Source organism: Triticum urartu, chromosome 5A, assembly GCF_056163025.1.
Source record: "Triticum urartu cultivar PI428250 chromosome 5A, HENAU_Tu73, whole genome shotgun sequence".
In the NCBI taxonomy this organism is placed as follows: Eukaryota; Viridiplantae; Streptophyta; class Magnoliopsida; order Poales; family Poaceae; genus Triticum; species Triticum urartu.
This window is the reverse complement of record NC_141877.1, coordinates 17880605-18024783: the sequence shown is the minus strand read 5'-3', so window position 1 is coordinate 18024783 and position 144179 is coordinate 17880605. Positions and strand designations below refer to the sequence as shown.

The window sequence follows — 144179 nt, the reverse complement described above, 5'->3', positions numbered from 1 at the left end:
CTACGAACCACTCGGATCTCATGGTTCTCGTGCATCCAAAATGTGTTGATGCCAAATATTGATAGCAGCAGCACCGGTACAGACGTACAGTACTGCACCCGAATTTTTTTTGGCCGAAATTTCTTATATATGGTACTTGATCGGCATGAAACTGTCCTTGCACAGCCATTTATGTGGGCCCCGGTAGCTGCTCGGGCTCCTCAGACGGAGCAGGTGTCTCCTCTGCCGCGGGTGACGCCTCTGGTGCCCGAGCCTATGGTCGCTGGCGACGTCAACAAATACGACGTTAGTCATCTATCTCCTTTAGTTTTTTGTAAAATCCTATGTGTGCTCTGGTCAGTCCTTTTCTCTATTTTTGGGGAAGGCCAGGGTTTCTTTTTATCTTTGATCGATGGACTCCATATCAATATTCTGTAGATTTGTTAGGTAACTAGCTAGGTTACATGTGTTGAGCCCTGTATAGGCAATATTTTGATGTAGATAAATTATTTTGCTAATAAAGCCACCTAGGTTTGGTGACTGTGCTAATACTAATACGTAGCTTGACCTTGGAATTGAATTGCCTACGTAGGTGATTGTGAAAATATTTTCTGCAACTTAAGGATAAGAACACCATGCCTTGTTTATGAAAATGTCATATTGTATGGTCATGAAGTAAATAATCTTAATTTTCTGTCATTCATGTCAGTACTGTCATTACGATGGACTAAGAATCTTTTCACATGAAAATTTTAGATATTACTCCCTCCATTTGAAAAATATTGTTGTGGTTTTAGTTTGCAATATAAATTTTTGAACACCCAAGTATGAAATCCTGGATCCGCAGCTGTGTAGCTAGATTACATTTATTGAGGCATGTATATGTCAGTTTCTGACCTATATAAATTATTCTGCTAATAATCCAGAATAGGTAGCTCCTCTGGCTCCTCCGCCGGAGCAGGTGGTGGCTCCTTAGCCTCAGCCGGGTGTTCGTCTGCCGCGGATGTTGCCTCCCCTGCCCCCACCTGTGGTCGTCGCCGACGAGAACAAAGAAGAGGTTAGTCATCTATCCCCTTTATTTATTTATTTATTTTGTAATATCCTAGGTTTTCTCTGGTCAGTACAAGGCAAATAAGGTATTAAAATGTTGAGTACATGTTTGGTTTTACTTGATCGATCTTTTGGTTTAAATGTTCCATAAGTGGCTGTGGCAATGATTTTAAACATTGATTATCTCTAAGCAATGGCTATTTTAGAAAGAAATTGGATATCATCAATGTTTTACTTGAGTTGTTTTAATTAGTTCTTTTGTAGGGTTTTTATCATTTATGCCACCAGTTGTATCCCACTACTCAGTTTTTCCCTTAGAAGTTACAGCCACTCAAAAATGCCATCGATTCGTGACATGCTTACTCAGAAATGCCATTAGATGTATAAAAAATGCCATCATTTCGTTAGATGTTTGCTCAATAATGCCATTAGACATTGTTATTTTCATTTAAAACTTGTTGACCATCCAATATGACAAAAAAAGCCCAGGCCCACATTTCAGTTCTCTCTATCTCACAATGATAAGTATGGCCCCACTTGTGAGGAGTAAGTAAGCGAATAATTTTACAGGAAAATAAGAGCGATGTTGGGATCAAGTGGGCCCACACTTTATTGTAGTGAGATAGAGGGAGAGCTGGCATGTTGGTCCATAGCTATTGATGCCATTATAGCATGTCAAGATAGATTTGATATCACAATAATGATGTGCAGTGGCATTTTTGAGCATGTGTCTAAAGAAGTGATGGCTTTTTTAGCAGTAGAAATTCCTAGTGGTGATACTTAATTGTGGGACACAACTGGTGGCATAAATGATAAAAACCCTTTTTTGTAAGTACAACATTTGGGATCACTTATTGTCAGAATTCATAATAATTAACTACTTTACCTAGAACATTGAATGGTTCAGGAACATTGATGGGTGGGGTATCGATCAACAGGGGAAACTTCCACGACGATAACATGTGGACTTTCAATATCCATCATCATAAACACACAAAATTCTAACCCTAAATAGATACAGCTCACGAGCTATTTTATCTAGTCATGCATGTAGGTTATAAGTCTTTTTTGCATTAGTACATCTGTATGCTGCTCTGCCATGTTACATCATCAGTTCATGCATTTTTACGTAACAAGTGAATTTTGTTGCACTAAAGGCTGTTTGGTTAGTGACTTTGCCAAAGATTGCCATACCTAAGGTTAGGCAATTTTGACCAACTTAAGTGAGTGTTTGGTTCCAGCCACACCTTAGGCAAGCCACACTTGGGTCCCACATGGCATACACACAAAAAGTGTGGCAAGGTTCCCTTAGGCTTGCCAGCTTGTGGCTCTCATTTTGATGAACTAACCTTAGGCAAGCTTGGGAAAAATGTGTGGCAAAATGTGGCAATGCTAGTGCTCTCTTCGACATGTATGATTGATCCTTCATTTTTTAATATATGGTACTATCCCATTTAGTTGCTTATGTACCAACTAATAAGTTATGCATTTATTTTTTTCAACATCATTTGAATATATTTTACGCTGTCATCAATTACATTATGTTTCATAGACTCTGTGCCTGCTGAATTCTCATATTAGATATACTTACGCAACATTTGGTACTACATGTAGGTCCTAAGTGACGACGTCGATAGTGACCAAGAAACCCAGAGGATCTACAGGAGGCAGAAGGCGAGGGAGCTGAACAGTGGTGTGCTCGAGAAACGTATCAGGCCAAGAATCGGAAGGGGGGCTACGGATGCCCTTACTGCAACAAGCTGATGAAAGGCGACCTGAGAAGTACCATCAACCATGCAGTCGGAACATCCCAAGGCAGCATCAAGAATGGCTATGCTTTCAGGGTGAAGCACGCCGCGTATGCCGAGTACTTGATGAGGCTTCTTTGAGGCTTTAGGGAAGTGCGCACCCTCGCAGCTAGAACTGATGCTCTTTTGGTTGTAACTATGCTAAGTACTACCCTATGCTATACTTTGTTGGTGAACGTTTATGGTCGAACTATGTGCACCAGTACTACTAAGTGGTGCTTGCTTTTGTATATATGGAAGTGTTGAACTAAGGTAGAACTATGTTAATTGGTGTGTGGTTTGGCATATCTGCTTGTTAAACTCGTGCTCATTAATCATCGGCTCATTTAGATTAAGTAGCATAAAACCCTAATTGGCTAGGTTCGTTTGAAGCTAGTTAAGCTTGTGAGCGCTCGTTAACAGATTCTGATGTGTTATGGTATACATCATGAGTGTGTACATGTGCTTTTCAAGAAGGAAGATGGTGACTCAAAAAGGAAATGCACTAGTTTGCTGCCTAAGGTGTTGATCCAAGTAATACTAGAACCATCGTGTTTGTGGCGTGGCTACATGATGATCACAAAGTCTTGATCCAAGTAATACTAGATCACTTGATGACAATTTGATCTGATGTTTTCACAAGTCTTGAGCATTAGGGTTTATGTACACAATTTTCAATCCCCAACCCATCCACCCCAGACATGAACTTTGGATTGCATCACGTAGATGTACAAAATCCAGTTCCTAGCGCCTGCCCCAAGCGCCTACGATTGTGATTTTTTTTCCAGGATCCTAATTAAGCGCCTAAATAAGCCGGCTGCATTGTAGGTGCCCAACGCCGAAGTATTTCCGCTATAGTAGGTAACTACCAATTACTCCCCGCATCTCTCCCCCTAGGGCACGCCCTAAAACTATCGCCGCCGCTCACACGCCCGCCTCGCTGCCGCCGGATATGAAATCCACTCGTGGAGGTCGATTGGCCGTCGTGACAGAGCGGGGCCATGGACGTGGGGGGGGGGCTGTCATGGATGCCGTCGTGACAGATCGTGGACTTGAGGAGCTAACCACCAACGTCGTTGTCCATCGCATGGATGAGGATCCCCACGAGAAAGCTTTGGACTACTCGGTGTCCGACCCAGAGAAGCATCGTGTCAACCAGGTGCAGTACTCCGTCGTCGATCACAAGCAGCAGCACATGCACGGCATGGACTGGAATTCCGTTACGGTAATTTTAATTTTTTAACCCTAGATCTGTCTTCAAGTTTAAGGTTAGAGGTTAATCATTAAACCATCAATACATTGTTGAATTGGCATAATGGAATCTAGCTCTAAATATAATGTTGATCATCAGTACGTAATGATCATTATTTATTCAATCAATCTTTGAGAAATTAATGGTTCATCCACTCCACAATTTAGTGCGTTTTGGTTTTATGCTAAAAGTCAGACATCATAAATGTTGTGCATGTTTATTGACAATTTTTTTTAAAGTACATCATATGATTTATGCTTTCATATGGATTTGATATTTCTTTTTTCTCCTTAAATTTTCAAAGTTAATAAATATTTACTTTAAAAATAATTTATAGGCACTACAGTATGAAACTTAGGGAATATTAGGTACTGTAAACAATGGTGCAGCTTATATCATACATAATTTAAACTTGCAGCCTTATTCTCATGATTATGCGGACATTTCCGAAGGAGAGATGGATGCACACACTCAGAAAACCCTTGAAGAATTGCAGAATGGACAGTGAAACGTGCTTAAGCGTATGGCATATCGTTGCGCGTTCTGTGGCAAATATCTGGACCCGGCTTTCGTTAGTATTCTTGAGCACGCCGAAGGAGTTGCCAAAGGATACCAAATGAAGCATGGTGTGAGGGAGAAACACAAGGCGCTATCCCAATATCTCAGGAATTTGTCGGACAAAGAGAAGGTCCGAAGAAGGCGTTATGACAACCAGCATGCCAAAGAATAGATGAATAAACGAAACCATGAAGAAGTTCTGGTTGGCATAAGTAGTCATTCGTGTTTTTTTTAAAATACCAATGAATATTTTAATTTATCATAGTTTTTGCAAAAATGTTACATTTATTAAATTTAATCATAAAAATGCATACAATTCAATTATTCATTTTTTCAAATATTTGCAACCTTGCATCTAATAGTTTACCATTTTATGTGCTTAAAATTATTCAAGATCAATTGGTATTGAAAGACTCATCCACATGCAATATGAACAGCAGTGTATTTTTAGGGTTTGTTTAAAAGAACACCTGTGGTCATGCTGATCTTTTGTGTTTGGCCAGAATTGGTATAGCTGCCAAATCTGCATCTGATCCGGCCCAACACTTTGTTCCTTTTATGGGCCTGCAGAAGTGGGAGGCAGAGAGAAAAGCGAGTGATGGCCCCAACCCCAACCCCACCCCCATTCCCAATCCCACCACACTTCATTCTTTGCAGAGACAGAGAGGCGACGCGGAGGGCGACGGCTAGGGTTTGCCAAGACGTCACCTTGGCCGCCCCCGTCGTCGTCAAATCGACCGGATCCGCGAGGCCACCCACTCCCCCTGCTCCGGCCACGATTCTCCACCGCTTCGTCGACAGCAAGGTCCGACAACGGCACCTCTTCTCCTCAATCCTTGTCGCGCCGCCCGAAGCTCCGGTGGTGCCAGCTTCGAACAAGTCTACTCCAGCCCCATCTGGTACCACTTCGCAGGTAAGATTGATCTTCCCTGCCCTTCTAATGTCGATCTGACCTTAATTTTGCGATCTAGCAGCATCGCCCAAGTTAAAATCTGACACTTGCTTGTGTGCATGTTTCGGGTATTCGCAGATTTACTGTCAACTAGTAGGTCATATTGCAACAAGTAATTTTACAGCAAGATAATCTGAAAATGTACTGCGTAATCATGGTTTTACTTGTTTGTATGGGTAGTAATGGGTAAACACTTTCATGCAAGTAAGAGAAAAAGGTGGGTGTTGGCCAGCATACCTTGCTCGTCAACATAGCCTTCACTATGCTATCATCTTGCTTGACAGATGCTATCAAGTACTTTTTCCCCTGGAAAATGGCCCCCCACTGCTAGATATAGAAAAAGTATATTCACAGGAGCATACACATGTTTTGGTTTGTTGGGATAGTTTGAAGACTGTGTATATGTATTTGCTGATGCTTAGTTATTAAAAACTAAAAAGGCGAGCACAGAAGTAGTCCATGAGGAAATTTGTAATGATGGAATGAGGATCAGTTATAGTTTCATGTATTACTCGATGGTAGTATGATGATTAGTGCATATTTTGAAGGATTTGTCAAGTATAGACTGCTCTTGATTGGTGCATGTTTTTGATGATATGTGCACACATGTAATATTTTTGGTTGGTGCATATTTTTGCTGATTGTTGTTACTGCTTACTTGAATTATGTCAGCCTATCTCCAAGATATGGTATGGGCTTGTTGGGGTCAATGAAAATTTCCTGTGAGCTAGTAGTACACATTGCAACAAATTCCTCACTGTTAGATTTTCTGACATTATACTTCATAATCATGATTTTACTTGTTGGTATGGGTAGTAATGAGTAAATAAATAGCAAGTATACAAAAGGGTGACAATTGGTCAGCATACCTTGCTCGTTCTCATAGCCTTCACTATGATGTCATCTTGCTTGAGAGATTCTATCATGTCCTTATTCTCACTGGAAATTGTAAAATTAACCTCCACAGCTACCTCTAAAAATGTTATGTACAGCAGCAAATGCATTATTTGTTTTGTTTGGATAATTTAAAGACTTTATATTTATTACCTGATGGTACCACACAACAGCCCATCAGGAAATTTGCAGTGATCAAAGGCAGATCAGTTATAGTTTCACGTATTGCTTGCTGAGAGCAGTCAATCATGGTTCATTTTTACATGGCTACTAATTGGTTGGTTACCAAGTTTTCTTGTCCAGCTCACAAAATTGTAACCTTGAAATATCCTAATTGGTTATGTCTACCCAATGATTATGAGTCTAACCACTAGTCGTGCGAATAGTTGTCGACTAGCTTTTTCGTGTAGATGTTTATACATGAACTACGTACTTAGCAAGAAGTATGCGAAAAGATTATTCACATTGTATATGGTGTTAACAAGTCATAATGGAAGGCTGATTTCATATATCAATAACTAACATTTGTTCATTGCAATGCATGCAACAGGTTTGAATGGCAAGGGAAACCATCCTCATCAGCAGTGAAGAGAGTGATCACCGAACCACCTCAGATGATGCTTCAGATGGCACTTCACGTGGGAGTGACGGCTATAGCGGTTATGACGACACCTCTAGCTGTTGGAAATATGCCCTAGAGGCAATAATAAATTAGTTATTATTATATTTCCTTGTTCATGATAATCGTTTATTATCCATGCTATAATTGTATTGATAGGAAACTCAGATACATGTGTGGATACATAGACAACACCATGTCCCTAGTAAGCCTCTAGTTGACTAGCTTGTTGATCAATAGATGGTTACGGTTTCCTAACCATGGACATTAGATGTCGTTGATAACGGGATCACATCATTAGGAGAATGATGTGATGGACAAGACCCAATCCTAAGCTTAGCTCAAAGATCGTGTAGTTCGTATGCTAAAGCATTTCTAATGTCAAGTATCATTTCCTTAGACCATGAGATTGTGCAACTCCCGGATACCGTAGGAGTGCTTTGGGTGTGCCAAACGTCACAACGTAACTGGGTGGCTATAAAGGTACACTACAGGTATCTCCGAAAGTGTCTGTTGGGTTGGCACGAATCGAGACTGGGATTTGTCACTCCGTGTGACGGAGAGGTATCTCTGGGCCCACTCGGTAGGACATCATCATAATGTGCACAATGTGATCAAGGAGTTGATCATGGGATGATGTGTTACGGAACGAGTAAAGAGACTTGCCGGTAACGAGATTGAACAAGGTATCGGGATACCGACGATCGAATCTCGGGCAAGTATCGTGCCGCTAGACAAAGGGAATTGTATACGGGATTGATTAAGTCCTTGACATCGTGGTTCATCCGATGAGATCATCGTGGAACATGTGGGAGCCAACATGGGTATCCAGATCCCGCTGTTGGTTATTGACCGGAGAGTCATCTCGGTCATGTCTGCATGTCTCCCGAACCCGTAGGGTCTACACACTTAAGGTTCGGTGACGCTAGGGTTATAGAGATATTAGTATGCCGTAACCCGAAAGTTGTTCGGAGTCCCGGATGAGATCCCGGACGTCACGAGGAGTTCCGGAATGGTCCGGAGGTAAAGAATTATATATAGGAAGTGCTATTTCGGCCATCGGGACAAGTTTCGGGGTCACCGGTATTGTACCGGGACCACCGGAAGGGTCCCGGGGGTCCACCGGGTGGGGCCACCTGCCCCGGGGGGCCACATGGGCTGTAGGGGGTGCGCCTTGGCCTATATGGGCCAAGGGCACCAGCCCCAAGAGGCCCATGCGCCAAGAGTAGAGGAAAAGGGAGAGTCCTAAAAGGGGAAGGCACCTCCGAGGTGCCTTGGGGAGGATGGACTCCTCCCCCCCCTTGGCCGCACCCTTCCTTGGAGGAAGGGGCAAGGTTGTTCCCTCCCCCTCTCCCTTGGCCCTATATATAGTGGGGGGAAGGGAGGGTAACCATATCTAAGGCCTGGCGCCTCCCTCTCCCTCCCATGACACATCTCCCTCCTCTCGCAGCGCTTGGCGAGGCCCTGTTGGAATCCCGCTACTTCCACCACCACGCCGTCGTGCTGTTGGATCTCCATCAACCTCTCCTCCCCCCTTGCTGGATCAAGAAGGAGGAGACGTCGCTGCTCCATACGTGTGTTGAACGCGGAGGTGCCGTCCGTTCGGCGCTAGGATCATCGGTGATTTGGATCACGACGAGTACGACTCCATCAACCCCGTTCTCTTGAACGCTTCCGCGCGCGATCTACAAGGGTATGTAGATCCACTCCTCCCTCGTTGCTAGATGACTCCATAGATAGATCTTGGTGACACATAGGAAAATTTTGAATTTATGCTACGTTCCCCAACACTAGCGACTATGACACTGATGATAGTTCTGATGGAGATGGAGATGTGGGCCACGATCCTATCCTGGCACTACGGAGTAAAGTTCTATTTGGTTGGTCAGATATTAAATGAACCATGAAATATCGAAAGTTGATGTTTGAGTGACACTTGATTACCACAAATTACTCTGTTTGGGTTCTAAATGACCTTCCAAATCAACATTGACTGAACTAGAGCTTACATAGAGCAGTGTTTAGTTGTTATTTTAAATAAATCAAATATTCAATTTGCCCATGTTTCTACGAGATATTGCTGGGTGGATGTGATTGGGTTATCTATGTCCTTCATTTCTTGATCATTGGAGTAGGCATTGATCATTAACCCAATGCTGATGTTCTAGATCTTACATATGAAATTATTTACTACTCTGTCATCTTAATTTTTTTATACAGGTCCGGGATACCATGTGAGAAAAGGAACTATCAAGGATCGCATCTTCTACGGCAACCATGTATTGCTAAACGAGGATCGGTGGGACTATCTTAAATCCATAGTAAAGCAGTGCCAACCTCCCATACTATACTATGTCAGCACCGTCACTCGCTCGGCAGTCATCAGAGGGAAGAGCAAGATGGTAAACACTTGGACTTTTCTTTTTGCAAATCATACTTCACTAGTGAAAATGCCATCATGTAGAGACAGAGAGGAGGACGGGCGTGGTTGTGCAAATCATTCTTATTTTTTTGTGCAAATTATACTTCATTTTTTATGTAACATTATTTATTTCCCTGTGCAATCAGTGCTTCTCAAAGGAGTACAGTCAGGCCTACCTCAAAGATTATCTGCGAAAGCCCATGCTTGTGCGTGTCACTAGCGAACATTTTGAAGGTAATAAAAAGGTCTTGTTCAAGATGGGAAAGAAGGACGGGCGAGCGATCATGACGAAGAACTGGAGAGAAGTCATTGAGGGCGCCAGAATGAAAGAAGATCAAATGGCTATCTTCAGGTTCATGGAAAGGAGTGGAGGTGGGCTTAGGGTGAACATGGTTAGTGGCATGAGGATTCGTTGACCCGCCGCAGTAGTTTGATGCTAGTTTTATAATTTGTATGTACTAGCCAGTAACTGTAAGTTGGTAGTATCAGCTTTAGGGTCCAGTAAGTGCAACTTAGTACTAATTGGTACTTGGTAGTAACTAGTACTTTGGTGGTATAACTTTTGGGTCTGACTGGATATGAAGATCGTCCAGTAAGTGGAACTTGGTAGTAACTTGGTGGTAGTATGAACCCTATGTGGCGTAATGTACTTGCTATGCAAGTCTATATATATAACGCACCCTGGTACCCTCCTTGATATAATTATCTTTATGGACTGCAATTATATTACCTTTTTTGCCACAGTGATGCTAGTATTTTTAGAATCAAATCTAACCGGGTTTCAAATGGATTAGACACTACTTTCATTTTTGAACGAGGTTTTTGTGTTGGCTAGTACGAGTTATTTTGAAAATGCGGTTTGTATGTGTGTCGCACAAAAAAATGAAATGCAAAACAAAGAGCGAGACCTGTTTCTGTTACTTTCGAGATGGCATGCTATTTTCAAAATGATGTTTTTTTTATTTGAAAAACAGTATATACTAAAAAAACATGCTATCTATTGAAAAGCGTAATTAAAAATATGTTGTTTTCAAAATCAGCACGCTGCTTTCAAAACAGCATATTTTAAAAAGCATGTATTTTATGAAATAAGTTTAAAAACAGCGTTATATTTTTAAAAAAAACGTTATATTTTTAAAAACGGTGTTGTATTTTTAGAATGAGGCTGTTATTTTGAAATCAGCATGCTATTTTTAAAAACAACATATTCGAAAGAACATGATTTTTTTTGAAATCAGCAAGCTATTTTTGAAATGAGCATGCTATTTTTGAAATTAGCATGCTATTTTTTTTAAATCAGCATGATATTTTTGAAATCAACATGCTATTTTTGAAATCAGCATGCTATTTTCGAAATCAGCATGCTATTTTTGAAATCAGCATGCTATTTTAAAAGTAGCATATTGAAAGCATTATATTTTTAAAATAAGCATGCTATTTTTTAAAAATATCATGCTGATTTCAAAAACAGCATGCTATTTTAAAAGTAGCATATTGAAAAGAGCATTATATTTTTAAAAGTACCATACCGTTTTTAAAATTAGCATGCTTTTTGAAATTAGCATGTTATTTTAAAAGTAGCATAATTTTAAAATCAGCATGCTATTTTTAAAATCAGCATGATATTTTTAAATCAGCATATTCATTATATTTTATTTTCAATTGAACATGTTTTTTTTCAAATGAGCATGCTATTTTTAAAATATCAGTATGCTTATTTTCTATTTGAAAATAAACGATTTTCAATGTTATTTGAAAACGAGGTTTCTATTAACGTTCTATTTTCTTATATATATAAATTTTCGGTTTCTATTTTATATTTCAAGTATGAAATTTGACTACACTTTGAATAAATTTCAGCAATATATTATGTAAGAAATGAAAAAAATACAGAAAACCAACTGCACTAAAAATGCATTGTTTCATCGATGTTGATAAATCATAACTAGCCTACCATGTCGACCCGTCCATAATAAAATGAGGGTGTACCAATCAAAAGAGGAATTCAGAAAAATAGTGGCAGTCCATCAAATAGGTCTAATACATGAGAAACAAGGTGGATCACTGCATGGAAAACTGTCTACTTTAGTTTGTTCTCAATTTTTCGACCCCTGAAATCCTTTTGTTTTCTCTGCTTGACCATGTGCATCTAAACATCATGTCTCGACTTCACTTTAGCTTTTCTGCATGAAACAACGTTTGTTAATAGGATAGCAAAAGATTTGAGCATGTACAGTACACTATAAAAGAAAAAACACTAACTTCACTGATTTTCTCTTCATAGCTACAGAAGCTAACTTGACAGCTCTTATTCGCTCAGCCTGTGGTACATTCCTATCAGGCCTTTTTGTCTTCATCACCCCTTTGGCCTGTTCTTTACCGCCCTTACTAGAGTCTTTCCTGGAAAAGTTAAGAAACGTCAACACAGTACTAGAAAATACCCGACTTCTAGAGCGGACATGTAAGTACAAACACTAACTTCACTGGTTTTCCTCGCGCACCCTTGTCATCGTTCTTTTTCGTCCTCCCAGCATTGACATTTGGTGCGCCCTTGCGTTTCCTGCAAAAAATGAAATAGATGAATCTGCAGCCAGCATTCGAAAACATGTTTAAGTACGCATAATTATGCTAATGCCCACTTGTTTGGTTTTGCGTAATCCTCTTCTGGAACCTCCAATGGTCTCTTTCTAGCCCTCCTCAGCCCACCATCTTCTACATCTGAATCTTCCTCTTCTTCCTCATCTGAATCTCCCTCTTCTTCTGCATCTGAATCTTCCTCTTCTTCTGTACCTGAATCTTCCTCTTCTTCTGTACCTGAATCTTCCTCTTCTTTTGTATCTGCCTCTGTCTCTTCTTCTGTATCTGCCTCTGTCTCTTCTTCTGTATCTGACGCTGTCTCTTCTTTTTGCTTCTTCCTCCTTGTGCTATTTGATTTCCCTGATTTTTTCCTGCGTAAATTGAAGAAAAACATGTGAACACTCTCTGGGAGAACATATTAACACGGTAAGCATGTATGGAAATGAACAATGAGATTAACATGTGCACTAACTTTGTTGCTTTTTTTGAATCTTCCTCTTCTTCTATATCTGAATCTGTGTCTTCTTCTGTCTCTGAGTCTTTGTCTTTTCGCTTCTTCCTCCTTGTGACCTTTGATTTCCTCGATTTGTTCCTGAGTAAATTGAAGAAAAAGAGAGAAGATATTAACATTGTAAGCATGTATGGAAATGAACAATGAGATAAACATGTGCACTAACTTCGTTGCTTTTTTCCCTCTCATCCGCTCGCGCCTGGATTTAATCCTCTTGTTCGATTCTTCGGTAGTTGGTCTCCCTTTTGGAACTATTTTGATTGGATTTTCCACGTCATCAGTGTAGCATTCGCGAGCAGCAGAGAAGTATGCCGGCAAAGGAACAAACAATTTATGGCCTTCATCCAAATCAGTCTTTTCTCCATCAACCAATATACTCCGGAGGAACTCCATCACCTGTTCTGACTATGAATCGCTAGTTGTGGCTGTGAATAAAGCGTCACTAGCCATGTTGCGTAGTTGATGATACTTATTCATGTGATCAGACCATACATGAGTATTCGCAGTCCTCGAAGAAGGGAACGCTGGCTTGGCCTGCATTGTCCATCTTTTCTTGACAAAATTTTTTGGAAATGTGCGTACACCAAGATGATCCAGAACGCAGAATATATGTGCGCATGGGTAATCATGACTTTCCAACTTTTTACATTTACAAGCTGCATCATCCAGTCTTGCTCCTGTAAACAGACAAGTCACGTGATATATAAAATCCACAGGCTTAGCATCCACGCCTTGTGCATCCAACTTTTTTGCCTCCAACTCCTCACTGTCCTTACCTTCCAAGTGATTAGGATCCTTAGCATCCAGGTTTTTGGCATGCAAGTCCACACCATCCTTGCCTTCCAAGTCATTGGGATCCTCAGCATCCAAGTTTTTTGCATGCAAGTCCTCAGCATCCTTACCTTCCAAGTCATTGGGATCCTCAGCATCCAGTTTTTTTGCATGCAAGTCCTCAGCATACTTACCTTCCTTACCTTGCAATTCTCTAGCATCCCTGCCATATGGGGCTTTATCATATGGGGCTTTGCGCAAAACTCCAAACACGACCAAACCATCACATGCTACCCGGTCCGTGACCTGCCAATTTATCCCTTCGACAATCTGACGCTTTACCTTTGGAAACATCATAGTTGTATAAATATAAGAGGCAGCAATCTCCAGAGGGTGTGCATTCAGCTTAGTGAAGCGTATCGTATGTGTTGCTACTGCGTCTAATGCTGCTTCAGTCTTACGCATTATGGATACACAGTGCTCAACATGCTGCAACAAATCAACAAGCTGCATCTTCTTGTTCAGGTGCACATGAAGCCTTGAGTTGAGAGACTCACTCCTCTGATTAATCATCATGCCTAGGAAATATCTACCCTTTGTGTACGCAACAGCCCATTTGTGTCGCAGCTCGTACATCCTGTTAACCCATGACGACCTCTTACCCGTTGGTTTTATTTTGAACCGAACCTTATAAGCATCCCATCTTTTCTCAAACTCATCAACATCCCAACGACGGTAAATGAATTCCCTAAATTGCTCCAGCTTTTCCTCGCGGAGGTGCATCACCATATTCTCCTCGATATGCCATGTGCACAAACGATGATTTGTTCCGGTCCAGACAGTAGCTATTGCTTTAGCCATTGCACCGTCCCCATCGGTGATTGCTGAAATTGGTGCCGTCTGGGACATTGCCTCCAAAAATACATGAAGAAGCCACTGGTATGATGCAACTGTCTCGTCTGACACTAGACCGACCCCAAACAAAACTGTGCTGCGGTGATGGTTCAGACCAACAAATGGAACAAACGGAAGCATGTACTTGTTAGACCGATATGTACTGTCGAACACCACGACACCACCAAAGGCAACATAGTCAATGCGGGATTGTGAGTCAGCACAGAATATGTTCCTCAAATGGCCCTCGTTGTCTTTTGTGTATTTGAAAAAGACTTCCGGGTCTGCTTTTTTCCGTGCAATCATATAGGTGAGCAAATATCTAGCGTCACTGCCTTCTATCTTGCGCTTCTTCTGGACTGAAACATAGTTGTATAGATCTCGATCTATAAATCCAAGCTTGTCGGGACCTCCGGCATTCTTCTCCATTACATTCATAATCTGATGTGTTCGAAGTCCACCGACAGCATACTCGATGACATCGGCCTTTTGTGTGTCAGTCATTCTACGATGAGCCGACAAGTACGGAGCCAGGTCAGCAGGGACAAACAGATGGTTATGCTTGTCCACAAAATTCTTGATGAACCAGAGGCCACTGCTATCTTGTAGCTCAACCTGAAAAAGAGCAGGACACCCACACCGAGAAAGACCCCTCGGTGTTCTTTTTCTTTCAGTTCTGTTAAAGTGCTTAAGGGCCCGCCATCCTTGTTTGCAACACTTATATGTCCTTCTGTATGCATTTTGTTTCGGACCCGGACCTCTGTACTTCAGATCATCCTTTCTAACATCAAATCCTTTTTTTCTCGCATAGCCTACGTAGAACATGTAGGCTTCTTCCTCAGTTCTGAACATCTTCTTCACAATCTCTAAGTATTCCATACACTAATTCAGGTCTGAACCAGCCATGCCTTTATTATCAATTCCTTTACCTTGTATGTGTACATCATCCATGTCTATGACATCCTTGCCTGCATCCTCATTATCCTTATCATCCATGCACATACCATCCATTTCTTTGGGGTCCATGCCTTTGCCTTTGTTGCCTCTATGACCCATGTCCTTGTCGTCCTTGCCTGTATCACCCAAGTTTTTGCCATCGTTGACTTTATCATCCATGTCGTTATGCTGCCAGCAAAAACAGATAGTCAATGTTACGGATGGATAGCATACGTTACCGAAATTATGCACTATTCTGCTTAAATAATTGATTTAATTTTTCATATCGGATTCATGTACCTAACTCAGTCCTTCAAAAGCTGTAAGTAAATATGCCCTGACTAAATCCAGAAATTTGTAATTGATTGTACTAGCTCTAACTGATGATCTCCTAACTAAATCCAAAGTCCACGAGTCCTTCAAATGCCTTGATAGATCCACCCTGATAGATCAATTATCTCCAAACTCCATTCAAAATTATCTCCTAACTAAATCCAAATTATCTCGTAACAAAATCCAAAAGTATGTCCTAACTAAATCCAAATTATCTCCTAACTAAATCCAAAATAAGTCCAAACTCCATACAAAATAATTATCTCCTAACTAAATCCAAAATATCTCAAAACTCAATTCAAAAGTATCTCCTAACTAAATCCAAAATAACTTCCTTTGAATCCAAATCTGCTGACAACTTTCTCATGCCACATAATCCTAACTAAGTCCTTCAATATGTCGTAGCTACATCCGACTTACACTTCCTTTCAATCGTAATCTCATCACAACTTTCTGAAAACATAAACCCTAATCCTCAGATGACGTATCCTAAACCCTAACCAAATCCGACCGAAATCTCCTCACAACTTTCTGAAACGATAAACCCTAAACCTCACATGACATATCCTAAACCCGAATCAAATCCGACCCCTATTGGTTCTATATGCAGAAGGGGCCAGAAAATATTTGAGATGGCTAGGCACTTACAGCGAAGATCCGGCGTGAAAAAGTTGATGCACGTCGATGAGGATGATCTGGCCTCTCGGGTCGGGGAAGGTGGCGTCCGCTCGGGGAAGGAGTGGATTAGCGGCTTGTCGGAAGATCTGGCGCCGCGACCCGACTGGGGTGACTTGCGATGGAGGGAGTGAGGGGGAGTAGGAGCAGGAGGGGTAGACACGGCGAGTGCGATCGGCGGCGATCGAGGGCACCGGGGGCGATCGAGGGCGCCGGAGGCGATCGGCGGCGATCGAGGGCGCCCGAGGTTAGGGCTCGAGAGGAGGAGAGAGGACGAACCGCTCGAACCGAAATTCAAAAGAGTACGCACGATGATGGGACCTCTATAATGAAGTGCTTTATTGATGCAATCAATTTAATCGAAAAATTTAGGACGATAATACCCCTGAACCAAATTGGGCCGATTAAAGGTAAAAAAAATTAGGTCGGAAATACCCTTGGGCTTAAAAAGGCCCAATTATTCTCATTCGTTAGATCGGCCATATAATACATGTGCTCTGGTGTATTATAATGCACCGTAAAATCTCCCATCATTATACCTCATGCTCATGACTTCTTTGTACGCGGATCTTATTGAGAATACACAATTCTTCTCCCATGTCCATACTCAGATGTCATCACACTCTACTCGGCCATGGCATGTTTAGGATTGCCTCGGCATCTGGCGTCCTGAACCAATTGCACATCCCACCTGACCCATGACAGGATCAAATAAATCAGCAACCAACTGTACCTTACGAAACCAGGCAAAATTTATCCCTTCTCTCGGCGGACCCAGTCTAGGTGCTGACTAGGCACGATTTTGACCAGTCGCCAACATGGTAAGACGACCCCACAAAACAGGCAGCCCGCTCCTTCATACTGTTTCTCTCTCGCGTTCTCCCCACACTCTCTCAAGCGGCGACGACGAGCGCACCGGGGGCTCGCCGGCGGTAGCTTGGTATTGGTGCGTGGTATTGATGGCTCGACATAACCGCACAATTATGTTCACTTCCTTTCAACAGCTGCCCTGCAATGGCTATTGGCACGATACTCCATTGCACGAGTGAACACAATCGTGCGATCATGGTCATATGTCGAGCCATCAGTACCCAAGAACACTCTGTTGCAGTTCTCTATTTCTTACCTTTCTGAATCCTGTTTTTGATGACTTCTCATTCCTGTTCAAACAAGTGATGTTCTGCATGTGGCCATCAGCGGCAACAACACATCCGTAAGCGCCAGGGATGGCCTAATCTGTATTGCTAATGTGATGAGAGAGATATGTAATCGAGCAAGACAATCGAACAAAATGATTTTAGTCTATCCTTTATTCATGATGAAGTACATATCTCTATTATTAAAGAAGAATCGAACGTCGTGATGGTTCAACCTCCTTCCCACGCTATTGATACCTCATCCCATCCATGCAGGAACCCACGTCCGCTCTGTCCTTCCCTTCCTCCGTGTGATTAAATGAACACCGGAAAAAAAATCAGGAAACAACCGCGACCCATGCACCTCTATTATTAAAGGTGAATCGAACGTCGTGATGGTTCGACCTCCTTCTCACGCTATCGATACCTCATCCCACTCACGCAGGCACCCACGTCCGCTCGTGCCCTTCCCTTCCTCCGCGCGATTAAATGAACACCGTAAAATAAATCGGGAAACAACCGCGACCCAGGCACGCAACCTTCCACATCCACGCCCTCTCTCAGTGCCCCTCCCGCTCCTGATCCCCTCTCTCTATTTGCATCTCACATAAAAATCGCTGCCGCTGCCGGCCCGCGTCCCCCGCCAACACACGCATCTGCCACGATGGCCTACCCTTCTCCATCGCCGTTTGACGCTCATCTCGGTCGCCGTCGTGCAGCTCCTGTACGCCGCACTTGTACAACCTGCTCGCCGCCTAGATCGTGCAGCCGATGGCCGGGTGGTATACGAGTGCAACCTTGTGGGGCAGGTGTAGCCGTGGAGGAGGGCAGACGAATGAGGAGGAGGCTGCTCGCTGAGAGTGTGTCAGCCAGGGAAGAAGCCGGCCAGCTCGCCACCAAGGTATGTACGTCGTCTCCGCCATACCGCCATGCCACTGCATCCTGGGTTGACACCATCCACCGAGACGATGCGAGGCGGTTCTCCATCTACGGGTTGCTCCGAGCGGTGAGGTAATGTCGCCTCCTGTCCATGACGACAGTGGCAGAGGAGGAGGAAGAAAGCAGCATGGGAAAGGCCATCTAGGAAATGTTAGTGTCGCCGTCATCTCTTGCAGGACCTCGCTGCTTCCTCAATCTTCACCAGTCACCTTGCAAGACAGGGACGTGGCTCTCGTTGTGGGGGAAACAGAGAGGCGGCGGGCCGAGCAGGCAGAGGGTGGTGCCCACAGGAGAAGCATCGGGATTTTTCACAACCACACTAGCAGCGGCGCCAGCTCCTTGGGGGTGAATGCAGCGGCGTCGGATGTTACCAAGCTCCAGGACATGTGCCAAGGAGAAGATCTTCTTCGTAAGCATTCTTCCTCTCATGATCTCTCAAATTTTGGTTATGTTCCCTTATATGCTTTGGATTGGAGGTCGGCAGGTCATTCCTCCTGTCATTTCTTTTTGTCTTGTGAAGATTCCGTTCATAACCGCTACTATGCTCTGTTAGTCTGTTGGTCTGTGTGTTAGTCTCGTGGAGTAGCGGTGGAGACTCAATGACTGTAGTGCACCTATTTTGTGTTGCATAGACAGCTTCGCATTTTCTGCTCACATCAAGCGTTGCTTTCAGTTGTTGCAACATCAAATGCTCATACATGCTTATGATCCTTTGTATCTCATTGTCGATACATGATGCAGTCTTAGTGCATCAATTTCCCACGACGTAATATTAGCTGATCTGTGCTTTTGTTATCACAAGAAGTCTTAGATTCGGGTGTACACTGACAACAAGATAGCTACTCATGTTTTAATCAGAGATTCTTCTTGCGTAGCCGGTTCAGCCAAAAAAATTGTCCAAAGTTACTTTCATGTTCTTTGCACCCAGTTCATTTTAATATAAAAGCTTTCTTTTGGAGAACCTCTTATAAATGCCTCTCCTGATATATAATCAGTGGGTTTGATGACAGTAGGTTGATTTAAATCATGGTACTATACACTGAGAATTATTGCATCTATAAATTTTCCCAATGAATTGAGAAAGAAATCCGTATATAGTTATAAACAGTTAAAAGGCCTGATAGACAACTGCTCCTCTTTTTATTTAATTTTGGGACTGTCTAATTGACATCCGGCTGAAAACCAATTGGGTTTCAGTCAGATTTTTCAGCCAACTAGAATGTGACAACTGTCACCTGTCCCTGTCCCTATCCCCTGTATGACCCTTTTCATGTCCCACTTTTAAACGGAATGTGTAGTTCAAACAGAAATTTAACAGGTTCATCCCCTTGTTTTCCAACCCAGGCAGAAAAACCAGCAAAAGGGGGGAGAAAGGTAGACACACCAAAACAGCATAAAAAGAAGAGCGCGCGGGGGGGGGGGGGAGCATTCCTCCATGATCTGGGACACCAGCTTGAAGGAGATCATGGATTCATGTCTGAAGAAGCAAAGGATTCACAGCTAAACACCCCCTTCTATTGCATTCACCACACATCTAGCAGAGTAAAACAGATCTCTCTCATGCATGTGTACATCTCAAAGAAACAACCGTGTATCGATCATTACATAGCTGAAAATACACATCAGATTCACAAACCAAATCTAAGATCATAGCCATGATAATCATGAAAAAACCTTATTAAAATTGTTAGGAAATATAACACAGTTCAAATCCTCACTTACTTGCTGCAGGGACCAAAAAATTGAACTCTGGAACTGTACTTATGGGTCACAAAAAGAACACTAGAACTAGGAAGAATACTAGGACCAAAGTAGTCTAGGGAGACATAAACAGAGAAACTACTCGAGAGTTTCTGAAAACATAACTACAGTTACAGCACATGGACAAAATAAAAAAATATTTGGGGGAGCATGTTCAGAAAGATATGAAATCATTTAGGAAAAAATGCTTGAACAAAAAAAATCTAGGAATGTTGTATTATCAGTAAGCTATGACTGTATTTTTAGACACTTTGGCACTGACAAAGATTGTACACTAATCAGAAACTATGATGAAGTTTACAAACTTACTCCTGTTAGAAAAGCAATGAAGCTTGGAAAGAATCGCCCTCAGAAAAATCATTGGGAACAAATTTATCGCCATCAGACTCTTCGGGACAAGCAGCAAGAATGCCCTTACCAATACCCTTCCTCAGTCTAACCATAGTTTAAACTATTTCCTAAATATATATAAATACATGGAAGAAAAAATGCCGAGAACTAGGGCATAATGGATAAAACATTACAAGGTATGTTTGTTGCTTAAACAGCCAGGCCTAACAACCCCATAACAGGTTGCTACCAAAGAGAAAGACATATCACAATCCACAGAGCACTCTAGTTATAAACTTAAAATCCAGAGATCAAGATCAAATAAGAACTAGCATTCATTACTTCATTGAATGTTACTCCAGCTACAAATAACACGGTACAGAGGGAGTAGAACATATACAGATGAGGGGATCCTACACAAAGTAACAAGTGTTTTTACGGAGGGGAACTTTTGGTCTATGGGGACATATGCACCCTATATGGAAAAAAAATTAGTAATTCAACAAAAAGTCAAAAATTCTTGAAAATACTTTTGAAATAAACTTGACCTTCTAGTGTACTCGTGAGAAATAAAATCCACAAAAAAATATTCTTTTGACTTCTTTTCAAAAAAGACAAATTTTTGGCTAAAATAGTGTGAATAGTGACCTATAATAGCAAATAAATTTTGTCTTTTTTGCTGTGAGGTCAACTTTTGTTTTTTTTTCGTTGACATTTATATATCAGTGCAAAAGTAAGTCAAGTGTTTTGTCAAAATAGTTGTTACCTATTTTGACTTTTTATTAAAATATTAAAAAAATCCCCATATAGGGTGCATATACAACCAGGAACCAAAGTGTATTTCCCGTGTTTTTACACTGTAGTTACAGAGGAACAGAAAAGGAACCTGTCAAATTAAATTACATTGGCAGTGGCAGACAAGGAATTTACAGTGGCAGGCAAACTGTAATTACAGTGCCAGACCACTAAAATTTCAGTGGTAAGCAATAGAAATTATAGTAGTCGACCAGGGTGAAAAATCCTTTGTAATGACAGTTCGAATTACATCGCTAGACCATTGGAATTACAGTGTAAGCAAACTGTAATTACAGTGCTAGACCACTAAAATTTCAGTGGTAAGCAATATAAATTACAGTAGTGGACCAGAGTGAAAAATCCTTTGTAATTACAGTTTGAATTGCATCGCTAGACCATTGAAAATACAATGTAAGCAAACTGTAATTACAGTGATAGACCACTAGAACTACTGTGTAAATACATTGTATTTTGTAGTAGAACTACAGTGTAAAATACAGTAGTATTAAATAGCAAATGGCAGTGAGTTTCACAGTAATTGCAGTAGATTTGCAGTTTAATTTACACTAGAATTACACTTTAAATTCAATATAATTACAGCTGAATCCTGGTGACATTTTACAGTAGATTGAGAGTGTAAATACAGTAGTATTGCAGTTGAATTAGAATGTAATTTATAATAGATTTACACTGTAATTTACAAGTAATTCTACCGTATGAATTTCCCTAAGAATTTCACTGCCACGCAACTCCCTCTTCCTAACAACATAAATACCCAAAACTAAAGGACATATCACTGTAAAACATCCACACACAAACCAGAAAAATATAGAATGTGAAGGGATAGTTTGTTCCCCAACATAGACAACATGGAGCCTATCAAAAGAAATTACACATAAACTGGAAAAATAGAACTAACAAAAAATATTAGGAAACTTTCCACACACTCTACAAAATACCAAAAACTCATATTAGCAAATAAAAAAGCATGACAACAACAGAATACCGATAAGCAAAACAACAATGAACTAAAATGACTAGCAGTTCCAACTAAGCATAGCTCTAGCATAACAGCAAAAGACCAAAAGCATACTATAACTACAGTGAACATCACACTAAATTTCCACTATGATTTACAGTGTAAATTTACTGCTAAAATAGGTAATTACAGTATAAGTCCACTAAGATTTACAGTGTACAAACACTGATGAGATAGAGTAAAATGCACTAAAAATCCCCTATGAATTACAGTATAAATTCAGGGACATGATAAAGTAATTACACTAAAAACAATTACAGTGATACCACACTAAAATTCCATGAGAATTTACAATGTAAATCAAAATCACAGAGATAGAGTAAAAATACACTAGTATAATTACACTAATAAGATATCTTAATTACACTAAGAAATCCTATACAAAATACACAATAAATTCAATGATAAGATGAAGTAATTACACTAAAAGAACCCACTATGAATTATAGTGTCAAATTCACAAGGGGCTGTCTATTGGACAGTCAGCTGAAAACCAATTCGGATTCATTCAAATTTTTGAGCCAATCAAATAGTTGCGGTTGTATGTTCAGAACAATGAATGTCCGCTGCTCGCTGATGGGTATCTCATTCAACTGCCCCCCTCGCCCGACACCCAAACAGACATAAAAAACACCTGACAGCCACTCCTCGTGTTTCCCCTTTGTCCTCTTCTTCTCCTTTCCCTATGAACGCAAAAACCTCGGACGTACTCCTTTTTAGTCCATTCTGTAGACAAAAGGAGGAAATAAGTACATATATTACATGGTGAAAAGACTAGATCTGCTATGTGTACAGTTACATTGTGGCAGAGGAGAATTAACAATTAATTTACAATAGACTTGCGGTGGAGTTACAGTGAAAAACAGTAGAAGCTATGGTTTACAATGTAGTTTAGAGAAGATTTACAGTGTAATTGGTAGATTTCTTTACAGTGACTTACACCAAAATTACAGTGTAATTACAATGCAAATATAGTATTTACTGTGAAGACTTACAGTGTAATTAAGAGTAGAGTTACATAGTAATTATGTTCAATTTCTTTACAGTGTAGTTTACAGTAGACTTACACTAAAATTACAGTGTAAATACATGTTCACCGTGAAAGATATACAGTGTAAATTACAGTAGAAACATATGCAAATCAGTTACACTAGTATATTTATATTTTTACAGTGGAGTTTATAGTGTAAATTTGCAATAGAATTATAGTAGTAAGATATACAGTTTTTACGGACGAAACACTCTTACCATCAATTGCTCTCACAGTAAGAGAGTGCTACATGGACAAACCACCAAAACTATCGAGAAAAATCATGTTACCTGACATAGACAAACCACCCAACATACATAGACAGTACTACATTGCAAATGGTGGTTGGAAATGTAGTGAGTTTTAAAGTACAATTAGATCGAATTACAATTGTAATTTACAGTACATTTGTAGTGCAATTAAGAGAAGAATTGAGCATGTAACTGCAGTAGAATTGCAAGTAATTTGCATACAGTGGTACAACTACCAAAAACTTACAGTGAACCACTAACTGAAGGAACATAACTTAAACACTAAACATTGACAAAGCCAAAAAAACATATAGAATATGGATGGATGTTACAGTACATAGAAAAAACCCAAAAAATAAAGAATAAATAAGGTAAAAGCCGCTATTACCAAACATAGACAAACCGGAAAAAAAATCTTTAAGTGAGATACTCTATGAAATCACTGAAATTACAGTATACATACAATGAAATGCCCAGTATAGTTAAACTGAAATTACAGCATAGTAACATCGTAATTACACTGTAATCATAAATTAATTTTACTATAATTACACTGTAATACCAGAGCAAAATTCATTGGAACTACACTAAATCTGCTGTAAATATGAATTGTGACGACAGTATAAATGCACTGAAATTTACACCGAAACAACACCTAAACTCCAGCATGTTTAATGTGTGACCAAGAGACTCAGCATGTGCATCCAAACAACAAGGGGCTGTACATCTACAAAAGCTAGCAGAGGACAAAAGGGGACATACAAACTTACAGTCCACACAAACCACAAACTACATTCAGCATCTATAACCAGGGGCAAAATCAGTTATATTTGTCAAGGGGGTCATCTTCATATAGTGCATGTATTCAGCCCTGAATACACTTTGATTACCATGAATTTAGTACTAGTTTGACATAAATCCATTGGGGTCATTTGACCCCATTGCCAAAGTGTAGCTCCGCCCATGTATACAACCGAACAGGAGGGATCCACAGCAAAAACTACAGGAGGGATCCACAGGGAGGATTGAACACATTTAGGAATTCAACAACTACTTCCAAAATAGGAGGGTTCCACAACGACACCTACAAGAGGGATCCACATGAGGGAACGGACACATCTAGGACTAGGAGCTACTCGTCACAGTGACAACTAAAGCGCGCCCAGAAGCACAAAATCAACAAAAAACAGGAGGGATCCACCACTACAAATACATCCAACCATACACCTGAGACACCTGCAGCATCCAAAAACATCTAGGATCCACCGCTGCACAGGGGAATCATCTAGGATTCGCCGCATCTACCAAAACTCGAACAGAAAAAACATGGGGGTGAACACAGGGGGGAGGATACTTACAAAATCAACCACAAGATGGATGGTGGATGAGGAGGGGGACACAGGGCTCGCAGACTAACACATGGGAATGGGGAGGAGCGCCGCGAAATCAAGCGAAGCAGAGACGACAGCGCAGCCGGATCACCACAGGGATCGCCTCTTCCTCTGCGAGCGCTTGAGGACAAGCAAGCCGGGCGGGGCCAGGAGGGACACCAGACACCCAAGCACCGGCTCGACCTCGAGAGATCAGTGAGTGAGATCTCCAGCCGCCATGGCTCTCTGCCTTCAACCACTCGCCGCTCGAAATGGGAACGAAGACAAATGAGCTAGAGGAGAAAAGGAAAATTAAAAAACGGTTAACGGGCCTCCAGGGGAAGGTTGCGGGCCCGATAAAAGAACAATCCACCTCAGAGTTGCAAAAAAAGAAGAGGAAAGCATGAATCTTGACAGATGGATCGGACGGACTAAAAAATGAATGAAAACGAATTAATTTCATCCGACTGAAAATTAGCAAATCTGTTAATTTTTCAAGTTTCTGGACAGAATATTCTGAAACATGTTCGTGTTACCTGACATGTCTATGAATTTATGAAGAGATACGTACATGTATGAAGAGATTCATTGTACTAACTGAAGAAGTTCTGAGCTATCATCTAACTTAACTATTGCAGATTTATTTATATAGTCCATGTTTTATTTCTTCCTTATTAACGAATGGAGTGGATTATGAGATCTCCTATTTCAATTAGTTTCTTGGTTGGTCAGCTTAAAGTAATTCGTTTTATTGTTCCAGCACACTCAGTTTCTAGCATCAGCGGCCCTGTAGAGATCACCCAGGACTTTTGAACCCGCAAGCATTGCACTTGCCTCAGCCTCCATAGCGTCACAGAAACTTGGGATCCTCTGGCTGGTGGACAAAATGACCGTTCCTTCACCGTCCCATATGACCATACCATGGCCCCAACATTATCCTGCACGAAGCCTCCATCCAGATTGAGTTTTTTTAGCAAGCCCCTTTGCGGTTTCTCCCATGAGCACTTCTGTCTTGCTGGTGGTGTTGGGTGCCGGCTTGGCTCCTGGAACAAGGCTTGTTTGCCTTTGTCACAAGAATCCGAGATCACAAGCTGCTCTTGGTGACAGCCCAGTAGCGCAGAAGAAAGGCTACTAGAGCCAAAATTGGCGATGTACAAATTATATTTTGTATGGTTTTCAATGTCCTTTGGAGTGAAAGGCAGTAACTGCAGAATGATGTTCAAATCATATATCATTTGTTTGTTTATTTAATCAGTTTCGCTTTCATTTGATTCTAGGTTCAGTTTCGAGTCAGCCTTCTAGATCAGAGTAACTGAAATTGAGGTATCATATTTGGTCAATGATTGTAGTGTCAAGAAAGGTGGGCTTATGCTATTTCAATCTTCAGCTGCGTGTATGAATCAGGAACAAATATGGTTCAAGTATTCTGAAGTGAGATGCGTTATTGTTGTTTCGTTCCTTTTTCAATTGTCTGTCACATAATTTTGTTTCAGGATCGTATGGTGAAATTGTAAGAGTCAGTTTCATTTGTAGGTATCAATACCAATAGTGCCAACTGCAGACATATGGATGATTTTGTCTCTATAATAGCCTTGCAGAAGGGACTGCAATAAAAGATACTATGGCAAACATTACGTCGTGTGTAGATATGGAGTCAGCTATGCATTGCTACTGCACTACTATGACTGCACCAACCGAAATACCAAGGTACGGTTTCTCCAGAATTCTACTGACAACAGGAGACTCAGCTTTTGCAATTAACTCTGCTCATCCAAGAGGCGGGCAACGAGATCAGATATTCGATAGCCAGAGGAGAGAACCATCACTCAACTGCCAAGCAAATATGAGCATGCGCATCACAAGTTTACGAGTTCTACATTTTACTTTTTAGCTAGCTGCCTACCTTTATAACATGTACTATAGCTACAACATACAACGAAAATGACTTCCTGAAGAACATGGAAAGGAAATATACCCCGCAAAAAAACATGGAAAGGAAATATACTGTATTTGATATCTTTTGAACTATATGCAAGATTCACAGGTTACAGTATAACGCCTACATCTCTTTAGTCAAAACATATATGTGTGATGCGTAAGCAATTGTTGTTCCTACAATATTTGTCAATTTTACATTACCCTGAACATGTCCCAAATAATTTGATTAGCCAATAGTGGTGTAAGACAAATAATTTTAGTATTACTAAATGAAGTACCATCCCTACATCAAGACTGGATACAATTCCCACATGAGGAACCTTCAACGAATGCAGCCCAGTTTAAGTCTTTTGCACTCTTTTTTGGATGTGCTATTCTGTCCAACAAGGAAAACAAAATGCTAGAGCGAAAGTAAATTTTCAGAATTCAAATCACATATTGTCATGCCCAATGCATATTTCTAAAGTAGAATAATTGTTTTGTGTTCATATTTTTTTTATTCCGTGGCAACACACGGGCATTCGGCTAGTTTATACAATGGGAAAAGACATGATCTCTGGGAGGCGTCTGTTCACGATGAAGTAATTCATTAAATACTAACAATGTTGCTGATAACTTGATGAGAGAGATGCAAGGAACCACCGTGCCGGTTGCCAAGCATATGCTCCTGGTTTTAAAATGTGTTTTAAACATATTTTGAAATATCACAAAATTCTGAAAAAAAAAAGATTCCCGCGTACATCTTGACATTCTACGTGCACACAAACTCGTTTCACGGAAAACCAACAACTTTTGTATCACATGTAAAAAAGACAAAATTTAGTGTTAAAATAGGCTTTTCATGAGACTTTTCTTGTCTTTTTTACACAAGCGTATAAAATGTCGGATTTTCATGAAACTTGACGAGCGCACATACAATGATGAGATCTACACATCAAATAGCGTTTGTGTCAAAGTGAATTTCTCTTATTAAATCGCCTTACCGATCCATTCTGGTGAAATTTTTTTATGTGGTGTATAATTTTTTGCCTGTTAACATTTCTGTTGCTTAATTAATAATTGCTTGGGTGTGAATCGAATAACACACTGAGAGACAATGCTGGAAATCAAAGCAATCAATCCAATGAATTGTGACTTCATCTCTATGATATACGTAATGATTTGGTTGGCAGTAATCAAAGCAATCAATAGTGCATCTCACAGCCTTAATGAATTTTCAACTTTTTATCTGAAATGAGGTGTTGTTTTATTTTGATCATGAATGCATGATCCAACCAAGAAGATCACAAAAACTTCCAACAAATAATTTCTGAAGCAAATAACTTTTCTTATAGAAATTAAAACAGTTGTGAATTTACTCCTTCAACCTGAAAACCCACCAGATGTTAGATGCTTTGTGACAAATCAATCAAGCTCTTATATATCTATGTAAAGGAAGGTATAAATTTTCCCTCTATGATAGAGGTTCCCATTGTGCTTTGCTTGCACATACAAAACAAACATCCAATCAACTCAAAACAATGAACACGTCTTGTCTGCATACCAGAATTGATAGAAAAGAGATATAATTCATCAATTAGGCAATGATAAGCACACCTCTTTGTTATTAAACCACCATGAATCATATGGTGAGGGAGATTGTGCTGAGTATGGCTAACATCTCCGGTACTTAGCACTGGGTCAGTCCGCGAGCATAGCTTGATGCCGATGCGAAGTAAACGCTAAACCTAGTGCAAATATAGACTAAAGAGATGCATAGATCATGTAAAAGATTATATAATAAATAATGAGCACATTAAAGGAATGGTGGCGCGGGATAACAACCCAATGATGCAAAGTATTTTAAAAGGTCTTTTTCTTTTCATGCCCCATATATACAACTTGTCCCTCTGATAGTAGTAGAATGTCATCAAATTTGAACCTCTCGGCTGGTGTATTGAGCACATCATAGTGTGCCCATCTTTTGCAAGCTCCATCACTTTCTCTACATGGAATGCATCAAAGCCCATGAGGAAGCCATAAACACGCACAAAGTTCATGGGGTTATCAGTCCATGTTTTATGGTAAAGTTCCTCTGTAGGTCGAGCTACATGAAACCTCTTATCTTTAGTCCTTCAACAATGCTTTGAGATCCGTACTCTCCAACTAACTTGCAACAAAAAGATTTTTCTTTTTTGTTTCTCTCAAATGAAAGAACATATGGACTTCAAAATTTGCAGATCAAACAAACTTTACAACTTCAATGTGTGAAAAAACTTTCAGATTTTTTGGACCAACATAAATATACAAAATGAGGATTTTTTGATCAAAAAATTAATTTTTAGCATTTTAATGCATGAAAAAATCTGAAAGTTTTTTTCCCACGTAGTAATTAGAATGTTTTGTTGTCCTACAAAGTTTGAAGTTTATACGTTGTTTCGTTTGAGAGAAACAAAAATAAAAAATGTGCCTGCATGGATCTCGATGCAAAAATGGATGGCTAAGATAAGGAGTACCATGTAGCTCAAGCTACACAAAACCACACTCTTTATGGTCGTCATACAAACTGACAAACTGATTAAAAATATCATTGCACCTAATACAATATATTACGAACTCAGAAAAATGCTAATGATCATGAAATTCAATATTTCAATGGGAAATTTTTCAATTAGCCCACTTAAAATGAAATGATGCAACAACAGTCTATCTCATTGCCTTCATGGGATTATAGCTTATTTACAGTCTATCCCATTTGTTCTTATAAGCTCAAGGAGATGGGAATACATGCTCACATGGTATATTTCGCCAAAGAGTTCAATTCTCGCCCCTCAATGCCAATTAACAAGTTAAATTATGGTGTTGTTAACGATAACAGAAACTACTTTAAACTGTTATTCAAATAAAGTACATGTAAATCTCTCGGTGTTATCTTCACCCGTGCCTAATTAACTTTGTATGTTAACACAAAAATATCTGTATGTGGCATCATATATGCGGCGACACGCCATGCGGTTGAAGAAACGATAGTGCATATTTTGTAGTCCGTTGACTGATTAGTTGTAGTTAAATGTGTGTCTAATGCTGGGACCTAATAACAAAGAAACTATACTCACTTGCATTATTTTAGGTACATTTAGTTGTGATAGTGAGTGGTAGTATAGGAAAGTAGAAACCATATATTCACGTTAATCCCAAAGAGACGTTTCAATTAGTTTCCCATAAGAAAAAGAAGTGAGTATGTCTCTAGCTCCTTAACTGAACACCAAGAAATCAAAAGCAACAACCTTCTTGGCATCGTCAACAGATATCTCACAAGTGCTGACAGGAAGAGCGACACAGTTAGTCATGATCCAACAGCTATCAAAACTGCAGTTCCAATATAGCTTCAAATAAATTTCAACATTTGAGCAACGTGACTCACATTCTGCATCTAGCCATTGAACAAAGAAGCATGCATCACAGTCCTCACCCTGTATTCCTGTAATAATTGCTTGACTTTTATCTCATAGGGTTGGCTAATATATTCCTACCAATAATTGCACGATAATCCATCACCAATTAGTGCTTGAAACATAAGAACTTGTTTGCCTTTACAGTAGCAGGGCTACGGCTCTAAATGCTCCGAGTAGCTAAGCATTCTCATGTACAAAGCAACTATGTGCCAGGTTATAGTCACATACATGGTTCAGATATACCTGAAAATGTGCAATCACCTGTATACTGAACAAACTACTCAACTGTATACTGAACAAACTACTAGCACATTCATGCATCTAGACTCGAGTTTTCTGTGGCAGTACCCATCCATGAGCTCGGAAGACCCTGTTGAGCGATGGATACGAATGATGAAATCTGATTCTACACGTGCCATGGTGTGCATCTAGTCTTTTTTCTGCTATCAAAAATGTTCATTGACACCTGCCAAGTGTAGCATTGAACTATCACTACTCAAGATAAAGAAAGGGCAAACATTGAAGCTACATTAAACATGTACATTTGATAGAACTGAAGCTACTATATGAGCTCGCCACTGCATCTAAATGACTATGAACACTTCATTGTCGACGATAAAAAATAAGCGTTTAGACCAACAGAGAGGGGCAGCCGGGTTCAAATCGGCCTCGCCATTCTGCCACCGCCGCTACCGGTAAAGAACTACCAACCTTGCCTGGCGCATAATCAAAGCCTGGAAACCCATTCACCAAATTCGCAAGGTCGCTACTCATGCTCTGGCTCCCCTGCTTATTCTCCTTCCTCGCAACCTTCTCTTCCATGCCATCCACTCCCCATCCGCGCTCACCAAGCTCAACTATCCATCATACAAAAATGGTCACCCCTAGTTAGGATGGCACTACATAGATACTCTATGTATAAATAGAATGATTTATATATTTGGCAGGTACAGGATTAGAGGATCCACCACAAGTGTATTGAGATTCTGCCACATTATACTAAGGAGATATTTTAATTAACAATAGCACTTGCAGCAAAAGAACAGGGTGTACTTTGGTTGAATACGGAAGTGTGGAATTAAATTTATTTACTATTTACTATTTTAACCGTTTTGGTTTCAAGGTTGTTGATCAGAAATGCATTATACCCAGCTAATCGAATCTTTACTTGACACTAAGAAAACTGGAAAGCATCCGGTAAAGAGAATTCATTTGATGGTTTTTGTATGATGATAAATGAATGACTCTGAAGATATGTCACTGATCTGAAACTGACAAACTCTCTTGTATGACTGATCTTTCTAGGGCATTCTCTTTTTAAACATACCCAGTCACCAATCTGAAACAGAAGACAATAGCCTGGGCTGATTTTGATTTGCCTGGAAGTCATCGATATTAATTCGCCTGGGCTGATTTTGATTTGCAAATAAGAAAAAGATCATCCAGTTACATAAATACATAAATAGCATCATAAAATATATGGTACACATCATGTTGGCATCATGATTGTTAATACCACGAAAACAGTGGGCATAAAATGGTATCCATCCACTGAACTGCTTGCTCCAACTGCAAACAGAAACCAAAAAATACTTTTAGCCCAACTATTGAACAAAGCACACGTCTGCAAAATAGTGCACCCGTGGAACAGAAAGCATGTAAATACAGCATCCCTTATGTTGGTTGCGTACCGAAGAAAGCAGGCGTCTTTATCCACATTAGTTGTACCTGGGCTCGGTCCGGTCAATTGACCGAACACCTTGCAGGCGACCTGGACACTGCTGTCGGAACATGAGAACCGGGTCAGTGAGCTCGCTGGATGAGGTGCAACCTGAACACTGGTGCTGTAACAGGCAGACGATGTCAGACCAGGGCGGTGAGCTCGCTGGATGAGGCCGCACCGGGCGGAGAGGCTGTTGGGAGTTACTCCTTCTGATTTACTCGTCATGGTTAGTTCAAATTTGAACTAAAACCACAACGAGTAAATCAAAACAGAGAGAGTAGGACACAGACGAACCCAGCAGCTAGCACACACACGCGATGAAGCTACGGCGCAAGCTTGAGGAGCCCGTGGCGCAGCACATGCGTCGTGCATGAACTCAGAATCGAGGTTAAGAGCACAAGCGTCGTGCATGAACTCGAAACGCGGGCGCGTTGGACAGAATCGAGGTTAAGAGCACAGGCGTCGTGCATGAATTCAAAACGCGGGCGCGTTGGACAGAATCGAGGTTAAGAGCACAGGCGTCGTGCATGAACTCAAAACATGGGCGCGTTGGACAGAATCGAGGTTAAGAGCACAGGCGTCGTGCATGAACTCAAAACGCGGGCGCGTTGGACAGAATCGAGGTTAAGAGCACAGGCGTCGTGCATGAACTCAAAACATGGGCGTGTTGGACAGAATCGAGGTTAAGAGCACAGGCGTCGTGCATGAACTCAAAACATGGGCGCGTTGGACAGAATCGAGGTTAAGAGCACAGGCGTCGTGCATGAACTCAAAACGCGGGCGCGTTGGACAGAATCGAGGTTAAGAGCACAGGCGTCGTGCATGAACTCAAAACATGGGCGCGTTGGACAGAATCGAGGTTAAGAGCACAGGCGTCGTGCATGAACTCAAAACATGGGCGCGTTGGACAGAATCGAGGTTAAGAGCACAGGCGTCGTGCATGAACTCAAAACGCGGGCGCGTTGGACAGAATCGAGGTTAAGAGCACAGGCGTCGTGCATGAACTCAAAACATGGGCGCGTTGGACAGAATCGAGGTTAAGAGCACAGGCGTCGTGCATGAACTCAAAACATGGGCGCGTTGGACAGAATCGAGGTTAAGAGCACAGGCGTCGTGCATGAACTCAAAACGCGGGCGCGTTGGACAGAATCGAGGTTAAGAACACCCGGCGACAGAGGGGAGACACGGCAAAGCGGTGGCACGGGATATGACCAGATCCTTCGAGGTGAGAGGCCGAAGGATAGCCACCGTTCAAGTGAACAGACCTGAATAAATGCAAATCGCCAATGCGTACACGCTCAGGGCGTGTCAGCACCTCATTGGCCAGGTTTGTACTGTGAAAAGTCAAAAAACTAGGTAAATCAAACCTAGCTAGGTTTAGTATATTAATAACTGGCGCAGGGTATTGATGGCTCTTGCGTTAAGTCCAGTCATCAATGCCCAGCAGGGTCTATTTTCCTGAAGCGCTGGAAAAACATTTTTATGCGGGAGGTGCACAATGAACATCTATCGATTTCACTTTCTATTGACAAGTTAACAGGAAGCCAAGGGAATCTACACTTCATGGAAACACATCACCAGGGATCAGTTGGCATTTGCTTCCAAAAATACTACGTTGACAGATAAAATTCAGGCTTCAGAAAAATAGTGCTCCAGGAGCAATATGCTGAGCCAAAGCAAACTTTATTAGAAAGGACTCAAATACATTAGAAATGTTAACCAAAAATAAAAAGAGCATCCTCGACCAAACAAGGATTCTGGTAGTCTTCATGCACACACCAATGTCTACAGAAAACGTAAACAAACAGCAGGATATCTGATCGATGGTCTTCTAACAAGAAGCATATTCCCCCTTCTTTCGTTGTCATTCATTCAGGTGGCAACGGATGCTTTTTCAACATTGCTGATAGGCACTCTCACGCTGCGCCATTGCTTCTCAATAATTGATCACTAAGTTTCGACAAAAAAAATCAATCACTAAACAAAATTATGGTTTCAGCCATTCAAAGGAACGATGTAGCAGCACTAGCAAAAACACTTTGGCAGCAACTCAAAATGTAAACATGCCTTCAACTGATCTTCATTTGCTATGCAAAGAACCAAGCAGTGAAGACAACAGACTAATAAAGCTGAAACAAAGACAAAATGGGGATGTTAACAAGGCTCAGACATCCAAGGAAGGAATTAGCAGCATTAGCTCTCAAGCCTGGCTGGGCGAAAGCTCTTAGGCGGCGACTGCGAATGTTTTGAGAAACAAGCCTTAAATTCATCATCACTGCCATACAGTTTCCCCAGTTTATCAGACCATATGGCATAATAAATATATAGATCTATAAATCAATAAACACGGTCTCAGGTACATATATATCAACATGTGAAAGCATCTTCGGTCAGTATTCAACTATTCATAGCAACAGGCAAATTTATACACAAGAGAATTAGACATTGCAAAAAAAGGCAGAGCAAAGGACACAGCTGAATCAAATCAGGTGTACACAGAGATTGCAGCCAAAGGACCATCCCCACTTCAGTGGTTATTAGTGGCTGTTGTATCAACATAAAAAGCAAAAGACGATACGTAGAAAACAGAGCAAAGCACACAGCCAGAAAATAAAACAGAGCCAAATTTAACCTCAGAAAGCCGCAAAAATATCATCATTCTGTATCTGACGGTAATTCCAACATAAAGCTAATCATCATAGGCATCAACTGCATTCTAGCCGCATAAAAAAGGCAAGGTGCAAGTGTTGGATAACAGTGAAAAACAAACAGAAGACCATTGGGCCGGGGAAAGCTAATCATCATAGGCATCAATTGCATTCTAGCTGCATAAAAAAGGCAGGGTGCACAAAAACATCATTCAGTACCTTTCAATTCCTTTGCGTTTCTTCTTCTGATCGATCCAATGGTTCAGACTAGGACGCGTAAACCCCTAAGGGAGATTGACCCTACCTAAGTATTTTCTTAGAAGTGGTTGGTCAAGTGTGAGTCACGCCGGATAGACCCACTTTTTTTTAATAGCAACGCCCAGAGAGTTTCCACGGGTGTCGGATATCATTTCTTCAAATAAGGAAGAGGTGTTATCTAAGGATTTCCTTCCATTCTTCCTAGTATGGAAGAAGTAAAGAAAAAGTACTGTGTCTCTATCTATACAAAAGGGCACTAGTTTTTTCTTTCGGTTTCATTGATAGCAGAAGAGTACGCTAGCTAGTGGAGCCTGAAAACGCTTGCTTGCGCCCCACCCCTACGGAAACTATTGCCTGTGCTTGCTGCTCGCTCAGTGTCAGTAGAAGGGAAGGATAGATGGTCACTCTTTTTAGGAACATGGCGAGCCTTACTTATGACTGTTGCAATTCACTCGCTGCTCGTTCATTCACTTGCGCATGAACTCGCTGCTTCGCCAGAAGCGAAATCCCTAATCACAATCCAAACAAATCTAGTAAACTGGAAGTTAAAAGAAGCAAACGATCAATAAAAGCAAAGAAATATTGTTCAAGACACATAGTTGCTCAGTGGTGGCAATATTTAATTGGTTCGATTCTGCCAGCAATGTCGTCAATTCTTTCAGAAGAGGGAGCTTGTTATCCTCATCGCAACTATGTGCACCAAAACAAACAAAAAAACTAAACAAAACTATAGATAAAGAAATGAGCATGATCCTTCCAACAAAAAGAAGCAGAAAAGAGGGAACACGAGAAAAGAACAATGAACTGATTATAAAATCAGGTATCGGATGGCTCAGTTCAGCGGGATATTCGGCATACAAATTAACTCCCAAGAGAAAACCTGTGATTTGGTCTGTTGAGCTTGAATATTTGCAAATCATCACTGCCATCACAGAAGGAATAAAACAAGTATGAAAGAAAACAGAACTAACTGGAAGAAATAACTAGAGTCAGATTCATAAGTATGTCAATCAGCATAGATCCACCGATGGCGACCCTAAGCGTAGAGCGACAAATATGTAGTCATCATCCTCAAAAAGGTTTAAAAATTTACTGCTAACATCAAATATATGTTGTACAATAGCAATCAAAGTCAAACAATTAGAAGAACTGATACACTTTTGCAATCAAACTGCCAAAAGTAAAAAGATAAGAGCTCAGTAAGAACGTAGCGATTGATAATCACACCTAGATGATCATATTTATTCAATTGTCTCATCACTGCTCAAATCCAAGCAAATAAAAAATTCACTATTTATTATTCAAATGGAAATTGCTTCTCAAGTAGTTTAGTTTAATCATAGGACAAACACCATAAAAAGATTGGCATGTCAAACACCGATAGTAAATGTTATAAGGACTCAGAATATGGGTGGTGATATAGCAGGATGGTCGGCAAGGCAATAAATGCCAGTTACGACGAACGAGACCACCTGCCCCGGCATGGGTGTGGGGGTCGGCTCCTCATTGTATAGGTTATCTTTGTTTAAGATCTACGAACCACTCGGATCTCATGGTTCTCGTGCATCCAAAATGTGTTGATGCCAAATATTGATAGCAGCAGCACCGGTACAGACGTACAGTACTGCACCCGAATTTTTTTTGGCCGAAATTTCTTATATATGGTACTTGATCGGCATGAAACTGTCCTTGCACAGCCATTTATGTGGGCCCCGGTAGCTGCTCGGGCTCCTCAGACGGAGCAGGTGTCTCCTCTGCCGCGGGTGACGCCTCTGGTGCCCGAGCCTATGGTCGCTGGCGACGTCAACAAAGACGACGTTAGTCATCTATCTCCTTTAGTTTTTTGTAAAATCCTATGTGTGCTCTGGTCAGTCCTTTTCTCTATTTTTGGGGAAGGCCAGGGTTTCTTTTTATCTTTGATCGATGGACTCCATATCAATATTCTGTAGATTTGTTAGGTAACTAGCTAGGTTACATGTGTTGAGCCCTGTATAGGCAATATTTTGATGTAGATAAATTATTTTGCTAATAAAGCCACCTAGGTTTGGTGACTGTGCTAATACTAATACGTAGCTTGACCTTGGAATTGAATTGCCTACGTAGGTGATTGTGAAAATATTTTCTGCAACTTAAGGATAAGAACACCATGCCTTGTTTATGAAAATGTCATATTGTATGGTCATGAAGTAAATAATCTTAATTTTCTGTCATTCATGTCAGTACTGTCATTACGATGGACTAAGAATCTTTTCACATGAAAATTTTAGATATTACTCCCTCCATTTAAAAAATATTGTTGTGGTTTTAGTTTGCAATATAAATTTTTGAACACCCAAGTATGAAATCCTGGATCCGCAGTTGTGTAGCTAGATTACATTTATTGAGGCATGTATATGTCAGTTTCTGACCTATATAAATTATTCTGCTAATAATCCAGAATAGGTAGCTCCTCTGGCTCCTCCGCCGGAGCAGGTGGTGGCTCCTTAGCCTCAGCCGGGTGTTCGTCTGCCGCGGATGTTGCCTCCCCTGCCCCCACCTGTGGTCGTCGCCGACGAGAACAAAGAAGAGGTTAGTCATCTATCCCCTTTATTTATTTATTTATTTTGTAATATCCTAGGTTTTCTCTGGTCAGTACAAGGCAAATAAGGTATTAAAATGTTGAGTACATGTTTGGTTTTACTTGATCGATCTTTTGGTTTAAATGTTCCATAAGTGGCTGTGGCAATGATTTTAAACATTGATTATCTCTAAGCAATGGCTATTTTAGAAAGAAATTGGATATCATCAATGTTTTACTTGAGTTGTTTTAATTAGTTCTTTTGTAGGGTTTTTATCATTTATGCCACCAGTTGTATCCCACTACTCAGTTTTTCCCTTAGAAGTTACAGCCACTCAAAAATGCCATCGATTCGTGACATGCTTACTCAGAAATGCCATTAGATGTATAAAAAATGCCATCATTTCGTTAGATGTTTGCTCAATAATGCCATTAGACATTGTTATTTTCATTTAAAACTTGTTGACCATCCAATATGACAAAAAAAGCCCAGGCCCACATTTCAGTTCTCTCTATCTCACAATGATAAGTATGGCCCCACTTGTGAGGAGTAAGTAAGCGAATAATTTTACAGGAAAATAAGAGCGATGTTGGGATCAAGTGGGCCCACACTTTATTGTAGTGAGATAGAGGGAGAGCTGGCATGTTGGTCCATAGCTATTGATGCCATTATAGCATGTCAAGATAGATTTGATATCACAATAATGATGTGCAGTGGCATTTTTGAGCATGTGTCTAAAGAAGTGATGGCTTTTTTAGCAGTAGAAATTCCTAGTGGTGATACTTAATTGTGGGACACAACTGGTGGCATAAATGATAAAAACCCTTTTTTGTAAGTACAACATTTGGGATCACTTATTGTCAGAATTCATAATAATTAACTACTTTACCTAGAACATTGAATGGTTCAGGAACATTGATGGGTGGGGTATCGATCAACAGGGGAAACTTCCACGACGATAACATGTGGACTTTCAATATCCATCATCATAAACACACAAAATTCTAACCCTAAATAGATACAGCTCACGAGCTATTTTATCTAGTCATGCATGTAGGTTATAAGTCTTTTTTGCATTAGTACATCTGTATGCTGCTCTGCCATGTTACATCATCAGTTCATGCATTTTTACGTAACAAGTGAATTTTGTTGCACTAAAGGCTGTTTGGTTAGTGACTTTGCCAAAGATTGCCATACCTAAGGTTAGGCAATTTTGACCAACTTAAGTGAGTGTTTGGTTCCAGCCACACCTTAGGCAAGCCACACTTGGGTCCCACATGGCATACACACAAAAAGTGTGGCAAGGTTCCCTTAGGCTTGCCAGCTTGTGGCTCTCATTTTGATGAACTAACCTTAGGCAAGCTTGGGAAAAATGTGTGGCAAAATGTGGCAATGCTAGTGCTCTCTTCGACATGTATGATTGATCCTTCATTTTTTACTATATGGTACTATCCCATTTAGTTGCTTATGTACCAACTAATAAGTTATGCATTTATTTTTTTCAACATCATTTGAATATATTTTACGCTGTCATCAATACATTATGTTTCATAGACTCTGTGCCTGCTGAATTCTCATATTAGATATACTTACGCAACATTTGGTACTACATGTAGGTCCTAAGTGACGACGTCGATAGTGACCAAGAAACCCAGAGGATCTACAGGAGGCAGAAGGCGAGGGAGCTGAACAGTGGTGTGCTCGAGAAACGTATCAGGCCAAGAATCAGAAGGGGGGGCTACGGATGCCCTTACTGCAACAAGCTGATGAAAGGCGACCTGAGAAGTACCATCAACCATGCAGTCGGAACATCCCAAGGCAGCATCAAGAATGGCTATGCTTTCAGGGTGAAGCACGCCGCGTATGCCGAGTACTTGATGAGGCTTCTTTGAGGCTTTAGGGAAGTGCGCACCCTCGCAGCTAGAACTGATGCTCTTTTGGTTGTAACTATGCTAAGTACTACCCTATGCTATACTTTGTTGGTGAACGTTTATGGTCGAACTATGTGCACCAGTACTACTAAGTGGTGCTTGCTTTTGTATATATGGAAGTGTTGAACTAAGGTAGAACTATGTTAATTGGTGTGTGGTTTGGCATATCTGCTTGTTAAACTCGTGCTCATTAATCATCGGCTCATTTAGATTAAGTAGCATAAAACCCTAATTGGCTAGGTTCGTTTGAAGCTAGTTAAGCTTGTGAGCGCTCGTTAACAGATTCTGATGTGTTATGGTATACATCATGAGTGTGTACATGTGCTTTTCAAGAAGGAAGATGGTGACTCAAAAAGGAAATGCACTAGTTTGCTGCCTAAGGTGTTAATCCAAGTAATACTAGAACCATCGTGTTTGTGGCGTGGCTACATGATGATCACAAAGTCTTGATCCAAGTAATACTAGATCACTTGATGACAATTTGATCTGATGTTTTCACAAGTCTTGAGCATTAGGGTTTATGTACACAATTTTCAATCCCCAACCCATCCACCCCAGACATGAACTTTGGATTGCATCACGTAGATGTACAAAATCCAGTTCCTAGCGCCTGCCCCAAGCGCCTACGATTGTGATTTTTTTCCAGGATCCTAATTAAGCGCCTAAATAAGCCGGCTGCATTGTAGGTGCCCAACGCCGAAGTATTTCCGCTATAGTAGGTAACTACCAATTACTCCCCGCATCTCTCCCCCTAGGGCACGCCCTAAAACTATCGCCGCCGCTCACACGCCCGCCTCGCTGCCGCCGGATATGAAATCCACTCGTGGAGGTCGATTGGCCGTCGTGACAGAGCGGGGCCATGGACGTGGGGGGGCTGTCATGGATGCCGTCGTGACAGATCGTGGACTTGAGGAGCTAACCACCAACGTCGTTGTCCATCGCATGGATGAGGATCCCCACGAGAAAGCTTTGGACTACTCGGTGTCCGACCCAGAGAAGCATCGTGTCAACGAGGTGCAGTACTCCGTCGTCGATCACAAGCAGCAGCACATGCACGGCATGGACTGGAATTCCGTTACGGTAATTTTAATTTTTTAACCCTAGATCTGTCTTCAAGTTTAAGGTTAGAGGTTAATCATTAAACCATCAATACATTGTTGAATTGGCATAATGGAATCTAGCTCTAAATATAATGTTGATCATCAGTACGTAATGATCATTATTTATTCAATCAATCTTTGAGAAATTAATGGTTCATCCACTCCACAATTTAGTGCGTTTTGGTTTTATGCTAAAAGTCAGACATCATAAATGTTGTGCATGTTTATTGACAATTTTTTTTAAAGTACATCATATGATTTATGCTTTCATATGGATTTGATATTTCTTTTTTCTCCTTAAATTTTCAAAGTTAATAAATATTTACTTTAAAAATAATTTATAGGCACTACAGTATGAAACTTAGGGAATATTAGGTACTGTAAACAATGGTGCAGCTTATATCATACATAATTTAAACTTGCAGCCTTATTCTCATGATTATGCGGACATTTCCGAAGGAGAGATGGATGCACACACTCAGAAAACCCTTGAAGAATTGCAGAATGGACAGTGCAACGTGCTTAAGCGTATGGCATATCGTTGCGCGTTCTGTGGCAAATATCTGGACTCGGCTTTCGTTAGTATTCTTGAGCACGCCGAAGGAGTTGCCAAAGGATACCAAATGAAGCATGGTGTGAGGGCGAAACACAAGGCGCTATCCCAATATCTCAGGAATTTGTCGGACAAAGAGAAGGTCCGAAGAAGGCGTTATGACAACCAGCATGCCAAAGAATAGATGAATAAACGAAACCATGAAGAAGTTCTGGTTGGCATAAGTAGTCATTCGTGTTTTTTTTAAAATACCAATGAATATTTTAATTTATCATAGTTTTTGCAAAAATGTTACATTTATTAAATTTAATCATAAAAATGCATACAATTCAATTATTCATTTTTTCAAATATTTGCAACCTTGCATCTAATAGTTTACCATTTTATGTGCTTAAAATTATTCAAGATCAATTGGTATTGAAAGACTCATCCACATGCAATATGAACAGCAGTGTATTTTTAGGGTTTGTTTAAAAGAACACCTGTGGTCATGCTGATCTTTTGTGTTTGGCCAGAATTGGTATAGCTGCCAAATCTGCATCTGATCCGGCCCAACACTTTGTTCCTTTTATGGGCCTGCAGAAGTGGGAGGCAGAGAGAAAAGCGAGTGATGGCCCCAACCCCAACCCCACCCCCATTCCCAATCCCACCACACTTCATTCTTTGCAGAGACAGAGAGGCGACGCGGAGGGCGACGGCTAGGGTTTGCCAAGACGTCACCTTGGCCGCCCCCGTCGTCGTCAAATCGACCGGATCCGCGAGGCCACCCACTCCCCCTGCTCCGGCCACGATTCTCCACCGCTTCGTCAACAGCAAGGTCCGACAACGGCACCTCTTCTCCTCAATCCTTGTCGCGCCGCCCGAAGCTCCGGTGGTGCCAGCTTCGAACAAGTCTACTCCAGCCCCATCTGGTACCACTTCGCAGGTAAGATTGATCTTCCCTGCCCTTCTAATGTCGATCTGACCTTAATTTTGCGATCTAGCAGCATCGCCCAAGTTAAAATCTGACACTTGCTTGTGTGCATGTTTCGGGTATTCGCAGATTTACTGTCAACTAGTAGGTCATATTGCAACAAGTAATTTTACAGCAAGATAATCTGAAAATGTACTGCGTAATCATGGTTTTACTTGTTTGTATGGGTAGTAATGGGTAAACACTTTCATGCAAGTAAGAGAAAAAGGTGGGTGTTGGCCAGCATACCTTGCTCGTCAACATAGCCTTCACTATGCTATCATCTTGCTTGACAGATGCTATCAAGTACTTTTTCCCCTGGAAAATGGCCCCCCACTGCTAGATATAGAAAAAGTATATTCACAGGAGCATACACATGTTTTGGTTTGTTGGGATAGTTTGAAGACTGTGTATATGTATTTGCTGATGCTTAGTTATTAAAAACTAAAAAGGCGAGCACAGAAGTAGTCCATGAGGAAATTTGTAATGATGGAATGAGGATCAGTTATAGTTTCATGTATTACTCGATGGTAGTATGATGATTAGTGCATATTTTGAAGGATTTGTCAAGTATAGACTGCTCTTGATTGGTGCATGTTTTTGATGATATGTGCACACATGTAATATTTTTGGTTGGTGCATATTTTTGCTGATTGTTGTTACTGCTTACTTGAATTATGTCAGCCTATCTCCAAGATATGGTATGGGCTTGTTGGGGTCAATGAAAATTTCCTGTGAGCTAGTAGTACACATTGCAACAAATTCCTCACTGTTAGATTTTCTGACATTATACTTCATAATCATGATTTTACTTGTTGGTATGGGTAGTAATGAGTAAATAAATAGCAAGTATACAAAAGGGTGACAATTGGTCAGCATACCTTGCTCGTTCTCATAGCCTTCACTATGATGTCATCTTGCTTGAGAGATTCTATCATGTCCTTATTCTCACTGGAAATTGTAAAATTAACCTCCACAGCTACCTCTAAAAATGTTATGTACAGCAGCAAATGCATTATTTGTTTTGTTTGGATAATTTAAAGACTTTATATTTATTACCTGATGGTACCACACAACAGCCCATCAGGAAATTTGCAGTGATCAAAGGCAGATCAGTTATAGTTTCACGTATTGCTCGCTGAGAGCAGTCAATCATGGTTCATTTTTACATGGCTACTAATTGGTTGGTTACCAAGTTTTCTTGTCCAGCTCACAAAATTGTAACCTTGAAATATCCTAATTGGTTATGTCTACCCAATGATTATGAGTCTAACCACTAGTCGTGCGAATAGTTGTCGACTAGCTTTTTCGTGTAGATGTTTATACATGAACTACGTACTTAGCAAGAAGTATGCGAAAAGATTATTCACATTGTATATGGTGTTAACAAGTCATAATGGAAGGCTGATTTCATATATCAATAACTAACATTTGTTCATTGCAATGCATGCAACAGGTTTGAATGGCAAGGGAAACCATCCTCATCAGCAGTGAAGAGAGTGATCACCGAACCACCTCAGATGATGCTTCAGATGGCACTTCACGTGGGAGTGACGGCTATAGCGGTTATGACGACACCTCTAGCTGTTGGAAATATGCCCTAGAGGCAATAATAAATTAGTTATTATTATATTTCCTTGTTCATGATAATCGTTTATTATCCATGCTATAATTGTATTGATAGGAAACTCAGATACATGTGTGGATACATAGACAACACCATGTCCCTAGTAAGCCTCTAGTTGACTAGCTTGTTGATCAATAGATGGTTACGGTTTCCTAACCATGGACATTAGATGTTGTTGATAACGGGATCACATCATTAGGAGAATGATGTGATGGACAAGACCCAATCCTAAGCTTAGCTCAAAGATCGTGTAGTTCGTATGCTAAAGCATTTCTAATGTCAAGTATCATTTCCTTAGACCATGAGATTGTGCAACTCCCGGATACCGTAGGAGTGCTTTGGGTGTGCCAAACGTCACAACGTAACTGGGTGGCTATAAAGGTACACTACAGGTATCTCCGAAAGTGTCTGTTGGGTTGGCACGAATCGAGACTGGGATTTGTCACTCCGTGTGACGGAGAGGTATCTCTGGGCCCACTCGGTAGGACATCATCATAATGTGCACAATGTGATCAAGGAGTTGATCATGGGATGATGTGTTACGGAACGAGTAAAGAGACTTGCCGGTAACGAGATTGAACAAGGTATCGGGATACCGACGATCGAATCTCGGGCAAGTATCGTGCCGCTAGACAAAGGGAATTGTATACGGGATTGATTAAGTCCTTGACATCGTGGTTCATCCGATGAGATCATCGTGGAACATGTGGGAGCCAACATGGGTATCCAGATCCCGCTGTTGGTTATTGACCGGAGAGTCATCTCGGTCATGTCTGCATGTCTCCCGAACCCGTAGGGTCTACACACTTAAGGTTCGGTGACGCTAGGGTTATAGAGATATTAGTATGCGGTAACCCGAAAGTTGTTCGGAGTCCCGGATGAGATCCCGGACGTCACGAGGAGTTCCGGAATGGTCCGGAGGTAAAGAATTATATATAGGAAGTGCTATTTCGGCCATCGGGACAAGTTTCGGGGTCACCGGTATTGTACCGGGACCACCGGAAGGGTCCCGGGGGTCCACCGGGTGGGGCCACCTGCCCCGGGGGGCCACATGGGCTGTAGGGGGTGCGCCTTGGCCTATATGGGCCAAGGGCACCAGCCCCAAGAGGCCCATGCGCCAAGAGTAGAGGAAAAGGGAGAGTCCTAAAAGGGGAAGGCACCTCCGAGGTGCCTTGGGGAGGATGGACTCCTCCCCCCCCTTGGCCGCACCCTTCCTTGGAGGAAGGGGCAAGGTTGTGCCCTCCCCCTCTCCCTTGGCCCTATATATAGTGGGGGGAAGGGAGGGTAACCATATCTAAGGCCTGGCGCCTCCCTCTCCCTCCCATGACACATCTCCCTCCTCCCGCAGCGCTTGGCGAGGCCCTGTTGGAATCCCGCTACTTCCACCACCACGCCGTCGTGCTGTTGGATCTCCATCAACCTCTCCTCCCCCCTTGCTGGATCAAGAAGGAGGAGACGTCGCTGCTCCATACGTGTGTTGAACGCGGAGGTGCCGTCCGTTCGGCGCTAGGATCATCGGTGATTTGGATCACGACGAGTACGACTCCATCAACCCCGTTCTCTTGAACGCTTCCGCGCGCGATCTACAAGGGTATGTAGATCCACTCCTCCCTCGTTGCTAGATGACTCCATAGATAGATCTTGGTGACACATAGGAAAATTTTGAATTTATGCTACGTTCCCCAACACTAGCGACTATGACACTGATGATAGTTCTGATGGAGATGGAGATGTGGGCCACGATCCTATCCTGGCACTACGGAGTAAAGTTCTATTTGGTTGGTCAGATATTAAATGAACCATGAAATATCGAAAGTTGATGTTTGAGTGACACTTGATTACCACAAATTACTCTGTTTGGGTTCTAAATGACCTTCCAAATCAACATTGACTGAACTAGAGCTTACATAGAGCAGTGTTTAGTTGTTATTTTAAATAAATCAAATATTCAATTTGCCCATGTTTCTACGAGATATTGCTGGGTGGATGTGATTGGGTTATCTATGTCCTTCATTTCTTGATCATTGGAGTAGGCATTGATCATTAACCCAATGCTGATGTTCTAGATCTTACATATGAAATTATTTACTACTCTGTCATCTTAATTTTTTTATACAGGTCCGGGATACCATGTGAGAAAAGGAACTATCAAGGATCGCATCTTCTACGGCAACCATGTATTGCTAAACGAGGATCGGTGGGACTATCTTAAATCCATAGTAAAGCAGTGCCAACCTCCCATACTATACTATGTCAGCACCGTCACTCGCTCGGCAGTCATCAGAGGGAAGAGCAAGATGGTAAACACTTGGACTTTTCTTTTTGCAAATCATACTTCACTAGTGAAAATGCCATCATGTAGAGACAGAGAGGAGGACGGGCGTGGTTGTGCAAATCATTCTTATTTTTTTGTGCAAATTATACTTCATTTTTTATGTAACATTATTTATTTCCCTGTGCAATCAGTGCTTCTCAAAGGAGTACAGTCAGGCCTACCTCAAAGATTATCTGCGAAAGCCCATGCTTGTGCGTGTCACCAGCGAACATTTTGAAGGTAATAAAAAGGTCTTGTTCAAGATGGGAAAGAAGGACGGGCGAGCGATCATGACGAAGAACTGGAGAGAAGTCATTGAGGGCGCCAGAATGAAAGAAGATCAAATGGCTATCTTCAGGTTCATGGAAAGGAGTGGAGGTGGGCTTAGGGTGAACATGGTTAGTGGCATGAGGATTCGTTGACCCGCCGCAGTAGTTTGATGCTAGTTTTATAATCTGTATGTACTAGCCAGTAACTGTAAGTTGGTAGTATCAGCTTTAGGGTCCAGTAAGTGCAACTTAGTAGTAATTGGTACTTGGTAGTAACTAGTACTTTGGTGGTATAACTTTTGGGTCCGACTGGATATGAAGATCGTCCAGTAAGTGGAACTTGGTAGTAACTTGGTGGTAGTATGAACCCTATGTGGCGTAATGTACTTGCTATGCAAGTCTATATATATAACGCACCCTGGTACCCTCCTTGATATAATTATCTTTATGGACTGCAATTATATTACCTTTTTTGCCACAGTGATGCTAGTATTTTTAGAATCAAATCTAACCGGGTTTCAAATGGATTAGACACTACTTTCATTTTTGAACGAGGTTTTTGTGTTGGCTAGTACGAGTTATTTTGAAAATGCGGTTTGTATGTGTGTCGCACAAAAAAATGAAATGCAAAACAAAGAGCGAGACCTGTTTCTGTTACTTTCGAGATGGCATGCTATTTTCAAAATGATGTTTTTTTTATTTGAAAAACAGTATATACTAAAAAACATGCTATCTATTGAAAAGCGTAATTAAAAATATGTTGTTTTCAAAATCAGCACGCTGCTTTCAAAACAGCATATTTTAAAAAGCATGTATTTTATGAAATAAGTTTAAAAACAGCGTTATATTTTAAAAAAAAACGTTATATTTTTAAAAACGGTGTTGTATTTTTAGAATGAGGCTGTTATTTTGAAATCAGCATGCTATTTTTAAAAACAACATATTCGAAAGAACATGATTTTTTTTGAAATCAGCAAGCTATTTTTGAAATGAGCATGCTATTTTTGAAATTAGCATGCTATTTTTTTTTAAATCAGCATGATATTTTTGAAATCAACATGCTATTTTTGAAATCAGCATGCTATTTTCGAAATCAGCATGCTATTTTTGAAATCAGCATGCTATTTTAAAAGTAGCATATTGAAAGCATTATATTTTTAAAATAAGCATGCTATTTTTTAAAAATATCATGCTGATTTCAAAAACAGCATGCTATTTTAAAAGTAGCATATTGAAAAGAGCATTATATTTTTAAAAGTACCATACCGTTTTTAAAATTAGCATGCTTTTTGAAATTAGCATGTTATTTTAAAAGTAGCATAATTTTAAAATCAGCATGCTATTTTTAAAATCAGCATGATATTTTTAAATCAGCATATTCATTATATTTTATTTTCAATTGAACATGTTTTTTTTCAAATGAGCATGCTATTTTTAAAATATCAGTATGCTTATTTTCTATTTGAAAATAAACGATTTTCAATGTTATTTGAAAACGAGGTTTCTATTAACGTTCTATTTTCTTATATATATAAATTTTCGGTTTCTATTTTATATTTCAAGTATGAAATTTGACTACACTTTGAATAAATTTCAGCAATATATTATGTAAGAAATGAAAAAAATACAGAAAACCAACTGCACTAAAAATGCATTGTTTCATCGATGTTGATAAATCATAACTAGCCTACCATGTCGACCCGTCCATAATAAAATGAGGGTGTACCAATCAAAAGAGGAATTCAGAAAAATAGTGGCAGTCCATCAAATAGGTCTAATACATGAGAAACAAGGTGGATCACTGCATGGAAAACTGTCTACTTTAGTTTGTTCTCAATTTTTCGACCCCTGAAATCCTTTTGTTTTCTCTGCTTGACCATGTGCATCTAAACATCATGTCTCGACTTCACTTTAGCTTTTCTGCATGAAACAACGTTTGTTAATAGGATAGCAAAAGATTTGAGCATGTACAGTACACTATAAAAGAAAAAACACTAACTTCACTGATTTTCTCTTCATAGCTACAGAAGCTAACTTGACAGCTCTTATTCGCTCAGCCTGTGGTACATTCCTATCAGGCCTTTTTGTCTTCATCACCCCTTTGGCCTGTTCTTTACCGCCCTTACTAGAGTCTTTCCTGGAAAAGTTAAGAAACGTCAACACAGTACTAGAAAATACCCGACTTCTAGAGCGGACATGTAAGTACAAACACTAACTTCACTGGTTTTCCTCGCGCACCCTTGTCATCGTTCTTTTTCGTCCTCCCAGCATTGACATTTGGTGCGCCCTTGCGTTTCCTGCAAAAAATGAAATAGATGAATCTGCAGCCAGCATTCGAAAACATGTTTAAGTACGCATAATTATGCTAATGCCCACTTGTTTGGTTTTGCGTAATCCTCTTCTGGAACCTCCAATGGTCTCTTTCTAGCCCTCCTCAGCCCACCATCTTCTACATCTGAATCTTCCTCTTCTTCCTCATCTGAATCTCCCTCTTCTTCTGCATCTGAATCTTCCTCTTCTTCTGTACCTGAATCTTCCTCTTCTTCTGTACCTGAATCTTCCTCTTCTTTTGTATATGCCTCTGTCTCTTCTTCTGTATCTGCCTCTGTCTCTTCTTCTGTATCTGACGCTGTCTCTTCTTTTTGCTTCTTCCTCCTTGTGCTATTTGATTTCCCTGATTTTTTCCTGCGTAAATTGAAGAAAAACATGTGAACACTCTCTGGGAGAACATATTAACACGGTAAGCATGTATGGAAATGAACAATGAGATTAACATGTGCACTAACTTTGTTGCTTTTTTTGAATCTTCCTCTTCTTCTATATCTGAATCTGTGTCTTCTTCTGTCTCTGAGTCTTTGTCTTTTCGCTTCTTCCTCCTTGTGACCTTTGATTTCCTCGATTTGTTCCTGAGTAAATTGAAGAAAAAGAGAGAAGATATTAACATTGTAAGCATGTATGGAAATGAACAATGAGATAAACATGTGCACTAACTTCGTTGCTTTTTTCCCTCTCATCCGCTCGCGCCTGGATTTAATCCTCTTGTTCGATTCTTCGGTAGTTGGTCTCCCTTTTGGAACTATTTTGATTGGATTTTCCACGTCATCAGTGTAGCATTCGCGAGCAGCAGAGAAGTATGCCGGCAAAGGAACAAACAATTTATGGCCTTCATCCAAATCAGTCTTTTCTCCATCAACCAATATACTCCGGAGGAACTCCATCACCTGTTCTGACTATGAATCGCTAGTTGTGGCTGTGAATAAAGCATCACTAGCCATGTTGCGTAGTTGATGATACTTATTCATGTGATCAGACCATACATGAGTATTCGCAGTCCTCGAAGAAGGGAACGCTGGCTTGGCCTGCATTGTCCATCTTTTCTTGACAAAATTTTTTGGAAATGTGCGTACACCAAGATGATCCAGAACGCAGAATATATGTGCGCATGGGTAATCATGACTTTCCAACTTTTTACATTTACAAGCTGCATCATCCAGTCTTGCTCCTGTAAACAGACAAGTCACGTGATATATAAAATCCACAGGCTTAGCATCCACGCCTTGTGCATCCAACTTTTTTGCCTCCAACTCCTCACTGTCCTTACCTTCCAAGTGATTAGGATCCTTAGCATCCAGGTTTTTGGCATGCAAGTCCACACCATCCTTGCCTTCCAAGTCATTGGGATCCTCAGCATCCAAGTTTTTTGCATGCAAGTCCTCAGCATCCTTACCTTCCAAGTCATTGGGATCCTCAGCATCCAGTTTTTTTGCATGCAAGTCCTCAGCATACTTACCTTCCTTACCTTGCAATTCTCTAGCATCCCTGCCATATGGGGCTTTATCATATGGGGCTTTGCGCAAAACTCCAAACACGACCAAACCATCACATGCTACCCGGTCCGTGACCTGCCAATTTATCCCTTCGACAATCTGACGCTTTACCTTTGGAAACATCATAGTTGTATAAATATAAGAGGCAGCAATCTCCAGAGGGTGTGCATTCAGCTTAGTGAAGCGTATCGTATGTGTTGCTACTGCGTCTAATGCTGCTTCAGTCTTACGCATTATGGATACACAGTGCTCAACATGCTGCAACAAATCAACAAGTTGCATCTTCTTGTTCAGGTGCACATGAAGCCTTGAGTTGAGAGACTCACTCCTCTGATTAATCATCATGCCTAGGAAATATCTACCCTTTGTGTACGCAACAGCCCATTTGTGTCGCAGCTCGTACATCCTGTTAACCCATGACGACCTCTTACCCGTTGGTTTTATTTTGAACCGAACCTTATAAGCATCCCATCTTTTCTCAAACTCATCAACATCCCAACGACGGTAAATGAATTCCCTAAATTGCTCCAGCTTTTCCTCGCGGAGGTGCATCACCATATTCTCCTCGATATGCCATGTGCACAAACGATGATTTGTTCCGGTCCAGACAGTAGCTATTGCTTTAGCCATTGCACCGTCCCCATCGGTGATTGCTGAAATTGGTGCCGTCTGGGACATTGCCTCCAAAAATACATGAAGAAGCCACTGGTATGATGCAACTGTCTCGTCTGACACTAGACCGACCCCAAACAAAACTGTGCTGCGGTGATGGTTCAGACCAACAAATGGAACAAACGGAAGCATGTACTTGTTAGACCGATATGTACTGTCGAACACCACGACACCACCAAAGGCAACATAGTCAATGCGGGATTGTGAGTCAGCACAGAATATGTTCCTCAAATGGCCCTCGTTGTCTTTTGTGTATTTGAAAAAGAATTCCGGGTCTGCTTTTTTCCGTGCAATCATATAGGTGAGCAAATATCTAGCGTCACTGCCTTCTATCTTGCGCTTCTTCTGGACTGAAACATAGTTGTATAGATCTCGATCTATAAATCCAAGCTTGTCGGGACCTCCGGCATTCTTCTCCATTACATTCATAATCTGATGTGTTCGAAGTCCACCGACAGCATACTCGATGACATCGGCCTTTTGTGTGTCAGTCATTCTACGATGAGCCGACAAGTACGGAGCCAGGTCAGCAGGGACAAACAGATGGTTATGCTTGTCCACAAAATTCTTGATGAACCAGAGGCCACTGCTATCTTGTAGCTCAACCTGAAAAAGAGCAGGACACCCACACCGAGAAAGACCCATCGGTGTTCTTTTTCTTTCAGTTCTGTTAAAGTGCTTAAGGGCCCGCCATCCTTGTTTGCAACACTTATATGTCCTTCTGTATGCATTTTGTTTCGGACCCGGACCTCTGTACTTCAGATCATCCTTTCTAACATCAAATCCTTTTTTTCTCGCATAGCCTACGTAGAACATGTAGGCTTCTTCCTCAGTTCTGAACATCTTCTTCACAATCTCTAAGTATTCCATACACTAATTCAGGTCTGAACCAGCCATGCCTTTATTATCAATTCCTTTACCTTGTATGTGTACATCATCCATGTCTATGACATCCTTGCCTGCATCCTCATTATCCTTATCATCCATGCACATACCATCCATTTCTTTGGGGTCCATGCCTTTGCCTTTGTTGCCTCTATGACCCATGTCCTTGTCGTCCTTGCCTGTATCACCCAAGTTTTTGCCATCGTTGACTTTATCATCCATGTCGTTATGCTGCCAGCAAAAACAGATAGTCAATGTTACGGATGGATAGCATACGTTACCGAAATTATGCACTATTCTGCTTAAATAATTGATTTAATTTTTCATATCGGATTCATGTACCTAACTCAGTCCTTCAAAAGCTGTAAGTAAATATGCCCTGACTAAATCCAGAAATTTGTAATTGATTGTACTAGCTCTAACTGATGATCTCCTAACTAAATCCAAAGTCCACGAGTCCTTCAAATGCCTTGATAGATCCACCCTGATAGATCAATTATCTCCAAACTCCATTCAAAATTATCTCCTAACTAAATCCAAATTATCTCGTAACAAAATCCAAAAGTATGTCCTAACTAAATCCAAATTATCTCCTAACTAAATCCAAAATAAGTCCAAAATCCATACAAAATAATTATCTCCTAACTAAATCCAAAATATCTCAAAACTCAATTCAAAAGTATCTCCTAACTAAATCCAAAATAACTTCCTTTGAATCCAAATCTGCTGACAACTTTCTCATGCCACATAATCCTAACTAAGTCCTTCAATATGTCGTAGCTACATCCGACTTACACTTCCTTTCAATCGTAATCTCATCACAACTTTCTGAAAACATAAACCCTAATCCTCAGATGACGTATCCTAAACCCTAACCAAATCCGACCGAAATCTCCTCACAACTTTCTGAAACGATAAACCCTAAACCTCACATGACATATCCTAAACCCGAATCAAATCCGACCCCTATTGGTTCTATATGCAGAAGGGGCCAGAAAATATTTGAGATGGCTAGGCACTTACAGCGAAGATCCGGCGTGAAAAAGTTGATGCACGTCGATGAGGATGATCTGGCCTCTCGGGTCGGGGAAGGTGGCGTCCGCTCGGGGAAGGAGTGGATTAGCGGCTTGTCGGAAGATCTGGCGCCGCGACCCGACTGGGGTGACTTGCGATGGAGGGAGTGAGGGGGAGTAGGAGCAGGAGGGGTAGACACGGCGAGTGCGATCGGCGGCGATCGAGGGCACCGGGGGCGATCGAGGGCGCCGGAGGCGATCGGCGGCGATCGAGGGCGCCCGAGGTTAGGGCTCGAGAGGAGGAGAGAGGACGAACCGCTCGAACCGAAATTCAAAAGAGTACGCACGATGATGGGACCTCTATAATGAAGTGCTTTATTGATGCAATCAATTTAATCGAAAAATTTAGGACGATAATACCCCTGAACCAAATTGGGCCGATTAAAGGTAAAAAAAATTAGGTCGGAAATACCCTTGGGCTTAAAAAGGCCCAATTATTCTCATTCGTTAGATCGGCCATATAATACATGTGCTCTGGTGTATTATAATGCACCGTAAAATCTCCCATCATTATACCTCATGCTCATGACTTCTTTGTACGCGGATCTTATTGAGAATACACAATTCTTCTCCCATGTCCATACTCAGATGTCATCACACTCTACTCGGCCATGGCATGTTTAGGATTGCCTCGGCATCTGGCGTCCTGAACCAATTGCACATCCCACCTGACCCATGACAGGATCAAATAAATCAGCAACCAACTGTACCTTACGAAACCAGGCAAAATTTATCCCTTCTCTCGGCGGACCCAGTCTAGGTGCTGACTAGGCACGATTTTGACCAGTCGCCAACATGGTAAGACGACCCCACAAAACAGGCAGCCCGCTCCTTCATACTGTTTCTCTCTCGCGTTCTCCCCACACTCTCTCAAGCGGCGACGACGAGCGCACCGGGGGCTCGCCGGCGGTAGCTTGGTATTGGTGCGTGGTATTGATGGCTCGACATAACCGCACAATTATGTTCACTTCCTTTCAACAGCTGCCCTGCAATGGCTATTGGCACGATACTCCATTGCACGAGTGAACACAATCGTGCGATCATGGTCATATGTCGAGCCATCAGTACCCAAGAACACTCTGTTGCAGTTCTCTATTTCTTACCTTTCTGAATCCTGTTTTTGATGACTTCTCATTCCTGTTCAAACAAGTGATGTTCTGCATGTGGCCATCAGCGGCAACAACACATCCGTAAGCGCCAGGGATGGCCTAATCTGTATTGCTAATGTGATGAGAGAGATATGTAATCGAGCAAGACAATCGAACAAAATGATTTTAGTCTATCCTTTATTATTGATGAAGTACATATCTCTATTATTAAAGAAGAATCGAACGTCGTGATGGTTCAACCTCCTTCCCACGCTATTGATACCTCATCCCATCCATGCAGGAACCCACGTCCGCTCTGTCCTTCCCTTCCTCCGTGTGATTAAATGAACACCGGAAAAAAAATCAGGAAACAACCGCGACCCACGCACCTCTATTATTAAAGGTGAATCGAACGTCGTGATGGTTCGACCTCCTTCTCACGCTATCGATACCTCATCCCACTCACGCAGGCACCCACGTCCGCTCGTGCCCTTCCCTTCCTCCGCGCGATTAAATGAACACCGTAAAATAAATCGGGAAACAACCGCGACCCAGGCACGCAACCTTCCACATCCACGCCCTCTCTCAGTGCCCCTCCCGCTCCTGATCCCCTCTCTCTATTTGCATCTCACATAAAAATCGCTGCCGCTGCCGGCCCGCGTCCCCCGCCAACACACGCATCTGCCACGATGGCCTACCCTTCTCCATCGCCGTTTGACGCTCATCTCGGTCGCCGTCGTGCAGCTCCTGTACGCCGCACTTGTACAACCTGCTCGCCGCCTAGATCGTGCAGCCGATGGCCGGGTGGTATACGAGTGCAACCTTGTGGGGCAGGTGTAGCCGTGGAGGAGGGCAGACGAATGAGGAGGAGGCTGCTCGCTGAGAGTGTGTCAGCCAGGGAAGAAGCCGGCCAGCTCGCCACCAAGGTATGTACGTCGTCTCCGCCATACCGCCATGCCACTGCATCCTGGGTTGACACCATCCACCGAGACGATGCGAGGCGGTTCTCCATCTACGGGTTGCTCCGAGCGGTGAGGTAATGTCGCCTCCTGTCCATGACGACAGTGGCAGAGGAGGAGGAAGAAAGCAGCATGGGAAAGGCCATCTAGGAAATGTTAGTGTCGCCGTCATCTCTTGCAGGACCTCGCTGCTTCCTCAATCTTCACCAGTCACCTTGCAAGACAGGGACGTGGCTCTCGTTGTGGGGGAAACAGAGAGGCGGCGGGCCGAGCAGGCAGAGGGTGGTGCCCACAGGAGAAGCATCGGGATTTTTCACAACCACACTAGCAGCGGCGCCAGCTCCTTGGGGGTGAATGCAGCGGCGTCGGATGTTACCAAGCTCCAGGACATGTGCCAAGGAGAAGATCTTCTTCGTAAGCATTCTTCCTCTCATGATCTCTCAAATTTTGGTTATGTTCCCTTATATGCTTTGGATTGGAGGTCGGCAGGTCATTCCTCCTGTCATTTCTTTTTGTCTTGTGAAGATTCCGTTCATAACCGCTACTATGCTCTGTTAGTCTGTTGGTCTGTGTGTTAGTCTCGTGGAGTAGCGGTGGAGACTCAATGACTGTAGTGCACCTATTTTGTGTTGCATAGACAGCTTCGCATTTTCTGCTCACATCAAGCGTTGCTTTCAGTTGTTGCAACATCAAATGCTCATACATGCTTATGATCCTTTGTATCTCATTGTCGATACATGATGCAGTCTTAGTGCATCAATTTCCCACGACGTAATATTAGCTGATCTGTGCTTTTGTTATCACAAGAAGTCTTAGATTCGGGTGTACACTGACAACAAGATAGCTACTCATGTTTTAATCAGAGATTCTTCTTGCGTAGCCGGTTCAGCCAAAAAAATTGTCCAAAGTTACTTTCATGTTCTTTGCACCCAGTTCATTTTAATATAAAAGCTTTCTTTTGGAGAACCTCTTATAAATGCCTCTCCTGATATATAATCAGTGGGTTTGATGACAGTAGGTTGATTTAAATCATGGTACTATACACTGAGAATTATTGCATCTATAAATTTTCCCAATGAATTGAGAAAGAAATCCGTATATAGTTATAAACAGTTAAAAGGCCTGATAGACAACTGCTCCTCTTTTTATTTAATTTTGGGACTGTCTAATTGACATCCGGCTGAAAACCAATTGGGTTTCAGTCGGATTTTTCAGCCAACTAGAATGTGACAACTGTCACCTGTCCCTGTCCCTATCCCCTGTATGACCCTTTTCATGTCCCACTTTTAAACGGAATGTGTAGTTCAAACAGAAATTTAACAGGTTCATCCCCTTGTTTTCCAACCCAGGCAGAAAAACCAGCAAAAGGGGGGAGAAAGGTAGACACACCAAAACAGCATAAAAAGAAGAGCGCGCGGGGGGGGAGCATTCCTCCATGATCTGGGACACCAGCTTGAAGGAGATCATGGATTCATGTCTGAAGAAGCAAAGGATTCACAGCTAAACACCCCCTTCTATTGCATTCACCACACATCTAGCAGAGTAAAACAGATCTCTCTCATGCATGTGTACATCTCAAAGAAACAACCGTGTATCGATCATTACATAGCTGAAAATACACATCAGATTCACAAACCAAATCTAAGATCATAGCCATGATAATCATGAAAAAACCTTATTAAAATTGTTAGGAAATATAACACAGTTCAAATCCTCACTTACTTGCTGCAGGGACCAAAAAATTGAACTCTGGAACTGTACTTATGGGTCACAAAAAGAACACTAGAACTAGGAAGAATACTAGGACCAAAGTAGTCTAGGGAGACATAAACAGAGAAACTACTCGAGAGTTTCTGAAAACATAACTACAGTTACAGCACATGGACAAAATAAAAAAATATTTGGGGGAGCATGTTCAGAAAGATATGAAATCATTTAGGAAAAAATGCTTGAACAAAAAAAATCTAGGAATGTTGTATTATCAGTAAGCTATGACTGTATTTTTAGACACTTTGGCACTGACAAAGATTGTACACTAATCAGAAACTATGATGAAGTTTACAAACTTAGTCCTGTTAGAAAAGCAATGAAGCTTGGAAAGAATCGCCCTCAGAAAAATCATTGGGAACAAATTTATCGCCATCAGACTCTTCGGGACAAGCAGCAAGAATGCCCTTACCAATACCCTTCCTCAGTCTAACCATAGTTTAAACTATTTCCTAAATATATATAAATACATGGAAGAAAAAATGCCGAGAACTAGGGCATAATGGATAAAACATTACAAGGTATGTTTGTTGCTTAAACAGCCAGGCCTAACAACCCCATAACAGGTTGCTACCAAAGAGAAAGACATATCACAATCCACAGAGCACTCTAGTTATAAACTTAAAATCCAGAGATCAAGATCAAATAAGAACTAGCATTCATTACTTCATTGAATGTTACTCCAGCTACAAATAACACGGTACAGAGGGAGTAGAACATATACAGATGAGGGGATCCTACACAAAGTAACAAGTGTTTTTACGGAGGGGAACTTTTGGTCTATGGGGACATATGCACCCTATATGGAAAAAAATTAGTAATTCAACAAAAAGTCAAAAATTCTTGAAAATACTTTTGAAATAAACTTGACCTTCTAGTGTACTCGTGAGAAATAAAATCCACAAAAAAATATTCTTTTGACTTCTTTTCAAAAAAGACAAATTTTTGGCTAAAATAGTGTGAATAGTGACCTATAATAGCAAATAAATTTTGTCTTTTTTGCTGTGAGGTCAACTTTTGTTTTTTTTTCGTTGACATTTATATATCAGTGCAAAAGTAAGTCAAGTGTTTTGTCAAAATAGTTGTTACCTATTTTGACTTTTTATTAAAATATTAAAAAAATCCCCATATAGGGTGCATATACAACCAGGAACCAAAGTGTATTTCCCGTGTTTTTACACTGTAGTTACAGAGGAACAGAAAAGGAACCTGTCAAATTAAATTACATTGGCAGTGGCAGACAAGGAATTTACAGTGGCAGGCAAACTATAATTACAGTGCCAGACCACTAAAATTTCAGTGGTAAGCAATAGAAATTATAGTAGTCGACCAGGGTGAAAAATCCTTTGTAATGACAGTTCGAATTACATCGCTAGACCATTGGAATTACAGTGTAAGCAAACTGTAATTACAGTGCTAGACCACTAAAATTTCAGTGGTAAGCAATATAAATTACAGTAGTGGACCAGAGTGAAAAATCCTTTGTAATTACAGTTTGAATTGCATCGCTAGACCATTGAAAATAAAATGTAAGCAAACTGTAATTACAGTGATAGACCACTAGAACTACTGTGTAAATACAGTGTATTTTGTAGTAGAACTACAGTGTAAAATACAGTAGTATTAAATAGCAAATGGCAGTGAGTTTCACAGTAATTGCAGTAGATTTGCAGTTTAATTTACACTAGAATTACACTTTAAATTCAATATAATTACAGCTGAATCCTGGTGACATTTTACAGTAGATTGAGAGTGTAAATACAGTAGTATTGCAGTTGAATTAGAATGTAATTTATAATAGATTTACACTGTAATTTACAAGTAATTCTACCGTATGAATTTCCCTAAGAATTTCACTGCCACGCAACTCCCTCTTCCTAACAACATAAATACCCAAAACTAAAGGACATATCACTGTAAAACATCCACACACAAACCAGAAAAATATAGAATGTGAAGGGATAGTTTGTTCCCCAACATAGACAACATGGAGCCTATCAAAAGAAATTACACATAAACTGGAAAAATAGAACTAACAAAAAATATTAGGAAACTTTCCACACACTCTACAAAATACCAAAAACTCATATTAGCAAATAAAAAAGCATGACAACAACAGAATACCGATAAGCAAAACAACAATGAACTAAAATGACTAGCAGTTCCAACTAAGCATAGCTCTAGCATAACAGCAAAAGACCAAAAGCATACTATAACTACAGTGAACATCACACTAAATTTCCACTATGATTTACAGTGTAAATTTACTGCTAAAATAGGTAATTACAGTATAAGTCCACTAAGATTTACAGTGTACAAACACTGATGAGATAGAGTAAAATGCACTAAAAATCCCCTATGAATTACAGTATAAATTCAGGGACATGATAAAGTAATTACACTAAAAACAATTACAGTGATACCACACTAAAATTCCATGAGAATTTACAATGTAAATCAAAATCACAGAGATAGAGTAAAAATACACTAGTATAATTACACTAATAAGATATCTTAATTACACTAAGAAATCCTATACAAAATACACAATAAATTCAATGATAAGATGAAGTAATTACACTAAAAGAACCCACTATGAATTATAGTGTCAAATTCACAAGGGGCTGTCTATTGGACAGTCAGCTGAAAACCAATTCGGATTCATTCAAATTTTTGAGCCAATCAAATAGTTGCGGTTGTATGTTCAGAACAATGAATGTCCGCTGCTCGCTGATGGGTATCTCATTCAACTGCCCCCCTCGCCCGACACCCAAACAGACATAAAAAACACCTGACAGCCACTCCTCGTGTTTCCCCTTTGTCCTCTTCTTCTCCTTTCCCTATGAACGCAAAAACCTCGGACGTACTCCTTTTTAGTCCATTCTGTAGACAAAAGGAGGAAATAAGTACATATATTACATGGTGAAAAGACTAGATCTGCTATGTGTACAGTTACATTGTGGCAGAGGAGAATTAACAATTAATTTACAATAGACTTGCGGTGGAGTTACAGTGAAAAACAGTAGAAGCTATGGTTTACAATGTAGTTTAGAGAAGATTTACAGTGTAATTGGTAGATTTCTTTACAGTGACTTACACCAAAATTACAGTGTAATTACAATGCAAATATAGTATTTACTGTGAAGACTTACAGTGTAATTAAGAGTAGAGTTACATAGTAATTATGTTCAATTTCTTTACAGTGTAGTTTACAGTAGACTTACACTAAAATTACAGTGTAAATACATGTTCACCGTGAAAGATATACAGTGTAAATTACAGTAGAAACATATGCAAATCAGTTACACTAGTATATTTATATTTTTACAGTGGAGTTTATAGTGTAAATTTGCAATAGAATTATAGTAGTAAGATATACAGTTTTTACGGACGAAACACTCTTACCATCAATTGCTCTCACAGTAAGAGAGTGCTACATGGACAAACCACCAAAACTATCGAGAAAAATCATGTTACCTGACATAGACAAACCACCCAACATACATAGACAGTACTACATTGCAAATGGTGGTTGGAAATGTAGTGAGTTTTAAAGTACAATTAGATCGAATTACAATTGTAATTTACAGTACATTTGTAGTGCAATTAAGAGAAGAATTGAGCATGTAACTGCAGTAGAATTGCAAGTAATTTGCATACAGTGGTACAACTACCAAAAACTTACAGTGAACCACTAACTGAAGGAACATAACTTAAACACTAAACATTGACAAAGCCAAAAAAACATATAGAATATGGATGGATGTTACAGTACATAGAAAAAACCCAAAAAATAAAGAATAAATAAGGTAAAAGCCGCTATTACCAAACATAGACAAACCGGAAAAAAAATCTTTAAGTGAGATACTCTATGAAATCACTGAAATTACAGTATACATACAATGAAATGCCCAGTATAGTTAAACTGAAATTACAGCATAGTAACATCGTAATTACACTGTAATCATAAATTAATTTTACTATAATTACACTGTAATACCAGAGCAAAATTCATTGGAACTACACTAAATCTGCTGTAAATATGAATTGTGACGACAGTATAAATGCACTGAAATTTACACCGAAACAACACCTAAACTCCAGCATGTTTAATGTGTGACCAAGAGACTCAGCATGTGCATCCAAACAACAAGGGGCTGTACATCTACAAAAGCTAGCAGAGGACAAAAGGGGACATACAAACTTACAGTCCACACAAACCACAAACTACATTCAGCATCTATAACCAGGGGCAAAATCAGTTATATTTGTCAAGGGGGTCATCTTCATATAGTGCATGTATTCAGCCCTGAATACACTTTGATTACCATGAATTTAGTACTAGTTTGACATAAATCCATTGGGGTCATTTGACCCCATTGCCAAAGTGTAGCTCCGCCCATGTATACAACCGAACAGGAGGGATCCACAGCAAAAACTACAGGAGGGATCCACAGGGAGGATTGAACACATTTAGGAATTCAACAACTACTTCCAAAATAGGAGGGTTCCACAACGACACCTACAAGAGGGATCCACATGAGGGAACGGACACATCTAGGACTAGGAGCTACTCGTCACAGTGACAACTAAAGCGCGCCCAGAAGCACAAAATCAACAAAAAACAGGAGGGATCCACCACTACAAATACATCCAACCATACACCTGAGACACCTGCAGCATCCAAAAACATCTAGGATCCACCGCTGCACAGGGGAATCATCTAGGATTCGCCGCATCTACCAAAACTCGAACAGAAAAAATATGGGGGTGAACACAGGGGGGAGGATACTTACAAAATCAACCACAGGATGGATGGTGGATGAGGAGGGGGACACAGGGCTCGCAGACTAACACATGGGAATGGGGAGGAGCGCCGCGAAATCAAGCGAAGCAGAGACGGCAGCGCAGCCGGATCACCACAGGGATCGCCTCTTCCTCTGCGAGCGCTTGAGGACAAGCAAGCCGGGCGGGGCCAGGGGGGACACCAGACACCCAAGCACCGGCTCGACCTCGAGAGATCAGTGAGTGAGATCTCCAGCCGCCATGGCTCTCTGCCTTCAACCACTCGCCGCTCGAAATGGGAACGAAGACAAATGAGCTAGAGGAGAAAAGGAAAATTAAAAAACGGTTAACGGGCCTCCAGGGGAAGGTTGCGGGCCCGATAAAAGAACAATCCACCTCAGAGTTGCAAAAAAAGAAGAGGAAAGCATGAATCTTGACAGATGGATCGGACGGACTAAAAAATGAATGAAAACGAATTAATTTCATCCGACTGAAAATTAGCAAATCTGTTAATTTTTCAAGTTTCTGGACAGAATATTCTGAAACATGTTCGTGTTACCTGACATGTCTATGAATTTATGAAGAGATACGTACATGTATGAAGAGATTCATTGTACTAACTGAAGAAGTTCTGAGCTATCATCTAACTTAACTATTGCAGATTTATTTATATAGTCCATGTTTTATTTCTTCCTTATTAACGAATGGAGTGGATTATGAGATCTCCTATTTCAATTAGTTTCTTGGTTGGTCAGCTTAAAGTAATTCGTTTTATTGTTCCAGCACACTCAGTTTCTAGCATCAGCGGCCCTGTAGAGATCACCCAGGACTTTTGAACCCGCAAGCATTGCACTTGCCTCAGCCTCCATAGCGTCACAGAAACTTGGGATCCTCTGGCTGGTGGACAAAATGACCGTTCCTTCACCGTCCCATATGACCATACCATGGCCCCAACATTATCCTGCACGAAGCCTCCATCCAGATTGAGTTTTTTTAGCAAGCCCCTTTGCGGTTTCTCCCATGAGCACTTCTGTCTTGCTGGTGGTGTTGGGTGCCGGCTTGGCTCCTGGAACAAGGCTTGTTTGCCTTTGTCACAAGAATCCGAGATCACAAGCTGCTCTTGGTGACAGCCCAGTAGCGCAGAAGAAAGGCTACTAGAGCCAAAATTGGCGATGTACAAATTATATTTTGTATGGTTTTCAATGTCCTTTGGAGTGAAAGGCAGTAACTGCAGAATGATGTTCAAATCATATATCATTTGTTTGTTTATTTAATCAGTTTCGCTTTCATTTGATTCTAGGTTCAGTTTCGAGTCAGCCTTCTAGATCAGAGTAACTGAAATTGAGGTATCATATTTGGTCAATGATTGTAGTGTCAAGAAAGGTGGGCTTATGCTATTTCAATCTTCAGCTGCGTGTATGAATCAGGAACAAATATGGTTCAAGTATTCTGAAGTGAGATGCGTTATTGTTGTTTCGTTCCTTTTTCAATTGTCTGTCACATAATTTTGTTTCAGGATCGTATGGTGAAATTGTAAGAGTCAGTTTCATTTGTAGGTATCAATACCAATAGTGCCAACTGCAGACATATGGATGATTTTGTCTCTATAATAGCCTTGCAGAAGGGACTGCAATAAAAGATACTATGGCAAACATTACGTCGTGTGTAGATATGGAGTCAGCTATGCATTGCTACTGCACTACTATGACTGCACCAACCGAAATACCAAGGTACGGTTTCTCCAGAATTCTACTGACAACAGGAGACTCAGCTTTTGCAATTAACTCTGCTCATCCAAGAGGCGGGCAACGAGATCAGATATTCGATAGCCAGAGGAGAGAACCATCACTCAACTGCCAAGCAAATATGAGCATGCGCATCACAAGTTTACGAGTTCTACATTTTACTTTTTAGCTAGCTGCCTACCTTTATAACATGTACTATAGCTACAACATACAACGAAAATGACTTCCTGAAGAACATGGAAAGGAAATATACCCCGCAAAAAAACATGGAAAGGAAATATACTGTATTTGATATCTTTTGAACTATATGCAAGATTCACAGGTTACAGTATAACGCCTACATCTCTTTAGTCAAAACATATATGTGTGATGCGTAAGCAATTGTTGTTCCTACAATATTTGTCAATTTTACATTACCCTGAACATGTCCCAAATAATTTGATTAGCCAATAGTGGTGTAAGACAAATAATTTTAGTATTACTAAATGAAGTACCATCCCTACATCAAGACTGGATACAATTCCCACATGAGGAACCTTCAACGAATGCAGCCCAGTTTAAGTCTTTTGCACTCTTTTTTGGATGTGCTATTCTGTCCAACAAGGAAAACAAAATGCTAGAGCGAAAGTAAATTTTCAGAATTCAAATCACATATTGTCATGCCCAATGCATATTTCTAAAGTAGAATAATTGTTTTGTGTTCATATTTTTTTTATTCCGTGGCAACACACGGGCATTCGGCTAGTTTATACAATGGGAAAAGACATGATCTCTGGGAGGCGTCTGTTCACGATGAAGTAATTCATTAAATACTAACAATGTTGCTGATAACTTGATGAGAGAGATGCAAGGAACCACCGTGCCGGTTGCCAAGCATATGCTCCTGGTTTTAAAATGTGTTTTAAACATATTTTGAAATATCACAAAATTCTGAAAAAAAAAAGATTCCCGCGTACATCTTGACATTCTACGTGCACACAAACTCGTTTCACGGAAAACCAACAACTTTTGTATCACATGTAAAAAGACAAAATTTAGTGTTAAAATAGGCTTTTCATGAGACTTTTCTTGTCTTTTTTACACAAGCGTATAAAATGTCGGATTTTCATGAAACTTGACGAGCGCACATACAATGATGAGATCTACACATCAAATAGCGTTTGTGTCAAAGTGAATTTCTCTTATTAAATCGCCTTACCGATCCATTCTGGTGAATTTTTTTATGTGGTGTATAATTTTTTGCCTGTTAACATTTCTGTTGCTTAATTAATAATTGCTTGGGTGTGAATCGAATAACACACTGAGAGACAATGCTGGAAATCAAAGCAATCAATCCAATGAATTGTGACTTCATCTCTATGATATACGTAATGATTTGGTTGGCAGTAATCAAAGCAATCAATAGTGCATCTCACAGCCTTAATGAATTTTCAACTTTTTATCTGAAATGAGGTGTTGTTTTATTTTGATCATGAATGCATGATCCAACCAAGAAGATCACAAAAACTTCCAACAAATAATTTCTGAAGCAAATAACTTTTCTTATAGAAATTAAAACAGTTGTGAATTTACTCCTTCAACCTGAAAACCCACCAGATGTTAGATGCTTTGTGACAAATCAATCAAGCTCTTATATATCTATGTAAAGGAAGGTATAAATTTTCCCTCTATGATAGAGGTTCCCATTGTGCTTTGCTTGCACATACAAAACAAACATCCAATCAACTCAAAACAATGAACACGTCTTGTCTGCATACCAGAATTGATAGAAAAGAGATATAATTCATCAATTAGGCAATGATAAGCACACCTCTTTGTTATTAAACCACCATGAATCATATGGTGAGGGAGATTGTGCTGAGTATGGCTAACATCTCCGGTACTTAGCACTGGGTCAGTCCGCGAGCATAGCTTGATGCCGATGCGAAGTAAACGCTAAACCTAGTGCAAATATAGACTAAAGAGATGCATAGATCATGTAAAAGATTATATAATAAATAATGAGCACATTAAAGGAATGGTGGCGCGGGATAACAACCCAATGATGCAAAGTATTTTAAAAGGTCTTTTTCTTTTCATGCCCCATATATACAACTTGTCCCTCTGATAGTAGTAGAATGTCATCAAATTTGAACCTCTCGGCTGGTGTATTGAGCACATCATAGTATGCCCATCTTTTGCAAGCTCCATCACTTTCTCTACATGGAATGCATCAAAGCCCATGAGGAAGCCATAAACACGCACAAAGTTCATGGGGTTATCAGTCCATGTTTTATGGTAAAGTTCCTCTGTAGGTCGAGCTACATGAAACCTCTTATCTTTAGTCCTTCAACAATGCTTTGAGATCCGTACTCTCCAACTAACTTGCAACAAGAAGATTTTTCTTTTTTGTTTCTCTCAAATGAAAGAACATATGGACTTCAAAATTTGCAGATCAAACAAACTTTACAACTTCAATGTGTGAAAAAACTTTCAGATTTTTTGGACCAACATAAATATACAAAATGAGGATTTTTTGATCAAAAAATTAATTTTTAGCATTTTAATGCATGAAAAAATCTGAAAGTTTTTTTCCCACGTAGTAATTAGAATGTTTTGTTGTCCTACAAATTTTGAAGTTTATACGTTGTTTCGTTTGAGAGAAACAAAAATAAAAAATGTGCCTGCATGGATCTCGATGCAAAAATGGATGGCTAAGATAAGGAGTACCATGTAGCTCAAGCTACACAAAACCACACTCTTTATGGTCGTCATACAAACTGACAAACTGATTAAAAATATCATTGCACCTAATACAATATATTACGAACTCAGAAAAATGCTAATGATCATGAAATTCAATATTTCAATGGGAAATTTTTCAATTAGCCCACTTAAAATGAAATGATGCAACAACAGTCTATCTCATTGCCTTCATGGGATTATAGCTTATTTACAGTCTATCCCATTTGTTCTTATAAGCTCAAGGAGATGGGAATACATGCTCACATGGTATATTTCGCCAAAGAGTTCAATTCTCGCCCCTCAATGCCAATTAACAAGTTAAATTATGGTGTTGTTAACGATAACAGAAACTACTTTAAACTGTTATTCAAATAAAGTACATGTAAATCTCTCGGTGTTATCTTCACCCGTGCCTAATTAACTTTGTATGTTAACACAAAAATATCTGTATGTGGCATCATATATGCGGCGACACGCCATGCGGTTGAAGAAACGATAGTGCATATTTTGTAGTCCGTTGACTGATTAGTTGTAGTTAAATGTGTGTCTAATGCTGGGACCTAATAACAAAGAAACTATACTCACTTGCATTATTTTAGGTACATTTAGTTGTGATAGTGAGTGGTAGTATAGGAAAGTAGAAACCATATATTCACGTTAATCCCAAAGAGACGTTTCAATTAGTTTCCCATAAGAAAAAGAAGTGAGTATGTCTCTAGCTCCTTAACTGAACACCAAGAAATCAAAAGCAACAACCTTCTTGGCATCGTCAACAGATATCTCACAAGTGCTGACAGGAAGAGCGACACAGTTAGTCATGATCCAACAGCTATCAAAACTGCAGTTCCAATATAGCTTCAAATAAATTTCAACATTTGAGCAACGTGACTCACATTCTGCATCTAGCCATTGAACAAAGAAGCATGCATCACAGTCCTCACCCTGTATTCCTGTAATAATTGCTTGACTTTTATCTCATAGGGTTGGCTAATATATTCCTACCAATAATTGCACGATAATCCATCACCAATTAGTGCTTGAAACATAAGAACTTGTTTGCCTTTACAGTAGCAGGGCTACGGCTCTAAATGCTCCGAGTAGCTAAGCATTCTCATGTACAAAGCAACTATGTGCCAGGTTATAGTCACATACATGGTTCAGATATACCTGAAAATGTGCAATCACCTGTATACTGAACAAACTACTCAACTGTATACTGAACAAACTACTAGCACATTCATGCATCTAGACTCGAGTTTTCTGTGGCAGTACCCATCCATGAGCTCGGAAGACCCTGTTGAGCGATGGATACGAATGATGAAATCTGATTCTACACGTGCCATGGTGTGCATCTAGTCTTTTTTCTGCTATCAAAAATGTTCATTGACACCTGCCAAGTGTAGCATTGAACTATCACTACTCAAGATAAAGAAAGGGCAAACATTGAAGCTACATTAAACATGTACATTTGATAGAACTGAAGCTACTATATGAGCTCGCCACTGCATCTAAATGACTATGAACACTTCATTGTCAACGATAAAAAATAAGCGTTTAGACCAACAGAGAGGGGCAGCCGGGTTCAAATCGGCCTCGCCATTCTGCCACCGCCGCTACCGGTAAAGAACTACCAACCTTGCCTGGCGCATAATCAAAGCCTGGAAACCCATTCACCAAATTCGCAAGGTCGCTACTCATGCTCTGGCTCCCCTGCTTATTCTCCTTCCTCGCAACCTTCTCTTCCATGCCATCCACTCCCCATCCGCGCTCACCAAGCTCAACTATCCATCATACAAAAATGGTCACCCCTAGTTAGGATGGCACTACATAGATACTCTATGTATAAATAGAATGATTTATATATTTGGCAGGTACAGGATTAGAGGATCCACCACAAGTGTATTGAGATTCTGCCACATTATACTAAGGAGATATTTTAATTAACAATAGCACTTGCAGCAAAAGAACAGGGTGTACTTTGGTTGAATACGGAAGTGTGGAATTAAATTTATTTACTATTTACTATTTTAACCGTTTTGGTTTCAAGGTTGTTGATCAGAAATGCATTATACCCAGCTAATCGAATCTTTACTTGACACTAAGAAAACTGGAAAGCATCCGGTAAAGAGAATTCATTTGATGGTTTTTGTATGATGATAAATGAATGACTCTGAAGATATGTCACTGATCTGAAACTGACAAACTCTCTTGTATGACTGATCTTTCTAGGGCATTCTCTTTTTAAACATACCCAGTCACCAATCTGAAACAGAAGACAATAGCCTGGGCTGATTTTGATTTGCCTGGAAGTCATCGATATTAATTCGCCTGGGCTGATTTTGATTTGCAAATAAGAAAAAGATCATCCAGTTACATAAATACATAAATAGCATCATAAAATATATGGTACACATCATGTTGGCATCATGATTGTTAATACCACGAAAACAGTGGGCATAAAATGGTATCCATCCACTGAACTGCTTGCTCCAACTGCAAACAGAAACCAAAAAATACTTTTAGCCCAACTATTGAACAAAGCACACGTCTGCAAAATAGTGCACCCGTGGAACAGAAAGCATGTAAATACAGCATCCCTTATGTTGGTTGCGTACCGAAGAAAGCAGGCGTCTTTATCCACATTAGTTGTACCTGGGCTCGGTCCGGTCAATTGACCGAACACCTTGCAGGCGACCTGGACACTGCTGTCGGAACATGAGAACCGGGTCAGTGAGCTCGCTGGATGAGGTGCAACCTGAACACTGGTGCTGTAACAGGCAGACGATGTCAGACCAGGGCGGTGAGCTCGCTGGATGAGGCCGCACCGGGCGGAGAGGCTGTTGGGAGTTACTCCTTCTGATTTACTCGTCATGGTTAGTTCAAATTTGAACTAAAACCACAACGAGTAAATCAAAACAGAGAGAGTAGGACACAGACGAACCCAGCAGCTAGCACACACACGTGATGAAGCTACGGCGCAAGCTTGAGGAGCCCGTGGCGCAGCACATGCGTCGTGCATGAACTCAGAATCGAGGTTAAGAGCACAAGCGTCGTGCATGAACTCGAAACGCGGGCGCGTTGGACAGAATCGAGGTTAAGAGCACAGGCGTCGTGCATGAATTCAAAACGCGGGCGCGTTGGACAGAATCGAGGTTAAGAGCACAGGCGTCGTGCATGAACTCAAAACATGGGCGCGTTGGACAGAATCGAGGTTAAGAGCACAGGCGTCGTGCATGAACTCAAAACGCGGGCGCGTTGGACAGAATCGAGGTTAAGAGCACAGGCGTCGTGCATGAATTCAAAACGCGGGCGCGTTGGACAGAATCGAGGTTAAGAGCACAGGCGTCGTGCATGAACTCAAAACATGGGCGCGTTGGACAGAATCGAGGTTAAGAGCACAGGCGTCGTGCATGAACTCAAAACGCGGGCGCGTTGGACAGAATCGAGGTTAAGAGCACAGGCGTCGTGCATGAATTCAAAACGCGGGCGCGTTGGACAGAATCGAGGTTAAGAGCACAGGCGTCGTGCATGAACTCAAAACATGGGCGCGTTGGACAGAATCGAGGTTAAGAGCACAGGCGTCGTGCATGAACTCAAAACGCGGGCGCGTTGGACAGAATCGAGGTTAAGAGCACAGGCGTCGTGCATGAATTCAAAACGCGGGCGCGTTGGACAGAATCGAGGTTAAGAGCACAGGCGTCGTGCATGAACTCAAAACATGGGCGCGTTGGACAGAATCGAGGTTAAGAGCACAGGCGTCGTGCATGAACTCAAAACGCGGGCGCGTTGGACAGAATCGAGGTTAAGAGCACAGGCGTCGTGCATGAATTCAAAACGCGGGCGCGTTGGACAGAATCGAGGTTAAGAGCACAGGCGTCGTGCATGAACTCAAAACAAAACATGGGCGCGTTGGACAGAATCGAGGTTAAGAGCACAGGCGTCGTGCATGAACTCAAAACATGGGCGCGTTGGACAGAATCGAGGTTAAGAGCACAGGCGTCGTGCATGAACTCAAAACGCGGGCGCGTTGGACAGAATCGAGGTTAAGAGCACAGGCGTCGTGCATGAACTCAAAACATGGGCGCGTTGGACAGAATCGAGGTTAAGAGCACAGGCGTCGTGCATGAACTCAAAACATGGGCGCGTTGGACAGAATCGAGGTTAAGAGCACAGGCGTCGTGCATGAACTCAAAACGCGGGCGCGTTGGACAGAATCGAGGTTAAGAACACCCGGCGACAGAGGGGAGACACGGCAAAGCGGTGGCACGGGATATGACCAGATCCTTCGAGGTGAGAGGCCGAAGGATAGCCACCGTTCAAGTGAACAGACCTGAATAAATGCAAATCGCCAATGCGTACACGCTCAGGGCGTGTCAGCACCTCATTGGCCAGGTTTGTACTGTGAAAAGTCAAAAAACCAGGTAAATCAAACCTAGCTAGGTTTAGTATATTAATAACTGGCGCAGGGTATTGATGGCTCTTGCGTTAAGTCCAGTCATCAATGCCCAGCAGGGTCTATTTTCCTGAAGCGCTGGAAAAACATTTTTATGCGGGAGGTGCACAATGAACATCTATCGATTTCACTTTCTATTGACAAGTTAACAGGAAGCCAAGGGAATCTACACTTCATGGAAACACATCACCAGGGATCAGTTGGCATTTGCTTCCAAAAATACTACGTTGACAGATAAAATTCAGGCTTCAGAAAAATAGTGCTCCAGGAGCAATATGCTGAGCCAAAGCAAACTTTATTAGAAAGGACTCAAATACATTAGAAATGTTAACCAAAAATAAAAAGAGAATCCTCGACCAAACAAGGATTCTGGTAGTCTTCATGCACACACCAATGTCTACAGAAAACGTAAACAAACAGCAGGATATCTGATCGATGGTCTTCCAACAAGAAGCATATTCCCCCTTCTTTCGTTGTCATTCATTCAGGTGGCAACGGACGCTTTTTCAACATTGCTGATAGGCACTCTCACGCTGCGCCATTGCTTCTCAATAATTGATCACTAAGTTTCGACAAAAAAAATCAATCACTAAACAAAATTATGGTTTCAGCCATTCAAAGGAACGATGTAGCAGCACTAGCAAAAACACTTTGGCAGCAACTCAAAATGTAAACATGCCTTCAACTGATCTTCATTTTCTATGCAAAGAACCAAGCAGTGAAGACAACAGACTAATAAAGCTGAAACAAAGACAAAATGGGGATGTTAACAAGGCTCAGACATCCAAGGAAGGAATTAGCAGCATTAGCTCTCAAGCCTGGCTGGGCGAAAGCTCTTAGGCGGCGACTGCGAATGTTTTGAGAAACAAGCCTTAAATTCATCATCACTGCCATACAGTTTCCCCAGTTTATCAGACCATATGGCATAATAAATATATAGATCTATAAATCAATAAACACGGTCTCAGGTACATATATATCAACATGTGAAAGCATCTTCGGTCAGTATTCAACTATTCATAGCAACAGGCAAATTTATACACAAGAGAATTAGACATTGCAAAAAAAGGCAGAGCAAAGGACACAGCTGAATCAAATCAGGTGTACACAGAGATTGCAGCCAAAGGACCATCCCCACTTCAGTGGTTATTAGTGGCTGTTGTATCAACATAAAAAGCAAAAGACGATACGGAGAAAACAGAGCAAAGCACACAGCCAGAAAATAAAACAGAGCCAAATTTAACCTCAGAAAGCCGCAAAAATATCATCATTCTGTATCTGACGGTAATTCCAACATAAAGCTAATCATCATAGGCATCAACTGCATTCTAGCCGCATAAAAAAGGCAAGGTGCAAGTGTTGGATAACGGTGAAAAACAAACAGAAGACCATTGGGCCGGGGAAAGCTAATCATCATAGGCATCAATTGCATTCTAGCTGCATAAAAAAGGCAGGGTGCACAAAAACATCATTCAGTACCTTTCAATTCCTTTGCGTTTCTTCTTCTGATCGATCCAATGGTTCAGACTAGGACGCGTAAACCCCTAAGGGAGATTGACCCTACCTAAGTATTTTCTTAGAAGTGGTTGGTCAAGTGTGAGTCACGCCGGATAGACCCACTTTTTTTTAATAGCAACGCCCAGAGAGTTTCCACGGGTGTCGGATATCATTTCTTCAAATAAGGAAGAGGTGTTATCTAAGGATTTCCTTCCATTCTTCCTAGTATGGAAGAAGTAAAGAAAAAGTACTGTGTCTCTATCTATACAAAAGGGCACTAGTTTTTTCTTTCGGTTTCATTGATAGCAGAAGAGTACGCTAGCTAGTGGAGCCTGAAAACGCTTGCTTGCGCCCCACCCCTACGGAAACTATTGCCTGTGCTTGCTGCTCGCTCAGTGTCAGTAGAAGGGAAGGATAGATGGTCACTCTTTTTAGGAACATGGCGAGCCTTACTTATGACTGTTGCAATTCACTCGCTGCTCGTTCATTCACTTGCGCATGAACTCGCTGCTTCGCCAGAAGCGAAATCCCTAATCACAATCCAAACAAATCTAGTAAACTGGAAGTTAAAAGAAGCAAACGATCAATAACAGCAAAGAAATATTGTTCAAGACACATAGTTGCTCAGTGGTGGCAATATTTAATTGGTTCGATTCTGCCAGCAATGTCGTCAATTCTTTCAGAAGAGGGAGCTTGTTATCCTCATCGCAACTATGTGCACCAAAACAAACAAAAAAACTAAACAAAACTATAGATAAAGAAATGAGCATGATCCTTCCAACAAAAAGAAGCAGAAAAGAGGGAACACGAGAAAAGAACAATGAACTGATTATAAAATCAGGTATCGGATGGCTCAGTTCAGCGAGATATTCGGCATACAAATTAACTCCCAAGAGAAAACCTGTGATTTGGTCTGTTGAGCTTGAATATTTGCAAATCATCACTGCCATCACAGAAGGAATAAAACAAGTATGAAAGAAAACAGAACTAACTGGAAGAAATAACTAGAGTCAGATTCATAAGTATGTCAATCAGCATAGATCCACCGATGGCGACCCTAAGCGTAGAGCGACAAATATGTAGTCATCATCCTCAAAAAGGTTTAAAAATTTACTGCTAACATCAAATATATGTTGTACAATAGCAATCAAAGTCAAACAATTAGAAGAACTGATACACTTTTGCAATCAAACTGCCAAAAGTAAAAAGATAAGAGCTCAGTAAGAACGTAGCGATTGATAATCACACCTAGATGATCATATTTATTCAATTGTCTCATCACTGCTCAAATCCAAGCAAATAAAAAATTCACTATTTATTATTCAAATGGAAATTGCTTCTCAAGTAGTTTAGTTTAATCATAGGACAAACACCATAAAAAGATTGGCATGTCAAACACCGATAGTAAATGTTATAAGGACTCAGAATATGGGTGGTGATATAGCAGGATGGTCGGCAAGGCAATAAATGCCAGTTACGACGAACGAGACCACCTGCCCCGGCATGGGTGTGGGGGTCGGCTCCTCATTGTATAGGTTATCTTTGTTTAAGATCTACGAACCACTCGGATCTCATGGTTCTCGTGCATCCAAAATGTGTTGATGCCAAATATTGATAGCAGCAGCACCGGTACAGACGTACAGTACTGCACCCGAATTTTTTTTGGCCGAAATTTCTTATATATGGTACTTGATCGGCATGAAACTGTCCTTGCACAGCCATTTATGTGGGCCCCGGTAGCTGCTCGGGCTCCTCAGACGGAGCAGGTGTCTCCTCTGCCGCGGGTGACGCCTCTGGTGCCCGAGCCTATGGTCGCTGGCGACGTCAACAAAGACGACGTTAGTCATCTATCTCCTTTAGTTTTTTGTAAAATCCTATGTGTGCTCTGGTCAGTCCTTTTCTCTATTTTTGGGGAAGGCCAGGGTTTCTTTTTATCTTTGATCGATGGACTCCATATCAATATTCTGTAGATTTGTTAGGTAACTAGCTAGGTTACATGTGTTGAGCCCTGTATAGGCAATATTTTGATGTAGATAAATTATTTTGCTAATAAAGCCACCTAGGTTTGGTGACTGTGCTAATACTAATACGTAGCTTGACCTTGGAATTGAATTGCCTACGTAGGTGATTGTGAAAATATTTTCTGCAACTTAAGGATAAGAACACCATGCCTTGTTTATGAAAATGTCATATTGTATGGTCATGAAGTAAATAATCTTAATTTTCTGTCATTCATGTCAGTACTGTCATTACGATGGACTAAGAATCTTTTCACATGAAAATTTTAGATATTACTCCCTCCATTTGAAAAATATTGTTGTGGTTTTAGTTTGCAATATAAATTTTTGAACACCCAAGTATGAAATCCTGGATCCGCAGTTGTGTAGCTAGATTACATTTATTGAGGCATGTATATGTCAGTTTCTGACCTATATAAATTATTCTGCTAATAATCCAGAATAGGTAGCTCCTCTGGCTCCTCCGCCGGAGCAGGTGGTGGCTCCTTAGCCTCAGCCGGGTGTTCGTCTGCCGCGGATGTTGCCTCCCCTGCCCCCACCTGTGGTCGTCGCCGACGAGAACAAAGAAGAGGTTAGTCATCTATCCCCTTTATTTATTTATTTATTTTGTAATATCCTAGGTTTTCTCTGGTCAGTACAAGGCAAATAAGGTATTAAAATGTTGAGTACATGTTTGGTTTTACTTGATCGATCTTTTGGTTTAAATGTTCCATAAGTGGCTGTGGCAATGATTTTAAACATTGATTATCTCTAAGCAATGGCTATTTTAGAAAGAAATTGGATATCATCAATGTTTTACTTGAGTTGTTTTAATTAGTTCTTTTGTAGGGTTTTTATCATTTATGCCACCAGTTGTATCCCACTACTCAGTTTTTCCCTTAGAAGTTACAGCCACTCAAAAATGCCATCGATTCGTGACATGCTTACTCAGAAATGCCATTAGATGTATAAAAAATGCCATCATTTCGTTAGATGTTTGCTCAATAATGCCATTAGACATTGCTATTTTCATTTAAAACTTGTTGACCATCCAATATGACAAAAAAAGCCCAGGCCCACATTTCAGTTCTCTCTATCTCACAATGATAAGTATGGCCCCACTTGTGAGGAGTAAGTAAGCGAATAATTTTACAGGAAAATAAGAGCGATGTTGGGATCAAGTGGGCCCACACTTTATTGTAGTGAGATAGAGGGAGAGCTGGCATGTTGGTCCATAGCTATTGATGCCATTATAGCATGTCAAGATAGATTTGATATCACAATAATGATGTGCAGTGGCATTTTTGAGCATGTGTCTAAAGAAGTGATGGCTTTTTTAGCAGTAGAAATTCCTAGTGGTGATACTTAATTGTGGGACACAACTGGTGGCATAAATGATAAAAACCCTTTTTTGTAAGTACAACATTTGGGATCACTTATTGTCAGAATTCATAATAATTAACTACTTTACCTAGAACATTGAATGGTTCAGGAACATTGATGGGTGGGGTATCGATCAACAGGGGAAACTTCCACGACGATAACATGTGGACTTTCAATATCCATCATCATAAACACACAAAATTCTAACCCTAAATAGATACAGCTCACGAGCTATTTTATCTAGTCATGCATGTAGGTTATAAGTCTTTTTTGCATTAGTACATCTGTATGCTGCTCTGCCATGTTACATCATCAGTTCATGCATTTTTACGTAACAAGTGAATTTTGTTGCACTAAAGGCTGTTTGGTTAGTGACTTTGCCAAAGATTGCCATACCTAAGGTTAGGCAATTTTGACCAACTTAAGTGAGTGTTTGGTTCCAGCCACACCTTAGGCAAGCCACACTTGGGTCCCACATGGCATACACACAAAAAGTGTGGCAAGGTTCCCTTAGGCTTGCCAGCTTGTGGCTCTCATTTTGATGAACTAACCTTAGGCAAGCTTGGGAAAAATGTGTGGCAAAATGTGGCAATGCTAGTGCTCTCTTCGACATGTATGATTGATCCTTCATTTTTTACTATATGGTACTATCCCATTTAGTTGCTTATGTACCAACTAATAAGTTATGCATTTATTTTTTTCAACATCATTTGAATATATTTTACGCTGTCATCAATACATTATGTTTCATAGACTCTGTGCCTGCTGAATTCTCATATTAGATATACTTACGCAACATTTGGTACTACATGTAGGTCCTAAGTGACGACGTCGATAGTGACCAAGAAACCCAGAGGATCTACAGGAGGCAGAAGGCGAGGGAGCTGAACAGTGGTGTGCTCGAGAAACGTATCAGGCCAAGAATCAGAAGGGGGGGCTACGGATGCCCTTACTGCAACAAGCTGATGAAAGGCGACCTGAGAAGTACCATCAACCATGCAGTCGGAACATCCCAAGGCAGCATCAAGAATGGCTATGCTTTCAGGGTGAAGCACGCCGCGTATGCCGAGTACTTGATGAGGCTTCTTTGAGGCTTTAGGGAAGTGCGCACCCTCGCAGCTAGAACTGATGCTCTTTTGGTTGTAACTATGCTAAGTACTACCCTATTCTATACTTTGTTGGTGAACGTTTATGGTCGAACTATGTGCACCAGTACTACTAAGTGGTGCTTGCTTTTGTATATATGGAAGTGTTGAACTAAGGTAGAACTATGTTAATTGGTGTGTGGTTTGGCATATCTGCTTGTTAAACTCGTGCTCATTAATCATCGGCTCATTTAGATTAAGTAGCATAAAACCCTAATTGGCTAGGTTCGTTTGAAGCTAGTTAAGCTTGTGAGCGCTCGTTAACAGATTCTGATGTGTTATGGTATACATCATGAGTGTGTACATGTGCTTTTCAAGAAGGAAGATGGTGACTCAAAAAGGAAATGCACTAGTTTGCTGCCTAAGGTGTTGATCCAAGTAATACTAGAACCATCGTGTTTGTGGCGTGGCTACATGATGATCACAAAGTCTTGATCCAAGTAATACTAGATCACTTGATGACAATTTGATCTGATGTTTTCACAAGTCTTGAGCATTAGGGTTTATGTACACAATTTTCAATCCCCAACCCATCCACCCCAGACATGAACTTTGGATTGCATCACGTAGATGTACAAAATCCAGTTCCTAGCGCCTGCCCCAAGCGCCTACGATTGTGATTTTTTTCCAGGATCCTAATTAAGCGCCTAAATAAGCCGGCTGCATTGTAGGTGCCCAACGCCGAAGTATTTCCGCTATAGTAGGTAACTACCAATTACTCCCCGCATCTCTCCCCCTAGGGCACGCCCTAAAACTATCGCCGCCGCTCACACGCCCGCCTCGCTGCCGCCGGATATGAAATCCACTCGTGGAGGTCGATTGGCCGTCGTGACAGAGCGGGGCCATGGACGTGGGGGGGCTGTCATGGATGCCGTCGTGACAGATCGTGGACTTGAGGAGCTAACCACCAACGTCGTTGTCCATCGCATGGATGAGGATCCCCACGAGAAAGCTTTGGACTACTCGGTGTCCGACCCAGAGAAGCATCGTGTCAACGAGGTGCAGTACTCCGTCGTCGATCACAAGCAGCAGCACATGCACGGCATGGACTGGAATTCCGTTACGGTAATTTTAATTTTTTAACCCTAGATCTGTCTTCAAGTTTAAGGTTAGAGGTTAATCATTAAACCATCAATACATTGTTGAATTGGCATAATGGAATCTAGCTCTAAATATAATGTTGATCATCAGTACGTAATGATCATTATTTATTCAATCAATCTTTGAGAAATTAATGGTTCATCCACTCCACAATTTAGTGCGTTTTGGTTTTATGCTAAAAGTCAGACATCATAAATGTTGTGCATGTTTATTGACAATTTTTTTTAAAGTACATCATATGATTTATGCTTTCATATGGATTTGATATTTCTTTTTTCTCCTTAAATTTTCAAAGTTAATAAATATTTACTTTAAAAATAATTTATAGGCACTACAGTATGAAACTTAGGGAATATTAGGTACTGTAAACAATGGTGCAGCTTATATCATACATAATTTAAACTTGCAGCCTTATTCTCATGATTATGCGGACATTTCCGAAGGAGAGATGGATGCACACACTCAGAAAACCCTTGAAGAATTGCAGAATGGACAGTGCAACGTGCTTAAGCGTATGGCATATCGTTGCGCGTTCTGTGGCAAATATCTGGACCCGGCTTTCGTTAGTATTCTTGAGCACGCCGAAGGAGTTGCCAAAGGATACCAAATGAAGCATGGTGTGAGGGCGAAACACAAGGCGCTATCCCAATATCTCAGGAATTTGTCGGACAAAGAGAAGGTCCGAAGAAGGCGTTATGACAACCAGCATGCCAAAGAATAGATGAATAAACGAAACCATGAAGAAGTTCTGGTTGGCATAAGTAGTCATTCGTGTTTTTTTTAAAATACCAATGAATATTTTAATTTATCATAGTTTTTGCAAAAATGTTACATTTATTAAATTTAATCATAAAAATGCATACAATTCAATTATTCATTTTTTCAAATATTTGCAACCTTGCATCTAATAGTTTACCATTTTATGTGCTTAAAATTATTCAAGATCAATTGGTATTGAAAGACTCATCCACATGCAATATGAACAGCAGTGTATTTTTAGGGTTTGTTTAAAAGAACACCTGTGGTCATGCTGATCTTTTGTGTTTGGCCAGAATTGGTATAGCTGCCAAATCTGCATCTGATCCGGCCCAACACTTTGTTCCTTTTATGGGCCTGCAGAAGTGGGAGGCAGAGAGAAAAGCGAGTGATGGCCCCAACCCCAACCCCACCCCCATTCCCAATCCCACCACACTTCATTCTTTGCAGAGACAGAGAGGCGACGCGGAGGGCGACGGCTAGGGTTTGCCAAGACGTCACCTTGGCCGCCCCCGTCGTCGTCAAATCGACCGGATCCGCGAGGCCACCCACTCCCCCTGCTCCGGCCACGATTCTCCACCGCTTCGTCGACAGCAAGGTCCGACAACGGCACCTCTTCTCCTCAATCCTTGTCGCGCCGCCCGAAGCTCCGGTGGTGCCAGCTTCGAACAAGTCTACTCCAGCCCCATCTGGTACCACTTCGCAGGTAAGATTGATCTTCCCTGCCCTTCTAATGTCGATCTGACCTTAATTTTGCGATCTAGCAGCATCGCCCAAGTTAAAATCTGACACTTGCTTGTGTGCATGTTTCGGGTATTCGCAGATTTACTGTCAACTAGTAGGTCATATTGCAACAAGTAATTTTACAGCAAGATAATCTGAAAATGTACTGCGTAATCATGGTTTTACTTGTTTGTATGGGTAGTAATGGGTAAACACTTTCATGCAAGTAAGAGAAAAAGGTGGGTGTTGGCCAGCATACCTTGCTCGTCAACATAGCCTTCACTATGCTATCATCTTGCTTGACAGATGCTATCAAGTACTTTTTCCCCTGGAAAATGGCCCCCCACTGCTAGATATAGAAAAAGTATATTCACAGGAGCATACACATGTTTTGGTTTGTTGGGATAGTTTGAAGACTGTGTATATGTATTTGCTGATGCTTAGTTATTAAAAACTAAAAAGGCGAGCACAGAAGTAGTCCATGAGGAAATTTGTAATGATGGAATGAGGATCAGTTATAGTTTCATGTATTACTCGATGGTAGTATGATGATTAGTGCATATTTTGAAGGATTTGTCAAGTATAGACTGCTCTTGATTGGTGCATGTTTTTGATGATATGTGCACACATGTAATATTTTTGGTTGGTGCATATTTTTGCTGATTGTTGTTACTGCTTACTTGAATTATGTCAGCCTATCTCCAAGATATGGTATGGGCTTGTTGGGGTCAATGAAAATTTCCTGTGAGCTAGTAGTACACATTGCAACAAATTCCTCACTGTTAGATTTTCTGACATTATACTTCATAATCATGATTTTACTTGTTGGTATGGGTAGTAATGAGTAAATAAATAGCAAGTATACAAAAGGGTGACAATTGGTCAGCATACCTTGCTCGTTCTCATAGCCTTCACTATGATGTCATCTTGCTTGAGAGATTCTATCATGTCCTTATTCTCACTGGAAATTGTAAAATTAACCTCCACAGCTACCTCTAAAAATGTTATGTACAGCAGCAAATGCATTATTTGTTTTGTTTGGATAATTTAAAGACTTTATATTTATTACCTGATGGTACCACACAACAGCCCATCAGGAAATTTGCAGTGATCAAAGGCAGATCAGTTATAGTTTCACGTATTGCTCGCTGAGAGCAGTCAATCATGGTTCATTTTTACATGGCTACTAATTGGTTGGTTACCAAGTTTTCTTGTCCAGCTCACAAAATTGTAACCTTGAAATATCCTAATTGGTTATGTCTACCCAATGATTATGAGTCTAACCACTAGTCGTGCGAATAGTTGTCGACTAGCTTTTTCGTGTAGATGTTTATACATGAACTACGTACTTAGCAAGAAGTATGCGAAAAGATTATTCACATTGTATATGGTGTTAACAAGTCATAATGGAAGGCTGATTTCATATATCAATAACTAACATTTGTTCATTGCAATGCATGCAACAGGTTTGAATGGCAAGGGAAACCATCCTCATCAGCAGTGAAGAGAGTGATCACCGAACCACCTCAGATGATGCTTCAGATGGCACTTCACGTGGGAGTGACGGCTATAGCGGTTATGACGACACCTCTAGCTGTTGGAAATATGCCCTAGAGGCAATAATAAATTAGTTATTATTATATTTCCTTGTTCATGATAATCGTTTATTATCCATGCTATAATTGTATTGATAGGAAACTCAGATACATGTGTGGATACATAGACAACACCATGTCCCTAGTAAGCCTCTAGTTGACTAGCTTGTTGATCAATAGATGGTTACGGTTTCCTAACCATGGACATTAGATGTTGTTGATAACGGGATCACATCATTAGGAGAATGATGTGATGGACAAGACCCAATCCTAAGCTTAGCTCAAAGATCGTGTAGTTCGTATGCTAAAGCATTTCTAATGTCAAGTATCATTTCCTTAGACCATGAGATTGTGCAACTCCCGGATACCGTAGGAGTGCTTTGGGTGTGCCAAACGTCACAACGTAACTGGGTGGCTATAAAGGTACACTACAGGTATCTCCGAAAGTGTCTGTTGGGTTGGCACGAATCGAGACTGGGATTTGTCACTCCGTGTGACGGAGAGGTATCTCTGGGCCCACTCGGTAGGACATCATCATAATGTGCACAATGTGATCAAGGAGTTGATCATGGGATGATGTGTTACGGAACGAGTAAAGAGACTTGCCGGTAACGAGATTGAACAAGGTATCGGGATACCGACGATCGAATCTCGGGCAAGTATCGTGCCGCTAGACAAAGGGAATTGTATACGGGATTGATTAAGTCCTTGACATCGTGGTTCATCCGATGAGATCATCGTGGAACATGTGGGAGCCAACATGGGTATCCAGATCCCGCTGTTGGTTATTGACCGGAGAGTCATCTCGGTCATGTCTGCATGTCTCCCGAACCCGTAGGGTCTACACACTTAAGGTTCGGTGACGCTAGGGTTATAGAGATATTAGTATGCGGTAACCCGAAAGTTGTTCGGAGTCCCGGATGAGATCCCGGACGTCACGAGGAGTTCCGGAATGGTCCGGAGGTAAAGAATTATATATAGGAAGTGCTATTTCGGCCATCGGGACAAGTTTCGGGGTCACCGGTATTGTACCGGGACCACCGGAAGGGTCCCGGGGGTCCACCGGGTGGGGCCACCTGCCCCGGGGGGCCACATGGGCTGTAGGGGGTGCGCCTTGGCCTATATGGGCCAAGGGCACCAGCCCCAAGAGGCCCATGCGCCAAGAGTAGAGGAAAAGGGAGAGTCCTAAAAGGGGAAGGCACCTCCGAGGTGCCTTGGGGAGGATGGACTCCTCCCCCCCCTTGGCCGCACCCTTCCTTGGAGGAAGGGGCAAGGTTGTGCCCTCCCCCTCTCCCTTGGCCCTATATATAGTGGGGGGAAGGGAGGGTAACCATATCTAAGGCCTGGCGCCTCCCTCTCCCTCCCATGACACATCTCCCTCCTCCCGCAGCGCTTGGCGAGGCCCTGTTGGAATCCCGCTACTTCCACCACCACGCCGTCGTGCTGTTGGATCTCCATCAACCTCTCCTCCCCCCTTGCTGGATCAAGAAGGAGGAGACGTCGCTGCTCCATACGTGTGTTGAACGCGGAGGTGCCGTCCGTTCGGCGCTAGGATCATCGGTGATTTGGATCACGACGAGTACGACTCCATCAACCCCGTTCTCTTGAACGCTTCCGCGCGCGATCTACAAGGGTATGTAGATCCACTCCTCCCTCGTTGCTAGATGACTCCATAGATAGATCTTGGTGACACATAGGAAAATTTTGAATTTATGCTACGTTCCCCAACACTAGCGACTATGACACTGATGATAGTTCTGATGGAGATGGAGATGTGGGCCACGATCCTATCCTGGCACTACGGAGTAAAGTTCTATTTGGTTGGTCAGATATTAAATGAACCATGAAATATCGAAAGTTGATGTTTGAGTGACACTTGATTACCACAAATTACTCTGTTTGGGTTCTAAATGACCTTCCAAATCAACATTGACTGAACTAGAGCTTACATAGAGCAGTGTTTAGTTGTTATTTTAAATAAATCAAATATTCAATTTGCCCATGTTTCTACGAGATATTGCTGGGTGGATGTGATTGGGTTATCTATGTCCTTCATTTCTTGATCATTGGAGTAGGCATTGATCATTAACCCAATGCTGATGTTCTAGATCTTACATATGAAATTATTTACTACTCTGTCATCTTAATTTTTTTATACAGGTCCGGGATACCATGTGAGAAAAGGAACTATCAAGGATCGCATCTTCTACGGCAACCATGTATTGCTAAACGAGGATCGGTGGGACTATCTTAAATCCATAGTAAAGCAGTGCCAACCTCCCATACTATACTATGTCAGCACCGTCACTCGCTCGGCAGTCATCAGAGGGAAGAGCAAGATGGTAAACACTTGGACTTTTCTTTTTGCAAATCATACTTCACTAGTGAAAATGCCATCATGTAGAGACAGAGAGGAGGACGGGCGTGGTTGTGCAAATCATTCTTATTTTTTTGTGCAAATTATACTTCATTTTTTATGTAACATTATTTATTTCCCTGTGCAATCAGTGCTTCTCAAAGGAGTACAGTCAGGCCTACCTCAAAGATTATCTGCGAAAGCCCATGCTTGTGCGTGTCACCAGCGAACATTTTGAAGGTAATAAAAAGGTCTTGTTCAAGATGGGAAAGAAGGACGGGCGAGCGATCATGACGAAGAACTGGAGAGAAGTCATTGAGGGCGCCAGAATGAAAGAAGATCAAATGGCTATCTTCAGGTTCATGGAAAGGAGTGGAGGTGGGCTTAGGGTGAACATGGTTAGTGGCATGAGGATTCGTTGACCCGCCGCAGTAGTTTGATGCTAGTTTTATAATCTGTATGTACTAGCCAGTAACTGTAAGTTGGTAGTATCAGCTTTAGGGTCCAGTAAGTGCAACTTAGTAGTAATTGGTACTTGGTAGTAACTAGTACTTTGGTGGTATAACTTTTGGGTCCGACTGGATATGAAGATCGTCCAGTAAGTGGAACTTGGTAGTAACTTGGTGGTAGTATGAACCCTATGTGGCGTAATGTACTTGCTATGCAAGTCTATATATATAACGCACCCTGGTACCCTCCTTGATATAATTATCTTTATGGACTGCAATTATATTACCTTTTTTGCCACAGTGATGCTAGTATTTTTAGAATCAAATCTAACCGGGTTTCAAATGGATTAGACACTACTTTCATTTTTGAACGAGGTTTTTGTGTTGGCTAGTACGAGTTATTTTGAAAATGCGGTTTGTATGTGTGTCGCACAAAAAAATGAAATGCAAAACAAAGAGCGAGACCTGTTTCTGTTACTTTCGAGATGGCATGCTATTTTCAAAATGATGTTTTTTTTATTTGAAAAACAGTATATACTAAAAAACATGCTATCTATTGAAAAGCGTAATTAAAAATATGTTGTTTTCAAAATCAGCACGCTGCTTTCAAAACAGCATATTTTAAAAAGCATGTATTTTATGAAATAAGTTTAAAAACAGCGTTATATTTTAAAAAAAAACGTTATATTTTTAAAAACGGTGTTGTATTTTTAGAATGAGGCTGTTATTTTGAAATCAGCATGCTATTTTTAAAAACAACATATTCGAAAGAACATGATTTTTTTTGAAATCAGCAAGCTATTTTTGAAATGAGCATGCTATTTTTGAAATTAGCATGCTATTTTTTTTTAAATCAGCATGATATTTTTGAAATCAACATGCTATTTTTGAAATCAGCATGCTATTTTCGAAATCAGCATGCTATTTTTGAAATCAGCATGCTATTTTAAAAGTAGCATATTGAAAGCATTATATTTTTAAAATAAGCATGCTATTTTTTAAAAATATCATGCTGATTTCAAAAACAGCATGCTATTTTAAAAGTAGCATATTGAAAAGAGCATTATATTTTTAAAAGTACCATACCGTTTTTAAAATTAGCATGCTTTTTGAAATTAGCATGTTATTTTAAAAGTAGCATAATTTTAAAATCAGCATGCTATTTTTAAAATCAGCATGATATTTTTAAATCAGCATATTCATTATATTTTATTTTCAATTGAACATGTTTTTTTTCAAATGAGCATGCTATTTTTAAAATATCAGTATGCTTATTTTCTATTTGAAAATAAACGATTTTCAATGTTATTTGAAAACGAGGTTTCTATTAACGTTCTATTTTCTTATATATATAAATTTTCGGTTTCTATTTTATATTTCAAGTATGAAATTTGACTACACTTTGAATAAATTTCAGCAATATATTATGTAAGAAATGAAAAAAATACAGAAAACCAACTGCACTAAAAATGCATTGTTTCATCGATGTTGATAAATCATAACTAGCCTACCATGTCGACCCGTCCATAATAAAATGAGGGTGTACCAATCAAAAGAGGAATTCAGAAAAATAGTGGCAGTCCATCAAATAGGTCTAATACATGAGAAACAAGGTGGATCACTGCATGGAAAACTGTCTACTTTAGTTTGTTCTCAATTTTTCGACCCCTGAAATCCTTTTGTTTTCTCTGCTTGACCATGTGCATCTAAACATCATGTCTCGACTTCACTTTAGCTTTTCTGCATGAAACAACGTTTGTTAATAGGATAGCAAAAGATTTGAGCATGTACAGTACACTATAAAAGAAAAAACACTAACTTCACTGATTTTCTCTTCATAGCTACAGAAGCTAACTTGACAGCTCTTATTCGCTCAGCCTGTGGTACATTCCTATCAGGCCTTTTTGTCTTCATCACCCCTTTGGCCTGTTCTTTACCGCCCTTACTAGAGTCTTTCCTGGAAAAGTTAAGAAACGTCAACACAGTACTAGAAAATACCCGACTTCTAGAGCGGACATGTAAGTACAAACACTAACTTCACTGGTTTTCCTCGCGCACCCTTGTCATCGTTCTTTTTCGTCCTCCCAGCATTGACATTTGGTGCGCCCTTGCGTTTCCTGCAAAAAATGAAATAGATGAATCTGCAGCCAGCATTCGAAAACATGTTTAAGTACGCATAATTATGCTAATGCCCACTTGTTTGGTTTTGCGTAATCCTCTTCTGGAACCTCCAATGGTCTCTTTCTAGCCCTCCTCAGCCCACCATCTTCTACATCTGAATCTTCCTCTTCTTCCTCATCTGAATCTCCCTCTTCTTCTGCATCTGAATCTTCCTCTTCTTCTGTACCTGAATCTTCCTCTTCTTCTGTACCTGAATCTTCCTCTTCTTTTGTATATGCCTCTGTCTCTTCTTCTGTATCTGCCTCTGTCTCTTCTTCTGTATCTGACGCTGTCTCTTCTTTTTGCTTCTTCCTCCTTGTGCTATTTGATTTCCCTGATTTTTTCCTGCGTAAATTGAAGAAAAACATGTGAACACTCTCTGGGAGAACATATTAACACGGTAAGCATGTATGGAAATGAACAATGAGATTAACATGTGCACTAACTTTGTTGCTTTTTTTGAATCTTCCTCTTCTTCTATATCTGAATCTGTGTCTTCTTCTGTCTCTGAGTCTTTGTCTTTTCGCTTCTTCCTCCTTGTGACCTTTGATTTCCTCGATTTGTTCCTGAGTAAATTGAAGAAAAAGAGAGAAGATATTAACATTGTAAGCATGTATGGAAATGAACAATGAGATAAACATGTGCACTAACTTCGTTGCTTTTTTCCCTCTCATCCGCTCGCGCCTGGATTTAATCCTCTTGTTCGATTCTTCGGTAGTTGGTCTCCCTTTTGGAACTATTTTGATTGGATTTTCCACGTCATCAGTGTAGCATTCGCGAGCAGCAGAGAAGTATGCCGGCAAAGGAACAAACAATTTATGGCCTTCATCCAAATCAGTCTTTTCTCCATCAACCAATATACTCCGGAGGAACTCCATCACCTGTTCTGACTATGAATCGCTAGTTGTGGCTGTGAATAAAGCGTCACTAGCCATGTTGCGTAGTTGATGATACTTATTCATGTGATCAGACCATACATGAGTATTCGCAGTCCTCGAAGAAGGGAACGCTGGCTTGGCCTGCATTGTCCATCTTTTCTTGACAAAATTTTTTGGAAATGTGCGTACACCAAGATGATCCAGAACGCAGAATATATGTGCGCATGGGTAATCATGACTTTCCAACTTTTTACATTTACAAGCTGCATCATCCAGTCTTGCTCCTGTAAACAGACAAGTCACGTGATATATAAAATCCACAGGCTTAGCATCCACGCCTTGTGCATCCAACTTTTTTGCCTCCAACTCCTCACTGTCCTTACCTTCCAAGTGATTAGGATCCTTAGCATCCAGGTTTTTGGCATGCAAGTCCACACCATCCTTGCCTTCCAAGTCATTGGGATCCTCAGCATCCAAGTTTTTTGCATGCAAGTCCTCAGCATCCTTACCTTCCAAGTCATTGGGATCCTCAGCATCCAGTTTTTTTGCATGCAAGTCCTCAGCATACTTACCTTCCTTACCTTGCAATTCTCTAGCATCCCTGCCATATGGGGCTTTATCATATGGGGCTTTGCGCAAAACTCCAAACACGACCAAACCATCACATGCTACCCGGTCCGTGACCTGCCAATTTATCCCTTCGACAATCTGACGCTTTACCTTTGGAAACATCATAGTTGTATAAATATAAGAGGCAGCAATCTCCAGAGGGTGTGCATTCAGCTTAGTGAAGCGTATCGTATGTGTTGCTACTGCGTCTAATGCTGCTTCAGTCTTACGCATTATGGATACACAGTGCTCAACATGCTGCAACAAATCAACAAGTTGCATCTTCTTGTTCAGGTGCACATGAAGCCTTGAGTTGAGAGACTCACTCCTCTGATTAATCATCATGCCTAGGAAATATCTACCCTTTGTGTACGCAACAGCCCATTTGTGTCGCAGCTCGTACATCCTGTTAACCCATGACGACCTCTTACCCGTTGGTTTTATTTTGAACCGAACCTTATAAGCATCCCATCTTTTCTCAAACTCATCAACATCCCAACGACGGTAAATGAATTCCCTAAATTGCTCCAGCTTTTCCTCGCGGAGGTGCATCACCATATTCTCCTCGATATGCCATGTGCACAAACGATGATTTGTTCCGGTCCAGACAGTAGCTATTGCTTTAGCCATTGCACCGTCCCCATCGGTGATTGCTGAAATTGGTGCCGTCTGGGACATTGCCTCCAAAAATACATGAAGAAGCCACTGGTATGATGCAACTGTCTCGTCTGACACTAGACCGACCCCAAACAAAACTGTGCTGCGGTGATGGTTCAGACCAACAAATGGAACAAACGGAAGCATGTACTTGTTAGACCGATATGTACTGTCGAACACCACGACACCACCAAAGGCAACATAGTCAATGCGGGATTGTGAGTCAGCACAGAATATGTTCCTCAAATGGCCCTCGTTGTCTTTTGTGTATTTGAAAAAGAATTCCGGGTCTGCTTTTTTCCGTGCAATCATATAGGTGAGCAAATATCTAGCGTCACTGCCTTCTATCTTGCGCTTCTTCTGGACTGAAACATAGTTGTATAGATCTCGATCTATAAATCCAAGCTTGTCGGGACCTCCGGCATTCTTCTCCATTACATTCATAATCTGATGTGTTCGAAGTCCACCGACAGCATACTCGATGACATCGGCCTTTTGTGTGTCAGTCATTCTACGATGAGCCGACAAGTACGGAGCCAGGTCAGCAGGGACAAACAGATGGTTATGCTTGTCCACAAAATTCTTGATGAACCAGAGGCCACTGCTATCTTGTAGCTCAACCTGAAAAAGAGCAGGACACCCACACCGAGAAAGACCCCTCGGTGTTCTTTTTCTTTCAGTTCTGTTAAAGTGCTTAAGGGCCCGCCATCCTTGTTTGCAACACTTATATGTCCTTCTGTATGCATTTTGTTTCGGACCCGGACCTCTGTACTTCAGATCATCCTTTCTAACATCAAATCCTTTTTTTCTCGCATAGCCTACGTAGAACATGTAGGCTTCTTCCTCAGTTCTGAACATCTTCTTCACAATCTCTAAGTATTCCATACACTAATTCAGGTCTGAACCAGCCATGCCTTTATTATCAATTCCTTTACCTTGTATGTGTACATCATCCATGTCTATGACATCCTTGCCTGCATCCTCATTATCCTTATCATCCATGCACATACCATCCATTTCTTTGGGGTCCATGCCTTTGCCTTTGTTGCCTCTATGACCCATGTCCTTGTCGTCCTTGCCTGTATCACCCAAGTTTTTGCCATCGTTGACTTTATCATCCATGTCGTTATGCTGCCAGCAAAAACAGATAGTCAATGTTACGGATGGATAGCATATGTTACCGAAATTATGCACTATTCTGCTTAAATAATTGATTTAATTTTTCATATCGGATTCATGTACCTAACTCAGTCCTTCAAAAGCTGTAAGTAAATATGCCCTGACTAAATCCAGAAATTTGTAATTGATTGTACTAGCTCTAACTGATGATCTCCTAACTAAATCCAAAGTCCACGAGTCCTTCAAATGCCTTGATAGATCCACCCTGATAGATCAATTATCTCCAAACTCCATTCAAAATTATCTCCTAACTAAATCCAAATTATCTCGTAACAAAATCCAAAAGTATGTCCTAACTAAATCCAAATTATCTCCTAACTAAATCCAAAATAAGTCCAAACTCCATACAAAATAATTATCTCCTAACTAAATCCAAAATATCTCAAAACTCAATTCAAAAGTATCTCCTAACTAAATCCAAAATAACTTCCTTTGAATCCAAATCTGCTGACAACTTTCTCATGCCACATAATCCTAACTAAGTCCTTCAATATGTCGTAGCTACATCCGACTTACACTTCCTTTCAATCGTAATCTCATCACAACTTTCTGAAAACATAAACCCTAATCCTCAGATGACGTATCCTAAACCCTAACCAAATCCGACCGAAATCTCCTCACAACTTTCTGAAACGATAAACCCTAAACCTCACATGACATATCCTAAACCCGAATCAAATCCGACCCCTATTGGTTCTATATGCAGAAGGGGCCAGAAAAGATTTGAGATGGCTAGGCACTTACAGCGAAGATCCGGCGTGAAAAAGTTGATGCACGTCGATGAGGATGATCTGGCCTCTCGGGTCGGGGAAGGTGGCGTCCGCTCGGGGAAGGAGTGGATTAGCGGCTTGTCGGAAGATCTGGCGCCGCGACCCGACTGGGGTGACTTGCGATGGAGGGAGTGAGGGGGAGTAGGAGCAGGAGGGGTAGACACGGCGAGTGCGATCGGCGGCGATCGAGGGCACCGGGGGCGATCGAGGGCGCCGGAGGCGATCGGCGGCGATCGAGGGCGCCCGAGGTTAGGGCTCGAGAGGAGGAGAGAGGACGAACCGCTCGAACCGAAATTCAAAAGAGTACGCACGATGATGGGACCTCTATAATGAAGTGCTTTATTGATGCAATCAATTTAATCGAAAAATTTAGGACGATAATACCCCTGAACCAAATTGGGCCGATTAAAGGTAAAAAAAATTAGGTCGGAAATACCCTTGGGCTTAAAAAGGCCCAATTATTCTCATTCGTTAGATCGGCCATATAATACATGTGCTCTGGTGTATTATAATGCACCGTAAAATCTCCCATCATTATACCTCATGCTCATGACTTCTTTGTACGCGGATCTTATTGAGAATACACAATTCTTCTCCCATGTCCATACTCAGATGTCATCACACTCTACTCGGCCATGGCATGTTTAGGATTGCCTCGGCATCTGGCGTCCTGAACCAATTGCACATCCCACCTGACCCATGACAGGATCAAATAAATCAGCAACCAACTGTACCTTACGAAACCAGGCAAAATTTATCCCTTCTCTCGGCGGACCCAGTCTAGGTGCTGACTAGGCACGATTTTGACCAGTCGCCAACATGGTAAGACGACCCCACAAAACAGGCAGCCCGCTCCTTCATACTGTTTCTCTCTCGCGTTCTCCCCACACTCTCTCAAGCGGCGACGACGAGCGCACCGGGGGCTCGCCGGCGGTAGCTTGGTATTGGTGCGTGGTATTGATGGCTCGACATAACCGCACAATTATGTTCACTTCCTTTCAACAGCTGCCCTGCAATGGCTATTGGCACGATACTCCATTGCACGAGTGAACACAATCGTGCGATCATGGTCATATGTCGAGCCATCAGTACCCAAGAACACTCTGTTGCAGTTCTCTATTTCTTACCTTTCTGAATCCTGTTTTTGATGACTTCTCATTCCTGTTCAAACAAGTGATGTTCTGCATGTGGCCATCAGCGGCAACAACACATCCGTAAGCGCCAGGGATGGCCTAATCTGTATTGCTAATGTGATGAGAGAGATATGTAATCGAGCAAGACAATCGAACAAAATGATTTTAGTCTATCCTTTATTCATGATGAAGTACATATCTCTATTATTAAAGAAGAATCGAACGTCGTGATGGTTCAACCTCCTTCCCACGCTATTGATACCTCATCCCATCCATGCAGGAACCCACGTCCGCTCTGTCCTTCCCTTCCTCCGTGTGATTAAATGAACACCGGAAAAAAAATCAGGAAACAACCGCGACCCACGCACCTCTATTATTAAAGGTGAATCGAACGTCGTGATGGTTCGACCTCCTTCTCACGCTATCGATACCTCATCCCACTCACGCAGGCACCCACGTCCGCTCGTGCCCTTCCCTTCCTCCGCGCGATTAAATGAACACCGTAAAATAAATCGGGAAACAACCGCGACCCAGGCACGCAACCTTCCACATCCACGCCCTCTCTCAGTGCCCCTCCCGCTCCTGATCCCCTCTCTCTATTTGCATCTCACATAAAAATCGCTGCCGCTGCCGGCCCGCGTCCCCCGCCAACACACGCATCTGCCACGATGGCCTACCCTTCTCCATCGCCGTTTGACGCTCATCTCGGTCGCCGTCGTGCAGCTCCTGTACGCCGCACTTGTACAACCTGCTCGCCGCCTAGATCGTGCAGCCGATGGCCGGGTGGTATACGAGTGCAACCTTGTGGGGCAGGTGTAGCCGTGGAGGAGGGCAGACGAATGAGGAGGAGGCTGCTCGCTGAGAGTGTGTCAGCCAGGGAAGAAGCCGGCCAGCTCGCCACCAAGGTATGTACGTCGTCTCCGCCATACCGCCATGCCACTGCATCCTGGGTTGACACCATCCACCGAGACGATGCGAGGCGGTTCTCCATCTACGGGTTGCTCCGAGCGGTGAGGTAATGTCGCCTCCTGTCCATGACGACAGTGGCAGAGGAGGAGGAAGAAAGCAGCATGGGAAAGGCCATCTAGGAAATGTTAGTGTCGCCGTCATCTCTTGCAGGACCTCGCTGCTTCCTCAATCTTCACCAGTCACCTTGCAAGACAGGGACGTGGCTCTCGTTGTGGGGGAAACAGAGAGGCGGCGGGCCGAGCAGGCAGAGGGTGGTGCCCACAGGAGAAGCATCGGGATTTTTCACAACCACACTAGCAGCGGCGCCAGCTCCTTGGGGGTGAATGCAGCGGCGTCGGATGTTACCAAGCTCCAGGACATGTGCCAAGGAGAAGATCTTCTTCGTAAGCATTCTTCCTCTCATGATCTCTCAAATTTTGGTTATGTTCCCTTATATGCTTTGGATTGGAGGTCGGCAGGTCATTCCTCCTGTCATTTCTTTTTGTCTTGTGAAGATTCCGTTCATAACCGCTACTATGCTCTGTTAGTCTGTTGGTCTGTGTGTTAGTCTCGTGGAGTAGCGGTGGAGACTCAATGACTGTAGTGCACCTATTTTGTGTTGCATAGACAGCTTCGCATTTTCTGCTCACATCAAGCGTTGCTTTCAGTTGTTGCAACATCAAATGCTCATACATGCTTATGATCCTTTGTATCTCATTGTCGATACATGATGCAGTCTTAGTGCATCAATTTCCCACGACGTAATATTAGCTGATCTGTGCTTTTGTTATCACAAGAAGTCTTAGATTCGGGTGTACACTGACAACAAGATAGCTACTCATGTTTTAATCAGAGATTCTTCTTGCGTAGCCGGTTCAGCCAAAAAAATTGTCCAAAGTTACTTTCATGTTCTTTGCACCCAGTTCATTTTAATATAAAAGCTTTCTTTTGGAGAACCTCTTATAAATGCCTCTCCTGATATATAATCAGTGGGTTTGATGACAGTAGGTTGATTTAAATCATGGTACTATACACTGAGAATTATTGCATCTATAAATTTTCCCAATGAATTGAGAAAGAAATCCGTATATAGTTATAAACAGTTAAAAGGCCTGATAGACAACTGCTCCTCTTTTTATTTAATTTTGGGACTGTCTAATTGACATCCGGCTGAAAACCAATTGGGTTTCAGTCGGATTTTTCAGCCAACTAGAATGTGACAACTGTCACCTGTCCCTGTCCCTATCCCCTGTATGACCCTTTTCATGTCCCACTTTTAAACGGAATGTGTAGTTCAAACAGAAATTTAACAGGTTCATCCCCTTGTTTTCCAACCCAGGCAGAAAAACCAGCAAAAGGGGGGAGAAAGGTAGACACACCAAAACAGCATAAAAAGAAGAGCGCGCGGGGGGGGGAGCATTCCTCCATGATCTGGGACACCAGCTTGAAGGAGATCATGGATTCATGTCTGAAGAAGCAAAGGATTCACAGCTAAACACCCCCTTCTATTGCATTCACCACACATCTAGCAGAGTAAAACAGATCTCTCTCATGCATGTGTACATCTCAAAGAAACAACCGTGTATCGATCATTACATAGCTGAAAATACACATCAGATTCACAAACCAAATCTAAGATCATAGCCATGATAATCATGAAAAAACCTTATTAAAATTGTTAGGAAATATAACACAGTTCAAATCCTCACTTACTTGCTGCAGGGACCAAAAAATTGAACTCTGGAACTGTACTTATGGGTCACAAAAAGAACACTAGAACTAGGAAGAATACTAGGACCAAAGTAGTCTAGGGAGACATAAACAGAGAAACTACTCGAGAGTTTCTGAAAACATAACTACAGTTACAGCACATGGACAAAATAAAAAAATATTTGGGGGAGCATGTTCAGAAAGATATGAAATCATTTAGGAAAAAATGCTTGAACAAAAAAAATCTAGGAATGTTGTATTATCAGTAAGCTATGACTGTATTTTTAGACACTTTGGCACTGACAAAGATTGTACACTAATCAGAAACTATGATGAAGTTTACAAACTTAGTCCTGTTAGAAAAGCAATGAAGCTTGGAAAGAATCGCCCTCAGAAAAATCATTGGGAACAAATTTATCGCCATCAGACTCTTCGGGACAAGCAGCAAGAATGCCCTTACCAATACCCTTCCTCAGTCTAACCATAGTTTAAACTATTTCCTAAATATATATAAATACATGGAAGAAAAAATGCCGAGAACTAGGGCATAATGGATAAAACATTACAAGGTATGTTTGTTGCTTAAACAGCCAGGCCTAACAACCCCATAACAGGTTGCTACCAAAGAGAAAGACATATCACAATCCACAGAGCACTCTAGTTATAAACTTAAAATCCAGAGATCAAGATCAAATAAGAACTAGCATTCATTACTTCATTGAATGTTACTCCAGCTACAAATAACACGGTACAGAGGGAGTAGAACATATACAGATGAGGGGATCCTACACAAAGTAACAAGTGTTTTTACGGAGGGGAACTTTTGGTCTATGGGGACATATGCACCCTATATGGAAAAAAATTAGTAATTCAACAAAAAGTCAAAAATTCTTGAAAATACTTTTGAAATAAACTTGACCTTCTAGTGTACTCGTGAGAAATAAAATCCACAAAAAAATATTCTTTTGACTTCTTTTCAAAAAAGACAAATTTTTGGCTAAAATAGTGTGAATAGTGACCTATAATAGCAAATAAATTTTGTCTTTTTTGCTGTGAGGTCAACTTTTGTTTTTTTTTCGTTGACATTTATATATCAGTGCAAAAGTAAGTCAAGTGTTTTGTCAAAATAGTTGTTACCTATTTTGACTTTTTATTAAAATATTAAAAAAATCCCCATATAGGGTGCATATACAACCAGGAACCAAAGTGTATTTCCCGTGTTTTTACACTGTAGTTACAGAGGAACAGAAAAGGAACCTGTCAAATTAAATTACATTGGCAGTGGCAGACAAGGAATTTACAGTGGCAGGCAAACTGTAATTACAGTGCCAGACCACTAAAATTTCAGTGGTAAGCAATAGAAATTATAGTAGTCGACCAGGGTGAAAAATCCTTTGTAATGACAGTTCGAATTACATCGCTAGACCATTGGAATTACAGTGTAAGCAAACTGTAATTACAGTGCTAGACCACTAAAATTTCAGTGGTAAGCAATATAAATTACAGTAGTGGACCAGAGTGAAAAATCCTTTGTAATTACAGTTTGAATTGCATCGCTAGACCATTGAAAATAAAATGTAAGCAAACTGTAATTACAGTGATAGACCACTAGAACTACTGTGTAAATACAGTGTATTTTGTAGTAGAACTACAGTGTAAAATACAGTAGTATTAAATAGCAAATGGCAGTGAGTTTCACAGTAATTGCAGTAGATTTGCAGTTTAATTTACACTAGAATTACACTTTAAATTCAATATAATTACAGCTGAATCCTGGTGACATTTTACAGTAGATTGAGAGTGTAAATACAGTAGTATTGCAGTTGAATTAGAATGTAATTTATAATAGATTTACACTGTAATTTACAAGTAATTCTACCGTATGAATTTCCCTAAGAATTTCACTGCCACGCAACTCCCTCTTCCTAACAACATAAATACCCAAAACTAAAGGACATATCACTGTAAAACATCCACACACAAACCAGAAAAATATAGAATGTGAAGGGATAGTTTGTTCCCCAACATAGACAACATGGAGCCTATCAAAAGAAATTACACATAAACTGGAAAAATAGAACTAACAAAAAATATTAGGAAACTTTCCACACACTCTACAAAATACCAAAAACTCATATTAGCAAATAAAAAAGCATGACAACAACAGAATACCGATAAGCAAAACAACAATGAACTAAAATGACTAGCAGTTCCAACTAAGCATAGCTCTAGCATAACAGCAAAAGACCAAAAGCATACTATAACTACAGTGAACATCACACTAAATTTCCACTATGATTTACAGTGTAAATTTACTGCTAAAATAGGTAATTACAGTATAAGTCCACTAAGATTTACAGTGTACAAACACTGATGAGATAGAGTAAAATGCACTAAAAATCCCCTATGAATTACAGTATAAATTCAGGGACATGATAAAGTAATTACACTAAAAACAATTACAGTGATACCACACTAAAATTCCATGAGAATTTACAATGTAAATCAAAATCACAGAGATAGAGTAAAAATACACTAGTATAATTACACTAATAAGATATCTTAATTACACTAAGAAATCCTATACAAAATACACAATAAATTCAATGATAAGATGAAGTAATTACACTAAAAGAACCCACTATGAATTATAGTGTCAAATTCACAAGGGGCTGTCTATTGGACAGTCAGCTGAAAACCAATTCGGATTCATTCAAATTTTTGAGCCAATCAAATAGTTGCGGTTGTATGTTCAGAACAATGAATGTCCGCTGCTCGCTGATGGGTATCTCATTCAACTGCCCCCCTCGCCCGACACCCAAACAGACATAAAAAACACCTGACAGCCACTCCTCGTGTTTCCCCTTTGTCCTCTTCTTCTCCTTTCCCTATGAACGCAAAAACCTCGGACGTACTCCTTTTTAGTCCATTCTGTAGACAAAAGGAGGAAATAAGTACATATATTACATGGTGAAAAGACTAGATCTGCTATGTGTACAGTTACATTGTGGCAGAGGAGAATTAACAATTAATTTACAATAGACTTGCGGTGGAGTTACAGTGAAAAACAGTAGAAGCTATGGTTTACAATGTAGTTTAGAGAAGATTTACAGTGTAATTGGTAGATTTCTTTACAGTGACTTACACCAAAATTACAGTGTAATTACAATGCAAATATAGTATTTACTGTGAAGACTTACAGTGTAATTAAGAGTAGAGTTACATAGTAATTATGTTCAATTTCTTTACAGTGTAGTTTACAGTAGACTTACACTAAAATTACAGTGTAAATACATGTTCACCGTGAAAGATATACAGTGTAAATTACAGTAGAAACATATGCAAATCAGTTACACTAGTATATTTATATTTTTACAGTGGAGTTTATAGTGTAAATTTGCAATAGAATTATAGTAGTAAGATATACAGTTTTTACGGACGAAACACTCTTACCATCAATTGCTCTCACAGTAAGAGAGTGCTACATGGACAAACCACCAAAACTATCGAGAAAAATCATGTTACCTGACATAGACAAACCACCCAACATACATAGACAGTACTACATTGCAAATGGTGGTTGGAAATGTAGTGAGTTTTAAAGTACAATTAGATCGAATTACAATTGTAATTTACAGTACATTTGTAGTGCAATTAAGAGAAGAATTGAGCATGTAACTGCAGTAGAATTGCAAGTAATTTGCATACAGTGGTACAACTACCAAAAACTTACAGTGAACCACTAACTGAAGGAACATAACTTAAACACTAAACATTGACAAAGCCAAAAAAACATATAGAATATGGATGGATGTTACAGTACATAGAAAAAACCCAAAAAATAAAGAATAAATAAGGTAAAAGCCGCTATTACCAAACATAGACAAACCGGAAAAAAAATCTTTAAGTGAGATACTCTATGAAATCACTGAAATTACAGTATACATACAATGAAATGCCCAGTATAGTTAAACTGAAATTACAGCATAGTAACATCGTAATTACACTGTAATCATAAATTAATTTTACTATAATTACACTGTAATACCAGAGCAAAATTCATTGGAACTACACTAAATCTGCTGTAAATATGAATTGTGACGACAGTATAAATGCACTGAAATTTACACCGAAACAACACCTAAACTCCAGCATGTTTAATGTGTGACCAAGAGACTCAGCATGTGCATCCAAACAACAAGGGGCTGTACATCTACAAAAGCTAGCAGAGGACAAAAGGGGACATACAAACTTACAGTCCACACAAACCACAAACTACATTCAGCATCTATAACCAGGGGCAAAATCAGTTATATTTGTCAAGGGGGTCATCTTCATATAGTGCATGTATTCAGCCCTGAATACACTTTGATTACCATGAATTTAGTACTAGTTTGACATAAATCCATTGGGGTCATTTGACCCCATTGCCAAAGTGTAGCTCCGCCCATGTATACAACCGAACAGGAGGGATCCACAGCAAAAACTACAGGAGGGATCCACAGGGAGGATTGAACACATTTAGGAATTCAACAACTACTTCCAAAATAGGAGGGTTCCACAACGACACCTACAAGAGGGATCCACATGAGGGAACGGACACATCTAGGACTAGGAGCTACTCGTCACAGTGACAACTAAAGCGCGCCCAGAAGCACAAAATCAACAAAAAACAGGAGGGATCCACCACTACAAATACATCCAACCATACACCTGAGACACCTGCAGCATCCAAAAACATCTAGGATCCACCGCTGCACAGGGGAATCATCTAGGATTCGCCGCATCTACCAAAACTCGAACAGAAAAAATATGGGGGTGAACACAGGGGGGAGGATACTTACAAAATCAACCACAGGATGGATGGTGGATGAGGAGGGGGACACAGGGCTCGCAGACTAACACATGGGAATGGGGAGGAGCGCCGCGAAATCAAGCGAAGCAGAGACGGCAGCGCAGCCGGATCACCACAGGGATCGCCTCTTCCTCTGCGAGCGCTTGAGGACAAGCAAGCCGGGCGGGGCCAGGGGGGACACCAGACACCCAAGCACCGGCTCGACCTCGAGAGATCAGTGAGTGAGATCTCCAGCCGCCATGGCTCTCTGCCTTCAACCACTCGCCGCTCGAAATGGGAACGAAGACAAATGAGCTAGAGGAGAAAAGGAAAATTAAAAAACGGTTAACGGGCCTCCAGGGGAAGGTTGCGGGCCCGATAAAAGAACAATCCACCTCAGAGTTGCAAAAAAAGAAGAGGAAAGCATGAATCTTGACAGATGGATCGGACGGACTAAAAAATGAATGAAAACGAATTAATTTCATCCGACTGAAAATTAGCAAATCTGTTAATTTTTCAAGTTTCTGGACAGAATATTCTGAAACATGTTCGTGTTACCTGACATGTCTATGAATTTATGAAGAGATACGTACATGTATGAAGAGATTCATTGTACTAACTGAAGAAGTTCTGAGCTATCATCTAACTTAACTATTGCAGATTTATTTATATAGTCCATGTTTTATTTCTTCCTTATTAACGAATGGAGTGGATTATGAGATCTCCTATTTCAATTAGTTTCTTGGTTGGTCAGCTTAAAGTAATTCGTTTTATTGTTCCAGCACACTCAGTTTCTAGCATCAGCGGCCCTGTAGAGATCACCCAGGACTTTTGAACCCGCAAGCATTGCACTTGCCTCAGCCTCCATAGCGTCACAGAAACTTGGGATCCTCTGGCTGGTGGACAAAATGACCGTTCCTTCACCGTCCCATATGACCATACCATGGCCCCAACATTATCCTGCACGAAGCCTCCATCCAGATTGAGTTTTTTTAGCAAGCCCCTTTGCGGTTTCTCCCATGAGCACTTCTGTCTTGCTGGTGGTGTTGGGTGCCGGCTTGGCTCCTGGAACAAGGCTTGTTTGCCTTTGTCACAAGAATCCGAGATCACAAGCTGCTCTTGGTGACAGCCCAGTAGCGCAGAAGAAAGGCTACTAGAGCCAAAATTGGCGATGTACAAATTATATTTTGTATGGTTTTCAATGTCCTTTGGAGTGAAAGGCAGTAACTGCAGAATGATGTTCAAATCATATATCATTTGTTTGTTTATTTAATCAGTTTCGCTTTCATTTGATTCTAGGTTCAGTTTCGAGTCAGCCTTCTAGATCAGAGTAACTGAAATTGAGGTATCATATTTGGTCAATGATTGTAGTGTCAAGAAAGGTGGGCTTATGCTATTTCAATCTTCAGCTGCGTGTATGAATCAGGAACAAATATGGTTCAAGTATTCTGAAGTGAGATGCGTTATTGTTGTTTCGTTCCTTTTTCAATTGTCTGTCACATAATTTTGTTTCAGGATCGTATGGTGAAATTGTAAGAGTCAGTTTCATTTGTAGGTATCAATACCAATAGTGCCAACTGCAGACATATGGATGATTTTGTCTCTATAATAGCCTTGCAGAAGGGACTGCAATAAAAGATACTATGGCAAACATTACGTCGTGTGTAGATATGGAGTCAGCTATGCATTGCTACTGCACTACTATGACTGCACCAACCGAAATACCAAGGTACGGTTTCTCCAGAATTCTACTGACAACAGGAGACTCAGCTTTTGCAATTAACTCTGCTCATCCAAGAGGCGGGCAACGAGATCAGATATTCGATAGCCAGAGGAGAGAACCATCACTCAACTGCCAAGCAAATATGAGCATGCGCATCACAAGTTTACGAGTTCTACATTTTACTTTTTAGCTAGCTGCCTACCTTTATAACATGTACTATAGCTACAACATACAACGAAAATGACTTCCTGAAGAACATGGAAAGGAAATATACCCCGCAAAAAAACATGGAAAGGAAATATACTGTATTTGATATCTTTTGAACTATATGCAAGATTCACAGGTTACAGTATAACGCCTACATCTCTTTAGTCAAAACATATATGTGTGATGCGTAAGCAATTGTTGTTCCTACAATATTTGTCAATTTTACATTACCCTGAACATGTCCCAAATAATTTGATTAGCCAATAGTGGTGTAAGACAAATAATTTTAGTATTACTAAATGAAGTACCATCCCTACATCAAGACTGGATACAATTCCCACATGAGGAACCTTCAACGAATGCAGCCCAGTTTAAGTCTTTTGCACTCTTTTTTGGATGTGCTATTCTGTCCAACAAGGAAAACAAAATGCTAGAGCGAAAGTAAATTTTCAGAATTCAAATCACATATTGTCATGCCCAATGCATATTTCTAAAGTAGAATAATTGTTTTGTGTTCATATTTTTTTTATTCCGTGGCAACACACGGGCATTCGGCTAGTTTATACAATGGGAAAAGACATGATCTCTGGGAGGCGTCTGTTCACGATGAAGTAATTCATTAAATACTAACAATGTTGCTGATAACTTGATGAGAGAGATGCAAGGAACCACCGTGCCGGTTGCCAAGCATATGCTCCTGGTTTTAAAATGTGTTTTAAACATATTTTGAAATATCACAAAATTCTGAAAAAAAAAAAAGATTCCCGCGTACATCTTGACATTCTACGTGCACACAAACTCGTTTCACGGAAAACCAACAACTTTTGTATCACATGTAAAAAAGACAAAATTTAGTGTTAAAATAGGCTTTTCATGAGACTTTTCTTGTCTTTTTTACACAAGCGTATAAAATGTCGGATTTTCATGAAACTTGACGAGCGCACATACAATGATGAGATCTACACATCAAATAGCGTTTGTGTCAAAGTGAATTTCTCTTATTAAATCGCCTTACCGATCCATTCTGGTGAATTTTTTTTATGTGGTGTATAATTTTTTGCCTGTTAACATTTCTGTTGCTTAATTAATAATTGCTTGGGTGTGAATCGAATAACACACTGAGAGACAATGCTGGAAATCAAAGCAATCAATCCAATGAATTGTGACTTCATCTCTATGATATACGTAATGATTTGGTTGGCAGTAATCAAAGCAATCAATAGTGCATCTCACAGCCTTAATGAATTTTCAACTTTTTATCTGAAATGAGGTGTTGTTTTATTTTGATCATGAATGCATGATCCAACCAAGAAGATCACAAAAACTTCCAACAAATAATTTCTGAAGCAAATAACTTTTCTTATAGAAATTAAAACAGTTGTGAATTTACTCCTTCAACCTGAAAACCCACCAGATGTTAGATGCTTTGTGACAAATCAATCAAGCTCTTATATATCTATGTAAAGGAAGGTATAAATTTTCCCTCTATGATAGAGGTTCCCATTGTGCTTTGCTTGCACATACAAAACAAACATCCAATCAACTCAAAACAATGAACACGTCTTGTCTGCATACCAGAATTGATAGAAAAGAGATATAATTCATCAATTAGGCAATGATAAGCACACCTCTTTGTTATTAAACCACCATGAATCATATGGTGAGGGAGATTGTGCTGAGTATGGCTAACATCTCCGGTACTTAGCACTGGGTCAGTCCGCGAGCATAGCTTGATGCCGATGCGAAGTAAACGCTAAACCTAGTGCAAATATAGACTAAAGAGATGCATAGATCATGTAAAAGATTATATAATAAATAATGAGCACATTAAAGGAATGGTGGCGCGGGATAACAACCCAATGATGCAAAGTATTTTAAAAGGTCTTTTTCTTTTCATGCCCCATATATACAACTTGTCCCTCTGATAGTAGTAGAATGTCATCAAATTTGAACCTCTCGGCTGGTGTATTGAGCACATCATAGTATGCCCATCTTTTGCAAGCTCCATCACTTTCTCTACATGGAATGCATCAAAGCCCATGAGGAAGCCATAAACACGCACAAAGTTCATGGGGTTATCAGTCCATGTTTTATGGTAAAGTTCCTCTGTAGGTCGAGCTACATGAAACCTCTTATCTTTAGTCCTTCAACAATGCTTTGAGATCCGTACTCTCCAACTAACTTGCAACAAGAAGATTTTTCTTTTTTGTTTCTCTCAAATGAAAGAACATATGGACTTCAAAATTTGCAGATCAAACAAACTTTACAACTTCAATGTGTGAAAAAACTTTCAGATTTTTTGGACCAACATAAATATACAAAATGAGGATTTTTTGATCAAAAAATTAATTTTTAGCATTTTAATGCATGAAAAAATCTGAAAGTTTTTTTCCCACGTAGTAATTAGAATGTTTTGTTGTCCTACAAAGTTTGAAGTTTATACGTTGTTTCGTTTGAGAGAAACAAAAATAAAAAATGTGCCTGCATGGATCTCGATGCAAAAATGGATGGCTAAGATAAGGAGTACCATGTAGCTCAAGCTACACAAAACCACACTCTTTATGGTCGTCATACAAACTGACAAACTGATTAAAAATATCATTGCACCTAATACAATATATTACGAACTCAGAAAAATGCTAATGATCATGAAATTCAATATTTCAATGGGAAATTTTTCAATTAGCCCACTTAAAATGAAATGATGCAACAACAGTCTATCTCATTGCCTTCATGGGATTATAGCTTATTTACAGTCTATCCCATTTGTTCTTATAAGCTCAAGGAGATGGGAATACATGCTCACATGGTATATTTCGCCAAAGAGTTCAATTCTCGCCCCTCAATGCCAATTAACAAGTTAAATTATGGTGTTGTTAACGATAACAGAAACTACTTTAAACTGTTATTCAAATAAAGTACATGTAAATCTCTCGGTGTTATCTTCACCCGTGCCTAATTAACTTTGTATGTTAACACAAAAATATCTGTATGTGGCATCATATATGCGGCGACACGCCATGCGGTTGAAGAAACGATAGTGCATATTTTGTAGTCCGTTGACTGATTAGTTGTAGTTAAATGTGTGTCTAATGCTGGGACCTAATAACAAAGAAACTATACTCACTTGCATTATTTTAGGTACATTTAGTTGTGATAGTGAGTGGTAGTATAGGAAAGTAGAAACCATATATTCACGTTAATCCCAAAGAGACGTTTCAATTAGTTTCCCATAAGAAAAAGAAGTGAGTATGTCTCTAGCTCCTTAACTGAACACCAAGAAATCAAAAGCAACAACCTTCTTGGCATCGTCAACAGATATCTCACAAGTGCTGACAGGAAGAGCGACACAGTTAGTCATGATCCAACAGCTATCAAAACTGCAGTTCCAATATAGCTTCAAATAAATTTCAACATTTGAGCAACGTGACTCACATTCTGCATCTAGCCATTGAACAAAGAAGCATGCATCACAGTCCTCACCCTGTATTCCTGTAATAATTGCTTGACTTTTATCTCATAGGGTTGGCTAATATATTCCTACCAATAATTGCACGATAATCCATCACCAATTAGTGCTTGAAACATAAGAACTTGTTTGCCTTTACAGTAGCAGGGCTACGGCTCTAAATGCTCCGAGTAGCTAAGCATTCTCATGTACAAAGCAACTATGTGCCAGGTTATAGTCACATACATGGTTCAGATATACCTGAAAATGTGCAATCACCTGTATACTGAACAAACTACTCAACTGTATACTGAACAAGCTACTAGCACATTCATGCATCTAGACTCGAGTTTTCTGTGGCAGTACCCATCCATGAGCTCGGAAGACCCTGTTGAGCGATGGATACGAATGATGAAATCTGATTCTACACGTGCCATGGTGTGCATCTAGTCTTTTTTCTGCTATCAAAAATGTTCATTGACACCTGCCAAGTGTAGCATTGAACTATCACTACTCAAGATAAAGAAAGGGCAAACATTGAAGCTACATTAAACATGTACATTTGATAGAACTGAAGCTACTATATGAGCTCGCCACTGCATCTAAATGACTATGAACACTTCATTGTCAACGATAAAAAATAAGCGTTTAGACCAACAGAGAGGGGCAGCCGGGTTCAAATCGGCCTCGCCATTCTGCCACCGCCGCTACCGGTAAAGAACTACCAACCTTGCCTGGCGCATAATCAAAGCCTGGAAACCCATTCACCAAATTCGCAAGGTCGCTACTCATGCTCTGGCTCCCCTGCTTATTCTCCTTCCTCGCAACCTTCTCTTCCATGCCATCCACTCCCCATCCGCGCTCACCAAGCTCAACTATCCATCATACAAAAATGGTCACCCCTAGTTAGGATGGCACTACATAGATACTCTATGTATAAATAGAATGATTTATATATTTGGCAGGTACAGGATTAGAGGATCCACCACAAGTGTATTGAGATTCTGCCACATTATACTAAGGAGATATTTTAATTAACAATAGCACTTGCAGCAAAAGAACAGGGTGTACTTTGGTTGAATACGGAAGTGTGGAATTAAATTTATTTACTATTTACTATTTTAACCGTTTTGGTTTCAAGGTTGTTGATCAGAAATGCATTATACCCAGCTAATCGAATCTTTACTTGACACTAAGAAAACTGGAAAGCATCCGGTAAAGAGAATTCATTTGATGGTTTTTGTATGATGATAAATGAATGACTCTGAAGATATGTCACTGATCTGAAACTGACAAACTCTCTTGTATGACTGATCTTTCTAGGGCATTCTCTTTTTAAACATACCCAGTCACCAATCTGAAACAGAAGACAATAGCCTGGGCTGATTTTGATTTGCCTGGAAGTCATCGATATTAATTCGCCTGGGCTGATTTTGATTTGCAAATAAGAAAAAGATCATCCAGTTACATAAATACATAAATAGCATCATAAAATATATGGTACACATCATGTTGGCATCATGATTGTTAATACCACGAAAACAGTGGGCATAAAATGGTATCCATCCACTGAACTGCTTGCTCCAACTGCAAACAGAAACCAAAAAATACTTTTAGCCCAACTATTGAACAAAGCACACGTCTGCAAAATAGTGCACCCGTGGAACAGAAAGCATGTAAATACAGCATCCCTTATGTTGGTTGCGTACCGAAGAAAGCAGGCGTCTTTATCCACATTAGTTGTACCTGGGCTCGGTCCGGTCAATTGACCGAACACCTTGCAGGCGACCTGGACACTGCTGTCGGAACATGAGAACCGGGTCAGTGAGCTCGCTGGATGAGGTGCAACCTGAACACTGGTGCTGTAACAGGCAGACGATGTCAGACCAGGGCGGTGAGCTCGCTGGATGAGGCCGCACCGGGCGGAGAGGCTGTTGGGATTACTCCTTCTGATTTACTCGTCATGGTTAGTTCAAATTTGAACTAAAACCACAACGAGTAAATCAAAACAGAGAGAGTAGGACACAGACGAACCCAGCAGCTAGCACACACACGCGATGAAGCTACGGCGCAAGCTTGAGGAGCCCGTGGCGCAGCACATGCGTCGTGCATGAACTCAGAATCGAGGTTAAGAGCACAAGCGTCGTGCATGAACTCGAAACGCGGGCGCGTTGGACAGAATCGAGGTTAAGAGCACAGGCGTCGTGCATGAATTCAAAACGCGGGCGCGTTGGACAGAATCGAGGTTAAGAGCACAGGCGTCGTGCATGAACTCAAAACATGGGCGCGTTGGACAGAATCGAGGTTAAGAGCACAGGCGTCGTGCATGAACTCAAAACGCGGGCGCGTTGGACAGAATCGAGGTTAAGAGCACAGGCGTCGTGCATGAATTCAAAACGCGGGCGCGTTGGACAGAATCGAGGTTAAGAGCACAGGCGTCGTGCATGAACTCAAAACATGGGCGCGTTGGACAGAATCGAGGTTAAGAGCACAGGCGTCGTGCATGAACTCAAAACGCGGGCGCGTTGGACAGAATCGAGGTTAAGAGCACAGGCGTCGTGCATGAATTCAAAACGCGGGCGCGTTGGACAGAATCGAGGTTAAGAGCACAGGCGTCGTGCATGAACTCAAAACATGGGCGCGTTGGACAGAATCGAGGTTAAGAGCACAGGCGTCGTGCATGAACTCAAAACGCGGGCGCGTTGGACAGAATCGAGGTTAAGAGCACAGGCGTCGTGCATGAATTCAAAACGCGGGCGCGTTGGACAGAATCGAGGTTAAGAGCACAGGCGTCGTGCATGAACTCAAAACATGGGCGCGTTGGACAGAATCGAGGTTAAGAGCACAGGCGTCGTGCATGAACTCAAAACGCGGGCGCGTTGGACAGAATCGAGGTTAAGAGCACAGGCGTCGTGCATGAACTCAAAACGCGGGCGCGTTGGACAGAATCGAGGTTAAGAGCACAGGCGTCGTGCATGAATTCAAAACGCGGGCGCGTTGGACAGAATCGAGGTTAAGAGCACAGGCGTCGTGCATGAACTCAAAACAAAACATGGGCGCGTTGGACAGAATCGAGGTTAAGAGCACAGGCGTCGTGCATGAACTCAAAACATGGGCGCGTTGGACAGAATCGAGGTTAAGAGCACAGGCGTCGTGCATGAACTCAAAACGCGGGCGCGTTGGACAGAATCGAGGTTAAGAGCACAGGCGTCGTGCATGAACTCAAAACATGGGCGCGTTGGACAGAATCGAGGTTAAGAGCACAGGCGTCGTGCATGCACTCAAAACATGGGCACGTTGGACAGAATCGAGGTTAAGAGCACAGGCGTCGTGCATGAACTCAAAACGCGGGCGCGTTGGACAGAATCGAGGTTAAGAACACCCGGCGACAGAGGGGAGACACGGCAAAGCGGTGGCACGGGATATGACCAGATCCTTCGAGGTGAGAGGCCGAAGGATAGCCACCGTTCAAGTGAACAGACCTGAATAAATGCAAATCGCCAATGCGTACACGCTCAGGGCGTGTCAGCACCTCATTGGCCAGGTTTGTACTGTGAAAAGTCAAAAAACCAGGTAAATCAAACCTAGCTAGGTTTAGTATATTAATAACTGGCGCAGGGTATTGATGGCTCTTGCGTTAAGTCCAGTCATCAATGCCCAGCAGGGTCTATTTTCCTGAAGCGCTGGAAAAACATTTTTATGCGGGAGGTGCACAATGAACATCTATCGATTTCACTTTCTATTGACAAGTTAACAGGAAGCCAAGGGAATCTACACTTCATGGAAACACATCACCAGGGATCAGTTGGCATTTGCTTCCAAAAATACTACGTTGACAGATAAAATTCAGGCTTCAGAAAAATAGTGCTCCAGGAGCAATATGCTGAGCCAAAGCAAACTTTATTAGAAAGGACTCAAATACATTAGAAATGTTAACCAAAAATAAAAAGAGAATCCTCGACCAAACAAGGATTCTGGTAGTCTTCATGCACACACCAATGTCTACAGAAAACGTAAACAAACAGCAGGATATCTGATCGATGGTCTTCCAACAAGAAGCATATTCCCCCTTCTTTCGTTGTCATTCATTCAGGTGGCAACGGACGCTTTTTCAACATTGCTGATAGGCACTCTCACGCTGCGCCATTGCTTCTCAATAATTGATCACTAAGTTTCGACAAAAAAAATCAATCACTAAACAAAATTATGGTTTCAGCCATTCAAAGGAACGATGTAGCAGCACTAGCAAAAACACTTTGGCAGCAACTCAAAATGTAAACATGCCTTCAACTGATCTTCATTTGCTATGCAAAGAACCAAGCAGTGAAGACAACAGACTAATAAAGCTGAAACAAAGACAAAATGGGGATGTTAACAAGGCTCAGACATCCAAGGAAGGAATTAGCAGCATTAGCTCTCAAGCCTGGCTGGGCGAAAGCTCTTAGGCGGCGACTGCGAATGTTTTGAGAAACAAGCCTTAAATTCATCATCACTGCCATACAGTTTCCCCAGTTTATCAGACCATATGGCATAATAAATATATAGATCTATAAATCAATATACACGGTCTCAGGTACATATATATCAACATGTGAAAGCATCTTCGGTCAGTATTCAACTATTCATAGCAACAGGCAAATTTATACACAAGAGAATTAGACATTGCAAAAAAAGGCAGAGCAAAGGACACAGCTGAATCAAATCAGGTGTACACAGAGATTGCAGCCAAAGGACCATCCCCACTTCAGTGGTTATTAGTGGCTGTTGTATCAACATAAAAAGCAAAAGACGATACGGAGAAAACAGAGCAAAGCACACAGCCAGAAAATAAAACAGAGCCAAATTTAACCTCAGAAAGCCGCAAAAATATCATCATTCTGTATCTGACGGTAATTCCAACATAAAGCTAATCATCATAGGCATCAACTGCATTCTAGCCGCATAAAAAAGGCAAGGTGCAAGTGTTGGATAACGGTGAAAAACAAACAGAAGACCATTGGGCCGGGGAAAGCTAATCATCATAGGCATCAATTGCATTCTAGCTGCATAAAAAAGGCAGGGTGCACAAAAACATCATTCAGTACCTTTCAATTCCTTTGCGTTTCTTCTTCTGATCGATCCAATGGTTCAGACTAGGACGCGTAAACCCCTAAGGGAGATTGACCCTACCTAAGTATTTTCTTAGAAGTGGTTGGTCAAGTGTGAGTCACGCCGGATAGACCCACTTTTTTTTAATAGCAACGCCCAGAGAGTTTCCACGGGTGTCGGATATCATTTCTTCAAATAAGGAAGAGGTGTTATCTAAGGATTTCCTTCCATTCTTCCTAGTATGGAAGAAGTAAAGAAAAAGTACTGTGTCTCTATCTATACAAAAGGGCACTAGTTTTTTCTTTCGGTTTCATTGATAGCAGAAGAGTACGCTAGCTAGTGGAGCCTGAAAACGCTTGCTTGCGCCCCACCCCTACGGAAACTATTGCCTGTGCTTGCTGCTCGCTCAGTGTCAGTAGAAGGGAAGGATAGATGGTCACTCTTTTTAGGAACATGGCGAGCCTTACTTATGACTGTTGCAATTCACTCGCTGCTCGTTCATTCACTTGCGCATGAACTCGCTGCTTCGCCAGAAGCGAAATCCCTAATCACAATCCAAACAAATCTAGTAAACTGGAAGTTAAAAGAAGCAAACGATCAATAACAGCAAAGAAATATTGTTCAAGACACATAGTTGCTCAGTGGTGGCAATATTTAATTGGTTCGATTCTGCCAGCAATGTCGTCAATTCTTTCAGAAGAGGGAGCTTGTTATCCTCATCGCAACTATGTGCACCAAAACAAACAAAAAAACTAAACAAAACTATAGATAAAGAAATGAGCATGATCCTTCCAACAAAAAGAAGCAGAAAAGAGGGAACACGAGAAAAGAACAATGAACTGATTATAAAATCAGGTATCGGATGGCTCAGTTCAGCGGGATATTCGGCATACAAATTAACTCCCAAGAGAAAACCTGTGATTTGGTCTGTTGAGCTTGAATATTTGCAAATCATCACTGCCATCACAGAAGGAATAAAACAAGTATGAAAGAAAACAGAACTAACTGGAAGAAATAACTAGAGTCAGATTCATAAGTATGTCAATCAGCATAGATCCACCGATGGCGACCCTAAGCGTGGAGCGACAAATATGTAGTCATCATCCTCAAAAAGGTTTAAAAATTTACTGCTAACATCAAATATATGTTGTACAATAGCAATCAAAGTCAAACAATTAGAAGAACTGATACACTTTTGCAATCAAACTGCCAAAAGTAAAAAGATAAGAGCTCAGTAAGAACGTAGCGATTGATAATCACACCTAGATGATCATATTTATTCAATTGTCTCATCACTGCTCAAATCCAAGCAAATAAAAAATTCACTATTTATTATTCAAATGGAAATTGCTTCTCAAGTAGTTTAGTTTAATCATAGGACAAACACCATAAAAAGATTGGCATGTCAAACACCGATAGTAAATGTTATAAGGACTCAGAATATGGGTGGTGATATAGCAGGATGGTCGGCAAGGCAATAAATGCCAGTTACGACGAACGAGACCAAATATCAATCTTCACCGTCCTCTAAGTTTGATATTAATGCAGGATTGTCCTTGTAAAATGCAAAACAGAGCAGACAAAAACTGGTTTGATTCTCATAAAAAAGGTGAGGATGAAAGGTCGTCAGATAGGAGCGAAAGACTATTTTTGTTCAAGTAATCATGATTTGATCATATGAACTATGCACTTGTAATCATCATTCGACATAGGCAACCAGCATTCAAGAGAGAATCAAAACAAAATCAAAGGAAATAGAAGAACGATTCCTGGAATTATGATGCATCAGAAGGAAGGCAGTAGGTTATGCAATCATGAGTGATTTCATTGAGAAAGGTTCACACTAATCATCATCAGCATCATGCAACCACAAAAAACATCAAATAAACTACAGATACATAAATGAGCATGATACCACATGAAGAAAATTCGGACATATGCTTGTCTATTAATTTATATTAATCCTTGGCCAACAAACAAAACACTTACTAGTAAACCAATCATCAGCTGAAGAATCCCAACAGGTTAAAGCATTTCAGAGAGGCAAAAAGATAACAACTGCAAGTAGACCTGGAACAAGATCAATTAGTTAATTTGTGCTCAGATTCTATGGGTGTATAGGAGTCATTCATGTGGATCTCCATCAGTACGAGGAATGTTTTATAATCACTGCACAAGAATAACTCTTTACAAGATTTAAAACGCTTATGAACGAATTTGGTGTCATGGAGCAGGACAACAGAACCTAATGTCAATCAAATATCAACTCTGAAGGTAACAAACCAGAAAGTCCAAATGCAAAACAGACCTCAGGGTTTTGTTCTATCAGGACAAAATGCAGAAGATGCATGGTTTGTTGGTGCTCAGATTCTATGGGTGTATAGGAGTCGTTCAAGTGGATCTTCCATCAGTACAAGGAATGGTTTATAATCATTGCACCACCAAATGTTCAACTCTAAACAAGAACCACAAGTACTTGAATTACACCTGATAAAAATGCAAAAGAAAAAAATAGAAGCACAGAAAGCAAAAAAAATAGAAGCCAAGATCCAAGTAGATGTTAGAAATAAATGAAACAAAAAGGAAGAAATCAATATAAGTGAACATTATCAACAATTCATCAGATCTCCAAGGTGAAAAGATCGTTGACATTATAGAAATGCCTGACGCAAATTACCCACAAACTTGTCTCTTAATCTGCATCTACAACACTCGACCCAAAAACAGAAGCAACAATTTTAAAAAACTGAAGACAGCAAGAAACAATCAAACTCATTTTTGACACCAACATACAAGGCATAGTTACAACATTTCAAAACCAGAAAGCTAAGATAATACATTACTTTTTCTTATCAAACCAGGGATGAGGATCAGACTCGGTTCAGTATTTAGGCCATCATGTTGACCAATCAAACCAATAGGGAAATTAATCATTCATCATCTCAACTCCACTGATTAAATTAGAAACTGATTAGATGAAATTACTATGGAACAAAGCAATGATAACAATGATAAAGCAAGGCAAGTAAAAACATATTTGACTTTTCAGAGGCAAGGGGATGATCAGATTCGGTTCAGTATTGAGGCCATCATATCAGCCAATCAAACCAATAGGGAAATTAATCTCATTCATCATCTCACCTCTCACCTACTAAACCCATTATTAAATATTTTTAGAAGGAAAAGTACCAACAAGGAGAAGTACAACAGTGAGGGCAGATGCATCAGATCTCCAAGGTGAAAAGGGTGTGACATCACAGAGACGCCTCAGACGCAAATTACCCATAAAACTAGTGTCTCCTCATCTGCATCAACTATGCCCATTTCAATTAGAAAACAAAGTTTCTTTTTGAATTGATCTAACTTTGTTTGTTTTAAACAACACTAGAATCATTTTTTCAGTACCATTCTGCAACAAATACCACCATAACCTTGGAACTAGAAAAGGTTAAAAGAAATTCATTTCTCTTCATACATAGGAGAAGGCAGGATGATCAGATTCGGTTCAGTATTTAGGCTATCATGTCAGCCAATCAAACCAATAGGGAAATTAATCTCATTCATCATTTCATCTTTAGCCAATTAAAACACCAAACAAAAAGATTTTTGAAATATAAGTACAAAGAACACAAAAGACATGGACAGGGTGATGCATCAGATCTCCAAGGTGAAAAGAGTGTGACATCACAGAAATGCCTCAGACGCAAATTACCCATAAACTCGTGTCTCATCATCTGCATCGACAACTCCTTCAAAAAAACATGCTGCTTAAGAATAAGAAAAAAAAAGACAAAACGGCAAAGTTTTCTTTCTTGAAGACAGAAATAAAACCTGTATGGGTATGATCAGATAGATCTAATACATGATTCATTGGACATCATATCATCCATCAACAATGTAATTATATCCTCATCTCACCCAAACGAATCAAACATAAAAAACCAAAGAATAAGGATATTATCAAGGATGCATCAGATCTCCAAGGTGAAAAGGGTGTGACATCACAGAGACGCCTCAGACGCAAATTACCCATAAAACTAGTGTCTCCTCATCTGCATCAATAATGCTCCTCCAAGAAACAGCAGCAAAAACGAGAAAGAAATATAAATTCCAACAGCTGAAACTACAGCCAGAAGAAAAGAACCAACATATAAACCTAGCCAACGACACTAGTTTCTGAGGACACCAAATTATCTTAGAAGCATACAATGTTTTTGCACCTAAGCTGTGTACAGGAATAACCAACGAAACAATGCCTTTGCAGACAACGACAGCAATCACCTACCGTAATGCTAAATAACAGCACCTAAGCTGTGTCGGACAATAATCAGAAGAAAGAGCTAACAAGTTAGCAACTTTTTAATATTCAGTGAAATCCCTGATGAATGCACGGAAACGTAAGATCGCAAGGCAATGTACACCACCATCACCTACTGGACCGCAGAAGCGAGCCCAATAGAGAACGGCGACGGCGGGGCGGATCGCTGTGGCATCGTCTCATACGCGGCGGCAATGAGATCCGTCGGTAATCAGTTTTTGCGATGCGCAACTACAGGAACTCATCCGGACGCAACAGCAATCCATCCTGGTTATCCGACTACTAGTAGCATATATCAAACAGCTCGCACAACCTACGGACCTAGAACTAGGCGAGGAAGCAACAGCATGCTGGCTGCTTCGCTCCGCTTGGAGTTCAAAGGCGGGAAGGCGGAGAGCAGGGGAGGGGGTCGTTACCGACTTTCTTGGTTGCGGCGGCGGCGGCGGCGGCGCGAGGGGAGGAGAGATGCCTGCTGCTGCTGGGAGTCAGTGGCGCTAGGGTTTGGATTATATAGAGTCGGGGAGGAGGTAAGGGTTTCCGCCGGTGTGGGCTTTGGGGATTGTCCAGTCCGGCGGCCCCTTGGGCCGAATTCGTCGGTTTTCCTTTTTAGGGCGGTGCATTCTCATTCGTCGTCCATGGCTTTGCCCCTCTCTCACTTTCTTTGTTTTTTGAGTGTACACTTTATTGGTTTTTATACGAAAATTGCATTGAAAAATATCAAAATCCACAATACTAAAGATATACGATATGAAAAATAGTTTCATGATACGTCTACTAATGTTGATTTAACATTGTGAATGTTGGTATTTTTTCATATGAATTGATTTGGTCGAATTTTACAATGTTTGACTTGAGAGAAATCTTGTATGCGGGGTAAAAAGAAACGGATGGAGTATCTTTCCATCTCATGTGTACTCTCTCCATTTCTTTCACTTCGATGAAACATGATTGTGCATGTGAGCGCAAAAGTGTATGTGTTGACGATCCAATCGTATTTTTCTTACACCCCGATGCATGCGTCACATAGCTGGTCTTTGATCTGCTAATTACATAAAATCAATTCTCTTTTTTTTGCAGGGGATAAAATCAACTCTCAGCTCACACAATGGGGACAAGGAACAACCCTTCCTTGGTGAAATCTGGTTCCCATCCACAACGGTCTCGTCTACAACTTTTCATGGATTAACTCCTTAACAAGTTGAAGCTCTGAAGTATCAGTTGTTGACAATATCGTGTCCATATCAAATGAACTTTGTATCTATCGTCATTCACCGTGCTACTTCCAGCTTCCTAATGTCTCTCATGCCCACAAGTAGATGATCGATGTGCCATTGTGCATGAGAAAACATATCGTCTAACACATGCATGTGTAAGTCTTGTGAAAGTGGAGCTTGGTGTCTTGAGTGTATGTGAGGGAAAGACAAATATGTCGAGGCCATCCATACCATATATCATCAGAGCGAGCGCTGGTAAATATATTTGTGAAGCGTACGATTCATACCATGAAAAGTATTAAGTGCACTGCATGTTGGTTGCCCCAACCACCATACTGTATTTCCAACTAGTTTTTGCTAATTGTATAACCTACCTGTTAGCAATGAGATCTCACTATTTCCCACAAAAAATACATTTGGTGACTAGTTCACAAGGTGTTCGACAAAAAATCTGTAATGTACTCCCTCGTCACATAATATAAGATATTATTACATCAAATATGTAAGATCTTATATTATGGAGCGGAGGAAGTAGTAATTATGGCAACAACTAGACAATTATCTCAAAACAAGTCCAAGGTGGATTAATCGATAAGTTGTAATCCTTCAAAGGTTGTACATTTTGCTATATTATAAAATTGGGTATTAATCGATATTGCACTTGGGGATCATGTACTTCCAATCCTTAAGAGGTTACACATTTGCTATATTATAAAATTGGGGTTTAACCGTTATTGCACTTGGGGACCATGCAGTTCCAATCCTTCAGAGACTATACATTTTGCTATATTATAAAATTGAAACACACATAAAAAGGGCATAGGTCACCAAAATTGGTGATATACCATCCTAATTTGGCATACTAAAGCCTCCATCAATCGTGTTTAACGCTCAAATTTTGGTTTCACTAAAGGGTGACTAAATTATTAGGACCAGTTGTTGTGTTACTAAGTGATAAACAAACATCGAAAAAACACCATATAGATTGATATCTCGATGCTTTGGTAGCACACCTAAAGCACAAAACCGGCATGAGGGATTAGGTTTGTAGCTAGCTTTCAGCAACAAACTTTTCTTTACATGAACTCTCGTTTTTGGGTATGGTTACAAACTCATAACCCACATACTCACACCGAATGCCCTATTTGTAAAATTGTTTAGATGTAGTGGATGGAAATGCATTAATGTATATTGTTGCTAATTAAGCCAATGACCCCGACGAGATATGATTGTCACATTCAAATCCATTCTTTCAATTGCATACCCTTGATCATTTTTCACCCTACTAACAATTTCTCAATTCTTCTCTTGCCTATGAGTAAATGATATACCATCATACATGAGAAAAACTATCTTGTGCCATTTAGTACTCCCTCTGTCCCATAATGTAAGACGTTTTTGGCATTAGTGTAGTGTTAAAAAACATCTTATATTATGGGATGGAGGGAGTACCTTTTTGTGGAATACTAGACCATGACGGCGTGTGTTACCGCGCCCATCCTTTATGTAAATATAGGTGAAGTTATGATGAACTTTTTTTTTGTAACAATATAGAATAGATGTACTGGTTCTTAGGAGGATAATGTAGATGGAATTTTCTTCTTTTACGATATAGAATATTGATATCTTAGGAAGGATAGTATAGACGAACTTTTCTCAGCAGGACAACATAGGACAAATACAATTGTAAAGTTTATTTACCAAACCCTAAGATCATAATTGTGTTCTAAACTTCTAATACCATAGGAGTTTCAGTTGCATCGCCACAATATTAATTGTAATGTTAGAACAGAATTCACCTGGAAGGGGGGAGGCACTTCACCGGCACCGCCGCCCAAGAGTGGTTAGGATGAGGAGGCGCTAAGAGGGGGGAGCTCCTAACCGGCGCTGAAGGCGCCGGTTGGAGTTTCTGGCGCCCACACCGCACCTGGTATGGGCCAGCCCAATATGAGGCAATCAGTGAATCGGTCGCCAGCTCCGCTTCGTTCTTTTCTAAAAAAAACTACGCTTCGTTCTTTCACTCAAAAAAAGACGTACGCTTCGTTCTCCACTCAGAAAAAAAACGTACAAAAAAAGTTCACCCGTTTCCAAAAAAAAGTTCATCGCATTTTTTAAAAATAGTTCATCAAATTTGAAAAAAGTTCATCGATTTTGAAAAAACGTTCACCGATTTTGAAAAAAGTTCGTTGATTTTCAAAAAACTTTCACAAACTTAAAAAAAGTTCATCAAATTTGAAAAATAGATAACCAATTTTGAAAAAAGTTCATCGATTTTCAAAAAAAGTTCATCGAATTTGAAAAATAGTTCACCAAATTTGAAAAAAGAGTTCACCGATATTTAAAAGTTCATCGGATTTGAAAAAGTGCAATGAATTTAAAAAACTTCACTAGATTTGAAAAAAAAAGTTCATCAAATTCGATGAACTTTTTTCGTTGAATTTGAAAAAGGAAAAAGAAAAACAAAAACAAAAGAGCAAAGGAATAAAAGGTTGAAAATAACCACATCGGTGGGTTTGGTCTAGTTGGCTATCGAAGCTACCTTGTAAAACAGAAACAGAAGGGAATATGGGCCAGCCCACCTCGGCGCAGGGGGTGTGCGCCCGATTGCATACATCGAAGGAACGGACGCAGAGGGCGCCGTTTAGGGTTTGCCCTAAGAGGGAGACAGAGAGAGAAGTCGAAAGGAAGGGAGGAGGGCGTCGAGCGAAGGGAGCCCGGTGGCTGGCTCGTTCCTTGTTTCCTCATTAGTTTTAAAAATGGGCCTGCCGAGAGAAGGAGGGCCCAATTAACCACGTGAATGCAATTTTGCTGCGGGAGCGGCTGCCCCAGCCCGTTAGCGACCCTTATTAGTGAATGGAGCTAGATTAGGCGGGATTCACATCTAATCTGACGGTCAGAAAGTCTCAAAAGTAACGATCCGACAGCTGGGAACGTTGATGGCCTGAGAGGGCGCGCATTGCTGCGCCCGTGTATTATGATTTTTCTTCATAGAGAGAGAGAGAATTTTTTGTAAATACATGGAGACAACATAATCAATGGAAATGATAAAAATAGACTGAAATAACACATGTATGACAATCGGTCACTACTAAGCAACAACAACAGAATCAGGAGATCAGCAATCATAACAGGAAAATAAGATATGAACAACCATGGTTACTGCAACACTCTTACCTGATTAGCTGGACGAACTACACATTCAGTATGCAACACCATATCTTGCTGGATGTTGGGCCCTCCTGACACCCATGTGATGGTCTTACTAAAACCGCATGAAAAGGAAATCAAGGTCGCAAATGCAAACACCGGAATCTACAGCAACATTACAGGCTAATATGCTTACGATATTTGTCCCAATAATAAATCATATGGGTCTAGATAAACAATTTATGCTACACTTTTTCGAGAACCATAGTTACATGAAAGTTTTCATGTAGGAACAGCCATAGATCTCATAAAAACTTGCAGTTCTTGTTGTAGAGGAAAAGAAAGAAATGATGGAATGCTATGAAACAAAGATTTCCTATTGTGGTGCAAAAGAAGACTTGCTATTATCCTCCGGATAAGCATGTAGTAACCAAAGGCGATGTCCTAAAATGAAGAATTGATATAGTCTTGCCAAAAAAACACTTGGTATAGTCCCACCAAAACACACTTGCTATGGTTGTCCGGACAAAGTGTGTAGTAACCAAATGCAATGTTATGAAACAAAAGTCTTGCTACAGCCATCTGGATAAGTATATAGTAACCAAAGAGGACGACCATATACATCCAGTTGTTCCACATAAACGTTGAAGTAAAAAGTGTAAGTTGATTTTTTACGTACAAAGAGGTAAATCACTATCAAATCTAATGTTACATTTCTATTTGGTCACTAATATTGAGAAGTATTTATATATTATTATGCTTTACTTTTTCCAAAGCCAAAAAGCAATATATAATAATCAGTGAATGATTTTACTTGTGGATGATAGAAATCTGTAACTCCTATGCATTGTAAATGGGAGAATGAGAAAAATAATTAAAACGTACATCTGAAAATCATTACTGGTAGCAATGATAAAAAGAACTGCAATTTACGGAAGTGCCGACAACATCATAAGTATTCCTTCTACTCGATTATTGCAAGCATATTCCAGAGTTAAGACCACAAAGCGATGCTACGCAACAAGAAATAAATCACATTGTTCACAATGTATGAAGAAATGTTTTTAATAGTATTCATCGATATAACCTACCCTGCTTGATTTTATATGGCTGGGGCAATGGATATGTAATACCGAGAGACTGGATCCTTGCAGATGTGTTAGCCGGTTTAGAAAAGGTTCTTGCGGCATTCTAGTCCCCTCAATTCTGTTTGTCAGGTGCGATATTATGCACTGAAAAATAGTGGACAACAAAGAGAAACCATGCTTAGTCATCTTCATGGCGAAAATTTACCCTGTTGTGATATCTAAAATATAGAAATAAAAGTCAATACCTGCACAACGACCGTCGTGGGATGACGCAGGAGGAGATCCGTTGGGGAGAAGGAAGATCATGCAGCATAGCAGTACCTCAGTTTTCTGCGTTTCTCTCCAGGAGATCATGGGGTGGAGTTTGATTCATTATTCATCAAGAAATTGTGCCACATCAAGCCAGCAGGATAGAAGGAGGAGAGAAGAGGATGGACGACAACAGCTAGGCGGGTAGGAGGGGACGCCAACATGTTGGACCGGGACCGGGGAGGGAAGGACGAGGCTGCATCTCTACCCATAAGAACGTGGGTGAGGGCAGGAGGAGGAGATTCATCTCCCAGGCCAAGAGGGTACTGCAGGGTCTGGCGGCGATCCCATGCGGCGGAGAAGTGGTGGCGAATCTGCAGATCGCCTCACCTTCCATGCTATATTTTTCCCTCAGTTGGACTAAAGCCTGTTAGGCCCAATTTCATGTCAGACTTCCGAAATTGTCACGGGAGCAGTGGACCAATAGGTTAGTGCTCAGTGGTGGCGATCAGAAGCGATCAAGCGCGGGATTCCAAGCTAATTGGATGACCGAAAATGACTGAAACTGATGATCGGACGGTCAGAAACGCTGATGGCTTGAGAGGGCAGAAAAAGTGCTCAGTTATAATATATCTAAATTTTAGGTACGGTATGCCGTAACTAGTTGATGAGGCATTCAACTACAAAGCCTTACGACACATCAATCATCTCACAACAATATGAATAGTAAATATGAGAACCACTAGACAATCATATGAAATTAAGTCCAAAAGATTAAGTGGAGTAGTTAGTAAGTTACGGGCCAGCATACTTGCACTTGAGATCATTTCTAGCCCTTAATAAGCCGTACTTTTTGTTGTTTTCCCCATCAGAACATAAAAAATGTGACACAGGAACTGGCAGCAACTAAAGATAATGATATTGCTATCATAGTTAAACGTGATAAATCCTCCATCAACCATTGTTTTACTCCAAGACTTCTTGATGCCTTCCATGCCAAGGAAAATGGGAATGAGTAGTAGCTGGAGGTAGCCAAAGTGGAGAGCAAACAAGTGCCTAGCATGGGAGCAAATTATATAGCTATATATCCAGACTAGATGGTACAGCGCACTTCGTTGTGCCCAACTCTTTTCTTTTCTTAGAACGCACCAGGTATAGTTGTGTTTGTACATATGGAATTTACGTGGGCTGGAGTTACGCAATGTTGGTGACGGCCTGGTGTGTATCCTTTTTTTTACATGTTTGCTAAATCATAGGTACCTGAAATATTTTCTAGAGCCAAGCGGATTCGTAGAAAGACCGAAGGCGGGGAGGTGAGGAACCAGATTGATGGGTGCGAGCCGGGGGGTGTGGGGTCGTTGTTGGTACTGGAGATATGGGGGCTTAGAGAGCTGGCCGAGGCGGCGGAAAAATGGAGGTTGAGGGGAGGGTGGGGCAGCGAGGCGGCAAGAAGCATCACTCGCTGTGGTTAGGACAGAAGCGGGCAGCTAGGATAGGGTAGTTTGGGAGGAAGAAGAAGAATATGACGCGCACAAGATGACCATTGAATGGTGATCAGATGCCCTTGAAAATGACCAACGCTGAAAATGAAAATAAGGTATGTGTAAATGGGTGCTCTTTTTTAAACTTTTTTCTTCTACTCGGAGAAGGCTCTTTGTACATGTGGAGAACACACATGGGGTATTTTTAATTTAAGGTAGGATATATTCTTTTTATATAATCTATCTATCTATTACCCCTATAAAAGGAAGAGAGATGGCAGATTCAAACAATCAGATCCATCCATCAGCAAGATCTAATGGTCCTTAATCCTTTGGTGTTTAACGCTGCAAACCATGCATTAATCCAACAAACCATCTATCGCTAACCCAGGTTCGTCGTTAAAAAAAACGCTCACACGACCTCTCGCCCTCCTCCTCTCGCGCCGTTCGCAAACTCCCGCAACCATTAGACGGAGCCGCCCTTCGCTGCTGGAGCCGTCGCCCTTCGCCGCTCGCCACTAGAGCCGCCGCAGGCCGCCGCTAGAGCGGGAGCCGCCCCGCCCCGCGCCCCTTCCTCGTAGGTTGTCGCCGGAGCCGCCCGTCGCGCTCCCGCTCAGCTTGGCCTGGCCTCCGCCCCGCCGCCCCCGGTCCTTAAGCAAGTAAGTTTGCCTTGCGTTCTGAAGCTCAACTATTCCTAATCTGTAGACTACCTACCTTGGACTCTGTTTCACATTTGCATTGCATCTGTTAGTGGGATTGCGTTGTCTTTCAACAAAAGGGATTGAGCAACTTCATACAAATGCATTGTGAACAGCTAGGTGGTAACAGAACAACAATGGGATGGAACGAATTGAACATAACAAGAGCGGTGGGTCACATTTACTGTATCATGTTCCATTAGAGAGAGAGAGAGGGAGGGAGGGAGGGAGAGAGCAAATTCGTTTGTAATAGTTTTAACTATTATGTTTAGACTATTTTCTATATACGTGAATTTTATCGTGTAAGCTTACTAGTTATAAGAAAACACCAACCATTGTGGATAAAAAACACACCATCCCGTGGACCCGCCAACTCATAGCAAATAGATGATTCAACCTCACTGTTCTTTTAGAATACCTCACTGAATAAATAATCAGTTGGACATCCCACAACCCAACTCTCAAGAGCACTCACAAAAAGCCCACAACGCAAAAAAAATAACCACAACAGGAGGTCCCACCTGCAGTCACATAGATCTTGAAGTGGACTGAGCGATCGAGTATCTAGCCGAGCATAAACTTGAAGAAGATATAAATGGCAGTGCAATGAGTGGTGGGGCGGGGACAGGTGTGGGATTTAGTTAGTTTGGACTTTGGACATGGGATTGTCTACTCAGTGGCCTCTTAGGCCAAATTTGTGTGTTTGACAACTGTTTAAAACATTAAGCATTCACACTTTAGACAAAAAAAAATACTAGAATAGACTGTTCTGTATAATTATCTTGTACCTCTTGCTGCGATATGTTTTTATGTGCAAAATACATGCCAAAAGAATGCTAAAATGTTTTTTTTGGCATGTTTTCTAGTGCTAACATTGATGGTGTCCTGGGTGAGGGGTCTCTCACCACGCCAGTTCACACAAACACAATAAAACATAAGCAGGACGTAGAGTTTTATCTCCTCGGAGAGTCTGAACCCGGGTAAAATCATGAATTCTTGTTACCATCGTCCCAAGACGCCTAACTCAAGATCCCCTACCGAGAGATCTATCGAAATTAGCTCTGATAGTGGTGGGTGCTCGTGCTAGGTGATCCTAAATGTTCCCGTGCTAGGTGATCATCGCAACTCGATGGGAGTTATGATCGGATCCGACGCTATCTACGTGTTGGGATAGATCTTCGTCTTTAGTGCCGCCAGCTTTGTCGCCGATTCGACCGACCACCCTGATGGTGTCCCATCCAGGGGCCTCTCACAACGTCGTCTCTCAGCCTGGTGGGTCGGGGCAAGGGCCCCTTTGTCGGTTCGGGAGTGGCCCACATCGAGCGGCCCGTGACGCATAAACGGGAGACTCTATAAGACTTGTCGTGTGCTCCAAGATGTTGGATTCATCTAAGACTCGATTTCCTCATATGTAACCGACTAGGATGTTGTAATCCTAGACCCCTGGTATCTATATAAATTGAGGGGTTGGGCTCGTAGAGGACACATTATGATCTCTAGGTAGTCATATGTGCTCTGTATTTACTCCAATGTAATAAAAACAAACATGACGTAGGGTATTATCTCCTCGGAGAGCCCGAACCTAGGTAAAACCTTGTATCCCTGTTACCATATATAGTGCTTGGATGGTTAGCTCGGGATCCCCCACCTCAAGATTTTTCGGGTCAATCTCCGTCATTGGTGTCCCATGCATGTCTTGCTAAGCGATCATCGCGGTTCGATTGGAGTGAAGATCAACGAGCAAATCGACGCGGGGGCAACCTTCGTCTCGGGGCAGATCTGCGTGCATGCAACCTAACCACGGTTCCTCCCCATATTGAGGTTATGGCAATGATGATTAAGAGTCTCCCCGTGGACGTGGCCAATGGGCGATCTCCATTATTCCCCTACCGAATGATCAGAAAGGGAAGATAAGTAGCTACTGTGGATCGGGTCGGATCAAATAATGCTTTTCCCATATCCTTTATCATATTTTTCCGGGTTCGGAGCAGATCGGACACGAGCCGAAAACGGGTAAGAAAATATCGAGTCATACGTGCAATGAGACATGATTTTATTTCTAGTACCCAAAAAATATGAACACAATTTTTTCCAACCACATAACGCTGGAGTGTGTCTAGCTGTTTGATGTCATAACGCACACGAATACAGTAACAATTTTATATGTGGTGATTCTAATTAGCAGGCTAATTGGGTATTTGGGCTTGTTAATGGCAAATTTATCAGATAGTCCTATTTGATAACCTCGGATAATCTGCAAAAAATACAGGATACACGGATATCTGTTTGTCAAAATCCATATCCGCGTCCATATCGGCGGATTCGTGCAAGTGCGTATAATATCCTTAAAAACGGATTCGGAACCAAAACTATCTGTACCATTTACATCCGTACTTCCACATCCCACCATCACACGGATTTAGCAGAGTCTCGAGGAGTTAGGTAGCTTTTCTCACCGCAATACCTTCGTTCCCCGCTTCATCTAGATAGTAATACCCTTCATGTCGAAATAGGCAAAAATTAAGTGGTGCACTTCACCCAACACTACGAAGAATATTAACATAAACATGGAAATATCGAGTGTCTTTTTTACCTTTTTAAATTTCTTCATCAGTTATCTTTGGGTTTTTTTTCCTTCATTATAATTTGGTTTCTTTATTTTCACCGGTTTTGTTTGGTTTTCCTTTTATCCTTGTTATACGTTGGTCTTTATCTCTTTCTTGCTTTTTCTTTGTTATAAATTGTTTTTCTTTATTTATTTCTTGGTTTCTTCATTTTTCTTTGGTTCTTTGCATTGTTTGTTTTCTTTGTTGGTTTTGTTTTTTAAAACACATGGCTACCTTTTTTACTACACAACATACATTTTTTATTGTACACGTAAAACATTTTGTTGATACAAACTGAATATTTTTCAAATAAATGATGTACAAATTTCTTTCAATACATTTTGAACACTTATTTTGATACATGGCCAACATTTTTTCAAATCTTTGAAACATGTTTTAGTGGTAATAAAATTTTTCTTAAAGTACATGATTTTTAATGTCACAAATTTTTTCAGCACAGGAACATTTATTTAAAATGTCATGTACACTGTTAAAATGGTATGAAACATTTTTTATACTACGCACAACATTCCTGTTACATTATATACACATTTCTCAAGAAGTTCACATACACTTTTTTGAATCACAGAAACATTATTTCATTGTCATGTATATTTTTTAATCGCGCTAACATTTTTTATACCTGTTAACATTTTTTTTTGCGAACCAACTTGTGGTTGGATGGTTAGGAGGACAATTGTATCCCAGCCTATTAGGGTTCAAGTAATGATGTTGCGCGTTCAAGAGGAGATATTCCCATCGACTACGAAGTGTGTGTGGTGACATCGTCAATCTCAAGAAAACATGTCAGCTCAGTCTCTCGGAGATCCTCCTAGGGGTAGGATATGCGTGTGTGTTCATAGAGGTTGAGTGTACGCACATATATAAACGCCTACGTCTGTATGGTGCACTAAACAAATCACATTTTTTATTTTTAAAGTAAAATTTAAGTTTTAAAATATATTTATTCTAATAAAAAATTAAAATAAGGAAACATAAATTAGTGTGACGTGGGCATGACTTGAGCGCGACTCGTCTCTCCTGGGCCAGCCCACGACCGGCTCCTTGTAGCTGCTCGTGGGCGAGCCTGCCGTCAGGCGCGCCCCTCTTTTTCTCCGACCCTCCGCCGTCGCCTCCCAGCCGGCCTCGCCGCGGCGGCCGAAGATGGTATTACCGGCGAGCGATGTTCGGCCTGCAAGCGGGCGTCGTGCGTGGTGAGGCGGATGGGGAGCGACGCGCACCTCACCTCACCTCTACGACGACCCCGACCATCCTCATCGACCACCTTCTCCTCCGCAGGTTCGCTTCATCCTCGATAAAAATGTAGTACAAGTGATAGTTCAGGTGTTCTTTTCAGACTTGGGAGTAGGGATAGGAGGCAGCCTATTCTATGGGCGCTCTGCTTTTAGATGTCGATGTATGCTGTATTTTCCTTTATCCTGAACATGGCCATGCTATAAAAAAATAAGCTGCCTGTTAGGTGGTTTCTTTCTGACCTTTTGTAGATTAACCATTCGCACTCAAGTTTACCAAGAAGGAGAATTGACTGCCTTCACACTAGGTATGTGATCGACCTAATGAGAGGGATCGATGAATCTGATTTCTTGGTTGGACCATGGTCCAATGAGCCTAGGATGGTGCCATAGCTTGTCTAGGTAGAAGTTAAATATCAGTCCTAAAGAGATGGGAGCTTTTGTACATATGTGGAATTTGTATTTGTAGAATATAACCCTCGTATAAGTGAGGTCTTTCTTTCTGGTTTAGGTTAATACCATGATCATTTAGGCCATTGCCTTGTTGGCTCATCTTTTGACAAATAGCATGCCATGAGGGTTCTTGACATGTACACTTCCAGTTGTAGGAGATATAGAAGGAAGCTCCCTCACTGTTACTTATTTACGATTTACCGACATTGCCAAATTACGTCTAACATTATATTGATGATTCTTTCTATTTCTCAAAAACAGAGTTCTATTACCTGCTTTTCTGGGTGTTGCCATGTCCCCTATTATGCCAGCCTGCCATGCTCATTGAAGCCATTGCCATGAGGGTTGGTGAACGGTAAGCTTGCTGGAAGCCTCATGATTGACTTGACCAATGACCATGCTAAGTCCTCGTGATTGACTTGACCAATGACCATGCAAGTCCTCGCAGACCAGCTAAGGTGCACTTACCTATTTTCCTAGCCTGGGACGGTCCCAAAGCTTATCTAAGCATAAGCTGAATTTCTGTACTAAAGTTGTGAGTCTGATATTGGCACTAGCACCACCCCTTTTTGTTAATTTGTGCTCTTTCTCGAGCTCTCTTTTTTGTGTTTTAAGTTTGCCGACTTCAGCTCAACATTTTTGTATTTCTGTGATGGCGCTTTTTCAGGGAGGGACCTTTTGTTGTTGATATGCCTTGAATTTGCATTTTTAATGCTCGACCATGCGTTGAAGCAAATATTTTGTGGGTTTAGAAAGGTTATATTCGAAGATATCGCTCTAATATGTGAGGTATATTTTCTGGTTTGAAGCTCACTGATTGGTGAACAGTGAGCTTGATGGAGGCCTCATGATTGACCTGACCATGGTCCATTGAAAGTCCTGCCTTGCAATTATGGTACTCCCTTCTTCCATCTATATAGGGTCTAATGTGTTTTTTAAGACCGTCTTTGACTATTGTCAAGATTAATAATACATGACATGCACAATGTGAAAATTATATCATTGAAAGCTTCTTTCACACACGAATTTAACAGTGTGCTTTGTGTAAGTTGCATGTCATATATTACTCCCTCTGTTTCTTTTTAGTCCGCATATAAGGTTTGGTCAAAGTCAAGCTTTGTAAAATTTGACTAACTTTATATTAAAAAAATATAAACATTCACAATATGAAATCAATATTATCAGATGCCATGTAACGTATTTTCATACTATATAGTTTTAGTATTGTAGATTTTCATACTATATACTATATAGTTTGACTTTGACCAAATCTTATATGCGGAGTGAAAAGAAACGGAGGGAGTATTGCTTTAGTATTTGGTCAAAGTTAGCCTCGAAAAACGCATTAGGCCCTATATAGATGGAAGGAGGGAGTAGCACTGCATTGTATTTATGGCTATTCTGTTCCAATGTGAACTTAATTGACCCCAAGTGGACTTCCCCGTCAGCTTCAGCCAGCTGAACACTTGGCCTTCCATTCTATATATACATCCACTCTTCCTCTCTAAATTATTCACTCTTCTTCAGCATGCCTCCCCTCTACATACTATTCGGGCTTCTCCTCTTGTACACTCCTCTTTGGTGCTTCTCTGTAGCTGCATATGAAGATTCTCTCACGGCAGGCCAAGCACTCGCCGTCGGTGGCAAGCTCGTCTCAAGAAACGGCAAGTTTGCCCTCGGCTTCTTCCAGCCAGCAGCAAGCGGCATCAGTAAGTCGTCCCACAATGCCACCTCCCCCAGCTCCAGCTGGTACCTTGGCATATGGTTCAATAAGATCCCAGTTTTCACTACCGTGTGGGTTGCTAATAGGGATCAGCCCATCACCAACCCTAGTGTCAACCTAACACAGCTCAAGATATCAAGCGATGGCAATCTTGTCATCGTAAACCATGCCGCCAAAACTGAATCCATAGTTTGGTCCACTCACATTGTCAATAGGAAAAACAGTAGCATAAACACCACCACCTCTAGCTCCGTTGTTCTCTTGAACAGTGGAAACCTTGCCCTACTCGTAAATAGCCAAGAGATGTTGTGGCAGAGCTTCGACTACCCAACAGATATCGGGCTTCCTGGCGCCAAGTTGGGCCGTAACAAGGTCACTGGTTTCAGTCGCCAGTACATATCAAAAAAGAGCCTCATTGATCTGGGTCTTGGCTCATACAGCATTGAACTAAAAGACACCAGCGGGATTGTCCTCAAGCGCCGCAACAACCCCCTGGTAAAGTATCTGACTTATGCAACCACGGGATCATCATCTTTGATACCAGTACTCAAGTCATTACTAGATTTGGATCCCCGGACCAAAGGTTTGATTAACCCAATATATGTCGATAACAACCAAGAGGAGTACTACACGTACACTTTACTGGATGAATCATCAACTTCCATGTTTGTCTCACTAGACATCTCTGGTCAGGTCAAACTGAATATTTGGTCACAAGCCAACCAGTCCTGGCAAACCATATATTCTGAGCCTGCAGATCCCTGCAGCCCACCTGCTACATGCGGACCTTTCACGGTCTGCAATGGCATTGCACATCCACCCTGTGACTGTATGGAGAGCTTCTCCCATAAGTCACCGCAGGATTGGGAGTTTGAGGATCGAACAGGAGGATGTATCAGAAACACACCGTTACATTGCAGCACTAGTGGTAACAGCAAAAACATGACAAGTTCATCAGACATGTTCCACCCCATTGCTCAAGTTCAATTGCCCTACAACCAGCAAATAATAGATGTTGCTACCACTCAGAGCAGATGTGAAGAAGCATGTCTCGGTTCCTGCTCCTGCACTGCTTATTCCTATAGCAATAGCAGATGCTCTGTCTGGCACAGGGAATTGTTTAGTGTAAATCTGAATGATGGCATTGATAATAATTCTGAAGATGTTCTTTACCTTCGCCTTGCCGCCAAAGATTTGCTGCCAGGTTCCAGAAAAAAGAAAAGAAAACCAAACGTCGGAGTTTTTACTGCTGCAAGTATTATTGGTTTTGGGTTACTAATGCTCATGCTGTTGTTACTGATTTGGAGGAACAAATTCAAGTGGTGTGGTTTGCCTTTATACGGCAATCAAGGTAGTGCTGGTGGAATTATAGCCTTCAGATACACTGAATTAGTTAGTTCTACTAAAAACTTCTCAGAAAAGCTTGGAGGTGGTGGTTTTGGTTCTGTATACAAGGGAATGTTAAGTGACTCGACAATTACTATAGCAGTGAAAAAGCTTGATGGTGACCGCCAAGGAGAGAAGCAATTCAGGGCCGAGGTGAGCTCAATTGGACTGATCCAGCACATAAACCTAGTAAAATTGATTGGTTTCTGCTGCGAAGGCAACCACAGATTACTTGTGTATGAACACATGTTTAATGGGTCTCTTGATGGTCATCTGTTTAAGAAGAGCAATGTTGATGCTGCCGTCCTAAGTTGGAACACCAGATATCAGATAACCCTAGGAGTTGCTAGAGGATTATCCTACTTGCATCAGAGTTGTCGTGAGTGCATCATACACTGCGATATTAAGCCGGAGAACATACTTCTGGATACATCATTTGTTCCTAAAGTTGCAGACTTTGGGCTGGCAGCGTTTGTGGGAAGGGATTTCAGCCGAATTCTGACTTCATTCAGGGGCACTGCAGGTTATCTTGCCCCAGAGTGGCTTACCGGAGTGGCAATCACACCGAAAGTTGATGTTTACGGCTTCGGCATGGTTTTGTTGGAAATCATATCTGGAAGGAGGAATTCCTCACCTGAAGAATCATACAAAGCTAGCAGCAGCGGTAACCAGAATGTTAAATATTTCCCTGTCCAAGCCATCAGCAAGCTTCACGGCAGAGAGTTGAAGAGTTTGGTGGATCCACAGTTACATGGTGACTTCAACTTGGAAGAGGCTGAAAGGGTTTGCAAAGTTGCAGGTTGGTGCATCCAAGATAATGAGTTGGATCGGCCGACAATGGGTGAAGTGGTCCGGGTTCTCGAGGGTCAACAGGAGATTGATGTGCCCCCAATGCCAAGATTGCTTGCAGCTGTAACGGAACAATCTGGTGCTCCAACTTTAATGTAGTAATAATTTGTAGTCGATATTAGTAGTCTTTGTTAATTTCAGCAATTTTCTTAAAGTTGTATTGTTGAGAGGAAGGAATAAAGGAAGGCAAGCTTGCAGTTGCTAATTAGATGTCTCTTATTTAAGTGTTTTAATGCCAATTTTATATGGTAAACAATCATTGTAGCAAAATATGGCAGAGATAGAAATATGTGCATGGTTTGTTCTTTTCAGAGCCAGAATGGGAACTTCAGAACTTCTAGTTGCAGTGCAGGAATAGGTTACTATTGGCAAGATGGTAGCTATGGGTTAAATAATTGTTTTCAAACTGTACCTAATCAAACTGCAGCAGTTTCTGCAGTTCTGCGAGTAGGTATTCTCAAACAGACCTGAAAGCCGTAGGTGGATATGATCAAGAGACCTCATCCGCTGTATAATCGCCTAGTATTTTCAAATTTCTGTGTGATTTGTACAATCCTTGACGAGCCAACCATGGCATCTTGGATTTCAATGTTGTGCTTGTCCTTTGTGGGGTGCCAGCTGAACCGACCACCTTTGGTGACTCTGAAAAGAGTGCACATGCTTTCCTGTGACCCTAGCATAGCCACGATGACGAACAAGATAACAATCTTCATGCTGCAAGTTTGTTTGTGAAGTTTCTTCGGCAGAGGTTGTGAGTTGGAATCCTGGCTGAAATGACACCAGCAGGATATGTCTATGTTAGTCCGAAGTGTACCTAGGCTTACAGTGCCCACGCCTCCCCCCCCCCCCCCCCCCCCACCCACACACACACACCCGAAACGTGCATATATATATAAATACTCCTTTCAGATATGATCTCCAACAGAATTTGCTTCAATATATAAATACAATTTTTTTCAGACTGGAGCACTTTAGTACGATGGGAGTAGGGGGCGGCACTTTTAAACTGCTCATCCCTCGTGGATCATCCGCCGTCGCCGCAACCTCTCTTCATTTCTGGGTATGTACTAGAAGCCGATATATGCTGAACTGACCGTAAAGACCCCGGTGTGCTCGTAATGCCATGAGCAGAAATCCTCTTGGCGCTGCGTTCACAGTGGAATCTTCTTTATACTATGTCTTAAATATCCATTGGTGTGAAACAATTTTCTAGCTTAACAAAGTCCCACTCAGGGCATCTCCAACGTGGATAACCAAATAGCCTGCCCGACCTTCATTATTTTGCCATCAAACAGGGTCATCATAATTCTCTGGACCAGGCCAGGTGTTCGGATTTTCGTGAATTGGAACCAAACTGGGAAGGTTTGGGGAAGTCCTGACATCCGCCACGTTGGGCTCCGACACCATCGGCCTATCCAAATACCTCATCCGGAGCCCTTTTGTCCCCACTCCCCCCCCCCCCCCCCCCAATGCTTTGTATCTGCACCCTCGGAGACCGCCACCGCCATTGCACCACTTCGCCCGCCGCCTTGGCCTTGCCAAACCTATGCCACTCTAGCCAGACGCCTGCACACCTAGGCCTACGCTGCCATTCCACCTCGGATCCCATTAGCGCCTAGGTACCATCTTCCCATGACCGCCACCGCCATTGCACCACTTCGCCTGCCGCCTTGGCCTTACCCAACCTCTGCCACTCTAGCCAGACGCCTGCACACCTAGGCCTACGCTGCCATTCCACCTCGGATTCCATCAGCGCCTAGGTACCATATTCCCATGTTGACGCCATCCATGGTGGATGCCGTACCCAACAAGTATTCGATGCCATAGCAGAATATTTTGGCGTTGTCATTGTTGTCGTTGAAGGAAATATGATGAATGCGTAGTTGGTGAAGGAGGATGAATTGTTGTGTGTGAGGCTGGTTGGCCACAAGTGCGGAGTTTCAAGGCATGAGGGGAAATGCTGCATTTTGAAAAAGTGTGCATGTTTGGTTTAATAAGCAAAAGCAATACGCACCCTACAACATGGAAGTGATCCATGATCGCGATGCAAAGTCGCTACTCCATAGATGTTACACCATTCAAAAGACCATCAACAAGTATTGCAGTGTGCATGCACAAGTGCAAAGACGGTCGATAATGAATGTGTCACTTGTAGAGCTTTGCAAGTTTTGCTTCTTGTTACTCTACGGGTTGGTCCTGTAATTATTTTCCTCAAAGCAAGCCTTTATATTGATGCATTGTTGGATGACGCTCAATGGGCATAGCAACTGGATTGATATGTGCCTATGAAGAAGTCCGAGCTCAAGGAGAGGAAGCTTGAGATGAAGGCCACTTTTGAGGAGTGAGGTATTTGGCACTGGTTCTTGTGGTTTTGAGATCGATGAATTTTAAAAACTGGTTGAACATCCGATTCTTTTGGATTTAAATTGTATGATTGAATTGCTATTAATTTAGAGACATTTGTTAAAGTAAGGTTGTATCAAGGCGGACATTTGGTTTAATTTTATTTCATTTTTCGAGGAAAAGCGGGAACATTTGGTAACTACACTTGGATGGCCTCCCCCTATCTTTATTTGTGGACACGTCCAAACGTGTCATTTGGTGATGCCCATTCTGGTGAAGTCACACATGTACCGATACCTCGTGTATTCCCCGACCACAACCACCGGTTCTTGGCCCTTCCGTTTGGTGGGATCTAGACTGGGCTCACAGAGCAACACTAGTTTTCCTTTTGCACAGTGTCCTTGTACGCTCCCAGTATGAACTTCTCAGTCAGTCACCCATTCTCAAATTGATCCGAGTCAAGCACGCTTACTGCAAGATATATGTTAGACTCGCCTCTAGCACCTAGAATTTGGTCGCCGCCGTACGGTGGACGAGAACAACAATTGTTTCAGTACGAGACAACTATAACGGTTTACAAGCGATTTCTTCTCCAATCCGGGTTTAAGGCGATTTTCATGGTGGGTGGTTCTCTAGGTTCATGTTTTCTTTTTCTTTTCATTCGTTATCATCGGTTTTTTGTTTTTTTCCTGTTTGTTTTTAATTTTCCTACATTCTTTCAATACATGTGAACTTCTTTCAAAATATACGTTGAACATTTTTCTTATATAGGTTGAGTAATTTTCAAATATACGCTGAACATTTTTCTGAAATACACGTTATTTGGTAAATGCACATTGAACATTTTTTTTTTGAGATCTGAAGTAGACAGGCCTACTCAGAAAGACTAGGATATTCAGATATCAGAAGGGATCGTAAACTAGTCGGGACATCTGCAATCAACCGAATATCTCCAGCACTCCTAGTCAGTGCTGGCAGATTGTGAGCCAGGGAGTTTCTGCTTCTCTCCGCGTATCTGACAGAGCTCTCCGAGAAGGAACTCATGGCCTGACGGATATCCATCATGGTTCCGTAGTAGGGCAGCGCGTGGGAGTCTGCATTGACAGTTCCTTGACAATGAATTGGTTGTCCGTCTCAATGATTACACGGCCATTTGAAAACTTGGTCAGCTCCTTGATGCCAGCAAGAACGGCTCTGGCCTCGGCCTCTTCCATGCTACTGCATAAAGGCAGCTTTTTGCAGCAAGAGAAGAGTACACAGCCCCTGGAACCACGGGCAACAGCACCAGCAGAACTCTCACCTGTTTCGGCCAAAAAACCCGCATCGGCGTTCGGTGTTGAGTTTGACAGTACCATGCGTTGGAGGGCTCCACATTATATCCTGGGTATGTGTCAATCCCGTTGTGGTCATCTCCCTGACACAGGTGTTCTTCCCTCCCGTCCACTCAACTGAAGTTTCTGCATTTCTCAGCTCCTCCTCATACTGTGTTAGGTAGTGAACCGACCGTCCGATTGTTTCCCTACCGTCATTGCGCACACAATCTTCCCGGAGAAACCAGCTGCGCCAGATAAACAAAAGGATTCTTGCTCGCATGTCCTCATTAACAGAGTCCAAGAGCACTTGCAGCCAATCATCACCTGTGTGCCTGAATTTTTTTTCCGACGGTAGATTCCAGGATTCTCTCATGGCTGCTCTTAGGCCCCTACTCTTTGTGCACATGATCACTGCATGGTACTCATCCTCAATACCATTCCCACAGATGTTACAAATGGCGTCCGTCTCCAGAGTTCTTTTCCACTTGTTTTCCTTTGTTGCTAGCGTGTTCAGGCCCGGCCCTGAGGGGGGGCAGGGCCCCCGAAACTGAGGGGCCCCCAACTTTGTTGGCCCAAAGTAGTGTAGGCACCAGTTTTTCATTGATTCAACGATCTCCATCGAGGCCCAACAAACATCGTAAGCCACAACGAGAACTCTGCCTGTAATGGCGACGCTTGATTACAGGATTTCCATTGCGCGTCGCCGTCTTCCGGATTTTCATCCATCGGCGCTTGTTGTTCACATCTAGCGTGCCCGAGATCATCGGCCCATCGGGCGCCACACATCGAGATATGCGGGGTCCGGCAACTCCAAGGCCCCCTCCGGCGGGCCGAAAGAGTACACCGCGTTGCAAGTCTTCAGCGACCTCGCCGTGCCCATCCACTACCTTGGCCAGATGCAGGTCTTCAGGGGCGGCGTACGACTTCAGCGAGATCATAGCTCGTAGGCCGTGCCTGTTCAAGCCGAACCAAAGGTTGTCTTAAGTGTTGTCTTCAGTCCTTGGAGGATGGGGAGAAATCCATGGACGGCTTGAGGGCTCAATTTGGGGATGAGCCATACATCTGTCGCATGCAGGTAAACAGATACTACCATGTAAATTCTTTATACAATAAAAGTATCGTAGATTTTAAATTTTCTGCCTCTTGGCCGGATTAAATTGGTCGATGATAGATAGTGTTTGCCTGTTCTTGCCAAGTGAAGTTACTTTCAGTTCGAGGAAAGTAATAAACGAAATATAGAACATAGGTAAAAAATACGCTATATAATTAAATCTTAGGACGTTGGTGTGGTTAATTTTGTTGTATTATTAACTAGGACCGCAACAAAGTATAAGAGAAAAACCATGCTAATGTTGTGAGCTTAGGGATCAAAGTGACTGTACTTCCCATACCATTTTGTTTTATAGAAAACATTAATGGGCCGTACTGTATTTTTTTAGGGGGATGTATATTTTGTTTGTGATGTGATGAACTAGCGAAAATCTTAAAAGTTGCACCAAAGTTTATGTAGAGAAAAGTTTTTCAAAGTTCAAATTCTATTAGTTTGATGTTTATATTTAGGGGCCCTCGGATTCTAGTTTCGCCCCGGGCCCCCGAAAACTCAGGACCGGCCCTGAGCGTGTTCGTAGCCACCCTCCATCCAAAAATTCTGATCTTCCCGGGGACTTTGGCTTTCCAGATCAGGTCCCATATGCTACGATCATTTGGATTTTTAGAAGAATTTGATGGGTTCTGGGCCATCTGGGGGAGCCCAGCAGCAGCCAATTTGTAGGCACTTCTCACATTGAACATTTTTTTGGATACACTATGAATATATTTTTAACACACATTGAAATTTTTTCATAAATAACATTATTATTTATTTAAAAATGCAAAATATTTGTTAAGTGTTAGATTTTTTTAAAGTTACTAGCATTTTCTTAACGAATGTACGTGCAATGCACGTTTATATTAGGTAAGATATTAGTTGCACGTTATATTAGGTAAGATATATCTGTTGCACGTTGGTATTTAGTAAGATATCAATTATTTTTTCGCGGGAATGATAGGATATTAATTAAATGACAAATTTGAAGGGATAGCCTTGAGTCAAAACGTGTTTATACCCAATGGCACTGATGGGTAATTAGAGCGTTAAACGTGTTTTGTGCTTAACATTGGAGCAATTTGAACCGCTAGATAACATGATTTGACGGCCGAGATGGTTTGGATCTGCCCATTTGGGTCTTTTTATATTGGTATAGAGGTAGAGGTATAGATATAGATGATACCCAACTTTTCTAAAATTCACGTGGGCAAATCTTTACATTGTATATGCATTTTTTTTAAAATATCACAAGCATACCAAAACCACTATATCTAACCAAGTTTTTGCTCCAAGGTTAAACCACTTGGCTGAAAATGACCCATGGGTAAATATGAATATGGCACGTGTATTATTTTGGTATATCGCTGTGTAGAAATGAGTGGTGTGCCTAGATTTTTGTTTCAAATTTTTTGAACTAGCGAACAGTTTTGCTTGGTAAGTTTAGTGTTTTTTACTGGCTGGGGAACAGTCCGTACGACATTGTTTTTTCTGTGTGCTTCTCTCTTTTGTCGCTGTCGTTTTGACTATATTATTTTCTTTAATCGGTGCCGCTTTTCGTGTGCTTTCTTAAAGCCTGCCGTATCTGTAGTCTGATTATGTACTATTTCTCACTCATCCTAATAGAAATGACAAAGCTCCTGACACTTCTTTGAAGAAAAAAAAACATGGGCATGTTACGTGGCTGTTGTTTACTTTATTTATTCCTGGTGTGATTACAACTCTAGAAGTTATATATATATATGTGTGTGTGTATGTGTATGTATAGGGGCATGGAGTATGTGAACTCGAGCTCACATGCACCCTTTGCTACAGTAAAATCAATCTTTTTAGAAATCAAAAAAATCTGAAACTTTTTGGCAACAAACACTTATGTATCTTTCACATGCGTGCCAATTTTTGTGATGAAATGACATCTATGGAGGTCTCGGCAAAATCATGCCCCAAACTTGCTTAGTGCTTAGATAATAGACAATCTTGGACACGTATGGTCTTCCTTAAATAAATTGGTATAAAATGTAGTTTCTAGACATAATTTTCCCCTAAGTCTGAATCTGATTTGTAGATTGCTGTAAACATTCATGGATCTCTTCCACTAAGTATCAATTTCTCTCATAATAGGAGTATTACTTGATACAACTGATTGTTCAATGCCTATTTGCACTTAATTGATTGTACAATTGCTTCATTTAGTTAGTGAAATAACTTCTACCAACATTTTTTACTGAAATCGTAACCAGTTTTTTTGTTTTACTTGTGCTGCACAATTTTCCCATTTTGTTATTATTTTAAATTGGTATGTAATTATCTGTCAAAATTGTATTCTACCACTTGATGAATCTTCTATCACTCGATGAATCTGTCTATCTTTGACTCTCTATTTAGTTAATTGATTATACAATTGCTTTATTTGGTTAGTGAAAACTTCTACATTTTTTTATTGAAATCACATATTGTACCATTTTGTTTGTTTTATTTGTGCTGCCTGTTTTCTCCATTTGGTTATTATTTACAAAATGGTATTTGTTTGTCTAAAATTTATTTTTTATCATTCGATGAATATGTCTATCTTTGATTCGCTTTTTCGAAGAGGTTTTTGTGTTTGAACTTCTGTTTGTGTTCATTGGACTAATCTATGTTGAATTATTCAGGGATTTTGTTGGGCACATTTTCTTGGGTGGATTGCCAATTGTTTGTTGATGTGTGATCCATGTTTCACTGTTTAGGGTATCTACAATGCAGGTGCTAAGATAAGGCGCTAGGTTCCAATTGCTGGTCGTTTCGTAAAAATCCTGAACGTTCCCAGGATTCTAGCTGGCATGGATGCCAAGCCAGTCGTCCGGTGCCTGGCCTCCTTTTTTTTTTCACGTGATCCTTTCTAACAAGCGCTCAGATCCTCAACCGACTACGGTAGTGCTCCAGTAGGCAGACTTCTCCATCGGCGCTTCTTCCTTGGTTAATTCTTTTATAATGTTCTAAGCACCCCAAAAAGTGCCTCTCTCCCATTGTAAATGCCCTTAGTGGGTGTAGAGATCAGTCGGTTTGCTTCTTACATTGCTACCTTTTGCATGATAACTAACGTGGTGCATGATATGACCACGTGTTCATGGATGCGTGATATGACCACATGTTCCCATGCACGTAGTTGCGTCCCGCGTGAAATTCGTCAGGTGTGGTTGTGTTGAGACTCTCGACACCGCTTCTTCCGAAATTTCTGGAGTGTTTCTTTCTATATAAATATGGTGATGATAAATGTATATTTTTCAAATTACTTCAATGCATGACTTTCGTTTCCGTGACTACAAACATATGTGCATAAAAGTATTTTTTGGTCTAAATTCTCACACAAAATAAAAATACCACGACACACGTAATGTATTGATGGGGCACGTCGCCGCGCGGGCATAGCTAGTATTTATTAAATGAGTGAACATATTTTTTGAAATGACGCAAACATTTGTTTGCATGGTACTAAACCTTTTTCTAAATTGTAAAAACATTTTTCCAAATGTCACAACCATTTTTTGTAACATTTAAATATTTTTTTTAGATTCCAGAACATTTTTTTGAATGATAGTAGTTTCTAAAAAAATTATGTAACATTTTTTACATCATATAAACATTTACTAAAATTTAACGGACATATTTTTAAAATGATGATCATATTTTAAATGCCTCTAGTTTGCATAATGGTTGTTACCTAAAAGTATGAAGAAAAAAGAAAAAAAGGAAACATAGTAAACCTCTCGCTGAAATACTGATTTCGTTTCCAAAGAACAACATTGTTGGGCCAGGTCCATAATCTGTGAGGTATAGGCGAGTGCGATACACACCTCGCTATAAGCAAGGTATAGATCCACGAGTCATCCTCATTGGCACTTAAGGCGCCACTTATAACGGTCACTCCCCACCTTCTGTGATGCTAAAAAGTGGCACATTGTATGTGCGTCACTTGTCATAACATGAGAATTTTTCATTTTTTCATAGATTTGTCTATTTAAATATTTTATCTCTTGAATCGCGTGTCCAAATAATGAACCATTTTCACCTTTGAAATTCTTGCGTAATGATCTTTAAAATTAGATCCCATGTTAATATGTTTGGACAAACCTTTTGAAAAGAAAACCGAAAACCCCCAGGAAAAACCATAACGAAAAAAAGGAATACCAAAAGAAAAATCCGAGTAAAAGAAAATCAAAAAAATGCAAGCGAAAATACTATACTGAAACAACCGGAAGAAAAAGTCTGAAGCCCAAAAGCACGGTTGCGATTTTCACTTTTTCTAGAAGAACATGTTGTGTTTTTTTTTAGCAGAAGCATAGGTCGTACTGCTCACAAAAATAAGGATGTGTTTCTCATGAAAGCACAACTATGCTTCTCGTACAAGCACATGAGAAGCACAACTGTGCCTTTTAAGAGCACACTTGTAGAAGCACATGCTATTCTTTTAAAACCACAATATGTGCATCTGTACTTCTCATAGAAGCATCGTTATGCTCGTCGTGGAAGCACAACCCGTGATTCTAGTGAAAGCACATGTTATGATTCTCGTAGAAACAAATCTGTGTTTCCATTTTTTTTGAGAAACAAAGTTGTGCTTTGCAGAAAAAAATCCCCCCCCCCCCCACCCCAAAACCTAGTAAAAACAAAACCAGAAAAAGCCAAAAAAGCCCCCAAACCCCATCTAGAACCCCAAAACACATAAATAAAATAAAAAAGAACCAAAATCCAGGGGGAGCACTCAGCAATCAGCATGCGACACATGACGTCAACTGAACGCACCACTTGGCATACTCTCAGGCCAAAAATGTGACCCTTGTGGGAGCCAAGGGGTAACCATTGGTTAATTGCTCACCGCCACTTGGGGAACCAGCGACCTGGGTGTCGTCCGCATGGGCCCGGCCCAGTAATACTCACTAGATGGCTCCCACCCGCTTGCTCATTTTTCTGCTCCTGTTTTCCTATAGCATAGGTATGTTGTTCTTAAAAAAACAGGGCTGGTTTTCTAGGTAAAAATGTTAATGAAATTTGAAAAAGATGGCTTGTAAATTCGAAATAGTTCATGATTTTGTATAATTGTTCACATATTCAAAAAATGTATGCGGGTTTAGAAAAAGTTTTCGTGGATTTGGAAAAAGTTCGAGGATTTTGGAAAGGTTCAAATATTTGGAAAAGTTGATGAATTTGATTTTCTAAGAAATAAAATAATCTACATGAAGTTCTAGAATATGAAGTTCTAGAATAATCTACATAAAGTTGATGAATGTTCACTGTCTTTTTTGCGGAACTAAAAAATGTTCACAAATTTATTTTTTACGAAGTTTAAAAAAGTACATGCATTTGAAAAAGAAAATTATTAAATGAAAACAATTCACATTTTTTCACAAATTTGGAATTTCGTGGATTAAAAAAATATTTATGGATTTGAAAAGGGTTCTTGGATGGAAAAGAAAACTTCGCGGGTTTGAAAAATGTGCAGAAATCCGCATGGCATCCACGTGACCGGCTTTTTCCCTCCCAAATTGGGTTTCACCTTATTTGTTCAAATAAACAAGTTTACGACCCGAATTAACCACTTTCCGAGTTGTTGACCTAAAACGCACAACCAATTTGGGTTAATGGTGTATTGGTGTGTTTCACTCTACAATTTCGTTTCACTTGCCAAGTTTTATCAAGGTAAGCAACGGCCTTCCGCTGAAGGTATCTGCTTTTCAGAAAAAGGCCGTTTTGATTGATTCATAATGAAGCATAAGGTGATACAAACACAATGAATGCACCCGACCTTTGCATAATTAGAATGCACATAGCCAATATATCAATAGACACATGCAAAAAGAAAAACACGCCAGTAGATAGTAAAGTCATAGAAGACCAAAGCTATGCTAGGCGGAGGAAGAAAGAGAAAAAACCTTGAAGTGATCAAAACAATGATCGACGATATACAATGACGACCTTCGACACCAACTAACCCTTGACAACACAAGTACTACCAAAAAGGAAACGATGTGCAAATGCCATCATTGCCGGATCCAACCACTGTCGGATCATGGGTTTTCACCCTGAAGATCTAGCCCGAGCAAACTCCGAGCAATGATTCAACAGGGTAATGGCGCAAAAACACCATCATTGCCTGGTATAATGAACTAGGGCCAGACCTAGGGTTTTCACCCTGAAAGCACCACCCAATCGAAGTCATCATATGTCGTCTCCTCCATTTGCCATGATCCGAGTAGCAGTTTACATGCTCGGTCCTGAACAACACAAAAGGGCACTGAGCAATGAAAGCTCATAGTTGCACACACGACAAAATCTTTGACAAGAGAATAAGATCATTGGAACCGCCAAAATCATGAGTTTGGGACGCTTCGGCAGCCTTGAACTGTCCTCACAAGTGGCAACTGATGGTTGATCTACGATAGACGACACCACTACATGCCTCCACTACCTCCGACATCTCTGCCTTTGGCAGCAGATCATCCTAGGGGAGGGCATGACTGCCGCCGTGCATCGCCCCTAGCTCTCCGATGAATGCATCCAGCCGGCCGGTGTCGCGTCCACGGAGGCACTACCGGCCAGCCACAGCCGGCGTCCACGACATTTGCCGCATGGCCACACCAAATCCCGCCACGTCCTGTTGCCAAAGAGGCACCACAAGTGCAGCGCCGGCCCTTGGCTCTTGAGTGGCTCTTAAGATTTGGTACCTTGTACTTCTCCTTGTGCATATCATCTGGCCTCGCCCTCTACGTTTCTGGACGAAGGAGGCCTGACTTGTTCCATTTTCTCAAGATTGATGAGAGGAGGAGCTTGGTAGCCTCAGATCCTTCCATTTTGCCAAGGATGATATTAGTGTAATATTCCCGGTGTCTCTCGTGCCTACAAGTAATGGAATCGTAATGAAGGTGAATGGCTGATTCAGACTAAGGGAAGACGCATAGGCCAGTGGTGAGCAGATTCAAGTTCACACTAATAAGTAGATACGATGGCACGAGAGCATAGGACTCAAGCAATTGAACAAATGCGTGCATCACTTGGGCATTTGGAGTACCCGGTGGACCCAAGCCCTCAACAACTCAACATTTAAAACTCATAAAACTATTGAAATGCATAACGCGGGCGCAACATTTATGTATATTGTGATAAAATTTGAATTAGTAACATGACATGTAAAAAATGAGACAAATCGGCTCCTGAGCATACCAATCGGCTACTGTTCACTTAGGCTTCAATCCCTAATGGTGTTAGTAAAAGTACTTCTCTCGTGCCAACATGTAAGGGAAATGGCAATCTGTTAGATACCATGTTTTTGCTTGTTTGTAATAACGAGGGGATTTCTGTCGCCACTTGGCTGTCGATGTACTGATAGGATTAGTTCTACCTGAGTTCAGAGTGTCGTGACCTTGTTGTTTGATTAATCTTTGAGATACATTGTAATAAGTTGGACACCATGTGTGAACCTTGCGCATAAGCTTCGAGCATAGTGAAGTCTCGCCCACTCTGGTTGTTTTGGCTAGAAAGGGTAGATAGAAGTACCCTGAAACAAGGTTAGGAACCCTGAAATAAGTATTCTGTCTAATATGGTGCACCTTGAAACAAGGCTCGGAAGAGTATATTCTCCCCGCAAAAGAGAGAGTATATTGAACATGAACTATCGTAGATCTATCAATCTATTCAAAGAAAGAGGAAAAAAAAGGCAATTCGGCATCGAACAAATATTAAGTTGGATTTTTTTATAAATCCATGGAACAAATCCGACTTCAATTGTTGGCATCCCGGATCCTGTTTCTGAGGGGCGGCGGATAAGCGCCCGTCTCCAGAATCAGCCGGATGTTGATGACATGCAGCTGAGGTGGGCCAAGCGGGCGGCCAAGCTTCGTGATATCGAGATCACTACTGGTATGTCGGTCAACACCTCCAACTCCATTTTGCATTTCTCTAATAATGAAATTATTTATAATGCAAATCAGTTAGGAGTTTCACTAGGAAGTAATGATAGTGAAATCTCTAATTCTGTTAATGATTTCCTGGATCTTGAAGCGGATCGCGCTTTAGATAGGATTCGTCACTTAGCAGCTATTAAACCAACGAATGATTCTGACACCGATGCATTGGGAGTCAGGGTGCTAGACACTCTCTGTGCAGACATTGCCACATCCCCTCCTGAAATTGAGGAGGATGACGACTCTCTACCTCTTGGGGATAGTGAACCCATCGAGGATCATAGCGTTAGGTCCACGGAACCTGGTTGTGAGGACCGGATGGAGGATCACAAGAAGCCTACGCGCAAGTGGAAGCGCAAAATTTATCCTGCTTCGGCTGTGCGTAGAAGTGCTAGGATCCATACGACCAAAAAATTTCATGATGAGTTATGAGAGGAATTTTTTGGAATAGCAGAGGTCTGAGAGACTTGGGTAAAAGAAGATTTCTAGTAGATGCTTCTATTGATCTTAAGTTGGATTTTATCGCTCTGTCTGAAACATGCAGGGATAATTTCTCCCCGCAATTCCTAAATACATTACCGGGTGGTGTTGAGTTTGATTGGCACTGCTTACCCCCGAGAGGAAGATCAGGCGGGATTCTACTTGGGGTTAGATGCGAGTCTTTGGAAGTTCGTAGTGTGGTCATGGGAGATTTCGCCGTCAAGTTCCGGGTCAGATCAAAGACCGATGGGTCTAATTGGGCATTGGTGGCGGTATATGGGGCCGCATAGCCAGAACTCAAACCAGATTTTTTGGCGGATCTGGTTCGTATTTGCGGGTCTGAACAGCTTCCCATCTTAGTTGAGGGTGACTTCAATATTATTAGAAGGAGAGATGAAAAGAATAGTGATAATTTTGATGGCAGGTGGTCGTTTATGTTTAATACCATTATTGAAAGCTTGGATCTGAGAGTGATAGAGCTTTCCGGTAGAAAATTCACATGGGCTAATACCTTGCCAACCCCTACTTTTGAGAAGCTCGATCGTGTCCTTGCGAGCATTGATTGGGAACAGAAGTTTCTGCTGGTAACAGTCCAGGCGTTATCGCGCGGAATCTCGGACCACACCCCTTTATTTGTTGACTCTGGTGAGGCAACGCATGCGGGGAATAAAAATACTTTCTCTTTTGAATTAGCGTGGTTTGAGAGAGAAGGTTTCTTCGACCTAATAGCCAGGGAATGGGCTAAAGAGGTAGGAGGGAGAACTTCTATTGAGAGATGGCAGAATAAGATCAGACATTTGAGAAGTTTCTTGCGTGGGTGGGCTAAGCATCTTAGTGGGATTTATAAGGTTGAAAAGGAAAGACTCCTTGCTCTTATTCAGGCCTTAGATGTAAAAGCCGAATCCACAATCCTAGAATCCATGGAACTTCATGCTAAAATAGATGCGGAGATGAGATTGAAAGAACTCCTGCGAGAAGAGGAATTGAAGTGGGCATTGCGGGCTAAGGTTTGAAAAGTTGTCCAAAGGGACGCCAACACTCAATTCTTTCATATGATTGCTAATGGCAAGCATAGAAAGAAAAGAATCTTTCAGCTTGAACAAGACGAGGGGACGATCTTAGGACAGGATAACCTAAAGTCATACATTACCAACTATTATAAGCAGCTTTTTGGGCCGCCGGAGGATAATTTTGTGTCCTTGGATGAGTCGAGGATTGAGGAAGTCCCTCAACTTGCTGCAGATGAGAACGATATTTTGACTGCACCGTTCTCAGAGAAAGAGGTGTTTGAAGCTATTTCTCAGATGAAGAATAATAAAGCTCTGGGGCCGGATGGATTTCCAGCGGAGTTTTATAAAAAATGCTGGCATATTATTAAGGGGGATTTGCTTCCGATGTTCTGGGATTTATTCTCTGGAGAGCTTCAGTTGTCTCATCTGAATTTTGGAACTATTACTTTGCTTCCTAAGAAAACAGAGGCCGTGCAAATTGAGCAGTTCAGGTCGACCAGTCTTCTTAACGTAAGTTTTAAAATCTTCACCAAGGTTGGGACAAATAGGCTCACGCAGATTGCACATTTTGTGGTGCAGCCGTCCCAAACTGCTTTCATGCCAGACAGAAACATCCTAGAAGGGGTTGTGGTCCTTCATGAAACGCTCCATGAAATTCACACTAAAAAACTAGACGGGGTGGTTTTCAAAGTGGATTTCGAAAAGGCGTATGACAAAGTCAAATGGCAATTTCTTCAATAGGTTTTGCGTATGAAAGGCTTTGATCAAGCCTGGAGACAACAGGTAGAGTCTTTCACGCAAAAAGGGAGTGTTGGAATTAGAGTAAATGATGACATAGGTCACTATTTTCAAACACATAAAGGCCCGAGAGAAGGAGATCCGATGTCACTTATTTTGTTCAACATTGTAGTTGACATGTCGACGATTCTAATAGGCAGGGCAAAGGATGCTGGTCAAGTAGGCAGCCTAGTTCCTCATCTAGTTGATGGAGGTGTATCTGTCCTATAGTACGCCGATGACACTATCATCTTTATGGAGCATGACTTGGCAAAAGCGA

At 41.1% G+C, this 144179-nt stretch overlaps 3 long non-coding RNA genes, 26 other non-coding genes and 4 pseudogenes across 31 annotated transcripts; 1 reads left to right on the top strand and 32 right to left on the bottom strand.

Moving 5' to 3' along the window:
- Nucleotides 1-30272: 30272 nt before the first annotated feature.
- On the bottom strand, nt 30273-33298 carry LOC147967542 (uncharacterized). The gene is made up of 4 exons (XR_015603176.1): nt 33205-33298; nt 31925-32064; nt 30945-31802; nt 30273-30699 (listed from the first exon to the last, which is right to left on the bottom strand). It is a non-coding gene; the product is annotated as an uncharacterized LOC147967542 (long non-coding RNA).
- An 818-nt stretch (nt 33299-34116) lies between these two features.
- Nucleotides 34117-34237, bottom strand: LOC147967541 (small nucleolar RNA SNORD14). The gene has a single exon (XR_015607021.1). It is a non-coding gene; the product is annotated as a small nucleolar RNA SNORD14 (small nucleolar RNA).
- A 344-nt stretch (nt 34238-34581) lies between these two features.
- On the bottom strand, nt 34582-34662 carry LOC147967540 (small nucleolar RNA snoR77Y). The gene has a single exon (XR_015605193.1). It is a non-coding gene; the product is annotated as a small nucleolar RNA snoR77Y (small nucleolar RNA).
- A 799-nt stretch (nt 34663-35461) lies between these two features.
- On the bottom strand, nt 35462-35557 carry LOC147967539 (small nucleolar RNA R30/Z108). The gene has a single exon (XR_015606920.1). It is a non-coding gene; the product is annotated as a small nucleolar RNA R30/Z108 (small nucleolar RNA).
- Nucleotides 35558-35688: 131 nt separating this feature from the next.
- On the bottom strand, nt 35689-35792 carry LOC147967538 (small nucleolar RNA Z107/R87). The gene has a single exon (XR_015606936.1). It is a non-coding gene; the product is annotated as a small nucleolar RNA Z107/R87 (small nucleolar RNA).
- A 56-nt stretch (nt 35793-35848) lies between these two features.
- LOC147967537 (small nucleolar RNA U31b) lies at nt 35849-35935 on the bottom strand. Its single transcript, XR_015606931.1, has one exon. It is a non-coding gene; the product is annotated as a small nucleolar RNA U31b (small nucleolar RNA).
- A 323-nt stretch (nt 35936-36258) lies between these two features.
- LOC147967536 (small nucleolar RNA Z43) lies at nt 36259-36340 on the bottom strand (annotated as a pseudogene).
- A 30314-nt stretch (nt 36341-66654) lies between these two features.
- On the bottom strand, nt 66655-70836 carry LOC147967535 (uncharacterized). 2 transcript variants are annotated; one of them, XR_015603808.1, is made up of 4 exons: nt 70005-70836; nt 68307-68446; nt 67327-68184; nt 66655-67081 (listed from the first exon to the last, which is right to left on the bottom strand). It is a non-coding gene; the product is annotated as an uncharacterized LOC147967535 (long non-coding RNA). The 2 variants fall into 2 exon arrangements; XR_015603807.1 differs by lacking the exon at nt 66655-67081 and having other exon boundaries at nt 67090-68184.
- An 80-nt stretch (nt 70837-70916) lies between these two features.
- On the bottom strand, nt 70917-71037 carry LOC147967534 (small nucleolar RNA SNORD14). Its single transcript, XR_015607010.1, has one exon. It is a non-coding gene; the product is annotated as a small nucleolar RNA SNORD14 (small nucleolar RNA).
- Nucleotides 71038-71381: 344 nt separating this feature from the next.
- LOC147967533 (small nucleolar RNA snoR77Y) lies at nt 71382-71462 on the bottom strand. The gene has a single exon (XR_015605182.1). It is a non-coding gene; the product is annotated as a small nucleolar RNA snoR77Y (small nucleolar RNA).
- A 799-nt stretch (nt 71463-72261) lies between these two features.
- On the bottom strand, nt 72262-72357 carry LOC147967532 (small nucleolar RNA R30/Z108). The gene has a single exon (XR_015606919.1). It is a non-coding gene; the product is annotated as a small nucleolar RNA R30/Z108 (small nucleolar RNA).
- A 131-nt stretch (nt 72358-72488) lies between these two features.
- Nucleotides 72489-72592, bottom strand: LOC147967531 (small nucleolar RNA Z107/R87). The gene has a single exon (XR_015606937.1). It is a non-coding gene; the product is annotated as a small nucleolar RNA Z107/R87 (small nucleolar RNA).
- A 56-nt stretch (nt 72593-72648) lies between these two features.
- On the bottom strand, nt 72649-72735 carry LOC147967530 (small nucleolar RNA U31b). Its single transcript, XR_015606930.1, has one exon. It is a non-coding gene; the product is annotated as a small nucleolar RNA U31b (small nucleolar RNA).
- A 323-nt stretch (nt 72736-73058) lies between these two features.
- LOC147967529 (small nucleolar RNA Z43) lies at nt 73059-73140 on the bottom strand (annotated as a pseudogene).
- A 30607-nt stretch (nt 73141-103747) lies between these two features.
- LOC125531859 (uncharacterized) lies at nt 103748-108420 on the bottom strand. 2 transcript variants are annotated; one of them, XR_015603806.1, is made up of 4 exons: nt 106868-108420; nt 105112-105251; nt 104132-104989; nt 103748-103886 (listed from the first exon to the last, which is right to left on the bottom strand). It is a non-coding gene; the product is annotated as an uncharacterized LOC125531859 (long non-coding RNA). The 2 variants fall into 2 exon arrangements; XR_015603805.1 differs by lacking the exon at nt 103748-103886 and having other exon boundaries at nt 103895-104989.
- LOC125531840 (small nucleolar RNA SNORD14) lies at nt 107780-107900 on the bottom strand. The gene has a single exon (XR_007293544.2). It is a non-coding gene; the product is annotated as a small nucleolar RNA SNORD14 (small nucleolar RNA).
- Nucleotides 108245-108325, bottom strand: LOC147967528 (small nucleolar RNA snoR77Y). Its single transcript, XR_015605171.1, has one exon. It is a non-coding gene; the product is annotated as a small nucleolar RNA snoR77Y (small nucleolar RNA).
- Nucleotides 108421-109124: 704 nt separating the features above from the next.
- On the bottom strand, nt 109125-109220 carry LOC125531852 (small nucleolar RNA R30/Z108). Its single transcript, XR_007293553.2, has one exon. It is a non-coding gene; the product is annotated as a small nucleolar RNA R30/Z108 (small nucleolar RNA).
- A 131-nt stretch (nt 109221-109351) lies between these two features.
- LOC125531848 (small nucleolar RNA Z107/R87) lies at nt 109352-109455 on the bottom strand. The gene has a single exon (XR_007293549.2). It is a non-coding gene; the product is annotated as a small nucleolar RNA Z107/R87 (small nucleolar RNA).
- Nucleotides 109456-109511: 56 nt separating this feature from the next.
- LOC125531854 (small nucleolar RNA U31b) lies at nt 109512-109598 on the bottom strand. The gene has a single exon (XR_007293555.2). It is a non-coding gene; the product is annotated as a small nucleolar RNA U31b (small nucleolar RNA).
- Nucleotides 109599-109921: 323 nt separating this feature from the next.
- LOC125531856 (small nucleolar RNA Z43) lies at nt 109922-110016 on the bottom strand. Its single transcript, XR_007293557.1, has one exon. It is a non-coding gene; the product is annotated as a small nucleolar RNA Z43 (small nucleolar RNA).
- Nucleotides 110017-110108: 92 nt separating this feature from the next.
- On the bottom strand, nt 110109-110202 carry LOC125531855 (small nucleolar RNA snR60/Z15/Z230/Z193/J17). The gene has a single exon (XR_007293556.2). It is a non-coding gene; the product is annotated as a small nucleolar RNA snR60/Z15/Z230/Z193/J17 (small nucleolar RNA).
- Nucleotides 110203-110271: 69 nt separating this feature from the next.
- LOC125531850 (small nucleolar RNA U83) lies at nt 110272-110349 on the bottom strand. Its single transcript, XR_007293551.2, has one exon. It is a non-coding gene; the product is annotated as a small nucleolar RNA U83 (small nucleolar RNA).
- Nucleotides 110350-110585: 236 nt separating this feature from the next.
- LOC125531853 (small nucleolar RNA snoR8a) lies at nt 110586-110668 on the bottom strand. Its single transcript, XR_007293554.1, has one exon. It is a non-coding gene; the product is annotated as a small nucleolar RNA snoR8a (small nucleolar RNA).
- A 179-nt stretch (nt 110669-110847) lies between these two features.
- On the bottom strand, nt 110848-110933 carry LOC125531851 (small nucleolar RNA snoR8a). Its single transcript, XR_007293552.2, has one exon. It is a non-coding gene; the product is annotated as a small nucleolar RNA snoR8a (small nucleolar RNA).
- Nucleotides 110934-111102: 169 nt separating this feature from the next.
- On the bottom strand, nt 111103-111196 carry LOC147967527 (small nucleolar RNA Z101). Its single transcript, XR_015606911.1, has one exon. It is a non-coding gene; the product is annotated as a small nucleolar RNA Z101 (small nucleolar RNA).
- Nucleotides 111197-111354: 158 nt separating this feature from the next.
- Nucleotides 111355-111438, bottom strand: LOC125531846 (small nucleolar RNA Z102/R77; annotated as a pseudogene).
- A 109-nt stretch (nt 111439-111547) lies between these two features.
- On the bottom strand, nt 111548-111633 carry LOC125531845 (small nucleolar RNA Z102/R77). The gene has a single exon (XR_007293548.1). It is a non-coding gene; the product is annotated as a small nucleolar RNA Z102/R77 (small nucleolar RNA).
- A 73-nt stretch (nt 111634-111706) lies between these two features.
- LOC125531857 (small nucleolar RNA Z101) lies at nt 111707-111804 on the bottom strand. Its single transcript, XR_007293558.2, has one exon. It is a non-coding gene; the product is annotated as a small nucleolar RNA Z101 (small nucleolar RNA).
- Nucleotides 111805-111978: 174 nt separating this feature from the next.
- LOC125531844 (small nucleolar RNA Z102/R77) lies at nt 111979-112064 on the bottom strand. Its single transcript, XR_007293547.1, has one exon. It is a non-coding gene; the product is annotated as a small nucleolar RNA Z102/R77 (small nucleolar RNA).
- A 72-nt stretch (nt 112065-112136) lies between these two features.
- Nucleotides 112137-112233, bottom strand: LOC125531841 (small nucleolar RNA Z101). The gene has a single exon (XR_007293545.2). It is a non-coding gene; the product is annotated as a small nucleolar RNA Z101 (small nucleolar RNA).
- A 220-nt stretch (nt 112234-112453) lies between these two features.
- Nucleotides 112454-112551, bottom strand: LOC125531842 (small nucleolar RNA Z101). Its single transcript, XR_007293546.2, has one exon. It is a non-coding gene; the product is annotated as a small nucleolar RNA Z101 (small nucleolar RNA).
- Nucleotides 112552-126522: 13971 nt separating this feature from the next.
- LOC125528827 (G-type lectin S-receptor-like serine/threonine-protein kinase At2g19130 pseudogene) lies at nt 126523-129260 on the top strand (annotated as a pseudogene).
- The last annotated feature ends 14919 nt before the right edge of the window (nt 129261-144179 follow it).